The sequence below is a fragment of the Brachypodium distachyon genome, chromosome 1, assembly GCF_000005505.3.
Source record: "Brachypodium distachyon strain Bd21 chromosome 1, Brachypodium_distachyon_v3.0, whole genome shotgun sequence".
Lineage (NCBI taxonomy): Eukaryota > Viridiplantae > Streptophyta > Magnoliopsida > Poales > Poaceae > Brachypodium > Brachypodium distachyon.
In genome coordinates, this window is record NC_016131.3 from 58,740,092 (window position 1) to 58,848,074 (window position 107,983).

At 51.5% G+C, this 107,983-nt stretch overlaps 13 protein-coding genes and 1 pseudogene across 26 annotated transcripts; 7 read left to right on the plus strand and 7 right to left on the minus strand.

Annotated features, from left to right (window-relative positions):
* Positions 1-710: 710 nt before the first annotated feature.
* Positions 711-5,622, plus strand: LOC100824014 (kinesin-like protein KIN-14N). Its single transcript, XM_014897715.2, has 16 exons — positions 711-1,049; positions 1,419-1,563; positions 1,657-1,766; positions 1,854-1,973; positions 2,068-2,271; positions 2,374-2,583; positions 2,702-2,776; positions 2,883-3,029; positions 3,100-3,223; positions 3,330-3,439; positions 3,750-3,911; positions 4,004-4,203; positions 4,515-4,596; positions 4,678-4,782; positions 4,871-4,975; positions 5,075-5,622. The coding sequence occupies exons 1-16, from the start codon at positions 807-809 to the stop codon at positions 5,240-5,242; spliced, it is 2,310 nt and encodes a 769-aa protein (XP_014753201.1). The 5' UTR covers positions 711-806; the 3' UTR covers positions 5,243-5,622.
* A 26-nt stretch (positions 5,623-5,648) lies between these two features.
* LOC100824324 (photosynthetic NDH subunit of lumenal location 3, chloroplastic) lies at positions 5,649-6,756 on the minus strand. Its single transcript, XM_003557651.4, has 2 exons — positions 6,370-6,756; positions 5,649-6,263 (listed from the first exon to the last, which is right to left on the minus strand). Exons 1-2 carry the CDS (start codon positions 6,674-6,676, stop codon positions 5,869-5,871), a joined length of 702 nt encoding a protein of 233 aa, XP_003557699.1. The 5' UTR covers positions 6,677-6,756; the 3' UTR covers positions 5,649-5,868.
* Positions 6,757-6,895: 139 nt separating this feature from the next.
* On the plus strand, positions 6,896-8,284 carry LOC100833540 (vegetative cell wall protein gp1-like). The gene has a single exon (XM_014896507.2). The coding sequence runs from the start codon at positions 7,390-7,392 to the stop codon at positions 7,960-7,962; it is 573 nt and encodes a 190-aa protein (XP_014751993.1). The 5' UTR covers positions 6,896-7,389; the 3' UTR covers positions 7,963-8,284.
* A 3,456-nt stretch (positions 8,285-11,740) lies between these two features.
* Positions 11,741-16,717, plus strand: LOC100833848 (protein STRICTOSIDINE SYNTHASE-LIKE 10). The gene is made up of 2 exons (XM_024457777.1): positions 11,741-11,840; positions 15,780-16,717. Exons 1-2 carry the CDS (start codon positions 11,741-11,743, stop codon positions 16,715-16,717), a joined length of 1,038 nt encoding a protein of 345 aa, XP_024313545.1.
* Positions 16,718-18,685: 1,968 nt separating this feature from the next.
* Positions 18,686-19,723, plus strand: LOC100834159 (protein STRICTOSIDINE SYNTHASE-LIKE 10). The gene has a single exon (XM_003561472.1). It carries the CDS (start codon positions 18,686-18,688, stop codon positions 19,721-19,723), a length of 1,038 nt encoding a protein of 345 aa, XP_003561520.1.
* A 479-nt stretch (positions 19,724-20,202) lies between these two features.
* On the minus strand, positions 20,203-21,517 carry LOC100824628 (uclacyanin 1). Its single transcript, XM_003557652.4, has 2 exons — positions 21,000-21,517; positions 20,203-20,877 (listed from the first exon to the last, which is right to left on the minus strand). Exons 1-2 carry the CDS (start codon positions 21,172-21,174, stop codon positions 20,435-20,437), a joined length of 618 nt encoding a protein of 205 aa, XP_003557700.1. The 5' UTR covers positions 21,175-21,517; the 3' UTR covers positions 20,203-20,434.
* A 2,476-nt stretch (positions 21,518-23,993) lies between these two features.
* On the minus strand, positions 23,994-25,371 carry LOC100834460 (peroxidase 1). Its single transcript, XM_003561473.3, has 2 exons — positions 24,868-25,371; positions 23,994-24,742 (listed from the first exon to the last, which is right to left on the minus strand). Exons 1-2 carry the CDS (start codon positions 25,288-25,290, stop codon positions 24,164-24,166), a joined length of 1,002 nt encoding a protein of 333 aa, XP_003561521.1. The 5' UTR covers positions 25,291-25,371; the 3' UTR covers positions 23,994-24,163.
* Positions 25,372-35,456: 10,085 nt separating this feature from the next.
* Positions 35,457-36,989, minus strand: LOC100835072 (peroxidase 1). The gene is made up of 2 exons (XM_003561474.4): positions 36,380-36,989; positions 35,457-36,273 (listed from the first exon to the last, which is right to left on the minus strand). The coding sequence occupies exons 1-2, from the start codon at positions 36,785-36,787 to the stop codon at positions 35,689-35,691; spliced, it is 993 nt and encodes a 330-aa protein (XP_003561522.1). The 5' UTR covers positions 36,788-36,989; the 3' UTR covers positions 35,457-35,688.
* Positions 36,990-37,375: 386 nt separating this feature from the next.
* Positions 37,376-38,860, minus strand: LOC100835377 (peroxidase 1). Its single transcript, XM_003561475.4, has one exon. It carries the CDS (start codon positions 38,758-38,760, stop codon positions 37,699-37,701), a length of 1,062 nt encoding a protein of 353 aa, XP_003561523.1. The 5' UTR covers positions 38,761-38,860; the 3' UTR covers positions 37,376-37,698.
* Positions 38,861-41,111: 2,251 nt separating this feature from the next.
* LOC100835688 (splicing factor 3B subunit 1) lies at positions 41,112-47,666 on the plus strand. 10 transcript variants are annotated; one of them, XR_002960886.1, is made up of 5 exons: positions 41,112-45,010; positions 45,440-45,506; positions 45,595-46,293; positions 46,445-47,186; positions 47,271-47,666. XR_002960886.1 is itself a non-coding variant. In XM_024455694.1 (2 exons), exon 1 carries the CDS (start codon positions 41,175-41,177, stop codon positions 45,003-45,005), a length of 3,831 nt encoding a protein of 1,276 aa, XP_024311462.1. In that variant the 5' UTR covers positions 41,112-41,174; the 3' UTR covers positions 45,006-45,010; positions 45,256-45,419. The 10 variants fall into 10 exon arrangements, 1 of the variants encoding a protein (XP_024311462.1); XR_002960887.1 differs by having other exon boundaries at positions 45,440-45,503; XR_002960890.1 differs by having other exon boundaries at positions 45,444-45,506.
* A 733-nt stretch (positions 47,667-48,399) lies between these two features.
* On the minus strand, positions 48,400-53,290 carry LOC100835996 (gibberellin 2-beta-dioxygenase 8). 5 transcript variants are annotated; one of them, XM_024455706.1, is made up of 3 exons: positions 52,899-53,290; positions 52,551-52,599; positions 48,400-50,208 (listed from the first exon to the last, which is right to left on the minus strand). In XM_024455706.1, exon 3 carries the CDS (start codon positions 50,203-50,205, stop codon positions 49,054-49,056), a length of 1,152 nt encoding a protein of 383 aa, XP_024311474.1. In that variant the 5' UTR covers positions 50,206-50,208; positions 52,551-52,599; positions 52,899-53,290; the 3' UTR covers positions 48,400-49,053. The 5 variants fall into 5 exon arrangements, with proteins under 5 accessions (XP_024311474.1, XP_003561524.1, XP_024311470.1 ...); XM_003561476.4 differs by lacking the exon at positions 52,551-52,599; XM_024455702.1 differs by having other exon boundaries at positions 48,400-52,599.
* Positions 53,291-88,095: 34,805 nt separating this feature from the next.
* Positions 88,096-91,790, plus strand: LOC100825956 (DDRGK domain-containing protein 1). Its single transcript, XM_010230178.3, has 8 exons — positions 88,096-88,346; positions 88,433-88,529; positions 88,628-88,740; positions 89,198-89,299; positions 89,382-89,543; positions 89,872-89,928; positions 90,843-90,879; positions 91,066-91,790. Exons 1-8 carry the CDS (start codon positions 88,200-88,202, stop codon positions 91,299-91,301), a joined length of 951 nt encoding a protein of 316 aa, XP_010228480.1. The 5' UTR covers positions 88,096-88,199; the 3' UTR covers positions 91,302-91,790.
* A 5,454-nt stretch (positions 91,791-97,244) lies between these two features.
* Positions 97,245-98,641, plus strand: LOC104582349 (mucin-1-like). The gene is made up of 3 exons (XM_010231824.1): positions 97,245-97,892; positions 97,948-98,035; positions 98,115-98,641. Exons 1-3 carry the CDS (start codon positions 97,245-97,247, stop codon positions 98,639-98,641), a joined length of 1,263 nt encoding a protein of 420 aa, XP_010230126.1.
* Positions 98,642-101,289: 2,648 nt separating this feature from the next.
* LOC112270733 lies at positions 101,290-107,629 on the minus strand (annotated as a pseudogene).
* Positions 107,630-107,983: the final 354 nt, after the last annotated feature.

Sequence of the window (107,983 nt, forward strand, 5' to 3'; positions counted from 1 at the left end):
TGTCATGCAATCCATGAGCGTAAGAAGAGAAGAAAACCTTGAAAATGATGCAATGGCTCGCGTCACAAAAAAACTCTCCCTCAATTATGTGCATTGCATTGTGTTTTTCTATATGGGATATATGAGAGAGCCTTGTCTAGATCGGCCATGATGATCTCTTGGCGGGAAGAAAGGTGCTAGACGGAATCAAAGCCATCAACCAGATGCAGATACACCATGATTCATGAATCAGATTGTTTTTTGAGCTCGCATACAGTATTTTGAATTTGATATATTTGCCGTGATGGGGCGCTGTGGTGCGGGTCTGCTGAGGCTTGAGAGGTCATTATGAAATCTGATTGTCAGGCGTTCGCTGAGCTTTGGGAGAAAAAAAAAAGTAACGATTGCAATGCAAATTGAGGAGACTGCTACGGATTTTGCCTCCTTTTGTAATAAGCCGTTTGGCAAAATGCTGCTAGGGATTTATAAGTTGTTTAAAAATTGTACAAACTGAACAAGGCCAGACAACAAGAAAGGCTTGTAAAAAAGGAACAGAAGAAGAAGAAGAGGAACCCATGGCCCAGTGAGTGAGTACTCGGGCTGTATGGGCCTCTCTTTCTGTAGGTCCAGTTGAGCGGACGGCCCAACCCAAAGCTAATAAGATAAAGGGCAGGGTCTCTCTCCACCGAAAATTACGAAAGATTTCAAATCTCCCCCGCTTCCTCCGACGCTCCTCTTCTCGCTTCTTCTTCTTCTTCTTCTAATCTTTCCCCTCTTTTCCATTCCCCTTCCACACACGCTCCTCCCCCCAACCCTAGATCCCATCCATGGCCACGCGCGCCCGCGCCGCCCGCCTGGCCACGCCGCGCCTCAAGGAGAACGATGCCCAGCAGGGCAAGCGCCAGCGCACGGCCACGGGCTCGGCCGCGCGCCCGCCGCTCTCCGCCGCCTCGCCCCAGAACGCGCCGCCGCCGCCGCCCGCGGAGCCGGCCTTCGAGTTCGCCGGGAGGGACGACGTCGACGCCCTGCTCAACGAGAAGATGAAGGGCAAGAACAAGATGGACTACAAGGTACTGTGGATTTATACTTCCTCCTCCCCCCCCCCCCCCCCCCCCCCCCGACCAAGAACACATTCATAATAGATTTCTCGCGCTCCGGCCGGAATTGCCTCGATTAGTATCCCCCCGTACCCATTTCCTCTCGATCTGAGCCTTTCGCTTGGCCGGGAACATGGACTGCCTTGTGGATATTTGTCTCACGAGAAGGATTTAGAGCCCTGTCCTACTGTAGTCTGCGCTCGGGAGATGTGTGTTCCACCCCTAATGGTCCTGAAAGGTGATGCATACATACATATAAGCAGACCTGAACGATTCGGCAAACCAGTGTAGTTCTGACAGGGTTCTAATAAACCGCGCTGACTGGGTGATTCCCTTCCGCAGGGGAAGAGCGAGCAGATGACTGAATACATCAAGAAGCTGCGAGCTTGCATCAAATGGCTGCTTGAGAGGGAGGATGCGAACTTGGCTGAAATCGGGAGGCTCAATGGCCAGCTAGAGGCGACGGAGAAGAATCATGCTGAAATTGGTACGGTTTTTTCTTCTTCTTCGTCATCTGAACATCGTGCAAACTTGTACAACTGTTTGATTCTACTGGCTGAATCGGTATGGTGTTCTCCAGTGGCTAGCCTGGAAAGTCAAATAGAAGAATTGACGGCGATACGAGAGGAGCTTCAGAAACAATATGCCTCTCTTGAAGAGAACCTGAAGAAGGTGGAGGCTGAAAAGATGGTGGGTGGCTTGTGCATTTTTGGCTAAGTCCTCTCTCTTTATTATTGATCAAGGAGCAGCCTGTAATCTCAAATTGTTAAAGTGCAGGATTCCCTTCGGTCTTATAAAGATGAAAAGGAGGCTAGGACTGCTGTAGAATCAGCAAGAAATGAGCTTTCGGATGAACTCAACAAGGTTAAGTTGGAGCAAAAACGTCTTAATGATCAGGTATACTGTTGTTCAATACCTTCTCAGGTACTACTTTTTTTTCCATTTACGAATACCGATGTTCATGTTTGGCTTGTGTTTCTATTTCATTTAGATTAAGATGCTTCAAGATACAAATAAGAGGCTTCAAGAATACAACACTAGCTTGCAGCAGTATAATAGCAATCTTCAAGCAGATGCAACAAAGAATGCTGAAACAACAGCAAAGCTGCAAAAGGAGAAGAATACTATGGTTGAAACAATGAACGGTTTGAAGGATCATGCTAACTCAGTAAAATTGCAGCTAGACTTGGCAAAGGTACTATGCTTGATTCATCCTTCGCTATGTTCTTTTCATCTTATTATCTCTCGATACATGCATGGATCACATCGTGATAGTCAACGCTGTTCCCCCTTTCAGTCTTCGCAGAGTGAAGCTTTAAGACAAAAGAATGATCTGTTAAAGGAAGTCAACAGTCTTAGAGCTGAACTTCAGCTAGTAAGAGAGGACCGTGATCATAAATCAGCTGAAATACAATCTCTGTTGAGTGATTTGGGCATGTACAAGGAATTGACAGGAAAGTCATCGACAGAATTAGAGAACATCATGATAAGATGTGGAGTCCTCGAGGTATTATTACGTACCCTGAAGCCTGAATGAATGATGTTAACTATTTTACTGAAGTTTGCCTTTTGGTTTCTTGCGCAAATGCTTGGAATATATGGCTAATCTGTTTTCAATGAGATAGGAGTCTTGTTCAACCCAAAGTGAGAGGATAAGAACACTTGAAATTCAGCTAGCATCGGCTAATGAAAAATTGAAGGTGTGTAATGATCTATTCATCCTTCCACCTAATGTTTTTGTTCAGTGCAGAAAATTAGTACCCAATGCATGCATGTGTAATGATTACTGTTTTTCTTACTGTATAGAGATCTGACATGACAACTATGGAGACAATGGCCGAGTACGAGAATCAAAAGAGAGCATTGGAGGACCTACACTTCAGACTTGCAGAAGCTGAGCAAAAAATTTTGGATGGAGAGAATATGCGCAAAAAGCTGCATAACACAATACTTGTAACTATCATTCTTCTATACCCTCACCATTCCATATAGTTTGTCTGTTTCTAAGACTACTATGGTGCAGGAGCTTAAAGGAAATATCCGTGTCTTCTGTCGAGTACGTCCTTTACTGTCAAATGACTCTGGGGCCGTCTCTTATCCAAAGAGTGGGGAAGACATAGGTCGTGGTGTTGAATTGATGCATAATGGTATAATAACATTAACTGCTTAGTTCTTTGTGTATGCATACTTCAACATTTGCAACTTCTGAAGATTTATTTTATCCTTACTAATATTTTTCCATTTTCTGTCCAGCGCAAGCATATTCATTTTCATTTGATAGAGTATTCGATCATTCAGCATCCCAAGAAGAAGTATTCACGGAAATTTCTCAATTGGTCCAGAGTGCTCTTGATGGCTATAAGGTATTTTGCCGATGCTGCATTTGCTACTATATTTCTAGAGTTTAAAGAGCATGCACCAAACAATTGCAGAGAAGATGGAAAGAAGTGGATGATACTTAAGTATTGTATTACCGGTTGTGCATTTCCACTGGCCGTCCTGGTCAAATATCTGTTTAAATATGCATTGCTGGTTTGATTGTTTTGCTTGTCTGTTTGGAAACTAAACTTGAAGAGGAATCCTGTTTTGTTTTCTGTGAAAAGTGTATCTTTTTGTTCTCTCAAGTGAGAGTGCTATTTACAATATGCAACTAATTGATCCCAAATTATTTAGGTATGTATATTTGCTTATGGACAAACGGGCTCTGGCAAGACGCACACAATGATGGGTAATCCTGAAATACATGAGCAAAAAGGATTGATACCTAGATCACTCGAACAAATTTTTGAAACCAGCCAGTGCCTTGTGTCACAAGGTTGGAAATATAAGATGCAGGTGCGTTCTTATTCGTTTGCCTAGTTGTTTGAAATAACAGCAGAGTGAACTTTCTACATTTATCATCCTAATGTTAGCTTATGAACTTGTAGGCTTCCATGTTGGAAATTTATAATGAAACAATACGTGACTTGCTAGCCACGAATCGCACATCAATTCACGAGGGCGGTGCTTCAAAGTACAATATCAAGCATGATGCTAATGGTAATACCAGTGTGTCCGACCTGACAGTTGTTGATGTACGGAGTATCAACGAAGTTTCTTCTCTGCTCAAGCGGGCTGCCCAAAGCAGGTTGCCTTTCTTAGTTCTTTGCAGATTCAGCTTGTATCCAAACTTCAGTAGCAAACTCATGCACTTACGCATAAATTATCGCTGAATGATTGTTTATATTGTGGACAACTATGAGTTAAACCAGAAGTATTATTTTATTAAATCACACTAAACCTACTCCTGCTTTAGTTTTAATTTTTGTATGTTTGCTACACATTAGAATTTAGAAAACATTCTACCATAATATGCAATTATGTCGCTAATCTTTTCTTTAAATTTATGGGTGGGCTAAAAATAACCAAATTATTCCTCCCTTTGCTTCTTGTTTGCAGGTCAGTTGGAAAAACACAAATGAATGAGGAATCGTCTAGAAGTCACTGTGTGTTCACTCTTCGAATTTTTGGTGCAAATGAGGTATGTTCATCTTCTGCTGATAAATTTCATAATTTCATTGTTGCGTAACCATTTTCATTGCTTGGATTATTTGCTGTTCAGGGAACTGATCAACAAGTGCAAGGAGTTCTCAATCTAATTGATCTTGCGGGCAGTGAACGGCTTAATAAAAGTGGTGCCACCGGGGATAGGCTCAAGGAGACTCAGGTACTAATTCATCTCTTTGCTTATTAAGGTGTACACTGTATTATGCATAACCACTAATCGCTGTTCTGTAAAAACTGCAATAATTTAGGCGATTAACAAGAGTTTGTCCTGCTTGGCCGATGTTATTTTCTCCATTGCCAAGAAGGAGGAGCACATTCCATTCAGAAACTCAAAATTAACGTACCTACTTCAGGTAATTTTGCATTATTAGAGCAACACATGAGCAGTCTTACTACAATTTAGTACCTTGCTGTACCTTAAAAACTCCACTTCTTCTATTCCCTTTATGCAGCCATGCTTGGGTGGAGATTCAAAGACACTAATGTTTGTGAATCTGTCCCCCGAGTCATCTTCTACGGGAGAGTCCATTTGCTCGCTTCGTTTTGCTGCTAGGGTAAACTCCTGCGAGATCGGTGTCCCTCGTCGTCAGACCCAAATGCGCAGCTTGTCACAAGGATGAGTCGGTGCTTTCAATTCATCGCCAAGTCCTGTCTGTGCCCCTGGGCCATCGCTAATGAATGTCTGTGTTGTTTGTGTGTCGATTGAGGGATGCAATCCATCATTTGCATCCCATCCCATGGTTGGGTGTTTAGAAGGTTGTATATTCTGATTTGATTTTTTTCTTGCTGATTGTATTATTGGTCAGGTGTGGCTTGCTGGCCTTTTCATTTCCGTTATCTAATCTGTATCAGCCAGCTTTGATGTTCCACTATGTAGAGAGCTGTACAAGTCCATGTGCTTTGTTGGCGTGTTGTTTATGGCTTGGCTTGTATTACCTCTGTATGATTGCTGGGAAGAAGCATTCAGTTGACCTGCTTTATTTATAGAAATATTGATCAATCTTTAAATTTCTCTACGGATAAGGGTTACAGCAAGATCTCCAAATGTACATTACATCTGTGCAGTAGATCTTTTAACACGAGTTTATGGAGCATCCAGTTCCTTGTTTGGTATCTCTATCTACGTATTGTTCAAGACTATCAAACCTGGTGTTTCTCTGTAGAGAACATTTTTAATAAGATGACCCAATGTATACAGTAGAATTTACAGAGCATTCAGTCCCTTCTTGTCTACTACTACAATACACTATGCCATTCTTGTCATGAGCTCCTGGAGGATGACCTTGGTGTCTGCATAGCGGGAGCCAATGGCATCGTCCTCCTTGGACGTAACAGCTGACTGCAGCCTCTCGAAGCTGTCGAAGAGGCGGTTGGCGAGGTCTATGAGGGGCGGCTTGCTGTCGGCGTCTGCGGCGGTGATGAGCTTGTCGAAGTCGTAGTACATGAAGGTGGACTTGAGGCGGAGGTACTTGTTGACGTAGTTGGAGGCGTCCTTGCCCAGCAGGTCCTCCAGCGCCAGCAGGTCGAAGGCGTTGCTGCGCAGCCTGTAGGCGTGCGCAGCGAAGCTCGGCCCGATGTCCGCCATGTAGATGCCGTTCTTTACGAAGGACCGCGTCCCCGTCTCGTCGTTGTTGATCTCCTCTGCATGATGCCATTAACAGCAGCTCATGTCAGGTCAGCCATGGGAAGGAAGGAAGGATGGAAAGAAAGCTTTGTGTGGTGGTGTGATAGGAGTTGGTATTATTACTGTTGCGGATCTTGGGCACCGGCAAGGGGAACTCGGTGAGCCACCAGCCGTTGTTGGCCGGCTCCGGGTCTTCGTCGGTGTTGTCGGCGGCATGGGCCGGCGAAGTGTGGAGCACGGCTGCGGTGGCTAGGCCGAGGCCGATGCTAAGGCAGGCTGATCGCCGGCTGGACTGCTCTGAGGCTTGGCATGTGATGAGTCTGCTTGGCCTTGGCCGTGGTGAGAGGACTCCGCCGGCGCTGTTGCTGGTGGTGGCCGTGGCGGCGACGGCATGGATGGCGTGGAAGCTTGAGAGGTAAGTGGTGGCCATGGGGGGATGGGAGCGGATACGGTAGCGTGCGCCTGGCAGATGAAACACGACTGGTCTGTGTTTTACAAGAGGATCAGAGACTGAAATCTGTTTTTGGCTTTGGTTGGTACCTGTCCTGAGGAGTGTTATTGGGCAGGGCTGGGCTGGACTGGGCCGGGCAGTGTCTATTGTGCCAAGGTCCAGCTGCTCCACAAGCAAACAGCAGCAGCAAGCTCAGCTGGCACTGCTGAAGTTCTGAAAAGGAAAAAAAAAACAGAGTAAGCAGCAGCAAGGTGGCAGGAGAAGTTTTCCTAGAAAATGGCAGTAGAAATGGATTAGAAAAGCTGAAAGAGAGGAAAGAGGGTGTAGCGAGAGAATGGCAGTAGAAATGGATCCAGGTTTTTCTCCTCATTTACTGTTCTGCTTCTTCCAAAGGAGATGCCTAGGGTACATGATTTCTTGAGAAGAGCACCCTGTACTGCAGCTGCAGGGGTCAACACACTCCACTCCATCACTAATCAGGTCAGACATTCAGGTGCCAGATGCACACTCTCAAGCTGCCACCCATCTGGCAAAATTGTACTGTTCTTGTGCTCGCTCAAACATAAATCCGTGCCTGAGAAACAGTATAAGCTCGCATACATAAATAAGCTCACCTGCTACCACACACAAGCTGCACACTCCACAACAGTGGCAGCCACCGGAGAGGGAGAAGGGAGGAGCGAGCGGCAGCCATGGCGGGGTGCTACGTGGGGAAGGCGACCAAGATCTTCTTCGCCGTCGTGGCCGCGCTCGCCGTCGTCGGCATCGTCGTCGCCTTCGCCGCCGTCGTCCACCGCGCCAACTCCCACTCGAGCTCCGCCTCCGCCTCCGCCTGCGACGCCGCCGGCGGATGCCGGCCGGTCCCGCCAGAGCCCGTCGGCACGCAGCCATCCTTGCCCTCCATCGCCGCCCCCGAGTCGCCATCCCCGCCGCCGCCGATGCAGCCAAATCCCGACCTTCCTGCCCCCGCCACCGCCTTGCCGCAGCCACCGCCAGCTCCAATTTCGTCTCCCTCGCCTCCGGCCGCCATGGTGGTGCCGCCGCCGCCAGCAATTGCGCCACCCTCGCCGACCACTGCGTCTCCCCCACCTCCGGCCGCGCTGGTACCGCCGCCGCCGGCGATTGCGGCATCCCCTCCCCCCGCCGCGCTGGTGCCCCCTCCGCCGGCGGATATTGCGGCATCCCCTCCTCCCGCCGCTCTGGTGGCCCCTCCGCCGGCGCCGCTCTCTCCCCCGCCGGCGGCCCCGAGCCCAACGGCGTCCTGATGCTGCAAGCTGCTGCCGTCGTCGATTCTTGGCTGCTCCATCTTGAGTATGGCTCGATCTCAGACTCAGAAGCAGATTCGCTCAGGGGAATGCACGCAGAGATAGATTTCAGAATTCTAGTGCACGAGATTCAGTTTCAGGGATCAGGACACATAGAATTAGTTTGCAGTTTCGCCTGGCTATGTAAGATTCTTCATCCCCATAGGGATTTCACCGGATCAAGTCTTGTAATGTTGACTCTTGTTTACTCTCTGCTGACAATTTTGTGTTCCTCCATAGAAACCAGTTCTTGGTTCATGACTGAATCTACCAAAAAAAATCACTTTTTGATGGTGCCAAAAGTCCTTTTTTTTTACTGTTGACCACAGTTGAAGTTGGTCACAGAGACAGGGACTGATATGTGACTGGCGTTGGGTATCATGGATCTTAAAATGGTATATTTCTCTGAGAACAAAAATGGTGCATTCACCACACATTTTGCATCCTTAAAATGGTATTTTTATTTCCTGTAGAAATGTCTGCAATGTGCGCTGAACTTCTTAATCACTGCCAGGTTCTTTTTCTGGACAGAGACATGGATTCCCCGCAACTTACTTCCAGCGCTGATAAAATGGTAGCCACTGGCTACCTTAGCACTAAAAACAAATAAGCAGCTAGTGCACACATGTTAGGTTAGGATGGAATCAGTTCTTCGTGTATAAAATACAAATGCACACAACAAGTTCGCGGGCTCTTTTGATTTTGAAAATTTTAGGATGGTACAATTATATGTCACGCACCGCTGCTGTGATTGTACTTTCTGCTGCAGATGAGTTTACCTAAGATGACTATTTCGGGATCTCCAAATCTTGGACGGACACTCCCTCTCCTATAGTCTAATTCCCCTCATTTTCGAAAAGGGGGGCTCTCTGGCCTCTACATCAAAGCGATGCACACAGCCAAAATTCATCCTCATTGATATAACGATTGTTTCGAATGATTGATAAAGAGGGGTTTTAGCTGTAAAAAAAATGGTTGATAGTACGGACCAAAATCATGAATATTTTTAGGTGTGCTAAAGCGCGTACGGTAGTGCAGTATAGCGGTGACGATGGTCCAGTATTTGCTCATCACCTCTTTTATCGGAAGAAAAACTGATCAACTCTTTCTGATGCAAACAATTAAATCCATTGCGAAAGACTAAAATGGTACTGATGTTTGTTATTAAAGTTGAGATAAATTTACTAGCAAGTGAAAATAGCGGACTTTTAGTGTAATGTATCTGTAATGAGTACCCTAGTTTGTTTTACGGTAGCAACTCACGAGCATTAGTTAGTCTCTATTAGATGCTAAGTTTATTGTCGTTGTAACATATTGAAATAGTGCGTGCTTTACATTTCTACACCCACTCGCTTCCTAAAAAAGGAAGTCGCACGGCAAATGACACCAAGGTGATACCAAATGACAAGAGAAATGTCGTACATTTTTTTTTGTTAAGAAAAACAAGAAGAGAGAGAGATAATACGCGTTTAATCTCCACCTGGTTTGTGCTTTTTCTGGAGAAAATGACGATAGATTTAGATAGCGTCGAAGATACCACATTGGCTTACATCCAACTGCTCTACCTACATACTCCACAAGCAAATGGCATCACGTTGGTACCAAATGACACGAGAAATGTTGTAGATTGACTTGTCAAGAGAAAAGAAGATACCATGATGTACGGGCTTATTCCTCATTTATCTTTGTGCTTCTTAGTTCTTACAGAGGAGATCATGATACGTTTAGATGGCAACCAACTACTATACCCATATGAAAGCATATGACACTTATGCTTGGCACACAATAGTGTATTCCCTATAAAAAACTACTGCACCCATATATAGTTCCCTAAACAGGGAACTACTTCGTGCTCCACAATCAAACGGAAGCGAGCTAGTAACAAATGATAGGACAAATGTCAGTGTTGACCCATCAAGAAAAAAGTAGAAAAAAACCCGGTGAATAGAAGTTTTCTCCCCTCATTTACTGATGAGCATCTTCAAGACGATAGGTTTAGATAGCGTCGACGACACCACATCAGCTTACGTCCAACTGCTCTACCCACAGGCTACCTAAAAGGAACTACTACATACTCCACAAGCAAACGGCACATGACCGGTACCAAAACGACAAGAGAAACGTACGTTGCAGATTGATTTGTGAAGAGAATAGAAGAAGAGAAGGAGATGATACATGTCCACTACTGATCGAGACATGACAGTACTTCGTAATAAAAACGGTTGTGTGCATCGATTGATGTAGAGTACCGGAGATCATCTTTCCACCTCCTTTTCGAAAGGAAAAAAAACATGTTTACTCCTTATCTAGTGTGTGCTTCTTCACGAGGAGACGACGATAACTTTAGATGGCGTCCACGGTACCACCTTGGCTTACGCCAAAACGCTTCACGTTTCGCCCGTGTGCTCTCTGAAAAAGGAACCACACCGTGCTCCGCAAGCGAACGGTAGCGTGGTGGCACCAAGTGACACGATGATTGATTTTTCAAGAAAAAACACAACTAAAATGATGAATACAATGCAAGTTTCCTCCTGGCTTAATCTTGTGTGTGTCCAAAATAGGGGAATGATAAATAGACCTCAGACACTTGGTAGAGCTCACACACAGGAGAGCTGCGCCGAGAGCAGCAGCAGCAAGAGCAGCTAGCACAGTCGAGAGAAGAAGAGAAGAGAAGGCATCAGCCTTGAGCCATGCCTAATTGCGATTCGTTCTACGTGTGGGAGGCGACCAGGTTCGTGGTCACCGCGGTGCTCGGGATCGCCATCATCGGCTGCGCCTTCGGCGCCGGCTACATGTACCACCACGCCGCGCCGTGCCACTGCGCCGCCGCCGCCGCCACCACAGGGTGCCCGCCGGTGCCCAGGCCCATCGTCGGCCAGCCGCCATCCATGGCCCCCGCCGCAGCTCCAGCGCCGACGCCCTTTCCTGCCCGGCCGCGGCGACTAGGAGCTGCCGCCATGGTGCTGCTGCCGCCGCCGCCGCCTCCGCCGGCCCCAAAGACGAAGGCATCCTGAATCCTGATGCGTGTGGATTGGATGTGGCCAGTTATAGTGGAGGGATTTCAGCGAGTCAAGTCGGCGTCTTGATCTTGTAATTCCGGTTTCCTGTTTGCTGCTGTCTGTTGAGTGTTGAGTGCTGACAGTGTTGTGTTCCTCCATGGAAATAAGTTAGTTGTTGGTGCGTGCAGATCAATAAAATAAATGGAATCAGCTTTCGTCTTATTTGTGTGCCGATTGAATTCACCAGTACCTTAATTTGGAGTTGGTCACTCCTGAGACAAAATTAAAGGACTGATGTGTGAGTTTGAGTGACGGCTGGCGACTATCTTGGATCTTGGTATAATCTTTGTCATAGCGAAATACTAGCACATCCCGGCCGGCCGAGAGCGATCTGATTGTATCGTTGGATGAACTAATGTAATAATCACCATTTAATTACTGCCCTCGTTTGAATTCTGTAATTCTTGGCTCGGAAAGAATATCGGGCGGGCTCTGCTCCTCGGAATCGGACATTGACTCGGACTAGAACTCGGCTACAGGGAACACGTACACCGACTCGGACTTACGCCATCGGCTGCCCATCCACTATAATTGCACAGCATACCCAAGCCGTTTCTCTCCACCAAACATCAATCGCTGCAGACATCCAGCAGAAAGGAGATCCCCGGCCAAGAGCGATCACACAGAGTACTCGTCGGCCAGCGATACGCGAGACTCCAACCGAATCCAAGCAACACGCCATGGGGTGCAGCATGAGCCGTCTCGCCAAGGCCACCATCTCGCTCGTCATCCTGGCTCTGCTCTTCATGCCCGGCGCCATGGCGGCCGCCGGGGCCAGCTTCGACTGCAACATCCCCAGTTTAGCCACTAGTTAACAGGAGTTGTATTGTGCATAATGAGCATGGCATCGCATCATGCTGAAACCTGAAAATGAGGAGAATCTAAAACCTCGGTTTACGATGCTTGAAATCAACTCCTCACTTGCAATTCAAGATGAGTGTCCTTCAAAGACTCTGGATTTTTATGGAAGCTTTGTTTTCCTATCACAATGCTCTCTGCAAATTTTCAGAATTTTTGAAGCAAGTTTGAGCGTGTTTGAATTCAAAAGGAAGAGTCAGCCCTTACCTTAGTTGGGCCAACCCAGCCCAACTAGGCCCAGCTCAGCCAGCAGCAGCCCAGCTCTTCTTCCCCTTGTCTCTTCCTCCTCTCACAGACATGTGGACCCCACATGTCAGGGTTGTCTTCTTCAAGCAAGCAGCTGCGTGTCGAGCACCTTGCGTGCGTTGCCACGTCGCGCGCCACGTCGCCTTGGTCGACCGGCCTCGCCGAGATCTTCTCTCCCTGGACCGCCTCACTCCCTTGACTCTATCGAGGAGGCCTTTGCCGTTCTTCGTAGTCTGCAGCGAACGAATCGACGACGCCAAGCTCTCCTGGCCGCCGTCTTCTCTCGTCGTTGGCGACGCCATCGCTTTGCCCTACGACCCATTAAGCACGCCAATGCTACGACCTAGTCTAACCGCACCTATAGCCGCAAGCAGTACTGCCGCACGTGTGCTGTGCATCCCAGAACGCGAGCGGCGTCCGCGCCGTCCAGAGCGCGCCCGCGGGCGCGCCGCTTCGCGCCGCCGCAGCCAACGACCTCCCCGAGCCTCACCACCTTGGCCAAAAGCTCCGCCTGGTCGCTTTGAGCCTCCCAGCCAAATTAATCGTCCCCAAGCGCCAAGAATCGCCGCCATCGTCGTCGTCTTCTTCGACTCCGGTGCCGAGCCGCTGCCGCGTAGATCTCCTCCTTTGGTGATCCCCGGGCTTCATCGAGTCCTTCCCCAGCTCCGTGACTGTTTCAATAACCTGCAGGTGCTCCCCTAGACGCTCCCGTGGACCGAGCCGTTCCCGCGTCGTCCGTCCGTTTCGGCCGCCGCCCGTCGCCGACGAGCTCCCCTCTCCGGTCGTCCTCTGCTGTTTCCGAGCGCGCCCTCGCGTTATTGGTGAGCTCCTCTTTGTTTTTCCCCTAGTCCCAGCCTCTCTCATGCCCCGTAGCCGTCTGCCGCCTAGCACCGCCCGCTGCAGCCGCTAGAGCTCGCCGGCGGCGCACTTCCGGCGACGAGCAGCAGGCCGCGCCGTTCCCATGCGATGCAGATTCGTGCGCTCTAGCTCGCCCTAGCCCTAGCCGCGCCCGAGCTTAACTCCGGCGAGGTCGCCGGCGAGCAATGGACAGGAGCCGCCGGAACTCCTCTGTTCCTTGCCCGGGTACCCCACCAGCAAGCCTCTGACCCAAAGAAAATTGATAAAACCCTGACATGAGGGTCCCACTTAAGTTAAAAGAGAACTAAGTTAAATTAATAACCTGCTTGGGTCCCATTAGTCAGTGGAACAAGTCTAACCTTTTCTGGACCCCACCTGTCGTAGACTGAGTCTTGTTACTCAGTCAGTGGCAAAAGTTGGCTAGGAAAAAGAAATACTAATCTGGAATTTCAATACTAATCTGGAATTTCAAAACATGTTAAAGGGAAGTTTAACTTAGAAAATTCACAAGAAATTCATCCGAAATCAGAAAAATGTGGGCTTGCTATGATAATCTATCTGTTGGTAGCATTTGCATTCATGTTAAATAAACATTTAAACGATAGGTTTAAAAACAAGTGTGATTGCCCTTTTTAATATCAAACGGAGTTTAGTAGAAATGCTCTATATCGGGCATTTGGACTCCGATTAACCTGAAACCAATTGCATTAGTCTTCATTTTGATTGTACAATGCCATGCCATGCATTTCATGTCATGAACATGCTGGTGTTTCTGTAGTAGTAGTAATTGCATGTCTCTGCTTCTTTTCCGGTGTTTTCGCTTCTTCGCGATAGGATCCGGAGATGATGTGAGTGTCGAGCAAGAGCTTAACAGTGCCAAGGCCGTGCCGAAGCACTGGACATCAGGCAAGCAGCCCCCTCCTTTGACCATGTTGAATCCCATTACTTTCAAATTACATTTGTTTTTAACTATTATAGATGCATCCGATTCAACTGCTATTTTCCGTCAAATAGAGAGTTAAGCCTATCCTTTGCATAAGCTTGTTATCTGTAACCTAATACCATGTTACCTTCCACATCCCAGCATGACTAGAATTGCTTGTTGTAGTTTAGCAAGCCTTTATTTTATGTGCTATATGCTTAGCCATGCTTAGACTTATCGAGTCTGGATAACCTTTACTAGGATGGGTAACAGGGCAGTCAGAAGGCAGAAGCCCTTAAAACATGATCAGTTAAAGGCTTAGATGAGGGGCCACGTTAGAGAGTGTGGTGGGTTGTCTCATCTTTGCCGTATAAGGACTGGTTTCTAGTTACACTGATCCAAGACGAGCGTACTACCACACATCGGGTTATGGGGCCCGCATCGACCTAGCGTGACTAGACTTTTGGTCCATGAGCTGCATTTAGTTCGAGCTTTCTTGATGAGAGTAAAAGAGAAAGGGAGTGAGTATGGGTGGCCGTGCAAGGCTTCTCCGGGAGAATGGTTCCTTGCCCCGCACACAACTTTTGGGACCATGTCCGAGGGTCTGTCAGACTCGTGATCATGGAACAGCCCATTAGGGTGGCTCATGGATTAGGTCGAAGCATTGCAACAGTCGTGGAAAACCTCCTTCTGCCGACACACCCTTTGAGTGTGCTGCACTCGAGAGCATTTGGCAGACGGTTGGCGTGTGTGGGTAAAGTTGTACACCCCTGCAGGGTTCAATCTATTCGAATAGCCGCGTCCTCGGTTATGGACGACATGGAGATCTATACTTGAATTAGATAACTTGAACAAAGTCTAAAACTGGATAACAACATGGTGTTGCTATGAATGGCTTCCTCGGGGTTTGAACGAGGGGGTGTTCGTGGCATTGTTTGGGTGGTGTCAGTTAAGATAGAGAGTACTCATAGTTCGCTCTCTTGTCCTCTTTCAAAACTACTCAGTAGTCGCTTTCAACTTAGTAGCCTATTGAAAGGGTCAAAACTAGTTTTGTGCTTCAAATAGTCCTCATAAAGCCCTTGTTGATACCTGCTTCATCTATTACTATGTTGATGTAAGTCTTGCGGAGTACTTTTGTACTCATCTATTATATTGATCTGGGTTCAGCAAAGAGCATCCTTTGGATGTTTCCTCCTGGAGATCAACGACGCCTATATCTTGGAAGTCCCAGCAGTGGTCTGGGAAAGGGTGTGGTCGCCATCCGCTTAACCTCAAGCCTTCTTAAGGCCTTTGTTAAGTTTGTACCTGTCAAAGGTACCTCTATCGTTTCCGCTGTGTGAGTTGCAACTTGGTCGTAAGACCCTCGATGTAATAAGTTGTTAACTTTGCTCGATTAAGAGTTGTTTGGTATATTACAGTTTCTGTCGTAGAGTTACTGTTGTGATACCTGTGGTTTGCGACATACGTCGTGCGTGCTGCTTGTATGATTATAACACGTGCGGTGTATGTAGGGTTCGGGGTCTGGTTCATTAGTTAAGTTGTGACATGATGATGTGCAAGCAAGTCCACCTGTCAAGGGGTTGGGAACTATATCACTCCGCACGGTCGTCCTTCGACTGTGATCGCTTTGATTTGATGCTCTGCTTGACTTGTGGAAGAGGGAGCTATATCACCCCACACAGTTTACAACTGTGATCGCTTTGGGTTGACGCTCCGGGCTCTTCAGGACCATATCACCCCGCACAGTTTCCGCGCTGTGATCACTTTGGGTTGAAGTCCTGGCTTGTCATCAATCACTTCTTAATCTTTGTATGTGTCAAATTCCGGGTCCGACATCGACGCCTTCCGCAGCCAGCACTTACCGCTTCCTCGTGGATATCTGCGCGGTCCGGAGAGCGTCGCGTTCGACAGTGCGTGCCATGGCCCCTATAGCGGCGTCTCCGATGGCAGAGTCCTGAAGTGGAACGACGACAAGATTGGCTGGACCACCTACGCTCACGGCCCTGACTACAGCAGCGAGGCGTGCACCGCGTCCAAGCTCCGCCCGGAGACCATCACCGAGAGCCATTGCAGCCGCCCGCTCGGCCTGCAGTTTCATCACAAGTCTGGAAATCTATACATTGCTGACGCTTACAAGGGGCTAATGTGGGTTGGGCCTGCCGGTGGGGAGGCGACGGTGTTGGTCAACCAAGTGGATGGCGCACCTCTCCGCTTCACCAACGGAGTTGACGTCGACCAGATCACGGGCCAAGTGTATTTCACGGATAGTTCCATGAACTACCAGAGGTCTCAGCATGAGATGGTTACCAGGACAGGGGACTCAACGGGCCGTCTCATGAGGTATGACCCAAAGACGAATGACGTTACCACTCTGCAGCCAGGCATCACGTACCCCAACGGTGTCTCAATCTCTCATGATCTCACACACCTGGTGGTTGCTTCTACCAGCCCCTGCAAGCTACTAAGGTACTGGATCAAAGGACCCGACGCTAGCAAGACCGAGCCATTTGCCGACCTCCCAGGTTACCCCGACAACGTGAGGCAAGACAGGAGGGGTGGTTACTGGGTGGCCTTGCACCGTGAGAAGAATGAGCTTCTGTTTGAATTCGGTAGCCATCTCCTCGCCGTCAGGGTCGGACCCAATGGAAAGGTACTCGAAGAGATGAGAGGACCTAAAAGCGTGAGGCCGATGGAGACAAACGAGAGGAGCAACGGCAAATACTACATGGGCTCCGTCAAGTTGCTGTATGTCGGCGTAGTTACACATAAATAGGGAAAGATTGGGAATATCTTGTTTTAATTATTCTTATCTTGTCCATAACTGTGTTTAGGATCCATGTAATGAATAAATTAGCATTTACCTACCTTTCAAATGTTAACATTCAGATATTCTATTTTAATTTGTGTTATCTGGTCTCCTTCCGCAAATGATTCCAAAAGTTTTGTTTATTTACATTTACATGGTTCAAAAGAAGCAGAGCAAAAATACTGTTTTCGGCAATGGTTTCTGAATTTCCGAGAACGCTGAACAAAACAGAGCACAAAGTAGTCGACGAACAGAACGCTGAACAAAACAGAGGACAAAGTAGTCGGCGAACGGAACGCAGGAGATTTCTTGATTTTCTTGTACTCTGAATGTGAGTATACGATATGCTAAACTCATAGAAATGATGTGTTTATCAAGATTCAGAAGAGCCATTTTGTATTGTGTTCCTGTTACCACCTTTTTCTCCGGCAGATGAACTTTCAGAAGCTTGCTAATGCATGTGGTTTCAGCACCTGAAGTCGAAGCAGAGCACAAATTTCTGCCAACAAACGCTGAAGATTATTAATTACTCCAAAAGAAGCAGAGCCAAAAAATAGTTTTCTGCTGTGTGGTTTCTGTAGCTGAACAGATCTCAAAATACTACTACTTCCGATCCTAAATTGTTGTCGAAATATTACATGTATCTAGACGTTTTTTAAAGACAGATACATCTATATTTGGGCAAATTTGAATTAAGAATTTAGAATCAGAGGGTAGTCAACTAACAAAGCACCCATGATTTATTACAGTAAAAGGCTACTGTGAATATGAAAATAAAAGGAAATAAAAATGATGTGAAATTAGTTATGACGTTCAAAAGAACCATTTTATATTTTTTGTTGTTGTTACCATCGTTTTCTTGGGCAGACGAACATCTTGAAAGCAGAGTAGAAATAACTTGGTGCTGCACGTGGTTTCAATACCTGAACAGAGCACAAGTTTGATGAGATTTGTTTTCTTGTAGTCCCTTTTTAGTCTTTTTCCTATACTATACTCTGTTTGTAATTATCTTTGGTTGCATGCATCATTTAGACGAAGAGACGTCAGCACTACTCGTTGTATTGTTGTGTTCTCCGGCACTGATTTCCATCTCCTTTGGTATTGTCTACAGCCCTTCCTTGTGCAAACCAATGGCAAGCTGTCTTTTATATGTATTAAATCAGCGATACTTATTATTGATCGGGTGAGTATAACTTATAAATCTCCGAGCTAGTAGCTAATTAATTGCAATTTATGTAACACCTGGATCATGGAGCTGATACATGGCATTTTTTTTCAGTATGTTCTGAGGATAAATGAGATGTATAACCTAGTCTTTTTTTTTGAGAGGAATGTATAACCTAGACACCTAGTCCAACCGTCAGATCTGGCTAGTTTAGTCAGCCAATAGATAAGGCCCGAAGTAGAGGCCCATTAAAAACAAGTTGTTTTTGTTCGTCTGCACAAAGAGGTTGGCTCGGTTTAGAGGACGAGTGATGGGCTTTATTGGGCCGCCTTCTTCTCTCGTTTTCCATTTTCCGCGGAATACACCGCTGGGGATTCGATTTCCGAATTTAACCTGAAATAATTGCTGCTCTCTTGTGCTACTCGTATTCGGACCGCTACCACAGATTGATCTGAACCTTGGGATTCATAAAAATGGATGGCTCACAACAAACTGTAAAAGTACTAGCGGAAAGGAATCGGATTCAACTGGACTAGCTGCTAGCCAAGGCCGAGTCCGACTGGATCTCGTACACGCGCACGAGCATAATGCACCGAGTCGGACTTGGGCACAACTACTATAAGGCCTGAGGCACCCGGCCGCTTCTCTCCACCAGAAACCAATAGCTCCAGCAATCCAGCAAACACAAAGAAGAGATCGATCTCGATCGAACGGCCGAGCACACAAGCTGATCTCCAGCAAGAAGCGAGACCAACCAAAGCAAATTTGAGATGGGGTGCAGCATGAGCCGTCTCGCCAAGGCGGCCATCTCGGTGGCCATCCTGGCTCTCCTCTTCATGCCCGGCGCCATGGCGGTTGCCGTCGCCAGCTTCGATGCCTCCCGTAGCCAGCGCTTACCTCTGCCTCGCGGGTATCTGCGTGGACCGGAGAGCGTCGCGTTTGACGGCGAGGGTCATGGTCCTTACAGCGGTGTCTCTGACGGACGCATCCTCAAATGGAACGGAGACAAGATCGGATGGTCGACCTACGCCTACGGCCCCGACTACAGCAGCGAGGCGTGCACCGCGTCCAAGCTCCGCTCGGAGACTGTCACCGAGAGCCATTGCGGGCGTCCGCTCGGCTTGCAGTTTCATCACAAGTCTGGGAACCTATACATTGCTGACGCTTACAAGGGGCTCATGTGGGTTGGCCCAAGCGGTGGGGAGGCGACGGTGTTGGTCAATCAAGTGGATGGCGCACCTCTACGCTTCACCAATGGGGTTGATGTCGACCAGATCACCGGGCAAGTCTATTTCACGGATAGTTCCATGAACTATCAAAGGTCACAGCACGAGATGGTTACCAGGACAGGGGACTCGACGGGCCGTCTCATGAGGTACGACCCACGGACGAATGACGTTACCACGCTGCAGTCAGGCATCACGTACCCCAACGGTGTCTCAATCTCTCATGACCGCACACACCTCGTGTTTGCGTCCACGGGCCCCTGCAAGCTTCTAAGGTACTGGATCAAAGGGCCTGAGGCTGGCAAGACCGAACCTTTTGCCGACCTTCCAGGTTACCCTGACAATGTTAGGCGAGACAGGAGGGGTGGTTACTGGGTGGCCTTGCACCGCGAGAAGAACGAGCTTCCCTTTGAATTTGGTAGCCATCTCCTCGCCGTCAGGGTCGGACCGAACGGGAAGGTACTCGAAGAGATGAGAGGACCTAAGAGCGTGAGACCGACGGAGATTAACGAGAGGGGCAACGGCAAGTACTACATGGGCTCCGTCGAGCTGCCGTATGTCGGCGTAGTTACGCATGAATAGGGATCTTTATATTTAGTTTCATATTTGTTATTCATATCTTGGTCCATAACTGAACGTGGTTTAGGATCCATGTAATCAATAAATTAGCATATGTCTTTCCTTCAAATGTTGACATTCAGATGCAGATCTACTTAAATTGCCGTGTTGTGTTCTGGTCGGTTTTCGGCAGTGTTCTGTTTTAGTTTTCCGCTGTGGTTTCTGAATTTCAGAGTAGCTGAACAAAACAGAGAGAACAGAGTAGTCGACTAACATAACACAGAAGATTTATTCTACTCTGAATGTAAGTATGCTGAACACATAGAAATGTTGTGAAAGAATTTCCAAGATTCAAAAGAACCATTTTGTATTCTGTTCTTGTTACCACTGGCAGATGAAGAAGCCACATGTGGTTTCAGAGTTTCAGTACCTGAAGCAGATGCAGAGCACTACTCTGAATGACAGTATATAAAAAGTGTCACATCCTAAAGCTAAAGATGATATGAAAGAATGAGAATATCTTTATTATTTATCGATCGAGAGATACAACAAATAAATCATCATACACTAGCCGTAACAATAATAATCGGAAGGAACATGCAGGGAAGCCAATGTGCATGCCAGAGAGGAAGGGGATCGATCGATACAAGAATCACAAGAACAGATCCGCAAATTTATCGACACGATTAAGGCCTTAAACGCTCAAAATTAAAGCCTTTGTCACCGACGCTCAAATCACATTGCCAAGGCGGCGGCCATGGCGACGGCGAGCGCGACGGCGGCGGCCTTGGCACCGGCGATGGTGGCGGCGGCGGAAGGCTTGGGCGTCGGCGAGCCCGTGGGCGAGGTGACGGTGGGGAGCTGGTCGTCGGTGGCCGCCGGCGCCATGGCCGGGGCCGGAGCAGGGGCGGCGACGGGGGCGACGCTCCTCTGTCCCCTGGGCTTGGCGGGGGCCTTGGCGGCGGGGGTGGCGGCGGCGGCGACGACGTTGACGGCGAGCTTCATGCCGGCGGCGCAGTGGCCGGGGACGCCGCAGATGAAGTACTGCTTCCCGGCGGTGCTGAGCTTGATGGTGGTCTTGCCGCCGGTGAAGCTCTTGTCGGTGCTGGCGGCGGAGCAGGCGTCGTAGCCGGCCTTGGTCGTCTGCACCACGTCGTGCGAAGACGGGTACGTGAACACTGCCATTCAGGCAAGGAAGAAGCTGTCAGTCTCAGAACAGATAATCCCCGCCGGCGAATTGAAGTAACTGGCCGGAGCCGGAGAAGAAGACAAATTAAGAGATCTAGTTATGTGAGCTTACCGAGGCTGTCTCCCTGGGTGAACTTCTGCTGGGCGGACCAGGTGTCGTAGTCGCCGCTGGTGTCCCAGTTCTTGCCGGCGCCGCCCACCGGGTGGACCGTCGCCGCCTCGAGCCCCGCGAGCGCGGCCATGGCCACAACGGCCACGAAGAAGACGGCACCTTTCGCCATTGCCATGGATCTCAACAAACAAGATTAATTGATTGAGGCTTTATTCTTGAACTTCACACAATGCAAAGCTAGTGGGCGCTGGCTGGTGAGAGTGAGCTGAGATCTGGAAGGATGATTTGGGGATGGCTGGTGAGCTGCAGAGCTTATATAGATGGAGCTGCAGGGCTTCTCGTCATGCCTGACATGGTTGACGGCCGGGGGGGTTGGTGGCCGGACGCGGCAATCCCATTGACCTGCAGGTAGCTAGCTTAGCTTAGCTAGCATCCTCTTCAACCACTCCATTATTAAGCGGCATTGCGTTGTTAGTAGCAGCTTCCCAGCTTGCTTGCTTTGGCTCCATGGCCATGTGCAGCTTCTCAAGTCTGAACGGTCGTGCTCAACAACTAGTATCATTATCTCTGTATTCATTTGTAGTACTCCGTACTTATTTAACATTTCTTAGTTTCCTGCTACCATTTTTTCTTCTTCTTTTGGTTGTTTGTTGGGGATGTTTGTGTACTGGTTTCCACGTTACGATCGACTACCAAAAGTTGAACAGCACCTACCAATACTATACTGTTGACGTATTATACTGTTCATGGCTTCCACGCCCAAAATTTGTGTCCCAAATTTCTTGGACGTATTATTGCGACCTTCCACCATTGGAACCAGGTTCGATTTTGCTAATTCTCGGTAGCATTGCATGAAATTTCTTATCTCTCGGCTGCTTAGATCGCGTAATAACTTATGCAAGTCTATTTGCTTCTGTGACTCGTATGATGTACAAGTTGGAACGTCCCCATTCTCATAATTGTTTGATTTTGTTAAACTTTATTGCAGTTTCTTGTGTAGGTTTTTTTATGTTCTTATTTTGCAGGGTGTTCACCAAACTTGAGTCTATATGTCTCCAATGATCGAGATCTTCCAAAAAAATGATCAAAGTTAGAGATGAAAGTTTGGTATTTTAAGAGATACTCCCACATATATGTACAGCCATGATTCCGTCACGCAGATCGATGATGTGACGCACCTAGAGTACTTCCATATGCACTTGCAGTAGGAATTCCAAAAGGAAAAAAAGAAAAGAAAACATTTTTTCGAGCGAAAAAAAGAACACATGGAGCTACTTAGTTCAAACTAAGGCACCATTGAATTAAAACAAAACAACAGGCGTAAAGTCAAGTTAATCATTATTAATCGCTCTAGGATATAATAATACCACACAAGCAACGAAATCAGTGGCACAAATGATGCATGTGGCACATGGTGGGTGCATGCTGCTTTGTATTGTATTGCCCTGTGTGTGAACTGTGAAGCACCGTCAACTTTGTGAGGTGGTAGGGTTTGGCCCTTGTGGGGGGGAGGGAAGATTCCTATATATATATCTAGATCATCGACCCTTGTGCAATGAGAAAATTGTGCTATGGATGCATGCATAAGTTTATGTCTTTGTTAATTTGATTATGTGCATGCTTATTGATGCATGTGGCTTTCACCTCACATCGACCTAAGCTTTGGCTTGCTCCAACGGTAAGATATGTATGTATGGCAACGGCTTGATTGAGTTTGAGTAAAGTGTAGCTAAGACTCTGTTTTTTTTCCCGAGCAAGTAGCTCTCGGATTAATTAACATATTCTATCTACAATGTAAAAAAAGGATTTCCTAACTAGCTTCTAGTTATATATCACGACTAGGAGAGTTGACCCGCGATTCGTCAATGGCTTACCGAGCAACGGCTATATGAAATCTCTGGCCTAAAAGGTTACCTGAAACATCTCTCAAGTTTTCCTGAGAACCCACAACGAGGGAGGGGAAATGAGATGACCAGTGGTTGTCCCCTGGTGCTTGGTGCTAAGCATAATTGTTTGGTCTAGGATATTGCTCGTTTTTCCTGTTTCTATTTTTGTAGTTATTGTTCTTTCTTGTGTAATTGTGTTTGTGCTATATTTAATACAGTAATTTATTCCAGTTTTAGAATGGTTTAGACAATTCGGCTGGAGAGCACAGGGTGACGGACAAGTGCTGATGTGCACAAGCGGAGCCACGTGTATGTTGAAGGGGGCCCGAGCCCATTGAGATTTTGTGAAGGACCAGGCCCATTTGCCTCCCCTTGGTTAAATTTTGTGAAGGACCAGCCTATTTGTCCTCTCAAGTTCTTGGTCCAAACTCCGCCACTGGATCCGTGAGTCCAGTCGGCCAGTTTTTTGGTGTCAAAGGCCCCAATCACACGGTTTATGTGTTCTAAGTGTGGTACTATGTATGAAGTTTTTTAGAAGTTAACTCTATCTGATACAAAATCCCCAATTATCGAGGTTCCATGGTATTTACTTAGAATATAAAAAATACACATAAATGTTCGTATTTTCTATGTGCTTGTAAATTCCATTGAAAAGGTATTTTTGTATATTGGGAAAAAACAACTTTCTGTGCTCTAAAAAGGTACCTAAATTTAAGCACTAATTACTTGGTTGTCTTTGCACAACACACACAAATCATATTCTGGGAAATTTTACATTCACACAAAGGCCTGGAATATTTATGAATCTATTTGTTTTCCAGAATTCATAGACATTTAAGAGGAAAACAAAATGTTTTTTGTATGTCAAGGGAGACAGAGCAGCTTTTGGGCCGTAAAGGGGCTCTTTCCTGTAACAACGAAAGCCCATTGAGAACCAATTCCGCATGTGAAACGTTGGTCCGACAGCCCGACATACGACCAAAATCCCCCTTAAAACTAGCATCAAGATTACGCTCAGAAAAAAAACTAGCATCAAGAAAACAATTAATCTCTACGATGAGGATGTTCTAAAAATTATACGGATGAAGAACGGAAATTAAGAAAACAATTAATTAGAATCAAGAAATAACGAATTAATGTTCCAAAAAGCCACCAATGATAAAGCATTACAAGCAACAAAAAAAGAAATTGGAAACAAAGCCGGTGCATCATCATATATTAGCATCAATCGACGAGAGGCAGCAGAAAAGAAAGAAATTGGCAAAACTAATTGGGCGATCAGTCGACGAAGATTGTGCAGCTCTCCCTGATCACGCCTTCTTCTCCGGTGAGCACGCCGACCCTGCCCATCTTAACCATGGACACAGCAAAGTCTTGGAAGAATGTGTCAAGCGACGACGCATTGTTCATGAGCTCGACATAGGCGCCCATGAGGCTGTCATGGTTGAGCGCGTCGTCGGAGCCCAGCAGCCCCTTCCGGCCACGCACCGACTGGTAATACCCCAGGTCGAACTTGTCCGTGGTGGCCGCGTCCAGCGGCACGACGCTGGCGACGTTCGCCGGCCCGCAGGTGGCGTTGAGCTTGGCCAGGTAGCCGGCGTCCAGCGCCGGGTCGGCGTCCCCGGCGCCGGTGTGGTTGTGCACGCGGCCAGAGAAGGACGGGCAGTGGGCGACGCCCAGAGTGTGCGCGCCGGAGAGGACCACGAGGTCTTTCATTGTGAGGTTCTTGGCGGCGAAGTACTTTGTGAGGACGGTCACGTTGCCGTCCGCCGGCGGCAGGTCGCGCTTCGCGTCGGCTGCCATGGAGATGTTGCCGTCCCGACGCCCTGTCTCCACCGGGTAGTCCGGACCATCGCTCTGCAAATATTTAATGGATTTCAGCAAAACAGAGGAATTTTATGGCTGCCGGAGCTGGCGAAGAAGAAGAAGAACAGAGGATTTATTAATGGCGGCCGGAGCTGGGGAAGAAGAAGGGGGCTTACGAATTTGACGGCGTCGCGGGCGGCGATGGTCATGAGGTCGGCGCAGGAGACGACGAGGGGGCATTCGGCCTCGACCTTGAGCTTGAGGGCCTCGATGACCTCGTATCCGCGGACGGTGAGGTTGGGGTCGGCGTGCTTCTCGGCGGTGCCGTTGTGGGAGTCGAGCATCAGGGACGCGTCGCAGCCGCGGACGAAGCAGTCGTGGAAGTGCAGCCGGAGGAGCCCCGCCCGGATGGTGGAGTCGTCGGCGAAGATCTTCTTCAGCTCCTTACGCACCAGCTCCTCCACGCCAGGGCACGTCTCGCTGTAGAAGTCCTGCTTCAGCGGCGACTCCTCTGCTTGCGCCAGGCAGAGGAGGCTCGCCGCCGCCGCCGCCATTAGCAGGAGGATCGTGGTTCTGCTGGAGGAAGAAGAAGACGCCATGGCCGTGAGCTTTGATCGAGCTTGCGATCGAGCTCTAGGAGTTGAAGATTCAATGGATGGATGAAGATGATGCTCGATCTTGGATGCATTTATACGGCCATTGAAGATGGAATGGTATGTATGTCGAGTTGACATTGCAGAGCGGAGCCATGGAAGTTCGTGCTCGCCATGAACGTCGATGACGTGCGCGCCATTATCGATCGCTGCAGCTGCTCGGTCTCAAGGTCAAGGGGGGATGGATTGAGTGAGTTTTTTTTAGGACCGCTTGCCTGTTTGGGAAATCTAGTCAAATCTTTCTGCCGGCGAAATCTAGGCCTTCATCTTGGATTATGGGCCCCAGCCCAACTTATACGCGGTCCGGCCCATTCTTCAGTTTATTTTATTTTTTGCATCTCTCATTCTTCAGACTGTTTTTAGTGCAAATGCCTTCCTCAAGTGTCGCTTCTTTGGTTTCCTAATTCTTGCTAGCACCATGAAATGTTCATAAAACTACCTTTTCAAGTTTATAATGTAAATTGTACTCCCTCCGATCCACAACTTTGTACTAAATCCAATACATTTATGATGGATCGGAGGAAGTATATTGCAAAAAATTATACCATTAGAAAAAGATCATTTGAAGTTTGTAATGATAAATTTTTGTGTTATAAAACTCATGTTACATTGATTGAACCGTTGACCTAGGGATACACATAGGCCCTTTACGGGAAGAGAGGTAGTATATGAGTATATCTTTACACCTATAAAAGATTCAATTGGTGGCGTGTTAATTTGGCACAAATTATCTTTATCTTTACTCATATAAAATACTCAATTGGTGGCGACGGTATATCATAACGTGTTACTAGCTTATTATTTTGATCATTTGTTGTTTTGCCACAATTCATTAAGCTGAAAACGAATATGAAGTATATGAAATCAACAATTAATACTCCCTCCGTCACATATTAAGTGACTCAAATTTATCCAAATATGAATGTATCTATGCCTAAAAAGCGTGTAGATACATGTAATAGAAAGTCACTTAATATGGGACGGAGAGAGTAATACAATATTCTTTTTAAACATGTTAATTTTTAATCCGTATCAACACACGTGTATTGTGCTCGTGATTACCTAGAGTGCCATTAAAATACAATCCAATAAATCATTAAAGAACAATTACTATGTGCCAATAAAAGCTGCATGCACACAATATATGCATCAGTTTATGCTTATCAATGATAGCAATAAAAGATAATAAAAAATCATTAAGAGACAATTACCATGTGCCAATAAAAGTTGTACACAATATATTCTTATCAAAGATACAAATACAAGACAATCCAACATTAGAAAACCATTAATATGTGCCAATAAAAGTTATAAATGATATATTTATTCCAATGAATGCATAATATCTGGCAGTAGCTAGGAAAGTAATGTAGTCCTCTCCCAAAATTGTAGGAAACATACCCATGATAAAAAGCCATGGCAAGCCAGTTATCTCTTCACAGTGCAGGCAGCCAATACTCTTTGGTGCAACCAGTGGTTTAACATCCCAGCAGCAGTATTCTAGTTGATCACATCAAGTAGTCCCTTTTTCCCCCAAGATGAGAACATTCTACGTGATGCTACTCGCCTGCGCCATCGGGGTAATCTGCTCAGGTACACATATACACACTGTTAGAATACTCATATGTTTAATTAGCAAGATGCAAACAAACTTTGTAATCTCTCTAGCAGCCATTGGTTAATTTCCCATATATAATTCTAGCTAATTAATTTGTTTCCTTGGTGTGCCCATATGTAGATGTGGCGATGAAGCCAGCAGCGATGGCAGATGAGAACATTGGTGTTGCCTTCAAGGAGAACAAGAACTGCACGTTTTTCCTCATCCCTGGCAAGAATTGTGATCTGGACAAGTGTGACGCACGGGCCATCGGAAAAGCCCGCTACGCAGGGGGCGAGTGTGTTCCAAAGGGATGCAGGTGCTTTTACTGTCTGCCACCTCGAAGCTGATCAATATTTGGTGTTGCTATGGCAGTGGGTTTTGGTCGAGCTATGACTAGCTACATTATGGCCATTGTATGTTACCAATTTGTTTTGAATTAAGAGGTGAACAAATTGCTCCAAAACGTCTCGATTGATGCCTAATCGTCTCGCTATAAATTTGCTTCGCCGGCGAGAGTTCTTTTTTTTTTAGGGGAACTCAGCATGCAGGGCCACACGGAGCCAACGCTTTGCGTGGCCCAGGGGCTTTCACCGGGCCGGGGATTGAGAGAGCCCACGATTAATTTGCTTGCTCCCCCGAGCAAATCTAGACCCATCAGCGGCCCACAGGCTTTCCAAGATCACTTGGTGGCTGACTCCACCGTTTGATTTGGCACAATCATTAAGCTGAAAAAGAATATGAATTATATAAAGTCGACAATTAATAGTACTCCTCCGTCTCGAAATTATTTTGAGACGGAGGGAGTAGTACATATTCTTATTTTTTAATATGTATCAAAGCACGGTATTGTGCCAGTGTTTACCTAGAATACCACTAAATACAATCCAATAAATCAAATAACAATTACAATAGCACACAATATGTTTATCAAAATACATGCTTACCAAGTATAGCACTAAAAGACAATCCGACAGATCATTAAGGGACAATTACTATTTGCCAATAAAAGTTCTGGCAAAAATTTCATCCATCGATGAAATTTCCTCTAAATTTTCAAATCCACCAAATGGAAGAACATGACTTAACTTGTACCAAAACCAATTCAAACGAAACAAGAGCATGGGCTTTTTTGAACTTTCAACTTGACGTGAATTCAAATACCCTCAAGGGATCGGAAACAATGGATTTTACACACTTAATTTGTGTCAAATATTTGGAACCATAATTCTCGACAGCGTATGATAATCAAACATGAAACCTGCGGTAGAAGCCTGATCGCGCATCTACCTGTTCTTTGCTGGTTTAAATAAACACTCTATTGTAAACTCAGCACGAGAAATAAACACATTCTAGAACGAGTGAATCGCGCCTCCCCTTCCCACGACAGATTCCCCACCTCACATCCTGGTGCAACCTCCTACCGAGGCCGAGGACCACTCATGTTGTTGTTTCCCTCAGTCTTAATTCCTTGTTGGGCACAACCATGCATCGCAACCATCCAATGAAGCGACGGAGAGATCGTAACACCCGCTGCCAGGATGGAGTTTGACATAAAAAAATTTATTTGCCCCATCAAATCGCTAACCCGTGTATTTTTCATGCAAAGATTTCTTATTCTATAACATGCATATGGAGACCTATAATTATGCATTGAATATTATCAGATATTTGACACTTTTAGGACGTTTGTGCACGTGTACACTTACTGGTCAATATGAAAGATATTCCAATACAAGACAATACCAACAAATCATAAAGAACCATTACTGTGTGCCAATAAAAGCGGGACACAATATATGCTTATTTTGGATACCATTGAAAGAGAATCAAACAAATCTTTAAAAACAATTACTGTGTGCCAATAAAAGTTCTACACAATATACTATATGCTTATTTTGAATACCGTTGAAAGATAATCCAGCAAATCTTTAAAAACAACGGTTTTGCCATATGTAAGTTGCCTGATTTTTAGTTAGAGATAAGTTGCTTCATCGACCGTTGGATATGATTTGTGCTTTAAGATTCGAACGGATGATGAAAAAAGAAGGGTAAACGAGATCTAGATACTAATCCAACGGCTCTGATTCGTCAATTTAGATTTAAGCTTTTTGCTTAAAAATCAGGCCACACCCTAAAAACAATTACTATGTGCCAATAAAAGTTGCAATCAATATATTTATTTCAATACGTGCAATATCTGACAGCATAGGAATTGAAAGTAAATAAGTCTACCCAAAATTGTAGGAAACATACCCATTATAAAAAGCCATGCAAAGCAGTCTCTTCCTTGTGCAGGCAAAACCAACAAGCTTTGGTGCAACTAACAGTAGGTTTAACATCCCAGCAACAGTATTCTAGTTGACATCCACTCCCTTTTCCCCCCCAAGAGAGAACATTCTACGTGATGCTACTCGCCTTCGCCATCGGGGTAGTACTCTGCTCAGGTAATACACACACACACACTGCACATTAATTAACCCATGTGCGTTTGTTAGCATGCAAACAAACTTTTCTATGGTTAATTTCCTGCACATCCATGCATATAGATGTGGCGACGAAGGCAGTGATGGCAGAGGACACTGATAATGCCTCGGAGAACTGCACGTTTCTGCCCATCATCCCTGGCAAGTGTGATCTGAACAAGTGTGACGCCGACTGCACACGACGCGCCGCCGGAAAAGGCCGTTTCTCGGCGGCTGAGTGTGTTCCGAAGGGATGCAAGTGCACGTATTGTCTGCCACCTCGAAGCTGAGCAATACTCTGTGGTTTTGGTCGAGCTATATATGACTACGTAGTAATACATGGCAACTGTTACCAACTTGTTTTAATTAAATAAGATGAGAGCGTACAATTGCTCTAAAAAGTCTCGATTGATCGATGCATAAACGTCTTGCTGTAAATTTGCTTCGATTCATCGATCTTTAATTTTCTACGGTTGATCTTCCGTAAATTGTCGGCTAAAATCCTTTCTCGATTTTAGAGTTGCTAAACCATCTGAAAAAAAAATCTCAATGTGCAAATGCATACTATAATTCTTTGCCAGCAAATTACAAGAGACATTAAAACACCAAAACACAATTAAAACCCAGCGCCGAATCCCGTCATCGTAGCCGGCGAGCAACACATCACGGCTATTCTGCTTGCACGAGCACACGCTTGCACTGTCCCACCATCCTGCGGAAGTGCGAAAATATGGGCGTTAGATTAAAAAGCACAATGCGAGTAAACACAAAACCCACCACATCAAAGGTACTTGTGCACATAATAACTACCGGTTTTGCTAAGTTTACCGCGGAATCATCGACATTCAGACAAGCTTTTTCATATTGACTAATTGCGTCCTAAACAGCATCTGAGCCCATTTTGTGTCGGATGTAACCACTAGCCAGCAGGTTGACTGGCGATCAACGTTAGTTTCGCCCCGCTTGTGTAGCTCTGCAACGTCCAGGTCTGTCTAGCGCCATCGGGAACAACGAGGTGGGCCACCGCGAGCCAAAGCGCGAGCGAGACAAGGGATGTGGCCTGAGGGAGAGCAGCCATGGTGTAGAACTTGAAGTTCAAACCCGAGCCTCGAGCAGGCTTCGTTCGGTTTCGGTGTTCCCTGTCGGTATTGGGGAGGGACCGAGGTGGATTGGAGGGAAAGTAAAGTACAATTAATCCCAGCAATCCCTCTTGATCCTCGACGGTCTGGGGGTAACCAAACTGAGCCTGATCGACCCGCCGGGCCGGCCGGGAGGTGAAGACGTGGAAGAGACCCGGCCAATCGAGCGACCTCCGCGAAGTATGCCAGCAACAAAGCAGCAACGGGGAGAGGTCCGTCGTGGGCCAGCAAGTAATACTTTCTCCGTCCCGGGATACAAGTTTGTCTAAGAATAGACGTATTTATATATTAAGATAATATTTCGACATTTAATATGGGACGGAAGGAGTAACCGATAAGAATCTAACTAAGTTGGGCCTCCGGTGTACTCTGACAGGACCTATACAACCCGCTGCAACATCCGTTAAGACCGCACTGGCCAGGTTGTTGCCCAAAACCCCGTTTTTTTTCCCAAATCCGTGAAATCCCGGCCTGTCTAAGCGTTTGAACGGCCTACGTTTGAGGCCGGCCTGAATGCTCACCGTCCATTTCATTTTGTGTGGTGTAGATGAACGTCGTGGTGAGTTTCAACAGGCTTCCATCGTACGCAGAGCATTTTCGTCTGCTTTTCCTTGTTTCAATATATGCTTATCTAGGATATCATCAAAAGACAGTCCAATAGATCATTAAAGAACAATTACTACGTGCCAAAAAAAGTTGTACACAACATATGTATATCAGCATATGCTTATCTTAGATACCAATAAAAGACACCCAACAAATCACCAAAGAACAAATGCTATGTACCAAATAAAAGTTGTACGCAATATACGCTTATCTAGGATACCACCAAAAGACAATCCAATAAATCTTTAGAAACAATTAGCAATGTGCCAATAAAAGTTGACGCTTATCTAGGTATTTCAATACATGCAATATCTGGCACTAGGAAAGTAATTAAAGTCTTCCCAAAATTTGCAGGAAGCACAGCCATTATAAAAAGCCATGGCAAGCAGGTTATCTCTTCAAAGTGCAGGAAGCCAACAAGCTTTGGTGCAACCAGTGGTTTAACATCCCAGCAACAGTACCAGTCTAGTTGACATCAACTCCATTTTCTTCCAGGATGAGAACCTTCTACATGACGATGCTACTTGCCTTCGCCATCGGAGTACTTTACTCAGGTACTCGCTTCGATTCTAAATTGTTGTTGAAATATTACATGTACCTAGACGTCTTTTAAGAATAGATATATTCATATTTGGGCAAATTTGAGACAAGAATTTTGGATCGGAAGGAGTACGTATATACACGAAAGTAACTTTCTATCTCCATTGGTTAATTTCCCATATATACACGTAGCTAACTTGTTCCCTTGTGTTTCCCATAGATGTGGCGACGAAGGCAGTGATGGCAGCAGAGAATGTTGACAACGCCTCAGAGAACTGCACGTTTCTCCCGGTCATTCCCGGCGATTGTGAATTGAACAAGTGTGACGCGGAATGCACACGACGTGCCAGCGGAAAGGGCCGTTTCTCGACGGCCGAGTGTGTTCCAGAGGGATGCCAGTGCACATACTGTCTGCCACCTCTTGCTTCTCGAAAGCTGAGAAATTAATACTGGTGTGTTGCTATGGCAATATATGGTTTTGGTCGAGCTATGAGCGCCTAATTAAGATGCATACATGGCCACTGTTACCAGTTTGTTTTGATTAAGATGAGAAGAATTGTCCCGAAAGCTATTGTTGGTGTTGTTGTTGCCTAGTCTCTTTTCATGCGATTACCAGGAAATGTGAAATCAATCGAGCAGCAGCAGGCGAGGGCGAATTGACGGCGGAGCAGAGCCTCCGGATCGCGCCCTTGTGGGCCAGACGGAGCCGTGGCCCGCGCGGGCTGCAAATCTAGACCCATAAGCGGCCCACAGGCTTTCGATTGATGACTCCGAATTGAGTCACAAGCGTCCCAACAGGCTTTCATAAGCCTAGCCGGCCCGATTCACGTCAATATCTAGACCCATCATTTTTGATGCTTCCTCTAAAAAAAAAAACAAATCACTTGTGATGCTTCCACTGTGAAATCTTTATTTTTACACGCCGCAGTTAGATCTTTGGGAACAAGGCGCCTAGTTTCCTTTTTCTTTTCCTTTGTCGTCGAATTGTGCAGAGTGATGCGTTACCCTTTTTTTTTTCCCCGGAAGGCGTGAGATCACGTGGACAAGAAAGTTTGGCAAGCTGTTTGTTACAAAATGGGCAGTGTTCCTTTCGCTTTGGCCACTTAAAGGGCATTGCCTATTTGACTTATGTAATAAGGGCATATGCTAATGCAGCTGTGCAAGAGCAGATAACTTTGTGGATGTAACTAGCTAATGGTTTGTCCGCGAGATGAACTAGCAGGGGTTGTCTGGTTTGAGTTCAGTCTTGTCCTCTAAAACCAAATTATTGATGAGCATATGGAGTTGCGGGCGAATTATTGATGAGTATAGGAGAAAAGCTTGGATTTTCTCCTATTCACAAGTGCACTGCTGCAGTCCGAATGCTTCCATAGGGCGATCTTATTGATGAGCATCTTCACATGGGAGAATCCACATGTCTTGAAGCAATGTACAGGTTTTGCAAAGCGGTGGTGGCAGTGTTTGGCGGAGAGTACTTTGAGAGGACCAAATGCTGAAGACACGGCTAGGCTCATGGCAGTTGGCAGTGCAAGGGGGTTCCCTGGGATGCTTGGGAGTATTGATTGCATGCATTGGGAATGGAAAAACTGTCCGTTTGCTTGGCAGGGGATGTATAAAGGGCATGTTGAAGGTTGTACCATTTGTCGAGGGGATGACCCCGGGTAGGATCATGACGACACGCCTTAGCTGAGATGACAAAGGCAAAGCCGGCATGGCCATGTATGCCGGCACCGTTGAGCCAAACTAATACTGAGCCGGCATATCGGGAGTATGCCGGCACGACTATCTTATCTTATGAACTTGCAGGATAAGGACGAGCACCCTGATCTCGGCCAGCGCCGAGATGTCTTAACGGTCTTATTCTGACCGCACGGCACACAGTAAAGCAGCGCTATCTTCATCATGAGAAAGCAGTCGCCGCTTACGTTGCGGTGCCAGGCGATTGCGCAAAGGAAGCACCGAAAGAGAATTTCTGACGGGAGCCGGCAGGTGGCAGCAGTACTTGTTGCAGGGTGACAGGAAAAGTAAAGTTGTCTTGTCCCCTGCGGTGCCACCCGGAAGGAACCAAGCCGCGTGCCGGCGGGGCTCAAGGAAGGTGACGTTAGGACTCGACCCGCATGTTAGTGTGACACAGGCGGCCTATAAATAGAGAACTACTCCTCCCCGAGGAGAGGACGAACACTTAGGCATCTAGGGTTTTCCCCTTCTTCTTCTTCTTCTTCTTCTTCCTCAAGAATACAGCTCAAGGAGCGCCATTGTAGAGCTTGCCTATCTCGGCCAATACAACAAAGTAGAAGTATGAGTCTTACCTCGGCATGAGGGTTCCGAACCTAGGTAAATCTGTGTGTGCTTGTGCATCTGTGCGTGTTTACCTTCACGTCCTCCCTCCTCCGGTTCCTCCTTCGTTCATCGGCCCCAAGTTAAGCCATCATATGGCATCTGTCGTGACACCGCCACGACACCGTTATACTTGAAGCAGTAGCATCTCACGACTTGTGGATTTGGCACTCTTTTTTCGGCATGGCGGGGCCTCATAATGATATTGACGTGCTTCAACATTCTCCGGTGTTGTCAAGGCTTGTCGAAGGTCAAACTCCTGAGTGCAACTTCGAGATCAATGGCCACCACTACACAAAAGGGTACTACTTACCAGATGGTATTTATCCCAGGTGGTCCACATTTGTGAAGACGATATCTGTCCCCAATACCAACAAAAAAAGAGCTTTCGCAAAAGAGCAAGAGGGTTGTTGGAAGGATGTGGAGCGGGCATTTGGTGTGCTCCAGGCTCGGTGGGCTATTGTTCGTCACCCTGCAATAACATGGAGTGTTGACACAATGTGGGAGGTGATGACCGCGTGTGTGATCATGCGCAATATGATTGTGGAGGATGAGAGAGAAGGAGCCAATGAACTAGGAGGATGGGACTTTCAGGGGCCTTTGATTGAGCCGGAGCATGCACCACAAGAGTTCGAAGCTTTTCTCCAGATGCATCATGAGATTCGTGACCAAGATACTCACAGCCAACTCCAGGAGGATTTGGTTGAGCACATATGGAGGCACAAAGGAAACCAATAGACCTCAATTGATGTTCTTGTAAGCTGTAATTTTTTAGTGGTCTATGCTGCCCGTCAAGCATTTCTGGGAAAAAAAAGAAGGTTCTTGTAAGCTGTAAGTTTTCATTTTTGTTGGAGCAAGGAAGCTGGCTGGATTTGCATTGTTCAGTTCGGTGCATATTTAGCAAGGAAGCTAGCTGGAGCTTCTTGTGTCTAGTGACGAACATATTTCGCATGTCAGATTTTGATTTATATATGGTCTGATTTTGAAACTATAATAGAATCCCAGTTCAATTCAGATTCTGCATATCCTTGTTGTTCAGCTAAACTTTTTTTTGAGCTTTTGTTCAGCTATACTAGAAGCTATATATGTGGTGTGATTTTGCTATGCTATGGTCAACGTTCACGGTTTCAGTTCAGACAGTTTGTATCCATGTTTATTTATCATTAGCTGTTTTTATGTCATTAATTTGTATGTTTTTAAATTCAAATAAAGTATGCATGTGTGCTAGCAAGAAATGCAAAAAAAAACGCATTTTCGGACATGTAGATGTCCGTTTGGAGGACGCCGTTGGGTGATGGTGAGGGCGGACATTGGCCGGACACACGTCCGTTTGGGATACATCATTGGATGATGGGGCGGACACTGGACGGACATATGTCCATTTGCTTCTCCAAACGGACAAAAAAAAAAGGACATTTGGGAAAGAAATTTGGGGAATCCGAGATGTTCTAACACGATGGTTGAAGATGGACATCCAATGTGTACACAAACAAATCCAAACCATTACACACTGAATGAATTTATTCAAATAATCCTAGAGAAGAACCAATTGACCACAAGAAGAAGAAGAAAAAAACAAATAATCCAGTACAGAATCATCACATTGCAGTTTAATCATGCTTGAACAAATAGCACCGGTAGCTCAGCCGGATCACTGTCGTCAGTTGACACGGTTGCACTTGATCCTGATCTCTCCCTGGTCGCCGGTGAGCACGCCGACGGCGCCCATCTTGGCCATGGATTCCGCAAAGTCGCTGAAGAAATGCCCGTCATACCTGCCGGTCGCGGCGCGGCGGACGTAGGCGGCGGTGACCGGGTGCTCCATGAGCGCGGCGTCCGACTGCAGCAGCCCGCGCTTGCTCGCCACGTGCCGGTAGTAGCTCGTGTCGAACGTCCCGCAGCTCCCGGCGTCCATCTCCGCCGCCGCGCCGCCATTGCCGCCATTGTTGCCGGGGCACCGCAAGCGCAGCCTGGCCGCGTACCTGCCGTCGAGCGCCGGGTCCGTGACGCACGTGGCGTTTGCGCCGGAGTAGAGCCGGTCGGCGAAGGAGGAGCAGTGCGCCTTGCCGAGCGTGTGCGCGCCGGAGAGCACGGCGATGTCCTTGGCGTCCATCCCTTTCCCGGCGAAGACCTCCACCATTACCGTCATGTTCCCGTACAGCGGCGGAAGCTCGCCGCAGTTGCCGGCGCTCGAGCTCCGGCCGTCTCTCCGCCCCAGCGCCACCGCCCACCTCGGCCCCTTGCTCTATTTTGCCCCACAAAAACAGAGGACTGAAATTCATCCCGATTTTTGCTCCAATCGGCGGACGCCATTGATGAAATTAGAAGGTGAATCGGGAGAGATTGGGTACCAGGAGGACGGCGTCGCGGGCCATGAGGGCGAGGAGGTCGGCGCAGGATACGGTGGCGGGGCATGCCGTCTCGAGCTTGTCCTTGACGCGCGCCACGGCGTCGAAGCCGCGGAGGCTCTCGTTGGGCTTGCCGTCCTTCTCCGTGGGGTTCGCGGCGTCGGTGGTGTCGAGGAGCACGGAGGCGTCGCAGCCCTGGACGAAGCAGTCGTGGTAGTGGAGCCGGAGCAGGGACGCGGCCAGGTCCGGCGACGCCCGGAGGATCCGCGCCGTCTCCCTGAACACGATCGTCTCCGCCTCCGGGCACGTCGCGTTGTAGTACCCGAACGCGATGCCGGTCCCGTTCCCCTCAGAGGCGCACAGGAGCGGCGCCAAAGCGAAGGCCAAGGCGGCGAGCCATGCCGCGGCCATCTTGCTAGAGCTTGACGGGCGAGCTAGCTAGCGATGGGGCACTGTAGAGTGTGGAGTGTGCTCTGTGCTGCAAGGAAGCTGGGTGCTGTGTATTTAGGGCTCTGATCTTGTGTGGTTCTGCTGTTGATGGGACATTTTTTTAGTGGCGAGGTGGCTGGCTGGCAGCAGCTTCGATTCTGGCTGCGAGTTGACTTGGGAGGGACGCCATTACGAGCTTGCAGCGGATCCATGACGCGCCGCGACGGCCGGTGATTCGGGGGGATAGTTGTTTATGCGTGCGAGGCAGCCGACCTTGCACGCTACGTGCACCTGCCTTGGGGTTTGCAGATATATATACTTAACTCGAACGGAAGGAGGAAGAAGAAGAGCCATTGGGCCCAATCTTAGATTGTTTGACTGGGCCTGTCGGAACCATATGGGCCTACGAGAGCACCAAAGGATCGAAGCCACCTTTCCTGGGCTAGCATAAGGCCCAAGCTCGCATTTGCATGAGCACATAGGCCTAGGCCTTATTATTCATTCACGAAAGTTGTGATGAACGGCACTAGTTGTTACATACAAGGAGTACATCATTATGACACCAGGAAGGCAAAAAACATGGGAAAATGTCTTATTACGTTACTCCACATGTCATTGTTACATGATGAACTGAGCCAAACCCCCAGGAAAAAGGGAAAAAAAATCAAAACAAGAAATTCACCAAGCAATCAGTGTTACAAGCAAGCACGACCAGCAAATATACATACACACTTACATACAAAGGAATAAATGTAACCATATGTTGAAATTAATCAAGCGCGCACACACACATATATATATATATGTGTGCGAAGAGATGCAATCTCAAATTAAAAGTTGCGTGTAGTTAATTAAGCATGCATGGTTATTCCGATGCATAAGAGATGGATGGATTAGTGGTGGCTGTTGACGACGTAGCACTTGTTCCTGATCTCGCCCTGATCCCCAGTGAGCACGCCAATGCTCCCCATCTTCACCATCGACTCTGCAAAATCCCTGAAGAACTCTGCCACAAACATCCCCGTAGCCTGCCTCTCCACATAAGCCCTCGTCTCCTCATCCTCCAGCAACGCAGCATCAGAATGCAGCACGCCACGCCGCTTAGCGACAAGCCGGTAATAACCGGCATCGAAGGTCTCGAAGCTCCCGGCGTCCATCTCGGCGAGCGTCGTGTTGTCGGCGAGGCTCTGGCAGCGTGACCTCAGAGCGGTGACGTACTCCCCGTCGAGCTCCGGGTCGACGTCGGCGAGGTTATTTGCGCCGGTGTAGTTGTAGAGGCGGTCGGAGAAGGACACGCACCGGGCGGTGCCGAGCGTGTGGGCGCCGGAGAGCACGACGATGTCTTTTGGGGAGAGCCCCTTGGCGGCGAACATGGCGGCGAGGCGGGTGAAGTTGGAGGTGGGCGGCGGGAGCTGCTTGGTGTCGTTGGCGACGGAGCGGAGCCCGTCGCGGCGGCCGAGAGGGACGGCGTAGGACGGGCCTGAGCTGAGGAAGACGGCGTCGCGGGCCATGAGGGCGAGGACGTCGGCGCAGGAGACGGTGGATGGGCAGAGCGCGTCGAGCTTGTCCTTGACCCGCTGCACGGCGCCGAAGCCCCGCAGGCTCTTGTTGGGCGGCGCGTCCTTCTCGGCGGTGGCGGCGGGGATCGGGGTGTTGGGGCCGGAGTCGAGGAGGACGGACGCGTCGCAGCCGCGCACGAAGCAGTCGTGGAAGTGGAGACGGAGGAACGGGCCGGCGAGCGTCGGGGATTCTTTGAGGATGGCGAGCATCTCTTGGCGGACCGTCTTCTCGAGCTCCGGGCAGGACTTGCTGTAGAAGTTTATGTCTAGCTGGGCTGTGGTCAAGGTCGGCGGCGCGAGGAGAAGGAGCAGGAACAGGGCGGCGGCCGTGGATTGTTGTAGCAGTGCCGGCGTGGACATGCCGCCGGAGAGAGACGACGACCTCGAGGTGGCCATAGATGTTACTTGGTTGCTGTGCTAGAGATCGAGAGGAAGAGATCAGATCGATTGTTACTATGGCTTACTGCTTGTTTGGGTTTGGGGATTTCCGTATGGAGAGGAGGCGACTTATATAGTTGTCAAGGTACAGGGTTAGCATTTTGCATTAGTGATGATGACAGTTGTTGGTGGTGCTAATTAGCAGTAGATCGATCGTTGATTAGTGTTGACGTGCAGTGTAATGGTAGTAAGCATGCAGGTTTAGGAGCTTTAGGCCTTAGTAGCACGTGTTCGGTCGGTCTTCACTGGCCTGTCACGGCAGGAAATCAGGAAACGAACAACAAGAAGAAGAAATTAAGCAGCAGCTTACAAGTTAGAGCTAAGTAGTATAGCCTTAGCCCCCAATGAGTCATGAGTGATCAGGGGAACGAAATGATCATCCACGGACCATTATTCTAAATGGAATGATTTGTTTGTAGAATCACATGTAATAAGTTTTAATTTCCAGACTTGTAGTTAAGCTAGTACTACAAGATGCACGCAGAGTAAAGCAAAGCGTGATTTAATTACATCCCTGCATGCATGCATGCTTCCATGTAACTCCAAGCTAGCTTCAGACTACAGTAGTTAAATTGAGCCTCAGAACAGTAGGACACAACTACAAGCTATAGAACATACTACTCTTAATTCTTGAGGTGATTTAAAATCGATGGCACAGAGGAAAAATGTCAAAAACCTTTCCAGGATTAAGCTATAGGTAGCTACCAACCATACGTATACATGCATGCATGAAACATGGGATTAAGTAAGAGCTCGGCAGTAGCACACGCGTTGCAGTTTCTGGGGGCGTGCGTGCAGTGCACAGCCAGGAAATTAAACTACACGCATGCAATTGCAATGCAATGCATGCCAAGATCAGCTCAGCTCACGGTGGTTAGCCGTCCGTCCCGTCCCCGTCCGATGGATAGCTCTCTCTCTGTCTGTGGCCGTAGCTTCAAAGGAAACAATTTGCTAGCCAGACTGACAAATATACACACACTGCTGAAAAAAGAAGAAACAAACCCCCAAGGCCGGCCTATTCATGCATATTGCTTCCAAGGCAACATATGTGTATGCACACACACACGCTGTACATATGTCGCTGACACATATATATGCTGGTGTCTGGTCGCTGTTTGGGGTTGGTTCTAAGTTTGTTACCTACACTATTTACTCATGCATCCTGTCACAACCAACAAAGTACATACACACGATCCATATTACTGTATTCATCAGCTATATACACTACACAGGGACAGGTCGGCTGCAATTCGACAGTGCATGCATGTCAGAGATGGATCATGGGTCGAGTGGATTTTACTGCAAGTTCGATCATAACAACTACTGTACTACTGTTTACTGAAGGGGAGAAAAGAAGCATCGGTTGGTCAGCTGCGTTAATTTGCCGGCCCAGCAAATTTTTTTTTTTGCCTGCTTTAATTTCTTCAACGACACAAGACTGAGATCGATTCTTTACCGGTAACTTAACTCTAGAGTGTGAGACTGAGTGGTGAAACTCCTTTCAAGTCTCGCTAAATTCCTCTGTTCCCTTCAAACAACAGCAAGGTAGGATCCTGACGACAGTTATGAGAGCATTCATCCTGGGTGGGCAGCGCGGAGACCAATTTTAGGTGGGCCTCGGCCGGCCCGGTCCAGACTGTAGTTAAGGCCATTCCGACTGGCCCACTACTTTCGCCACAGACTCAAGGCCGGTTCAGTCGGTTGGTGTTTGTCGTTGGTCTTGTCTCTTGAGGTTTATTCAATCTAACTTCCACCATATTACTCGTCCGAGGTTTAGTACCGACGGCGGAGCAGGGTGAGGAACTCGTCGGATAAGCCCTCGACGACGCGGTAGGGGTCTGGCCGAAGATGGCCATCTGCCAGTGCTGCGACTCCGACATGCAGTGGCACTTGAACCCGTTCTCGTCGCATAGCTTCCGGCACATCTGGCTATACCATCCCCATGTAGCTTCTGCAGCCCCTTGGCCTTGATCCGGTTCGCGGTCGTCTTGGGCGTCAGGAAGTCGCTTTTCCCCATCCCGCCGCCGGAGAAGAGCCGCAGGTTCGGGCCAGTGACCGAAGAGATTAGGGAAGGCTTGCTAGAAAATGACTTGTTTCTCACGAGACTTGCGCAAGAATTATCGAAAAATAGTAAAATAAAATTTAAAGTAATTTAATGATTTATGAATTTGAAGATGATTTTTTATTTTTAAGAAGCTTGAAGTCGGTTCATTCCTGGTTTTCACAGATCAACGGTTCAGATCATCCCGCGACTGGACGAACGGCCCAGATTAGGCCTTGTAGGAGGCAACAATGGCGCCCGATCCGAAATCCAGAACCCACCCCGCTTTCTTCCCCAAATCTCGCTCGCCTCTCGCGGAACCCTAGCCGCCATGGACGGGATCGACGCCGAGCTCTCGCGCGCGCAGGACGAGCGCCGGAAGCTGGAGGAGGCCCTGGAGGCCGGCGCGCCCATGGCCGTCTCCTCCGTCACCTTCGACACGGACCTCTACGGCGGGGGCGGCTCCGACCCCAACCGCTTCGCCGGCTACGACACATCCATCCCGGCCTCCGAGGACGACGCGCCCGAGGACGAGCCCGCCGCCAACCCCGCCGCCCGCCGCCTCGCGTCCTACACGGGCCACGCCGTCGCTGCCGCCGACATCCCCCGCTCGGACGACGACGGGATGCCCGGGAAGAAGTCCCAGCGCATCATCGACCGCGAGGACGACTACCGCCGGCGCCGCCTCGACCGCATCATCTCGCCCGAGCGCCACGACGCCTTCGCCGCCGGGGAGGCCACCCCGGACCCCTCCGTGCGGACCTACGTCGATGCCATGCGCGAAAACAAGGTGCAGCAAGAGAAGGAGTATGTGCTGCGGGAGATTGCTAAGAAGAAGAAGGAAGAGGAGGAGAAAGCCAAGGAGAAGAAGGCTGCCCCTGAGCCACTGCCAGCCGCGACCAAGCGTCGCAACAGGTGGGATCAGTCGCAGGATGGTGATGCTGCTGCTGCCGGGGCCAAGAAGGCCAAGACTGCCTCAGACTGGGATGCCCCTGATGCAACCCCTGGGATTGGGCGCTGGGACGCCACCCCTGGACGTGTTGGTGATGCCACACCCTCTGTGAGGAGGAATAGGTGGGATGAGACGCCAACCCCGGGGAGGATGGCGGATGCAGATGCAACTCCCGCCGCTGGTGGCATTACTCCAGGAGCCACCCCTTCTGGGGCATGGGATGCTACTCCTAAGCTGCCTGGTGGGCTTGTCACACCCACACCCAAGAAGCAGAGGTCGAGGTGGGATGAGACACCCGCGAGTATGGGGAGTGCAACACCTGGCGGTACGGCTGCAACACCTGCGAATTACACTCCTGGAGTGACTCCGTTTGGAGCAGAGAATCTTGCCACGCCAACACCTGGCCATCTTGCTCGTGGCCCGATAACTCCGGAGCAGTACCAGCTCATGCGTTGGGAACGGGACATTGAGGAGAGGAACAAGCCTCTCACTGACGAGGAGCTTGACAGCATGTTTCCGCAGGAGGGTTACAAGATTCTTGAACCTCCAGCTTCATACCAGCCCATACGCACCCCAGCGAGGAAGCTGCTTGCTACGCCAACACCACTGGGCACACCGCTTTATGCTATTCCGGAGGAGAATCGCGGACAACAGTATGATGTGCCCAAGGAGATGGTTGGGTTGCCACTCATGAAGCCAGAGGATTACCAGTACTTTGGAACTTTGCTGAATGAGGATGAGGAGGAGGAGCTTACTCCAGAGGAGCAGAAGGAGAGGAAAATCATGAAACTCCTGCTAAAGGTAAAGAATGGCACGCCCCCGCAGCGAAAGACAGCACTTCGGCAGCTCACGGACAAAGCACGGGAATTTGGTGCTGGCCCACTGTTCAACAAAATCCTGCCATTGCTCATGCAGCCAACACTCGAGGATCAGGAGCGCCATCTCCTGGTGAAGGTCATTGATAGGGTGCTGTATAAGCTGGATGAGCTGGTCCGTCCATTTGTGCATAAGATTCTTGTGGTTATCGAGCCGCTTTTGATTGATGAGGATTATTATGCTCGTGTCGAGGGCAGGGAGATTATCTCAAATCTAAGCAAAGCTGCTGGTCTTGCTACTATGATTGCCGCCATGAGACCGGATATTGATAACATCGATGAGTATGTGAGGAATACAACTGCTAGGGCATTCAGTGTGGTGGCTTCTGCTTTGGGTATCCCTGCCCTCCTCCCGTTTTTGAAGGCTGTCTGTCAGAGTAAGAAGTCCTGGCAAGCTCGGCACACTGGTATCAAGATTGTTCAGCAGATTGCCATTCTCATGGGCTGTGCTGTTCTGCCTCACCTTAAGAACCTAGTTGAGATCATTGAGCATGGTTTAAGTGATGAGAACCAGAAAGTGCGGACAATCACTGCCCTCTCCCTTGCTGCACTTGCTGAAGCTGCTGCACCCTATGGTATAGAAAGCTTTGACAGTGTGTTGAAGCCTCTGTGGAAGGGTATCAGATCTCACCGTGGAAAAGTCCTTGCTGCCTTCTTGAAGGCTATTGGTTTCATCATCCCTCTTATGGATGCTCTGTATGCCAGTTACTACACGAAGGAGGTGATGCAAGTCCTGATTAGGGAATTCCAGTCACCAGATGAAGAGATGAAGAAGATTGTGCTGAAGGTTGTTAAGCAGTGTGTCAGTACAGAGGGTGTGGAAGCTGATTATATCCGGACTGACATCCTTCCAGATTTCTTCAAACACTTCTGGGTTCGGAGAATGGCTCTAGATCGTAGGAACTATAAGCAACTTGTGGAAACAACAGTGGAGATGGCAAACAAGGTGGGAGTTACTGGTATTGTTGGGAAGATTGTTGAGGATCTGAAAGATGAAAGTGAGCCTTACAGGAGAATGGTGATGGAAACAATTGAGAAGGTGGTGGCTAACTTGGGTGCTTCGGATATTGAACCTCGTCTGGAGGAGCTGCTTATTGATGGCATCTTGTATGCTTTCCAAGAGCAGACAAGTGATGATGCAAATGTCATGCTTAATGGGTTTGGAGCTGTTGTGAATGCGCTCGGCCAGAGGGTCAAACCTTACCTTCCTCAGATATGTGGTACCATCAAGTGGCGATTGAACAACAAGAGTGCAAAAGTCAGGCAGCAAGCTGCTGATCTGATCTCAAGGATAGCCATTGTGATGAAGCAGTGCCAGGAGGAGCAGCTTATGGGTCACCTGGGTGTTGTACTGTATGAGTACTTGGGAGAGGAGTACCCTGAGGTGCTGGGTTCAATTCTCGGAGCTTTGAAGGCTATTGTGAATGTCATTGGTATGACAAAGATGACACCACCAATCAAGGATCTTCTTCCTCGTCTGACCCCCATTTTGAAGAATAGGCATGAGAAGGTCCAAGAGAACTGCATTGATCTAGTTGGTAGGATTGCTGATCGTGGAGCAGAATTTGTACCAGCTAGGGAGTGGATGCGGATTTGTTTTGAGCTGCTGGAAATGTTGAAGGCTCACAAGAAGGGTATCAGAAGAGCCACTGTGAACACATTTGGTTATATTGCAAAGGCGATTGGGCCACAGGATGTTTTGGCCACTCTGTTGAATAACTTGAAGGTGCAGGAGCGACAGAACCGTGTTTGCACTACTGTAGCAATTGCTATTGTTGCTGAAACTTGTTCGCCTTTCACAGTTTTGCCTGCTCTCATGAATGAGTACAGGGTTCCAGAGCTCAATGTCCAGAATGGTGTTTTGAAATCTCTCTCTTTCCTGTTTGAGTATATCGGTGAGATGGGCAAAGATTACATATATGCTGTCACTCCGTTGCTTGAAGATGCTCTAATGGACAGGGATCTCGTTCACAGGCAGACTGCTGCATCTGCTGTTAAGCATATGGCTCTAGGAGTTGCTGGCTTGGGTTGTGAGGATGCTCTTGTTCATCTGCTTAACTATGTCTGGCCCAACATATTTGAGACATCTCCCCATGTCATAAATGCTGTCATGGAGGCTATCGAGGGGATGAGAGTTGCTCTAGGTGCAGCTGTGGTTCTGAATTATTGCCTCCAAGGCCTTTTCCACCCAGCAAGGAAAGTACGTGAAGTATATTGGAAGATCTACAACTCGCTGTACATTGGTGCGCAAGATGCACTTGTTGCTTCTTATCCTGCACTAGGCGACGACGGGGACAATATTTTCAGTCGTCCAGAGCTAGCCATGTTTGTGTGATCAATGTGAGTCTTCCTTATCTCTTAGTTCTTAATTGTAAATATGTGCAGATATGCATTTCCTCCTGTGTGCAATTTTTTTTTTTAGTTTGTTACGGTGCTTTTGAGTTTTCTTGAACTTGTATTGTTCCTCAACAAATTTACAGACGACCAGTTCATGACTTCTAGGTCTTAAAACATCAATTGATTTTCTGTTAACACTTTCTGATATCATTTGCCTCCATATACCTTTAAAACTATCTTGGGTTTAGTGTTTAGGTATGGATTGCAAGAAGTTGCCCCTTGTCAGCAAATCTGGCCATAGGTCATATGAGCATTCGAGCAGTAGCAAGTGGTGTTTAATCTTGTGTTGTTATGTTTATTTCTGCATTTTGTTGTATGTTCTGTTTTTTGCTCTCTACAAAACAAGGATCTGATATGCAAACGCATTGGCAGGCAGGATGTACATGTCCATGCATCGTCATCCATATGCATTGATGCATGTGAAGCTTGAATTGGGGTGGTATTTGAATTAGAGCTCACATTCAATTACTCGGTGTTACTTCTTCTGATGTCTGTCTTTATTGAAGCTGCATTTTTTGTATTTGCAGGCTTGTGCCTTCTGAAGGGCGTGCAATCTTTAAGAAATATGATTTTTCCTGGTTTACTGTACTGCTAAATCGCTGCCGTAATCCAATGTTCTAACCATCTCAGGATTGATTGTTTTTCAGGGTAATGTTGGTACATGTATGCCAAAGAGTCTTATCTGGAAGCGAGGCCCATCCGTTGTAAGGGCAGAGTAGCATGTTTACTTGGTCGCAACTTCTAATATGTATAATCTGTCATAATGGGATGTTTTGAAGAGTGAAGACAATCCTAGAGTTGATATTGCACTTACATATCACATGTAATGTTTGTCACGGTGGCCATTACTGTTGAAACTCTGTCTTAGCTCATGTTTCATATGCAGTAAACCTAACACTTTTATGGTGCCTGTTGCATGAGTATGGTTGGCTCGCACCTCTTGTATGCTGGGATCATGTTTCTCCAGTAGTGTTTCAAGTTGGAATTATATTGGTTTGCTTGAACCATCGCCAGTCAGAATGTGCAATTGGTTTTCTTGTTGTCTGTATGCTCTTTTGCGTATTTCTGTAAACGCACACAAGATAATAATAAAATGATGATATATTTATGCTCCAGGCCAGGTGCTTCGTCAGGCATTCTTCTTGGTGCCACTACTCTGCCTAGTGTCATGCTTTCACGGTTGATCCAACTTTCAAGAGTCTTATCGACAGATCCAAATAGACAAGGTGTGTTTTTGTTTTATCATCTTGATCATGCTGGCTATTAAATGCGGATTTGTCTAGTGTGAAGTCTATTGATTGTCTGTTGCTGTGCTATTGAACTTTTTTATGGTGCATACAATTTACTAAGTACACATCTTTCTGTTTCCTTGTCCAGAATTTGCATTCCTTGAAATGCAGTACAGGACGGTGTCTATCAGCTGCCTAAGCATGCTAGCTTTCTTCCTTTGGCATCTACGTCAGCCTGCCAGCAATGGAATTTCTAAAACTTTGAAATATGGCAAATTGATAATAGTTTTATATCTCATAATTTTCTTGTTGCTCTTCCTACTGAAGGGTGGAGGCTGATGGAGGTCACAATGTAGTATGCAAGATTTTATCTTCATTCAACAAGAATATTTTCAGTCTAATTCAATTCTACTGATAACATGAAATCAACAAAGTAATCGATGTTGCATTTTATTGTAGGTTTGTTCATGATGACCAAAATTGTGTATTTGCTCTGCCATGGCATGGCTGCTGTGATCTTAGTCCAGCATATTCTAGAGAAGTTCCCTTCATGTTCATCTTTTGTTTTGTAATCTATTATTCCCTCCGTCCAACGAAGGATGTCTCAATTTTGATTAAATTTGAATGCATCTATACACTAAGTCACATCTAGATACGTCCAAATTTTGACAAACTTGAGACATCTTTTGTTGGACGGAGGGAGTAGCATATTTCCTTTTCATTTTAACTTGGAAATGCCACCTTTTTCCTTATTTATGTATACTCCTGTAAATTTCAGGAGAGGCAATTTTGGTATCAAGTGGTCTCGTTCTTTACTTTGCTAATATGCTTTTTTTTGTTTTTCGACCGAAACTTTGGTGATATGCTTGCTGGCTCATACTCTTGCAAAGGTGTGATTTATTCCTATATATTTGCCATAAATTAGGTGCAAATCTGATGCTTTTCTTTTCTTTTCATTGCAATTGCGCTGGCAGATGGAATTTTCTTCATCATCAGAAGCATTCATTCACACACCTGGAACTCGAAGTGAGATAGCCACAGTTATTCAGGTATACTCCCTCCGTCCCATATTAAGTGACGAAATATTACATGTATCTACATACTTTTGGATATAGATACATCCATATATGAGCAAATTTGAGTCACTTAATATGAGAAGGAGGGAGAGTAGTTTATTTTGATTGCTGGCTTGAGCTTTATAGTGTGTTTGTATCTATTCCTTCTTTTGTCAGGGGATTTTGCTTGGACTTTTTCTACTCCCCTTTTTGTACAAAAGTTCTCTTCAAGTTTGCATTTACTGCCGAACAGTGGGGAAGCAAAGAACGCACAAAGTTCATAAACGGAAAGAAAAAAGAATAGGTTATGTTGTATTTTATGTCTCATTATTGGTGGTACTGCTGCTGTCAGTGCCATCATGGACACGACTTGTTCAAGGTCTCGAAGTGCATCCATTTGTTTGGTAAGCATCAAAGTTTGCCTTTCAGAAAAAAGCATAGAAGTATGACCGAATATAATATTTTAGCTCTCCACAAAGTTAATCTTCCGTATTTTGGGTACAGTAGTACATACTATTTGTTGTTTGCTGAATGGTTCGTTATTTCACAGGATTGTTAACTATATGTTCACCAATTCACGTGAACGCTTGCTTTATGTGCATACTGGATATGTGTGATATGTGTAAGCATGATAACTTCTTCCAAAGTAGTAAGATGGTAACTTGTGCATTGCCGGCTGGTAACTAAAGTTTGATTTTTTTTATCAAAACATATCAAAATGGGAGCTAAATTTGAAGCACTCGATACGAAGCCAACGATAAAAACGGGTTGTGAATCGGACAAATGATTTGAGCTACAAAATAAATCCTTAAAAATGAACTAGTATAAGTACAACGAATGGCTCAGACACTTAACCAGTTTAAAAAAAAAACTTTCTTACAAATGAACTAGTATACGTACAACAAATGTCTCAGACACTTAACCAGTTTTTTTTAAAACTTACTACTATATACATGCAAAAAAAGACCAGCCTACACGAGTATCCACCGTTGAGCAAACTACACAAAATACTGTTTCATTCGTTTTTTCACTAAAACCACGACAAGTATTTAGGAACACAGGAAGTAGTTAGTAGGACTAGGAGCAGATTACACAGTATTTAGGAACACGGGGAGTAGTTAGTAGGACTAGTAGCAGATTACACAAACAAATTTTGCTCCTACTTGACGGCGTCTTTCTCCTCGCCGCCGCTGTTTCCTCGTCGTAGGATGATGAGTTCTGGCTCCACCACCGACGCCTTCCCCTTAGCTATCGCCCTTGACTCAGCTAGAGGGGCGAGGTACTCGGGGTCGGCATCCTCCTCCTCTTGTCGGTGGTTGTCGCCGTCGACCGTGAGGAGCGATTTCGCGACGGCCTTCGCGTACGCGGGGTCCTCCTCGCCGTCGACCTCCACCTTGTCCTGCTCGCCCCCGAACTCCTCCTCCTCCTCGCTCCCCGAACCTAGGGTTTTAGGGCCCAAGAAGCTGAGCCTTGCCGCGCGGCGCCAGGCAGGAGGACTTGGCCTCCTCCCGCGACGGCGTGGGCACGGCGCGGCCATGCTCGAGCTGCCCACCGCCGCCGCCGCGTCCTCCCGGCACAACTCCTCCCACCGTTGATTAGCTTCCTGGCTCGTGAGCTCCCCGGCGGCGAGCGCCGAGTGCGCGGAATTAATGGAGCGCATCGATTTTAGTAATTAATTAGCGTTTTATAATCATATTAGGTGCTAGCTTAGCTGGTGTGTGAGACTGGCAGGCGACGGGGACACGTGTCGTCGGAACCGTGGAAGTCCAACCTTCCGTCCAGTCAACCTGACATCCTCCCTGACCTGGCTCCGGTACTCACCGAAGGTGAAGTTCCGGTACACCTGGCTCGTCGTCGTCTTTCCCGGCAGCGGCGGGCGGATGAGGGTGTCGTAGGAGGGGCAGAGGAAGAAGGCGACGGAGAAGCGCTCCCTGTCGGGGCGCGCCACCACGCGGTGCTCCACGCTGGCGTAGACGTCGTTGGTCCACGCCTGCAGGAGGTCGCCGACGTTCACGGTCAGCGCGCCGGGGTTCGGCCTCACCGTCCGCCACCGCCGCCCGCCGTCCTTGTCGTCGAGCAGCAGCTGCAGCCCGCCGACGTGGTCGTCTTGCCGGAGGATCGTCAGGAAGTCGCTGTCCGTGTGCCCGCACAGCCCCAGCACGCCATGGCCATGGCCGCCGCCGCTCCCCGGCGCCTGAGGGTACCGGTTGAGGCGTAGGAAGCAGGTCGTCGTCTCCGTCTCCGGCGGCGGCCCGTGCTCCGCGGCCAGGACCGACAGGATCCGCCGCGCGAGCTTCGACATGGCCGCGGACACCTCGTGGATCACGCGCCTGGTGGCCGTCGTCGTCTTCGTCTCCGGCGACGGGGTGGTGATGGGGACGTGGTAGGCCTCGGACCAGGAGAGCTGGTGGAGGCAGGTGGCGGTGGGGTTGCCCCAGCGGTAGGCCTCCGGCGAGAGGAGGAGCTGGTCCTCGTCGTCTCCGTCGCCGGGAGCGAGCTTGCGGTGGAAGGGGCGGCGGAAGGCGCGCAGCTGCTGGCCGTGGAGCTCGTCGAGCAGCGGCTGCGGCACGCCGTGGTTGGTCACCTGGAAGAAGCCCCACTCCGACGCCGCGCGCACCATTGCCGCCCGGCACGCCGCCGACGAGCTGCCGCCATTATTTCTAGTTTGCTGGTCTGATTCCAGGTCTAGCAGCAGCGGGGCGAGGTCGATCACCGGGAGGTCGCACTGATCGTCTTCTTCGTCTCCGGCGACGACGCCCAGAGGAAGACGACGGTGCTCGCCGTCCAAGAGGTGCTTGTACGTGGCGAGCAGCGGCGGGTTCGACTCGTCCTGCTCGTACTCATGATCCTCCATTGACTAATTGAAACAGGCAAATTAGTTAAACAACACTGAGAAATCAAATTATGGACGAATTTATGCGGCGAACTGATCATCCATGGATCCAACTCCAATATATATAGTGATCCATCGATGCATTCGACAAGTTAATAAATTGGAAATTAGCGAGTCATCATGCATGCAGTCATTTGTACTCCTCTGGTCCATAATAACTGCCGTTGATTTAGCAAAAAGTACTAAATCGGCGGCGTATCCGGTGAAAATTCTCATTTGGTGCAAACCGTGTAAACTTCATAAAAATCATGTTTAAAAGTTTCAAAAGAAATCTACAAAAATACTATATGTTGGGAGTGTGATGTTCTACCAACTTGCAAAATTTCAAGTTCAAAGTCAAAATCATTTGGAAGGATTTAAAAAGAGAAATTTACGATGAATAGTGTTAAACACTGAAAAATCACTATTCATGCAGAATTTGTTTTTTTCGCTGCTACCAAACGCCATTGAGTTTGGACTTCACATTTTACACATATATGAAACATCACTTTTCGAACATATGTAATTTTTTCGAGAATTTTTTGAACGTTTTTTGATGGAGTTTTTACAGTTTGCACCGTAGAGGTGGTTTTCACCGGATATTTTGGCTACTAAATAAGCGACACTTATTAATTAAGGTTTTGCTATTGGTAAGTCGTTTGTTTTTTTATTAGAGATCAATCGACATGTTAGCCATCGGATTTTGATCCAATGATAACAAGTGAGAGATGAGAGAATAGGAATGACTCTCGGATTTTAATCCAACGACTCTAAAACGTCGATTGATATTTAAGACTGATTTTTAAAAAAACAGACGACTTAAAAATAGCCGCATCCTATTAATTATGGATAGGAGGGACTATATGTTTTAGTTTTGTTCGTGGTATTATCGATTGGGTGATATCGTAAACAACAATGCAAGGGAATGAATGCGTCCAACAGATATTGGCATATACGTACCATCCAGACATAGGAAGTAGCTATATATGTTGTGCACAAGAAGAGAGAGAACAAACAAGGGCCCCTACACACGTAAGCTCCGTTTCTTTAAATTTTGTCGCCGCCGTTGTTGCCAATAATGAAGCAATCACTGCAGCATGTTCTATTTGATCGAGGAATTAATACGGTTATTACAATCTTATGCGGCGTTCGGTCGGATACATGCATGTATGTATATATGTGATTGCATCGATCAGGCAGGGTGTTGAAATGTACTACTACGTGCAATTTTAGGTGTTTGAGAGTTTATATAATCTCAAGCAACTGAAAAGGAGAGTAACCAATATTTGTAATGGTGATATGACAATGTGCACAAATGCATCTCTTCAAACATGGTGGAAAAAAAAGATGAAAAAAAGGTTTTCTACATATATGATATACTCTCTCCGTTCCGAATTAACTGACGTGGATTTGAACAAGAATTTATACAAATTCATGTCAGTTAATTTGGAACGAGGGAGTATATATGTGCCATGCTGTTAATTACAATGGAATTCGTCCGTGTGAATCTCTGGTATGTAGAATGCAGTGCACAGAATCCATTTTCAATTTTTCTTTTCTTATAATTTATATACTTAGAAATTTACAGAACCATACTTTTATCCTTCATTAATGGACGACTGATCGATCAAGATCAAATATCCCTAGGTGGAGCGTGTTAAAATAGCTCTTTTTTCTAGACAACTGATTATAAGTCGCCATAAGCAATATTTTTTGAAGGGCAACCATCGGCCAGAGAAGGTGTTCCTACATTTCTATGGGTTTTTCTTATGTACGGTATTCGTTCCTCGGGAATTATGATGCCCGCATCCTGGTATTGTGGAACTCCTATCAATTAATACAAGTTGACAAAAGAGATGGGAAAATATTTTAAAATATACTTCTCTGTTCCATAATTCGATCTTGTCGAACTATTACATGTATCTAGATATTTTTTAGGAATAGATACATTCATATTGGTCAAATTTGAGATAAAAATTGTGGAACGGACAAAGTACTTTGTATTACATATATTAGAGTCGATCGATTGCAACATGTGTGGAGGAACGGGCAAAAACAAAGTAATTAAGCATGCATGCGCAGTAATGTACAGTCAGTGATTTCTTTACAACTTGAAAGAACAAGTTATCAGCTAGCTAGCTACGAGTAGCTACCATGCATCTTTGGTTAGTTGCCATGCCAGTTTAATTACTTGATGTAACAATATGTATACACAAAATATTTACTAACGATCGATATATATGGAGTAATTCAACAGCCTGCACGGCCGTCCACGTGATGCATGTGCATGGACACTTATTAGTGGTACGTTGTCGCCATGCATGTACCTTATATATGGTCCCTAGCTTGTCTGCTTTCCATCCAAGTACTACGATGCTACACGACAATAAAACAAAACAACCTTTATATACAGTGCACGTGTGTATATACCGAAGCTTATAGATATAAATGATAAACATCGTAAAAACTTGCATGCACAACCTGAGTACAAGAAGAAGAAAGAATACCGAACAATATACGGTACTTTGCAAATTTTATATACACAATATACAATAAAAACATATATGTGGATCAAAGAACTCTTACACAGTCAGAAACATGCATGGACAGCTCTTGAAAATGAAAAAGGAAAACAAATGTAAGGAAATGCATGATGAAATTTGATAGAATCGAACCTATATATAATCCTGAGACCAATGACTCCTCGAAACGTGGCACGTGCTTGGCCGGTCTTTGTAACTTTCCCCAATGAATGAGAGGTGTCTCACAACAAAGGGGGCACAATCATGCATCCATATATGGTATTGATACCCCTGGCCTGTACTATATATCTAGTTAAAAACGGCCACTACTCTAGGAAATGTGAGTTAATTAGCAGGTACATATAGAGTGAGGGTTGTGCTAGGGGACACACACACACACACATATATATACACGAAGCTAACGTGACTGGAGAATCGTAGCTAGGAGGACTTGGTAGGTAGGCTGGCCTCCAAAAGGGAATTAGGAGACGAGAGGAGCTGAAACGTGTGGAGCATCGGCAGTGAACGTTGAGAGCTGCACCTCCTCTCCCCTCCTCTCTCCCTGGCTTCTTCTCTACCTCTCTATCTAGCTAAGGTGGAGTACCTTAAGCTTCTTTCCATTAATCTCCTCTCTCTCTTTCTAATTAATTAGTTGGTCGCTTTAGGATCACATGCATCGCCATCCTTAATTGGGTGTGTGTTTAATTAAGTGTGAATGAGGGATAAGTGGCTACTGTCATGCATGCCCATCGATCGATTTGACCCATCTCCTTCGCCATTGGCCTGGGGAAGATTTTCATCCATTCCCTACACACCACACACAAATTTAATTATATGACGGCCCGGCCCCTTAATTAGTCATGCCCCAAGGAACTTCCAATACGTACACCATGTCTTAAATCGGACTCCTTCCATTCCAAAAGCATATAACATGCACCAATACAACATTTTATGTCAAAGTTTGACCAACTTCTAGACTACACTAGTATGAGGTAGTTATAGGCATGCTAGAAGCAAAAAATAAAAATTGCTTGCCCCAACTTCCATTTATACAATGAGCAGAAACATTATTGACCAGCAACAAGTACAGAAGGCTTACACACATGTAAAGTCTGAAGAAGTTTGCACAAACATGTCGAAAAATAAGTGCCAGCCCTTGGCTAGATAAAAATACTGTATATACATATTAATCTTAATTTGACGATCGAGTGGCATCGTTCGTACGTAAGCCATCATACCAAAAAAATCAGCAAGATCGATCATCCACAGTGTAGTGATACGATTGCATAGTACGTCGTCATCGATCGTTTAGGTTCCTTGAACACAAATTGCAGATATATATGCACCTATGGATCCCTTGGATACCAAAGTTCCAGCAATGCATGTTTTACTGATCATGTGAGAGCCGGATGTGATTGGATGCCTTGTAATTAATGGGCTCTACATAATATCAAAGGACATCACTAGGTACTCCTATTTCAAAATTCGATCAGGAACGCTTTCACATGCCTATTCACTGACAGAATGCCCAGATTTCTCAAATCTGTATGTGGAAGTGAATCAGCGCACACGCCCAAGCACACACCTGTTCCCTCCAAACCATGCAGTCCGCATCTTAATTATCACCATTTCCTTTCACAAGCTAGCACGCAACAATTAAATGTTTGCCCTAGAGAAGATGCAAAATTGAATTAATTATTTTTCAAAGCTATTGATAGTATTAATAAAAAAAATCGAAGAAAACAAGAAAAACCCACCTTTTGTGTATGGGTTTTCAAAGAACCACATTTATCACTAATTGTCTCAGAAATCATCACTCTTCAGACAGATGTTCTCATGGCCAAATATGGTAGATCGAGCCATTTTGACATGGTTTCTGACGGTTGTGGCCTGCATGTCAGGTGATACACACATATATAACATGTGTGTGTCTAGAATTTCGGGTGCCACAGCTGTGAGAAACTCTGTAAACGGTTTATCAGATTTGAATTGTGTGAGAACATCCGCCTGAAAAGTGATGGTTCTCTGAGATAATTAGCAATGATTCCATGAAAACCTAGACATAAAAGGTGTGATTTTCTAAAATTTGCTCTAGAGAATAGGCAAAACTGAATGAATGAATTCTTAAAGCTGTCTATATATTAATTAGTTGTTTTATTTTCTGAAAATCAGCATTCACATTTTTAATGCTTTTATAAACATCCGATCATTCTCATCTTTACTTAAGTCGCTCTCTCTCTATATATATACATGTATGTCTCCTTGCATGAAAATTTACAAGCAACGTCAACAAAGATTCAAGGAAGTACATGGTCAATTAATTTTGCACGAAGTTATTTGAATTTCCAGTCATTTTTAAACTTCACTATTTATGCCGAGTGAGTCAAACTGTCACACTCTCTGTGGGTCCACGTATATCTATGTTAGTGGCCTATAGGTGTCGGCAAATCACTAACCCTAGAATGCAGATGTGCATATATAGATAGCCGTGCATTTTTGCCATCCCATAGTACGTACATTGCCTTTTCACTTTTAAACGGCTCACACACTTCTGCCATCCCATCATACATTGCCTTTTCACTTTTATTGCTGGTCCTAATTAATTAGCTGATCACAACTGATCGTGTCTAGAAAAAGGTGACAGCGACGATCCATTGCCGCCAAATAAAACGGGATGAGATAAGCAATATTCATGGATCGATGATTTTGTTTCGAGATGATGACATGGAGTACTATTAAACTACCATGATGCCTATTATATGTCGCACCAGTGGCACCCGGGGTACCACCGTTGCGCAACGCGTGGGCCTCGTCTCCGAGTAACCGGGAGGGTCTCATCCCGGGCTGCAGCCACGAGCAGCCCGACAAGCTACCAGTCTGAAAGGGCTAGCGGGGCTTCGGGGAATATTCCCGCCGGGACACCTCCCGGGAAGCCACTTGCCACGAGGGGGTTCCCGGATGTGGTCAGGCCTAGGCGCCTCCCGAGAAGCCACTTGCCGGGAGGAGGGGTTCCCGGGCGCGGGCTCCCGCCACAGGGGTGGGGCCCAGCAGGCAGAGCAGCAACGCCACGCGGGCGCGTGCCAGGCGTCGAGTGCGCAGTCTCACCAGGGCGAGGAGTGAGGCGCACGGCGCATTAAATGAGCCGACAGGAGGGGCGTTACCCGTCTAAGTCAGGGGAACAGTGGCTGTCCAATCCTACTTTTAGGGTTTTAGACCCCTAGCAGCAGAGTTGGCGCTCATGCACGCCCACCAGCGCACCGAGGGGGAGTTGCCATGTCTCCCTGCTCGACACTTGTAATGCATGCACCGTGGCACCTGTGGCATCTCCTTGGTTATAAGAGGAGGACCCCCGCCGACGGTCAAAAGGGTTGGTTGGACCAGTTCACAGTTCACTACTCGCAATAGCCCAAAGTAGCAAGGGGTACTTAGCCGAAAAGAGAGAGCACCCGGGGACTCCCCCCGGCAACCTGTAAAACCCCCAGTTCTTTGGCTAATAACAAACTCAGAAGCAGGATGTAGGGTTTTACACCTCAGGATGGCCCGAACCTGGGTAAAAACGTGCATGCATGTGCCCTTAGCTTGCATGTATTCTGGGTACATTAGTTTGCAGTTCGTGTACGCCATCGGCCACGCCTGCGATCGCCGGAGCGATCCCCGACGCACCTAAAAGGGGGTGTGCCCGCATGCCCCTGATGTCGGAGCCCCGTGCGACGACATCTGGCGCGCCAGGTAGGGGCGCGAGAGGAGAGCTCGCTGGTGACCGCCGGCGGCAGTGTCTGCATCGACGTCGGCTTCGCGTTTTATGCCGACGGAGCCGGCCACCTTGCCCCCCAAGCGGGCTGGTGACCCTCGGATAGACACGCGCGAAGCGCCAGCGGCACACATGCGGTTGCATGACGTGCGACCCGCATCGGGGACTCAGGAGAACCCGGAGCCCTCGAGAGTGCAGTAATCACAACTGCCTCCCCCGCCCCCTTGGCCATCGGTAGACAACCGGCTAAGGGGACCGGCGGCCCCCAGCGCCCGGGCCAGCCGCACGAGCGGGCATGGTGCTGCCCGCGCTGGCCAGCGAGTCGAGTCGCGGGCCGAGGACACGCGACAGCGACACCATGAGCATACTGCATTGCGAGCGACGCCCGGGGGCTTACACCCCACGCACCCGGAGGCGTCCGGGGCTTGAGTGGACAGCAGCCGCTCGGGAAATCGGCTGCCCCCTGCACGAACCCCAGCGGAAGCCATCATCACCGCACGGGTCATGGTGCGGTATGAACCGCAGCAAGGCACGCCAGCGCATGAGACATGGGGCGAGGAGTTGGACGCGCTCCTCGCTCTGGCCGCCTAGCAGCCGCAAGGCGAGGGCGTCCCGGTAGGCTCTGGCCACAGGCAGAACTCGGAGCGCGGAGACGCTCCCCGCGCCTCGCGACAGGGGGAGAACCCTCCTCCCTAGGGAGGCCAAGGAAACGGGGACCCGGAGGGGTCCTCGGACTCGTCACCCACCGTCACGAGGGGTGACGCGCGTGGCATTTTGAATGCTCGCCAGCAAAAAGATCTACGCCGGTGCTTAGAGCGCCGGCGCAGGCGCAAGGTAGAGCGCCAGCGCCCGCAGGAGCAGGAAGATGCTCCCATGGGCCTCGAGGACGGCTGCATCGCGTTCACGCGCGAGTTGCGCCGGGTGACATGGGCCCGCAAGTTCCGAGCGCCAGCGTCGGCACGTACGACGGGACCGTGAATCCCAAGGATTTCCTCCTGACCTACACGTTGGGGATGCATGCCATCGGCGCCGACGGCAAGGTCAGGGCTAACTGGTTCCCAATGGTCCTGAAAGGATCAGCGAGAACCTGACTGCTCAACCTGCTCGCCGGGTCCATCGCCACTTGGGCGAACCTGCCCGAGCAGTTTGTGAGCGCGTTCTAGGGCGGCTACAAGCGCCCGGGAACCATGGCGGAACTGCACACCATTGTGCAGAAACCGGGGGAGACGTTACGGAGCTTCGTCAACCGCTTCTCCAACCTCTCCTACTCTATCCCGGAGGCGGAGGCAGCTGCCATCGTCAACACCTTCGCCATCAACGTCTGCGACCCCAAGATGCGCGAGAAGCTGAGCACGCATCGAATCCGGACGACGCAGGATCTATACGCCCTGGCGCACAAGTGCGCCATGGCCGAGGAAGGGCGCTTAGCGCTCGAGCTAGCAGCCAAGGCTGCCGCAAGCCCCGGCGAGGGTTCGCAGAAGAAGGGTTCCTGCAAGCACAGCGGGAAGCAAGTTTTCACTGTGGACTCGGGGGCTCCTGTCGTGAGGCCTGCAAAGAAGGCCTCGCCGGGTGGCAGGCCTGGTGGCAAGCAGGGCGACGCGCCCCGCTGCCCCATCCACAGCAACTCCACCCACGACGTGCAGGATTGCCGCATCCTAGAGGGAATCAAGCAGCAGCGTGAGCAACGCCATGAGGAGCGCCGTGCTGCTGGTGCCAGCTTCAACTGCGGCAACATCGGGCATCTCTCCCGAGATTGCCTGAACGACCCAAAGCGGGGCCGAGGCCTGCCGGCGGTGGTGCCGGCAGGGACGAACCCTAGGGGGACGCGGCCAGGCCCGCGCGGGCAGGGAGCGCCCTCCCCGGGGACGCGACAGGGCTCGCGCTGAGGAGCAGCGCGAGTCTGATCACCCTGGCGGCGATGAGCCGGGCTTCCAGGAGCCTCGCGGCGTTGCCTGCATCCATGGGGGAGCCTATGCTCTCCCATCCCATGCCACGGTGAAGCGCCTCACCCGCGACGTGTGCGCTCTGTTGTCGGACGTGCAGCCGCAATAGCCGCTGAGGTGGTCGCATGTGCCGATCACCTTCAGCGCTGACGATTACCTAGCGCGGCAGCTGGGTTCAGGGGTAATACCCTTCGTCGTCTCACCGATCATCAGCAGTGTGACGGTGACCAAGGTACTGGTGGACAACGGAGCGGGGCTTAACCTCCTGTCCGCCAGGCTGGTGGAGAAACTCCAGTTGTCGGTGGAGCAGCTGAAGCCCACCGACCCGTTCCGGGGGTTGAACCCCGGGATCGTGCGCCCTCTGGGGCGCATCACGCTGCCGGTAACCTTCGGGTCCTAGGAAGCGTTCAGGACCGAACAGCTCGCCGGGCGATGCCTCGACAACTAAGAAGGCCCGTGCTACCCCAAAAGAGCTTGCCGGGGGAAGTGCAGGCTCGAGCTCGTGCCCCGGCAAGGACCAGAAGCTCCGGAAGGTGGCCGCCAAGGTGAAGAAGCTGCCCCTCCAAGCCGACAACAAGGAACGCACCGTCACCGTCAGTGCGAACCTTACTGCCGAATAGGAAAGCGCCCTCATCACTTTCCTTCGGGAGAACGCCGACGTGTTCGCTTGGGAGCCGTCAGACCTTCCCGGAGTCCCTAGGGAGGTGATTGAGCATCGGCTCGCGGTGCGCCCGGACGCCCGCCCCGTCAAGCAGAAGATTCGTCAGCAAGCACAAGAGCGTAAAGATTTCATCAAGTAGGAGGTGGACAAGCTCAAGGCTGCCGGGGCTATCAGGGAAGTTCTGTACCCCACTTTGTCGTCGCTCGGTGCTCCGACACTGGGGGCGTGCGGCCACGACCCCCTTTTAGGTTCGGTAGGGGCGTCTGGGCCGGAGACCCGGTGATCGCCGTCACGGCCGATGAGGCCCTACGGGGCCGGCGAGACGAAGTGCTAGGGGTACGCGCTAGTCCAAGAACAGATGCACACACATTTTTACCCAGGTTCGGGCCACCCGGAGGTGTAAAACCCTACGTCCTGCCTGTCTGAGCTGATATTGATTACGGATCAAATGGTTACAAGTTGCCGGGCAAGCTCCCGGGCTTGCTCTCAGTGGCTAGATGCTCCTCACTGCTCTCTGCTGCTGTCTACTGGGGCCAAATTAGCTCCTACCGAGCAAACTGAGCGAACTTGCTGAACCGAGCCAGAAAACAATGCGGAACCGAACAACTGTCCAACCCCCTGACCGTTGGCATGGGTCCTCCTTTTATACTCAAGGGGATGCCATGGGTGCCACGGTGCATGGGCTTCAAGTGTCCAACGGGAAGGCATACAACTCCCCCCGGTGAGCTGGTGGCGTGCATGGGTGCCACCTCCGCTGCTAGGGGCCTAAGACCCTAGGGTAGGATTAGACAACCACTGTTCCTTTGATCGGACGGGTAACTACCCGTCGGTCGGCTCGTTTACTGAGCCGTGCGCCTTACTCCTCGCCTTGGTGGGACCGCATGTCCCGTGCCCGCCACGCGCCCGTGTGGCGCTGTCCACTAGGCCCCACGCCCGAGGCGGGGGCACGCGCCCGGGAACCCCCAGTCCCAGCAAGTCGACCCCGGGAAGCACCCGGGCCCAACGCACCCGGGAACCCCCTCCCGGGAAGCAGCTTCCCGGGAGGTGCCTAGGCGTGAATATTCCCCGAAGCCCCGCTAGCCCCTTTCGGGCTGGTAGCTTGCCGGGGAGCTCATAGACGCTCCCCGGGATGAGACCTTCCCGGGAACCCAGGAACGGGGCCCACGCGTCACGCAGCGGTGGTACCCCGGGTGCCACTGGTGCGACAGTAGCCCCCGGGCGTGGGCCGGCATCACCTGTTCCCAGAAGGGTCTCCCCCTGGTCGGTTGCCGGGCTACGCCCTTAACCAACGCGTGGGCCCCGATCAGTCACGGGCCCGCGTCCTTTCGCTGCCCCGTGTACGGCGCCGTTACAAGCGGAGCAGTGGACGCGCGATCTCCGCCCTAACTCCCCCCCCCTAAATAGGGTACTTAAGGCCACTCCGTGCATTACTCGCAGTGATTAGGAGTTATCCCCGTGCACCCGTAGGGTACGGAACCGGCCGTTACCAAACGGCCGGGTGTCATAAAGCCTCCACTGTTGCCAAAAGGGGAACAACACTCTGCCCCTTCGCCTCCATCCTCTTCCGCATCTCGCATCCCTACGCTCCTGCCAGCTTCCGCCCTCGCTTTCCATGGCGCCCCCCACCACCAGGAAGGGGAAGGAGGTCCAAACCTCGAAGAAGGCCGCGACAAGCAAGACCGAGGTGGCAATCAAAGCGGCCGCCGCCAAGGACCAGAAGAGGCGGGAGATGCGCGCCACAGTCGCCTTCTTCCGCCCCGGCTATAACGGCGAGGCGCGGGGGAAGCTCCGGCACGTCGCCGCCTCCAGCTTCAACTAGCACGGGGAGACGCAGATCTTCCCGGCGGGCGCCAAGCACCAGGACAACAATTTCCGGGTGTTCGCGCGCTTCCTCCTCTGCGGCATGGTGCCGCCCTTCTCTTTGTTCCTCCACGCACTGATGGAGTCTTATCAGTTGTGGGTGGCGCAGCTCCACCCCACCTCGCTCTTCCTCCTCGCCACCTTCTAGTTCCTCTGCGAGGCGTTCGTGGGAGTGATGCCGTCGGTGGGGCTCTTCCGCCACTACTTCTACCCGCGCATCGACAACACGAAGGCGATGTCGTCAGGGGTGGTCTTCCGTGCCCGCGACCAGATGAAGTCCGAGTTCATCGTCGGGTCGGGGAAGAAGATTGAAAAAGAGTGGCGGGGTGACTGGTGCTGGGTCCAAGTGGAGGACCCCCAGGAGTTCATCCAGTCACCGACGGAGTTGCCGGTACCCCAGAACGGCTGGCAGGACAGGTACCACCGTGACGCCGACCTTTCCCCCATCGTGGAGAAGATCAAGGCGCTGCAGCTGGCGGGGCTCACCGATGTGGACGTGGCACGCACCTTCGTCCATCAGCGCATTGCCCCGCTGTAGCTAAGTTCTCGGTCCGCGTGGATGTACACAGGCTCCGGGGACAAGACACGCCTCCAGGCGGACGGCATGGACTTGGAGACCCTCAGGACATGGGTGCGGGGGATCTCCGGCGAGATTTTCCAATCGACGGAGTTCCTGCCGGGGGTTTCCTCTCTTCGTGCCGGTGTCAAGGCGCTCAGTGACATCGTCGGCGCCTTCCCGCCCTGCAACGAGTGGGGGTTGATGGACGACACCCCCACCCGGGTCCTGCACGCTCCCCCGCAAGCACCCTGCGAGAAGCAGGTGCTCGAGGAGAGCGGGGGCGGATCCGATCCCAGCTGGCCCTCCCTCCAGTCACTGGACGATGAGGTGGGCCAGGTGGCTGCGTTCCCGGAGGTCGTTGCCGTGGAGGACGACGACGAGGAAAGCAGCGGTAGCGCGCCCTTGATCGTGAGAAGATCGAGGAAGTTTGCAGCGGCCGCGGCTACCTCCTCGACCGCAACGTCCGCCCCGGCAGCGGCCACCAATCTCGCGGCGGCGGCCGCTTCAGGGGCGCCCATCGGCACCTCGACGGCATCCGCGGGTACCAGCAAGAGGGCGAGGAGCGATTCCCCGCCCGGTACACTCAGCAAGAGGACACGCGCCGACACCAGCGGTGCCGCCGACCCCACCGCCGCAGGGGCCGGCAGCTTGGCGACCCAGCCCCAACGGAGGCGGGGCCAGTAGCCGGTATGTCCCCGTTATTCCTCTACAATCGCATTTTTCGTTAGCCAAACTCATGAACATACCTTCTTTTTGTAGTGAGCGGCAGCTCGCCCGCGGCAATCCTCGTGGATGCTCCCGCCGGCACAGGCGAAGCAGAGGAGGCTGGCCCGGCAAGCCCGACGGCCGCACAAGGTAACCGCGCTGACCTCTCTCGGCCGCCTTTGAAGGCGCCATCCTTTGCCGATCCTCACGCTTCTCATTGTTGCAGGCACAAGTGCGCCCACGCCAGAACGGGCGCGGCCGGGGTCGATCTTGACCCGGTCGTCGAGGCCGTGGGGGCGGAGGTGGAGCTAGAACCGGCTCGCACATCCAATCCCGCTGCGGCGGACTCAGCGGCAGCAGGGGGCACCGCCGCCGCCGTGACGGCTGCGCCCAGCGACGCGCCCGTAGGCACGGGCGCGGCCGGCGTAGGCTCACCTGCCGCCTAGCAGGGGGCAACCCCCGCCAGGAGCAGGGAACCTTCTCCAGCCCCGGGGTCCCCGGGCGCAGGCGCAGGGGAGGTTGCTGGGGGAGGACGGCAAGGCCCCCGGGAGCAGGCTGGCGACCCGGCGCACAGCCCCACATCTGCAGCAGGGGCTTCATCGTCCTCGGCGGCGCTTCCCGGCATCGACCTCGGCACCCTCGCCGGGGTCGCTTGGAACCGCCTTGCCTGGGATCCGAGCGTCTTCGAGCGGGAGCACCGGTTCCTGGACGCCGTCAGGGACCAGCAATTGGCCTTCGTCACCTCCTTCAACGAGGTGAGGGAGCACCACACCACCGCCAAGAATCAACTCGGCGAGGTGCGGGAGGCTGTGGAGAGAGAACGGCGCGAACTGTCCCGGCTGCGCGAGGAGACCCGCCTCGCGGAAGAGGAGGCGCGGCTGGCCCGGCAAGTCCTGGAGGACGCCTGGGAGCCGATGGTCCCGGAGGCCGAGCTCCACCGACAACTGGAGGCCCAGCCCGTGGAGCTCCAAGGGAAGCTCGACTCGATGTTGGCCACCCTCGAGGCGACCAGGAAGGAACACGCCGAGGTGGTCGCGGCGGCCCAGGCCCGGCTGGACGAGAAGAGCGTCCTGATCGCCAATTACCGCGGCGAAATACAAGGCCTCCGCTTCATGCTGGAGGTGTAGGTCAAGGCCGCCGAGGATGCGGCGAGAGCGGCGGCTCGGCATGAGGCCGAGCTCAACTCCGCCAAAGACAGAGCGGCCAGGCTCAAGGCCGAGTTGGCCGCCGTCCGGGAGGAGCTCGCCAAGGCCGGCGAGGACAACGTGGCCAAGGCTGCAGAGCTTGCAAAGCTGGAGGGCCGCGTCAGCAAGGCCAAGAAGGCCGCGCAAGATGCCCGACTCCATCACGGCACGCTGATCGGGCAGCGGCAGCGCGAGACGGAGAAGCTGACGAAGATCGCCCAGTCGCTGCGTGACCTGCTGCCCAAGTTTGAGCTGCAGGCGGCGGAGGTGGACGGCATGGACGTCAGGATGCTGATCCCCTTCTTCTCCGACTTGGTGGGGAAGCTCGGGGCGCTCGATGTCTGAATCGCCAAGTACGGCGCCAACGAAGTCGCCAACTGCGCTCGGGAGGTTGCCGGGACAATCCTCCCGCGGATTCACCTCCGGGACCCAGAGTTTCCCTTCGAGTCCTTGCTGGACGCTTGGTCCGACAGTGAGGACGAGCCCACGCACACCCATGCAGTGCGCGAGTTCGTTGATGAGGTCGTCGAGCGAATGCAGATGAAGCCGGAGCCTGATCTCCCCGCCGACCCCCCGGCCGAAGACGGCGACAACTAGTTGCCGCAGCCCCTAGCCGTGCTCGTTGCTCCCTCTGTATCTTGCTTTGTTTGCTTTTCCTGCAAGTATGGCGCTTAGCGCCGTTTCAACAATCACCTTTTGATTAGTCCATGTAATCATTCGGCACTTAATGAATCAAGCTTGTTAATTTGCTCAATTTTTGTTCCTTGTTCCCGAGGCTGCCTCGCAGGGTGGTTCCCTTAGCCTTTGCGTGTTGTGCCTTGTGTTGCCGGGGACTCGCACGTCCCACTCTTGACCAGACCAGGGACCCGGGACGGACCCGCAGTGCCGACCTGGGGTCAAGCGGTAGCCGGCGAGCCACTCCACTTGCGGGGTAACTACTCTAAGCCATGCCCACCCGGGACGGACCCGGAAGCCACACGGGGAGCGTACTCCCCCCGCAAGCGTCCTCCTCACACCACGGTCACGCGCGGGTTCCGGGGCCACACTTGGCGAAGCAGCGTCCAATTCTTAGTCAATTAAGTTTTTCGACATGCTCGTTGTTACCGGTGCTGTCTAGCGGGGTGGCCCTTTTAGCCTTTGCATATTTTGCCTTGTGTTACGGGGGACTCGCGCACGCCTCACCCTTGACCAGACCAGGGACCCGGGATGGACCCGCGGTGCCGACCTGGGGCCAAGCGGTAGCGGGGAGCCACTCCACTTGCGGGGTAACTACTCCAAGCCGTGCCCCTCCGGGACGGACCCGAGAAGCCACACGGGGAGCGCACTCCCCCCGCAAATGTCCCTTTTAATACTTCGGCTACGCGCGGGATCTAGGGTCACGCCCAACGAGACAGTGCTCGATTTCATTCTGTTCTTAGCGAATTCAGCGTTCATGTTCAGACACTTAGCTTTTCCGCTCGGTCCGATGCCTCGTGATGCTCGGCGGTAAAGTGCAACCGGGGCACTGCCTTGGTAGGAGCCCCCCACTTGGGTACCTGTTCAAGGGAAACGGTTTTTCAGGGGTGCGGCAGGAGCGCGGGGGCAGGATCGCCGCCCGCGGCAACCGCCGCCGCCGATGCTACCACCACGCTCACGCGATAACCCTCGCCTTCAGGGACGAACCCTGGCTGATGAGGACTCCGCCCCGGGAGCAGCCGCAAGACGGCTATAACGTCCTCGCCGCCAGCTGCGCCCCACCCCGAGCGGCGGGCACGGGTGGCGAGGAAGTTATAGCCTCCTGGCAACAGCCCCCGTAACCGGGGAGACCTGGTTTTTTCTAGGGAGCTCGTCCCAAGGGATGTGACAGCCCTTGTTGCCCGGGAGCAAAACTGCTCGAGGGCCGCGGAAGGGACGCGGTGATGGGCCGGAACGGGCGACGAGTGCCGGCACCGGCGCCATCACAGCGTCCTCGCAATGACCCGCGCCTGAAAAAGGCTCTCTCAAAGGGAATGCGGCCGGGTCTCTATGATAGTGCACCCGTCGGCACAAGGCACGGAGGGCATGCACTCCCATAGAGTCTCCGCGGCAGCCCCTGCTCCTTGCGGAGGTGTCCTATGGAGGGGGGCGGCAAGGGCACTGCGGCAATGCACCCCGTCAGCGCTGGACGCTGATGGGATGCACCACCATAGTGCCTCTGCACGACCCTCGCCCAGGAGCCGCCCACCTGAGGAAGCGCGGCAGGGGCACCACGGCAGTGCACCCGTCGGCGCAGGACGCCGATGGCATGCACTACCATCGTGCCTCTATGGCGTCCCTCGGGGCGGGCTCGATGGGGTGATGCAGTAGGGGCGCGATGGCAGCGCACCCGCCGGCGCTAGGCGCGGGCGGGAAGCACCATCTCCGCGCCTTTGTGGCACCACCCGCCTTAACGGCCCCGAACCCGGCTTCACTCTGAGCCGTTTCATGGTTGGGGCGCGCCTTTTATAGGCGCGGGAGGGGGGTTTGCCACCACGCGCGACGGACCCGCGCAGCACCGTGGTGCCCTTCCTTTGAACGCGGCGTAGTTTCCACCGCCATGTTTACCAGGCAACCGTGGCACACGTGGCGGCAACCTGTCAACTCAGAAGCCTCGGAGTGCGGTGAGCCCCTTGTGTTGTGGTCCTCCCGCACCACAAGGCACCGGTATATGGTGCGATGCGTGGGCAGCTCACGGGCACCACAGTGTACAAGATTCCACCCTTTCCTGCAGGTTAGACTCTTACCAGGCCCGAGGTGCTGCAATTTTTTTCGAAACTTACAAAAATAAGCAACACAGACAAATCCCTCCTGCCTCCCAGCCCCCGGGCACAAAGGGGTCGATGCCAAACTTGGATGTGAGCATTTCCTTTCCCGGGCGCAGCGACTGCACGGTGCAAGCTGCGGGGGGCCGGGCAACTGCACGCCCAGTGATGCACGTGGCGGGAAGCCCGCCAACGGCATGCCTAGTGATGCACGTCGTGGGAAGCCCGCCAACGGCATGCCCAGTGATGCACCTCAGGGGTGAAACACTTATCTTTATTCACGATTAACTAGCGGTTTACACGCGGGGCCTGCCCGATTACACTAGTTCGAGAGGTATGCATCGGAGGCATCACCTGAGGGTTGGGCTCCGCCGCTTCACGGGTAGAACTTGCGCAAGTGCTCAATATTCCAGCTATTGGGCATCGGAAAGCCGTCTTCGGTTTCCAGGCGGACAGCCCCCGGCCTGGTCACCTTCACTACCCGGAAGGGCCCCTCCCATTTCGGAGTCAACTTGTTCCCGGCCTTCGTTCCTTGTATCCGGCGCAGGACAAGGTCTCCGTTCTCGAGCCCCCGGGGACGGACTCGCCTATCGTGATAACGACGAAGTCCCTGCTGGTAGCGCGCGGCTCGCACAGCAGCCCGGCATCGAAGCTCTTCGATGAAGTTTAGATCGTCGACCCTTTGCTCGTGTTGGCTGGTGTCGCCGTACGCACGTACTCGGGGAGATCCATACTTGAGCTCGAGGGGCAGCACCGCTTCTGCCCCATAGACATGGGCGAAAGGAGTTTCGCCCGTTGCCCGACTAGGTGTGGTCCGGATGGACCACAATACGGGCTGGAGTTCTTCGATCCAGTGCTTCCCGTGGCCTTTGAGCTTGTCAAAGGTTCTCATCTTGACCCTCCGCAGCACCTCTGCGTTGGCTCGGTCCGCCTGTCCGTTGCTCCTCAGGTGAGCAACGGACGCGAAGCGCAGCTTAGTGCCCATGTCTTCGCAGTAGGCTTGAAACGCCGCGCTTGTGAATTGCGTGCCGTTATCAGTGATGATGCTGTTAGGAACACCAAACCGGCACACAATGCCCCTGAAGAACTTGATGGCCGCCTGGGCGGTCAGCTTCCGCACTGGTTCCACCTCCACCCACTTGGAGAACTTGTCGATGGCCACGAACAAATACTCGTAACCGCCAACCGCCCTTGGTAGCTTGCCGACGATGTCGAGCCCCCAGACCGCGAACGGCCATGAGGACGGAATGACATGCAGGGCCTGCGCCGGTTGGTTTCTCTTCTTTGAGTGGGACTGGCACGCCTCGCACGTCTTCACAAGTCGCCCCGCATCGGCCAGGGCCGTGGGCCAGTAGAAGCCATGCTGAAACGCCTTGCCGGCTAGAGCCCGGGAGGCCACATGGTGTGAACATGTGCCTCGATGTATGTCTTCCAACAGTGCGCACCCTTTTTCCTGCGGCATGCAGATGAGTTTGACACCGTTCGCACGCCTGCGGTAGAGGTTACCATCTACCACAGTGTACATCTTGGCTTGCCGCGCTACACGCTCTGCGGCGACATCATCTTCCTGGAGAGCCTCCCCGTTCAAGTAGCGGGCGATTTCTTCCGCCCAGGGGGGGATCTCCCTGCCAACGCATGCCACCATATCAGCGGCATGGACCCCCGCTGCTGTAGGGGTTCCTTCGGTTGCCGGAGGGGCGTCCCTGGCAGCCGGCTGGGGGGCGACTGAAGGTGCCACTTGCTTCTGACAGAACACCCCCGCCGGAGGCTTTCGACGCTCTGCTGCCATCTTGGCCAGCTCGTCAGCAGCGAAGTTATCTTTCCGCTTGACGTGCTCGAAGCGCAAGCCTTTGAACTTTCGTTCTAGCTTGCGGACGTCCCCCACGTACGATGCCATTTGAGGGCAGTCGTAGTCCTTGTTCACCTGGTTGATCACGAGCTGGGAATCGCCGCGAACAACCAGGCGCTTAATGTCGAGGGCGACCGCTGCCCGCAACCCGGCAAGCAGGCCCTCGTACTCCGCCGTGTTGTTGGTGGAGTTAGCGAAGTCGAGTTGAACAGTGAACCTCAACTGGTCCCCTGTTGGTGACTCGATGACGACCCCGGCGCCCGCTCCCTGAAGACTGAACGCACCGTCGAAGTAGAGGACCCGGTGGTCCTCGTCCAGCTTGCCGGGCAGGCTGGTCTCCGGCTCACTTTCTTCTACGGCCGTGGACGTCCATTCCGCGACGAAGTCCGCCAGGGCCGTGCTCTTAATGCTTTTGGAGTTGGCGAAGTGGAGGTCGAACTCCGACAACTCCATCCTCCATCCGGCCACCCTCCCGGTGGCTTCACGGTTGGCGAGGGCTCGCTCAAGGCAGAACCCGGACACCACCGTGACACGGTGCGCCTGAAAGTAGTGGCGCAGCTTGCGGGACACAAGGAGAATCCCTAGAAGGAGCTTCTGTACTTGCGGGTACCTTGTCCGCGCGTCGCGCAGCACCGTACTAACAAAGTACACCGGGTGTTGCACCAATCGCTTCCGCAGTGCCGAGGTTGCCGACTCGGGGGCGGTCCCCGGGTCTGAGGCGGTTGCCGGAGGCCGCTCCGCCCCCTGCCCCGCAGCCCCAGTCCCCGGGACGTCTTCCTCCTTCTCGGCAACCAGCACCGAGCTGACCACCTGGTCAGTCGCCGCTAGGTAGAGTAGCAGCGGCTCGCCCAGCTTGGGGGCGACGAGGATGGGCTGCGACCTCAGGTACTGCTTGAGTTCCTGGAACACCACCAGTCGACTGGACCCTTCTTCTTCATCACCCTGAAGAAAGGCAAGGCACGCTCGCCCAGCCTGGAGATGAAACGTCCCAGCGCGGCAACACAGTCGTTGAGGCGCTGGACATCTTTCACCTTGCGGTGGGCCTCCATCTTCTCGATGGCTTCTATTTTGGTCGGGTTGGCCTGTATCCCCCTGTGTGAAACCAAGAAACCCAGAAGCTGCCCGGAGTTGACACCGAAGGTGCACTTATCAGGGTTCAGCTTGAGCTTGATCCTGCGGAGGTTGCCGAACGTCTCCCGCAGGTCATCAATCAGTGAGTCCCCATGCTTTGTTTTGATGACGATGTCGTCCATGTAGGCCTCCGCATTGCGTCCTAGCTGGGGCCCCAAACATTCGCGCAGAGCGTGCTGGAATTTGGAGCCCGCGTTTTTCAACCCAAAAGGCATGCATGTATAGCAATAGCAGCCAACCGGGGTGATAAACGCTGTCTTTTCCTCATCCTTGACCGCCATCTTGATTTGATGGTAGTCGGAGAAAGCATCCAGAAAACTCAGCAAGTCACAACCAGCGGTAGAGTCAACTATCTGGTTGATACGGAGTACAAGGAAGGGATCCTTGGGGCATGCACGATTAAGATCGGTAAAATCTACGCACATGCGAAGCTTATTCCCTGCTTTAGGCACTACTACAGGGTTAGCCAGCCAAGTGCGGTACACATCTTCTGCTTGACGGGGTGCGCATCCAGGAGCATCGCGAGCCGATGCTCAATCACCTCCCTGGGGACTCCGGGAAGGTCTGACGGTTGCCAGGCGAACACGTCGGCGTTATCCCGGAGGAAGGTGACGAGGGCGCTTTCCTATTCGGCGGCCAGGTTCGCACCGACGGTAACGGTGCGCTCCTTGTCGCCGGTTTGGAGGGGCAACTTCTTCACTTTGGCAGCCTCCTCCCGGAGCCCCTGCCCCTTGCCGGGGCGTGAGCTCGAGCCTGCGCCTCCCCTAGCAAGCCCTTGCGGCATAGCGCAGGCCTTCTTCGTTGCTAGGGCATCGCCCGGCAAGCCGTTGTCCTCGATAGCATCCTCGTCGCCGGCATCAGCTGCAACAGCGGCCCGGATGACCTCGCCAACGCACCAAGCCGCGTCTTTGAGGTCGCACCTGATGGAGAGGACTCCATAGACGGACGGCATCTTCATCACGTCATAGGCGCAATGCGTAGCCGCCTTAAACTTGATCAGCACTGGCCGACCAAGGATCTCGTTGTAGGGCAACGGGGTATGCGCCACGTCGAACACTATGTGCTCGGTCCTGAACGCTTCCCGGAACCCGAAGGTGACCGGCAGCGTGATGCGTCCCAGCGGGCGCACAATCCCGGGGTTCACCCCCCGGAACGGTTCGGTGGGCTTCAGCTGCTCCATCGGCACCTGGAGCTTTTCCACCAACCTGGCGGACAGGAGGTTAAGCCCCGCTCCGTTGTCCACCAGCACCTTGGTCACCGTCATATTGCTAATGATCGGCGAGACGACGATGGGTATTACCCCTGAACCCAACTGTCGTGCTGGGTGATCGTCGGCGCCGAAGGTGATCGGCACATGCGACCACCTCAGCGGCTGTTGCGGCTCCGCATCCGGCAACAACGCGCACACGTCGCGGGTGAGGCGCTTCACCGCGACGTGGGACGGGAGAGCGTAAGCTCCCCCATGGATGCAGGCGACACCATGAGGCTCCTGGAAGCCCGGTTCGTCGCCACCGGTATAGTCGGACTCGCGCTGCTCCTCAGCGCGCGCCCTGTCGCGTCCCCGAGGAGGGCATTCCCGCCCAGCGCGGGGCTGACCGCGCCCCCCTTGGGGTTCACCCCTACTAGCACCACCGCCGACCAGCCTTGGCCCCGCTCTGGGGTCGTTCGGGCAATCTCGGGAGAGATGCCCGATGTCGCCACAATTGAAGCAGGCACCGGCGGTGCGGCGCTCCTCGTGGCGCTGCTCCCGCCGCTGCTTGATCCCCTATAGAACGCGGCAATTCGGCGCGTCGTGGGTCGAGTTGCTGTGGATGGGGCAGAGGGGCGTGTCGCCCTGCTTCCCGCCAGACTCTCCACCCGGTGAGGCCTGCTTCGCGGGCCTCGCGGCAGGAGCCCCGAAGTCCACAACGAGGACTTGTTTCCCGCTGCACTTACGGGAACCCTTCTTCTGTGAGCCCTCGCCAGGTCTTGCGGCAGCCTGGGCTGCCGACTCAGGCGCTAGGCGGCCTTCCTCGGCCATGGCGCATTTGTGCGCCAGGGCGTACAAGTCCCACGTCGTCCGGATCCGATGCATGCTCAGCTTCTCGCGCATCTTGGGATCGCGGACGTTGATGGCGAAGGTGTTGATAATGGCAGCCGCCTCCGCCTCCGGGATGGAATAGGAGAGGTTGGAGAAGCGGTTGACAAAGGCCCGCAACATCTCTCCCGGTTTTTGCACGATAGTGTGCAGCTCTGCCATGGTTCCCGGGCGCTTATAGCCGCCCTGAACGCGCTCACGAACTGCTCACGCAGGTCCGCCCAAGTGGCGATGGACTCGGCGGGCAGGTTGAGCAACAAGGTTCGCGCTGCTCCTTTCAGGCCATCAGGAACCAGTTCGCCCTGATCTTGTCGTCGGCGCCGATGGCATGCATGCCCAACGTGTAGGTCAGGAGAAAATCCTAGGTGCTCGGAACTTACGGGGCCACGTCACCCGCCGCAGCTCGCGCGTGAACGCGGTGTAGCCGTCCTCGGGGGCCATGGGAGCGTCTTCCTGCTCCTGTGGGCGTTGGTGCTCCACTTCACGCCTGCGCGGCCACTCCAAGCGCGGGCGCAGATCCTCCTGCTGGCGGGCATTCAAGATGCCACGCGCATCGCCCTCTGGAACGGTGGGCGATGAGTTCAAGGACCCCTCCGGGCCCCTGTCTCCTTGACCTCGCTGAGGAGGGGGAGGGTTCTCCCCCTGTCGTGAGGCGGGTGGCGTGTCTCCACGCTCCGGGTTCTGCCCGTGGCAGGAGCCTACCGGGGCGCCGTCGCCTTGCGGCTGCTGGGCGGCCAGGGCGATAAGCGCTTCCAACTCCTCGCCCCACGTCTCGTGCGCCGGCGTGCCCTGCTGCGGCTCGTACCGCACCATGACGCGCGCGGCGATGATGGCTTCAGCCGGGGTTCACACGGGGGGCAGCTGGTTTCCTGAATGGCTGCTTCCCGCCCTGGCCCCAGACGCCTCCGGGTGTGCAGGGTGTGAACCCCCAGGGGTTGCCCGTGACGCGGCGTTCTCCTGGTGCCGCTGCCGCGGGGCGTCCTCGGGCCGCGACTCAACCCGTTGGCTAGCCCGGGCTATGCCGTGCGTGCTCGCCCAACTGCCCCCGGCACTGGGGGCAGCCGGTCCCCTCGGCCGATTGTCGGTCGACGGCCGAGGAGGCGGCGGAGGCAGTTGCGTTTGTTGCACCCTCGAGGGCTCGGGGTTTTCCTGAGCCCCCCGACTCAGGTCGCATGTCGTGCGATCGTGTGTGCGCCGCTGGGGCCTCACGCAGGTCTATGTGTGAGTCACCAGCCCGCTTGGGGGGCATGGTGACTAGACTCGTCGGCGAAGAAGAGCGAAGCCGACGTCGATGGAATTTCTGCTGCCGGCGATCTCCGGCGTTGTCCACTCCCGCGCCCCCTACCTGGCGCGCCAGATGTCGTCGCTCGGTGCTCCGACACCGGGGGCGTGCGTCCACGACCCCCTTTTAGGTTCGGTAGGGGCGTCTGGGCCGGAGACTCGGTGATCGCCGGCACGGCCGATGAGGCTGTACGGGGCCGGCGAAACGAATTGCTAGGGGTACGCGCTAGTCCAAGAACAGATGCACACACGTTTTTACCCAGGTTCGGGCCACCCGGAGGTGTAAAACCCTACGTCCTGCCTGTCTGAGCTGATATTGATTACGGATCAAATGTTTACAAGTTGCCGGGCAAGCTCCCGGGCTTGCTCTGAGTGGCTAGGTGCTCCTCACTGCTCTCTGCTGCTGTCTACTAGGGCCAAATTAGCTCCTACCGAGCGAACTGAGCGAACTTGCTGAACCGAGCAAAAAAACAATGCGGAACCGAACAACTGTCCAACCCCCTGACTGTTGGCATGGGTGCTTCTTTTATACTCAAGGGGATGCCACGGGTGCCACGGTGCATGGGCTACAAGTGTCCAACGGGAAGGCATACAACTCCCCCCGGTGAGCTGGTGGCATGCATGGGTGCCACCTCCGCTGCTAGGGGCCTAAGACCCTAGGTTAGGATTAGACAACCACTGTTCCTTTGATCGGACAGGTAACTACCCGTCGGTCGGCTCGTTTACTGAGCCGTGCGCCTTACTCCTCACCTTGGTGGGACCGCGCGTCCCGCGCCCGTCACGCGCCCGTGTGGCGCTGTCCACTTGGCCCCACGCTCGAGGCGGGGGCACGCGCCCGGGAACCCCTAGTCCCAGCAAGTCGACCCCGGGAAGCACCCGGGCCCAACACACCCGGGAACCCCCTTCCGGGAAGCTGCTTCCCCGAAGCCCCACTAGCCCCTTTCGGGCTGGTAGCTTGCTGGGGAGCTCATAGACGCTCCCCGGGATGAGACCTTCCCGGGAACCCAGGAACAGGGCCCACGCGTCGCGCAGCGGTGGTACCCCGGGTGCCACTGGTGCGACACACTTGGTTAGCTAACCCTGTAGTAGTACCTAAAGCAGGAAACAAGCTTCGCATGTGCGTGGATTTTACTGATCTTAATCGTGCATGTCCCAAGAATCCCTTCCCTGTACCCCGCATCGATCAAATAGTTGATTCTACCGCTGGCTGTGACTTGCTGAGTTTTCTAGATGCTTTTTCCGGCTACCCTCAAATTAAAATGGCGGTCGAAGACAAGAAAAAAACAGCGTTCATCACCCCGGTTGGCTACTATTATTATACATGCATGCCTTTCGGGTTGAGGAACGCGGGCTCAATGTTTCAGCGCATGCTGCGCGAATGCTTGGGACCCCAGCTAGGCCGCAACGCGGAAGCCTATATGGACGACATCGTCATCAAATCGAAGCGTCAGGACTCGCTGATTGATGACCTGCGGGAAACGTTTGATAACCTCCGCAGGATCAAGCTCAAGCTGAACCCCGAGAAGTGCACCTTCGGTGTGGACTCGGGTCAGCTTCTGGGTTTCTTGGTTTCACACAAGGGGATACAAGCCAACCCGACCAAGATAGAAGCCATCGAGAAGATGGAGGCTCCCCGCAAGGTGAAGGATGTCCAGCGCCTCAACGGCTGCGTTGCCACGTTGGGCCGCTTCATCTCAAGGTTGGGCGAACGCGCCCTGCCTTTCTTCAAGGTGATGAAGAAGAAGGGTCCGGTTGACTGGACTCCCAAGGCCGAAGCGGCGTTCCGGGAACTCAAACAGTACCTGAGGTCGCCGCCCGTCCTCGTCGTCCCCAAGCCGGGCGAGCCGCTGCTACTCTACCTAGTGGCGACTGACCAGGTGGTCAGCTCGGTGCTGGTTGCCGAGAGGGAGGAAGATGTTCGAGGGACTGAGGCTGCGGGGCAGGGGGCTGAGCGGCCCCCAGCAACTGCCTCGGACCTAGGAACCACCCCCGAGCCGGCAGCTCCTGCACCGCGTAAGCGATTAGTGCAGCACCCGGTGTACTTCGTCAGCATGGTGCTGCGCGACGCGCGAACGAGGTACCCGCAAGTGCAGAAGCTCCTCTTGGGGATTCTCCTTGCGTCCCGCAAGCTGCGCCATTACTTCTAGGCGCATCGCGTCACGGTGGTGTCGGGGTTTTGCCTTGAGCGAGCCCTCACCAACCGTGAAGCCACTGGGAGGGTGGCCGAATGGAGAATGGAGCTGTCGGAGTTTGACCTCCACTTCACCAACTCCAAGAGCATCAAGAGTGCGGCTCTGGTGGACTTCGTCGCCGAATGGACGTCGACGAACGCCGAAGAGGAGAAGCCGGGGACCAGCCTGCCCGGCAAGCTGGACGAAGGCCACTGGGTCCTCTACTTCGACGGCGCGTTCAGTCTCCAAGGAGCTGGCGCCGGGGTCGTCATCGAGTCACTGACAGGAGACCAATTGAGGTTTGCTGTTCAACTCGATTTCCCGAACTCCACCAACAAGACGGCGGAGTACGAGGGTTTGCTCGCCGGGTTACGGGCGGCAATCGCCGTCGACATCAAGCGCCTGATTGTTCGCGAAGACTCCCAGCTCGCGATCAACCAGGTGAACAAGGACTACGACTGCCCGCAGATGGTGCCGTACGTGGAGGAAGTCTGCAAGCTAGAACGCAAGTTCAAGGGTTTGCGGTTCGAGCACGTCAAGCGGAAGGACAACTTCGCTGCCATAGCAGCAGAGCTAGCCAAGATGGCAGCAGAGCGCCGGAAGCCCCCGGCGGGGGTCTTCTGCCAGAAGCAAGCGGCTCCTTCAGTCGCCCCCGAGCCGGTCGCAGGGGATGCCCCTTCGGCGACCGAAGGAACCCTCGCAACAGCAGGGGTCCATGCCACTGACATAGCGGCATGCGTAGGCAGGGAGACCCCTCCCTGGGCGATGGAAATCGCCCGCTACCTGAAGGTGGGGGCCCTCCCGGAGGATGATGCCTCCGCAAAACGAGTGGCCTGGCAAGCCAAGATGTACGCCGTGGTGGACGGGAACCTCTATCGCAGGCGTGCAAATGAAGTCAAGCTCATCTGCGTGCCGCAACACGAAGGGCGCGCGCTGCTGGAAGAGATACACCGAGGCACATGCTCCCACCATGTGGCCTTCCGTACGCTGGCCGGCAAGGCGTTTCGGCACGGTTTTTACTGGCCCACGGCCCTGGCTGATGTGGAGCAGCTGGTGAAGACATGCGAAGCATGCCAGTTCCACTCAAAGAAGAGCAACCAGCCGGTGCAGGCCCTACACGTCATCCCTTCCTCGTGGCCGTTTGCGGTCTGGGGGATCGATATCGTCGGTAAGCTACCGAGAGTAGTTGGTGGGTACGAATATTTGTTCGTGGCCATCGATAAGTTCTCCAAGTGGGTGGAAGTGGAACCAGTGTGGAAGGTGACTGCCCAGGCGGCCATCAAGTTCTTCAAAAGCATTGTGTGCCGGTTTGGTGTGCCTAACGGCATCATCACCGACAACGGCACGCAGTTCACGAGCACAGTGTTCCAGGCCTATTGCGAGGACATGGGCACCAAGTTACACTTCGCGTTCGTTGCTCATCTGAGGAGTAACGGGCAGGCGGAGCGAGCCAACGCAGAAGTGCTGCGGGGGCTCAAGACGAGAACCTTTGACAAGCTCAAAGGCCACGGGAAACACAGGGTTGAAGAACTCTAGCCCGTGTTGTGGTCAATCAGGACCACACCTAGTCGGGCAACGGGCGAAACTCCTTTCACCCTTGTCTACGGGGCTAAAGCGGTGCTGCCCCTCGAGCTCAAGCACGGATCTCCCCGAGTACGTGCGTACGGCAACACCAGCCATCACGAGCAAAGGATGGACGATCTAAACTTCATCGAAGAGCTTCGATGCCGGGCTCCTGTGCGAGCCGCGCGCTACCAGCAGGGACTCCGTCGTTATCATGATAGGCGAGTCCGTCCCCGGGGGCTCGAGAACGGAGACCTTGCAGTTGCCGGGTTTCCCGCAACGTGCATCACGGGACATGTAGTTGCTGGGTCCCCCGCGACGTGCATCACGGGACGTGTAGTTGCCAGGCTCCCTGCAACGTGCACCCCGCAGCCGTTGTAGCTGGGAAATAGAATGCTCACATCAAGTTTGGCATCAACCCTTCCGTGCTCGGGGGCTGGGAGGCAGGAGATTACCCGTGTTCCTTTCTGTATTTTCGTGAATTTTGAATTTTTTTTGCAGCAGCTCGGGCCTGGTAAGAATCTAATCTGCAGGAAAAGGTGGTATCTTGCGCATTGTAATACCCGTGGGCTGCCCACGGGTCGCGGCATGTAGCAGTGCCTTGTGGTGTGGAACGACCGCGCCACGAGGGACTCACCGCACTCCGAGGGTCTTGACTCAGGAGGGGGCCGCCACGCGTGCCACAGCAACTTGGCATGCAAAGTGGCGAAGACTGCACCAAACTTCAAGGGGAGGGATGCCACGAGTGCTGCGCTGATTCGTCGCGCGCGGTGGCAAGCCCTTCCCCCGCGCTTATAAAAAGCGCGCCCCAGCCATGAAATGGCTCAGAGCGAAGCCAAGAAAGGGGCTGCTAAGGTGGGCGGTGCCGTGGAGGCGCGATGGTGGTGCATACCATCAGCGCCTAGCGTCGACGGGTGCACTGCCATCGCGCCCCTGTCACATTACCCCATCGAGCCTACTCCAAGGGGCGCCGCAGAGGCACGGTGGGAGTGCATGCCATCAGCGCTCCGCGCCGACGGGTGCACTGCCACCGTGCCCTTGCCGCACCTCCTCTAGGGAGCGGCTCCTGGGCGAGGGCTGCCGCGGAGGCACTGTGGTGGTGCATTCCATCGGCGCCCGGCGCTGACGGGTGCACTACCGCAGTGCCCCTGCCGCATCCCTCCAGAGGACATCTCCGCAAGGAGCAGGGGTCGCCGCGGAGACACTATGGTGGTGCATGCCATCGGCGCCCAGCGCCGAGGGTGCACTGCCATAGTGTCTTTGCCGCCTCGTCTAGAGAGCGCCTCTATAGGCGGGGGTCGTCGCCAGGACGCTGTGATGGCGCCGGTGCCAGCGGTCGCCGCTCGCTCCGGCCCATCATCGCGTCCCTGCCGCGGCCCTCGAGCAGTATCGCTCCCAAGCAGCGAGGGCTGCTATGGGGACATCGTGGCGTCCTTGCCGCCCGCGCTCGGCGGTGGTGGCGAGGAAGCCACGATGTCCCTGTCGCGGCCCTCAGGCAGATCCTCTCCCAGCAGCAAAGGCTGTTGTGGGGACGCTGTGGCGTCCTCGTCGCCCGTGTTCAGCGGTGGTGCCGAGGAAGTCACGGCGTCCCTGCCGCATTCCTCAGAACGAGCTCTTCCGGAGGCAAGGGTTGCCGCGGCGGTGCAGCGGTAGCATCGTTGTCGGCGCTTGACGCCGGCGGCGATCCTGTCGCAGCTTCCCCGCCGCATCCCTCTATCGGGCATCTGCAAAGGTGGCGAACCAGGAGTGCACCTCCGACGAACGCTTCGAGCGTAAGATTGAACAAAAAGCTAAGTGCTGACACCTAAATGGCAAACCCAGTAAGAACTGAACATAATTGAACGCTGTTTCGCCAAGTGTGGCCCCGGAACCTGCGCGTGGCCGGAGTGTTAGAAGGACGCTTGCGGGGGGAGTGCGCTCCTCGTTTGGCTCCCAGGTTTGGAGTAGTTACCCCGCAGGTGGAGTGGCTCGCCGCTACCGCTTGGCCCCAGGTCGGCACCGCGGGTCCGTCCCGGGTCCCTGGTCTGGTCAAGGGTGAGGCGTGCGTGAGTCCCCGGCAACACAAGGCGCAGCACGGAAAGGCTAGGGGAGCCACCCCGCGAGGCAGCCCCTGTAGCAAAGAACAAAAATTGAGCTAATTAAAGAGCTTGATTAACTAAGTACTAGACGATTACACGAGCTAATGGGAGTGTAATTGTTTAAATGGCGCCAAGCGCCACACTTGCAGGGACAAAAACTGAAAGGAGATACATCGGAAAGCAGCAAGGACGGTCGGGGGCTACGGTAACTAGTTGCCGGCGCCTTCCGCCGGGGGCTCCGAGGACGGCTCGTGGTCCGGCTTCCGCTGCATCCGCTCGACCACCTCGTCGACGAACCCGCGCACCGCTTGGGTGGGTGTGGGCTCGTCCTCGCTGTCCGACCAGGCGTCCAGCAGGGACTCAAAGGGAAACCCCGGGTCCCGGAGGCGTATCCTCGGGAGGATTGTCCCGGCAACCTCCCGGGCGCAGTTGGCGACTTCGTTGGCGCCGTACTGGGCGATCCAGACGTCGAGAGCCCCAAGCTTCCCTACCAGGTCGGAGCAGAAGGGAGTCAACGTGGAGACGTCTGTGCCGTCCACCACCACAGCCTGCAGCTCAAACGGGGCAGCAAGTCGCGCAACGCTTGGGCGGTCTTCAGCAGCTTCTCGGTTTCTAAATGCCGCTGCCCGATCAGTGTGCTATGATGGAGCCGAGCGTCGTGCGTGGCCTTCTTGGCCTTGCGGAGGCTGCCCTCCAGCGCTGCAAACTCCGCGGTCCTGACCGCGATGTCGTTGCCAGCCTTAGTGAGCTCCTCCCGAATGGTGGCCAGTTCGGTCTCAAGCCTGGCCGCTCTGTCCTTGGCGGTGCCGAGCTGGATCTCATGCTGGGCCGCCGCATCCACCGTGCTCTCGGTGGCCTTGATCTGCACCTCTAGCTTGACGCGAAGGCCCTGAATCTCGCCGCGGTAATTGGCGATCAGGTTGCTCTTCTCATCCAGCCGGGCCTGTGCTGCTGCGAGCACCCCGGCGTGCTCCTTCTTGGTCACCTCGAGGGTTGCCGCCAGCGAGTCTAGCGCCCCCTGAAGCTCCGTGCGCTGGGCCTCCAGCTACCGGTGGAGTTCAGCCTCCGGGACGACCGGTTCCTCGGCGTCCTCCAGGGCTTGCCGGGTAAGGCGCGCCTCCTCCCTGGCGAGGCGCGTCTCCTCGCGTAGCCGGGAGAGCTCTTGCCGCTCCCTCTCCACGGCTTCCTGCACCTCACCCAGCTGGCTCTTGGTGATGGCGTGGTGCTCCCTCACCTCGTTGAAGGAGTCGACGAAGGCTTGCTGTTGGTCCCTGACGACGTCCAGGAACCGGTGTCCTCGCTCGAAGATGCTCGGATCCCAGGTGATGGGATTCCAAGCCACCCCGGCAAGGGTGCCGAGGTCGGTGTTGGGGAGGGCAGCCGAGGACGACGAAGCCCCCGCTGCCATTGTAGGGCTATGCGGGGGGTCGTTCGCTTGCTTCGGGGGACCCTGTCACCCGTCCCCGGAAGCCTCCCCTTCACCGCGCCCGGGGACCCCGGGGCTGGAGAAGCCCCCGTGCCCCCGGCAGGAGCCACTCCCTGCTGGGCAGCAGGCGAATCCGCGCCAGCCGCGTCTGCGGCTGCTGGAGCGTCGCCAAGCGCCGTCCTGGTGGTGACGGTGGCCACCGCTGTCGTTGTGGCCGGCGCCGCAGGGCTTGGTGCGGGAGCCGGTGCCGGCTCCTCTACCGCCCCCGTAATCTCGACATCGGGGTCGAGATCAACCATGGTTGCGTCCGCCTCCGACGCGGGCGCGTTTGGGCCTGCAGCAACAAGGAGCGTGAGGATCGACAAGTAAAAGAGTTATCGGAAGCGGACAAGGGTAGCCGGGGCGTTTACCTTGCAAGGAAGATGGACTTGCGAGGGGGGCTTCTCCCGCCTCACCCGTGCCGGCGGGAGCCTCCGAGAGGCTTGCCGCGGGCGAGTTGCCGCTTGCTGAAAAAGAAGGTACGTTTGTATGGTTAACTGACAACTGAAAAATGCAGCAAACGAGGAGCGAAGGAGCCGTACCAGTCGCCGGCCCCGCCCCCGTTGGGACTGGGTCGTCGGCGGGCGCGATGACGGCGCCACTAGCCCCTGTGTCAGTCGGGTCAGCGGCGCCGCCGGCGTCCGTGCGCGCCCTCTTGCTCGGCGTGGCGGGTGGGGAGTCGCTTCTCCCCCTCTTGCTGGCGCCTGCCGGCGAGTCGGTCCTCGAGGGGTTGCGTCGGAGCGCGAAGCCCCTGAAGACCCCTCGAGCGGGCGGTACCGTGGGTGCCCGCGGGGTCGCTGCAACCCGGAGCATCGCGGGGGTCGGGAACGAAGCCGCCGCGGCGTCAGGGGCCGATCCCGGGAGGGCTGCCGCTGCGGTCCCGGCAGCTACTGCTGCTGAAGCCGTTGCCGGGTCGCGGATGGTCCCCGCCGAGGCATCGGCAGATGCCCCTGGGGTAGCTGCCGCCGCGGTGCGGGTAGCCGCTGCTAGGGCGGATGTCGTCGCCGTGGCCCGGTGACCCCTGTGGACATGCGCGCTGCCGAGGTACCGGCGGGCACCCCTGAGGTGGCCGTTGCTGGGGTGGATGTCGCTGCCGAGCCTCTGCGACCCCTGCGGACGTGGTCGCCACCGAAGTACCGACGGGTGCCCCTGAAGCGGCGGCCGCCGCGGGGCTGGCGGCCGCTGCCGGGGCGGATGTCGCCGCTGGGGAAGATGCCGCCACGGCCGCCGAGGAGATAGCCGCAGCCGCTGCGTGCGCCCTTGATCTCCGAACGATCAGGGGTGCATCATCGCTGTCCTCATCGTCGTCGTCCACGGGGACGACTCCGGGGACGCTGCAGCCTGGCCCGCCTCGTCATCCAGGGACTGGAGGGAGGGCCAGCTGATTTCCAACTCGCCCCCGCTCCCCTCGAGCACCTGCTTCCCGCGAGGTGCTGGCAGGGGAGCGCGGGGGGTCCGAGTGGGGGTGCCGTCCATCAACCCGCACTCGTTGCAGGGTGGGAAGCCGGAGACTATGTCGTTGAGCTCCGCAACACCGGCATGAAGGGAAAAGACCCCCGGCGGGAATCTCGTTGATTGGAAGGTTTCGCCGGAGATTCCCCTCACCCACACCTTGAGGGATTCCAAATCCACGCCGTCCTGGTGGAGGCGTGTTCTGTCCCCGGGACCCGGGTACATCCACGCGGGACGGGAGCGCAGTTGGAGCGGCGCGATGCGCCGGTTGATGAAGGTCCGATCCACGTCTATGTCGGTAAGCCCCACTAGCCGCAGCGCCTTGATCTTCTCCACGATGGTGAGGAGATCGGCGTCGCGGTGGTACCTGTTCTGCCAGCCGCTGTGGGGTTGCGGCAGCTCTGTGGGCGAGAGGATGAACTCTTGGGGGTCTTCCACTCGGACCCAGCACCAGTCGCCCCGCCACTCCTTCTCAATCTTTTTCCCCGATCGGATGATGAACTCGGTTTTCATCTGGTCGCGGGCGCGGAACACCACCCCCGACGACATCGCTTTCGCGTTGTCAACCGAGGGTAGAAATAGTGATGGAAGAGCACCACCGACGGCATCACCCCCACGAACGCCTCGCAGAGGAATTGAAAGGTGGCGAGTAGGAACAGCGATGTGGGGTGAAGCTGCGCCACCCGCAGCTGATATGACTCCAACAACGCGTGGAGGAACAGCGAGAATGGTTGCACCAGCCCGGTGAGGAGGAAGCGCCCGAACACCCGGAAGTCATTGTCCTGGTGCTCGGCGCCCGCCGGGAAGATCAGGGTCTCCCCGTGCTCGTTGAACTTGGAGGCGACGGCATGCCAGATCTTATCCAGTGCCTTGCCGTTGTAGCCAGGCCGGTAGAAGGCGAGCATGGCCCGCATCTCCCGCTTCCTCCGGTCTTTGTCGGCGGCTGCCTTGGTTGCCGCCTCGCTCCTGCTGGTCGCCGCTCCCTTCGAGACCTACACTTCTTTTCCCTTCTTGGTGGTGGGGGGCGCCATGGGGAATGGGGGTGGAAGCTAGCAAGAACACTTGGATGCGAGATGCGAAAGAGCTTGAAGACGAAGGCCGTGGGGAGCAGAGTGTTTTTCCCTTTTGTCAACAGTAAAAACTTTATAGAGCCCGGCCGTTTGGTAACGGCCGGTTCCGTACCCTACGTGTGCGCGGGGATAACTCCTAATCAAAAGGAGTAATGCGGGAAGTGGCCTTAACTTCCCTGTTTAAGGGGGGGGGTTAGGGCGGAAATCACGCGCCCACTTCTCCGTCTGTAACGGCGAAGTACTAGGGGCAGCGAAGGGACGCGGGCCTGAGGCGGATCGGGGCCCACGCGTCGGTTGAGGGCGTAGCCCGGCAACCGACCTGAGGAAAGCTCATCCGGGAACGGGTGTTGCCGGCCCACGCCCGGGGGCTACTGTCGCACCAGTGGCACCCGGGGTACCACCATTGCGCGACGCGTGGGCCTCGTCGGGCTGCAGCCACGAGCAGCCCGGAAAGCTACCACCCTGGAAGGGCTAGCGGGGCTTCGGGGAATATTCCCGCCGGGACACGTCCCGGGAAGCCACTTGCCGGGAGGGGGTTCCTGGATGTGGTCAGGCCTGGGCCTCCCGGGAAGCCACTTGCCGGGAGGAGGGGTTCCCGGGCGCGGGCTCCCGCCATAGGGGTGGGGCCCAGCAGGGAGAGCTGCAGCGCCACGCGGGCGCGTGCCAGGCGTCGAGTGCGCAGTCTCGCCAGGGCGAGGAGTGAGGCGCACGACGCATTAAATGAGCCGACAGGAGGGGCGTTACCCGTCTAAGTTAGGGGAACAATGGCTGTCCAATCCTACTTTTAGGATTTTAGACCCCTAGCAGTAGAGTTGGCGCTCCTGCATGCCCACCAGCGCATCGAGGGGGAGTTGCCATGTCTCCCTGCTGGACACTTGTAATGCATGCACCGTGGCACCTGTGGCATCCCCTTGGTTATAAGAGGAGGACCCCCGCCAACGGTCAAAAGGGTTGGTTAGACCAGTTCACAGTTCACTACTAGCAATAGCCCAAAGTAGCAAGGAGTACTTAGCTGAAAAGAGAGAGCACCCGGGGACTGCCCCCGGCAACCTGTAAAACCCCAGTTCTTTGGCTAATAACAAACTCAGAAGCAGGACGTAGGGTTTTACACCTCAGGGTGGCCCGAACCTGGGTAAAAACGTGCATGCATGTGTCCTTAGCTTGCATGTATTCTGGGTACATTAGTTTGCAGTTCGTGTACGCCATCGGCCATGCCGGCGATCGTCGGAGCCCCCGACGCCCCTGCCGAACCTAAAAGGGGGTGTGCCCGCACGCCCCCGATGTCAGAGCCCCGTGCGACGACATTATATGTACATGCTAATAAATTTTCCTTGGTTAAATCTTACTGCATGCCTTCTAGATCTTATACTCTAGTGCTGTTGCATATCCAAGCATGATATATGTTGCCCTCCGTTCCATAATATAAGCATTGCTACACAACAGCCTACCAGTGGCGGTGGAAAAACTAGATCAGTGGCTGGCATGCAGCCCGCCACTAAGCTTGCACCACGGGTGATGTACACCACCGGTGGTGGTGACACCAACGGCCACCGATGTCAACCCAACAACAGTGGCTGTCGCATGCCACCGCCACTGGTGTTGTTTTGCCGCAACAAAAAAAGAAACATCGGTGGCTGTGGCATGCCACCGCCACCAGTTTGGTTTTGCCAAAATAAAAAAAACATCGGGCCGGCCCGCAGGCCTGCACCGAACCCAAGAAGCGGCGGCGCTCTCGTCGTCTCCACGGCGGCGGCGAGCTCCTCCCATGGCGGCGGCCCTCAGTCTGCAGGAAAATGATTGATCTGAGAGTGAGAGGGGGAGAGAGAGGGAGATAGAAGGAGTGAGAGGGAGAGAGAGGGAGTGAGCTCACCAGATCCGGCAAGCGGCATGGTCGAGGGACAGCATAAAGCAGACCCGCAGCGTGGTCGAGGGGGAAACTGGATCTCGTCGTGGCGGAGGAAACCGGGGATCCGACAGCCGCACCATGGACGCGATGAGGAGGGAGGAGGTCGGCGGCCGCTAGCGAGGAGGAGGGAGGAGGCCTAGCTCCTCAAGCGCCCGTCCTCGAAGGCGGCAACTCACGCAGGAGGCGCCGTATCCCATGGCGGCCTCCTCCATGGTGGCGAGGCTGGGGGAGCCCGTGTCCGGCGGAGGAGATAAGGAGGAGGGCGCGAGGAGGAGCCCATGTTCGGCGTGGATCCGCAGAGGGGGAGGAGGAGAACAGGAGAGATGGGGAGAGGATCAGGAGGGGAGGAGATCGGGAGGGAGGAGTCACGAGATGAGGAAGGGAGAGAGGAGATGGGTTCAGGTCCTTCTGGAGGGTGGAGATGTGGAGAGAGAGAAAGGAGCGAGAGAATCGGAGGGATATAAGAGGCGCCACGTCATGGATCCGGGCCGGTTTTCCTCCACCAATCACACGAGAGCACTCGGATCCGTGTTTTTTCAGATTCCAGACAACCATTGGGCTCAAATACAGCACCAGTGGCGGGTGTCATCCCCAAAACAACCACTAGTGACTTATGCAATTTTATTTTTTTATTTTTCATATAATTTATAAATACTTTATGTGACTAAATTGGTTTAGAAGTGTGTAATAATGGTCTACTTTGTGTTAAATTGGATATGCAACATTTTGAGTATTATTACATGTACTTGCTTCACAAAACACCCTATTTCTGCATTTATAAAATGGAACGAACATTCATTTTACTTATAAAGTTGTAAATTTCTTTGGAAACGTTGTTTGTCATGACAAGATACACCTCTGTGCAAAATATGTATACAATATGATGAACGGTTACATAGAAATGGTCGTGACTTTGGTCATCTGACTTGAAACTCATTAACATTCATGCTTAATAGTCCATTTTGAGAAGATGTTTTTTGAAATGTAGTCAAAATTCAAGTTTATTATTTTTCATTGCAACTAGTACACATAAAAGGATTCCATGCCAAAGAATGGAATTTTTTGACATTTTCTTCATATTATTAGATTTTTCGCAAGATGGGATGAAAATTATCGACACATCTTTCCATAGAAGGCTGCTAAATATTTGAACATCCTATACGAATCTTACATCATTCTTACTTGGGTACCTTAAAATGGTTTTTTGAATTTTTTTAGGAACAAACTATCACACACTTGTAGTTCAAATTTGAATTACTTTCGGGAAATCGCGAGAAATTCATTTAGATGGAGAAAAATAGCAATATAGATAGAAAATTCAAAACCTTTGGACAGTAGCAATTAAATATGTCATAGTTGTGTGAACATTAGATAGTTGCCATTTCAAACCATAAAAAATTGACTTGTTTCACATAATACTTTATTTTTTGCATTGAAAAAAATGGAAAATCATATTTTATTGAAAAGACCATGTGATATTATTGTTCCAACGTGTAAATAAGTAGAAATGAGGACTTTAGCAAAAAGAATCCCATTGTTTGGATGTTTTTTGAATTAGTTATGATTTTTGCAAGTTTCAGCGGTCTTCGAGGGGATCACCACTGGCGGGTCTGTAAGCCAAGACCAGCCACTGGTGACCCCACAGTAGTGGTGGGCTAAGAAACCAGCCACTGGTGAGCCACCAGCAGTGGCGGGTGTTTAGACACGACCCGCCACTGGTGACCCCCTACAGACAGCTGAAACTTGAAAATTCGTATATAATTCATAAAAAATCAAACAAAGGTGATTCTTTTTGCCGAGGTCTTAATTTTTATTGATTAACATGTTGGAATAAAAATATCATATGGTGTTTCTCAGAAAAATGATTTACAACCAAGATAATGATCATATATGAAATAAATAAATAAATTACTTTTTCTAACCAAAATAAATTATATTATTGCTCCATAATATAAAGCATGAAAAGGGAAGAATTTAAAAAAAAGAATCATATTTTTCTCTTTTGTTGTGAATTAGTTATGAATTTTGCAATTTTAAGGGGTCTTTAAAAACGGCCACTGGAGGTGTCGGATCACGAGTGGCTGTTTTAATCTTAGAACAGCCACCGGTAACAAGTGGGGGAATCCCCACTGAACACCAGTGGCTTTGGACTTGCACCGCCACTAGTGGTGGAGCACTAGTGGCTGTGATTCAGTTTTCACCATCTCCACCGCCACTGGTGCTGGACCACCAGTGGCTGTTGCTGTCCACCGCCATTGGTGGAGCACCAGTGGCCGTGATTTTTTTGCCCCGCTCGAACAGCCACTGGAGGTCGTCCGCCAAAGCTACATTCTGACGTAGTGAAGGCGTCTATGCATTTCGAGGTTCAACTTTCTTGTACATTAATTTGAACCTGTCAAAATTTGTGCAAGCTAGCAAACAGAACAAATTAACTTTCTCCGCACAAAAAAAAAACAAAGATAAGAGAGAACAAAATTTGAACTGATTTGATTTGGTTCAGAAACATCGAAAATGGAATCCTGAGGCATCATAAGACATCCATATCAGGTGAGAAAATATCAGCTACAGGTAGATCGAGCTATGCTTGGGCTTTTTTCTCTTTAAGCATAACGGAGGAACTTTAATTTCTGTTTATTGTAGATTGATCATAGATCATATCCTCCTTTTAGTCAGGTCTTTTTTTTTTGACAGCTTTTAGTCAGGTCTTTCTTACATCAAGTAAAGCGCCTAGCTAATCTCATATATACAGATCGAGCGTGATTGATATTGATCGCTGGAGTTTGGCCATATATATCGCATCTTCTACATTGTCGGCAAAAAGCAGCCCAAACACACATGCAATAGAGCATCGTTCAACAGTTGTATAACTACATGTCCTTGCTCTTCTCGTTTAATTTACCTTTATCTGAAAAGTTAGTACAAAATATGGTTCTTCACAACTACATTCACACAACATCCATCTATTTTTTTCCTCAACTTTGTTTCACACATCAATAAACAAAATTTCATCTATGAGTAGTCACAGTTCTGAAATATAACAATGTTATTTCCATCTCTGGCAATCATCTGTTTTGTTGTCTTGTTCTTATGCTTGTGCACACATGTCAAAGTTTCAACTTAATTGAAATTTGAAGATATATATACTCCCTCCGTCCAAGAAATGATGTCTCGACTTTGACTAAATTTAAATGCATCTATACACTAAGTCATATCTAGATACATCTAAATTTTGACAAACTTGAGACATCTTTTGTTGGACGGAGGGAGTACTCCATATGATATGGTAGATACATGATACATGTCGAGTGAGTGTTGATGTACAATTCTCATTCATAATACTAACAGCTCGTTTGGCAACCAAGAATTCATTTCATTTGATCAAAATGAAATGAAATGCAATTTTTGATAGGATTTCATTTAGTTGAATTTGAATTCCGTGTTGAAAAATCATGTTTGTCTGTCACATGGAATTGAAGAGTGAGAGACAATTGTAGAGAAATGATGGCTTTTAGAGAGGAATTGAGGCTAGTTATAGTGTGATTCCATGGAATTTGAGATTGAATTCCTGTCGCTAATTCCGTGCCAACCAAATAAGTTGTTTTTTGAAATTCAAAATGAATTCTACAATTCTATTCCCAAACGATGGGTGCCAAACGAGCTGTAAGTGTCTTAGATCTAGTATTCCGTACAAAGTTACTACAAAGTTGTAACACTTGTTACGAATGGGAAGGAGTAAGAGTTGGGTTAGAAAAGAAAAGGAGTACTAGGAGTTGCTTCTGCATCGCATGCGGACGGCTTGGATGAAGCCACGAAGGTCAAACCGGTGGATGCTCTCAATCTGGGCCGTCCATCCCAGCATCTGAAATATTACTGTGGAGAGAAGGATTTGGGGGCATAGTCGTCGTCTCTTCCGTCCCCAATTCGATCCATCGACCCGTAGAACGAGAGAGAAATCGAGGGTTTGGAGAGGGAGATCGGAGGCTGCGGAGATGGACGGCGCCGGCGGGATCGTCGCCGCCGTCGTGTGCGCGCTCTTGGTATTCGCCATCTTCCCCCTCCTCCTCTGGCGCCGCCGCTCCGATGCTGCCGCCGCCGGCGGCGGCGGCAACCACCGCCTCCCGCCCCAGCCACTCCAGGTATCATCCTGCTCTGCTAGGCTCTTAATCTCTCTCCACTGCTTATAGCTAGCTAAACTTCGACTTGATAATCTCGTGCGCTCCAGGATGAAGGGGTGGTGCGTGGCGGCGCTGCGGCGCGGCGAATGCGGAGGAGGCCGGCTGCGGCGAGTTCTTCGTCGGCAGCATCCACTAGCCGTGATGGTAGTGGAACAGCGGAAAGCCCTTGCCTTTTCCTTCGATGGTGTCCTGTTTGGGTTAACCCTAGCTATTGTTGGCGCTGATGGTTCTCGGTTGTGCAGTTGCAGAGGACGAGGCCGAGAGTGACGAGGAGGATGGCCAGGAGGGTAACAATGCCCCCAAGGGCTCAAGGAAGAAGGAGAAGAAAAGGCAAGAGCGAGAAGCACAGCGTCAGGTTGGTTTAAGAATTAGGCTACGATACCGTGTTTGTCGTTGTTGATTATGCTAGCACTTGTAATTTAAAACTGCGGACTTTGCATTGTTGCAGGAGGTTGGTGTTCAGTTAAATCCTAAAACTGCAGTTCTAGCTGCATGCGCATATATGAATTGTGCATCTACAATCTCAGCATATCACGCTATGCTTTCAGCCCCCAGCATAGCTAATTAGCATTATCTCTATCATCTTAGATTAAGTTCTTGGTATAAGATGACTGACTGCTTAAATCAGCAGTATTAAGGGTATGTGGTCTTGTTTTCTTAAAACATTGGTTACTGCTAGTTTGGCTGTTCATCTCAGGACAGACTATGGTATGGAAGTATGTTTTTTTTTTGCCTCTTGTTTGCTTGCATGGTTACACCAGTATCTCTTAATGGACAACATTTTCACAAGAAATAAATTGTCTGCTCGCAAGGCTGATGAAGCTGCACGGGATTCAAGGAGAACTAAACAAGATCGTTATGCGGAAATGAGAAGGAAGAAGGATGAGGAACGGGAGGCACAAGAGAGATTATTGGTTAGAAATTATTAAAATGCTGATTATTCTCTTTGGGTTATATATTGAAACCCCATGCTAAGTTGCTTATTAATTGCTTCAGGAAGAAGAAGCTTTGGCAAGGAAAGCCAAGGAAGAGGAGGCTGCTGCTAGGGAATTTGAGAAATGGAAAGGGGACTTTTCAGTTGATGCTGAAGGGACAACTGAGAGCGAAACACAAGATGGTGGCCAAGGTTTGCTCCACAATTTTGTGGAATATATCAAGGTACATTGTTCTTTTCTTGGATGCAATTACTTTCTAGCATACATAAATGATTCATTTCACAAAATCAACAGTCTTTGTGTTTGATATGAATGTAATATGAACTGAACTTAATGTGTGTGCCTGTTTTCTTTGTTAAAACTGACACTGAAACAACTTATATCTCCCTTATTCACGATACGATAGTATCTAAATAATTGTCAACCTTAATTCCCTTTGAAGGATGTGGTATAACATTATCAATGTCTTAAGTATATTGCATTGGTGGCTGGTGAGATATGCTTGTCGTGGTAAATTGATAATCTCTCTGTAACTTTTCATAACCTTCCAGAAGCAGAAGTGTGTTCCGCTAGAGGACCTTGCTGGAGAATTTGGCATGCGAACCCAGGTAATTGAAGAGCCATTTACATTAGAGTGCTAGATGTATTGACGGGTTTATTAACATTGGACGTGCTGCTAGAACACTAAGATCTTATCTTGTTCACTTTAAACTAAAATAATGATAAAACTCATTAGATGATTGCTGATAGTTCATGATCGACACCCTTGTTTGCTACTACCTCGCTTTGGAACCTCATCACTCGAAAAGCTAGAAACATGTTTGTGAGTTGTATCGTGTTTGTGTTATTTATAAAATTCGCCTTCCTTGGATTTCTATACTTTGTTAAATGCATATTTATAGTAATACTTGTGACTAGAACATGCCATCCAATGTCCGAACAGTAATTATGATGTGTGTAAGGTTTAGAAATTCGATGCCTCATATGAGGCAAACTGAAGTCTAAAACAGTGGCTTGGCTATTTTTCTCTTTCATGAGGCACAGTTGGGACGTAGAGTAGCAAATTTTGTGAGGTTTCGTCTTGAAAGACACACTATGGAGGCATTTAGTTTTGTTTCCACTTACGAAAATCTTTTCTATATATCCACAAACATATGGTTATCACAGATTTCAAACTGTGGATTGGTAATTCCTTGAAAACATCAAATCCCAAATATCTTATCCTTATCCGAATACATTAGATTGACATACTTTATGTACCAAATTCTCCACTATGCTGTTCCTAGAGTTGTGAGCATTCATTATCATGAATTTCTCATGATAAATGACTGGTATTCAGAGCATACGAGTAAAAATAATTATGTGACCGTTTGCTTCTTTTGATGTGGGAAATGTTTATCCTCCATCTAGTGTTATTTTTCTGATATTGTACTATAGCACCAGGAAAATCTTCTTTTCAGTTTTTACGGGTGTTCGTTCCTGTTTGCTTAGATTCTGATTATTATTATTTTGTGTTCTGCAGGACTGCATTAACCGAATTATTACACTTGAAGGCATGGGTATGTGACTCTTCTACGACTTACTTTGTCTTATTCCAACCTCTAATAATGGTCCAGCCTTGTAGTCCTATTTTATCTGGATATCTGCTGGATATGTATATGTTACACTGGTTAAACTTCAACATGGAATATATAGCACCCCAGCAACACTCAGTTGTACTGATCGGTCTGTGTTTGTTTCGGCAGATCGACTATCCGGCGTGATGGATGATCGTGGGAAGTTCATATACATATCAATCGAGGAGATGCAGGCCGTTGCAGACTACATCAGGAAACACGGGAGGGTCAGCATATCTCACTTGGCAAACAACTCGAACCAATTCATCGATCTGGAGCCAAAGCCCCTGTACGATGACGACGTCGAGAAGGAGGGGGGCCACCAGGACGAAACCACTGCAGCAGGCACGGTCACAGAGCCCTGATGAGAAACTTAACCTTCTACTTTCTGTGCGACATTCTTAGCTGTATCACAGTTTTATGCTAACCTTGGGAGGGCCTGTACTTGACAAAGTAGTGCTGATTTGGAGATTCAGTGCTGATGCTCACATGGTAAATACCACGAAAGGTTCGAACTTTGAAGAATGTACTATGTGTGAGTGTGTGTATGGCCCAGTTTTTGCAGCCTTGGACGAACTTGTAGCAATGTTGAAAGCCTGATTGAGATGTACTACTATCGATCAGAGGCGCTCGGCCTTGCTGTTGTCCTGCAATTTAAATGGACCGAGTGAGTTAGTGGGCTTTAGAGAATTAGCAGGCCTGCAGAGACAGCGAATTAGGTAAGCCATGGAGTTAGGCCTGCCTGAAAGGCTGAAAATGTAGGAGATTGATAGCTGAGCTATGTATGGACCTCGTGAAAAAAAGGGGGAAAATGTACTCCCTTCTCATATTAATAAGTGACTTTTTATTACATACATCTAGGTGTTTTTTAGCTATAGATAGGTGTTTTTTACTATAGATACATCCATATTTGGACAGATTTGAGTCACTTAATATGAGACGGAGGGAGTGGCTCATAGATTCAGACGAGTACGAAACTAAATGTACCTTTGTTGTTTAACAGAACAGTTGGGCCTCTGATTTGTAAGATTAATTCTAAGACCTCTCTGATTCAAATAAGTTTCCAAAAGGTTCGAGTGCATGGAAGATTGAGTATATTTGCATGTGACTACTCATGCCCGAATCGGACAAACATGTGGATTTTAATATGCTCGATGATTATTAGCAGACAAAGCAAGTTGTCGAAGTCAAAAAGGCCTTGTACGTACCCTGGCCTGTAGAATAGCACTGCAGGCTTGGAGGACGATTGCATGCCTGCATATGCATTGTCGGCTCAAAATTAAGAGCCACTCCAATACTTATGTGAAATCAGCTAAATCCATCAGCACTACAAATTGACAGTCGGTAGTATTTGCTGCAGGTGAAAATACAAGGCACGGCATCACATTATTTTTGAGAATAATACAATCTGTGTCGATCTGCTAGCTGCATAACAGCCAGGCCAGCAATTTGCCATATACTCCTGCATTGCCCATGGAAGCATATATACTGATGATGAAACATTGTTATACTAGATTGATTTGCAGGGGAGGGGAGGAGGAAGCAGTGTCTTGGAGAGGGTCTTCTTCGTCTTCGTCTTCTTCTTCTTCTTGTTCGTTGTTGGTGTTGACGACCTTGGTCGTCCTGCTGGCGATGGACACCGTGGAGCTAGAGCCAGCGCCGTGCAGCTCAATCTTCTCCCTCGTCGCCTGCTCCGGCACCGGCGCCGCTGCTTGGTCGTCGTCGTCGTCCAAGCAGGCCGTCCAGCCGCTGTCTTCCTGATCGGAACCGCAGCCCTTGACGACGTCTCCGTACAAGAGGAAGTAATCCTAGATGAGCTGCTGATAGATTCCTCCATGAACCAATGCTGAAGCACTTGAGCTATATATATAGGTTGTGTTTATGCAATTAAGCAGCATTCTTGTGTTGGAATGGAATGGAGCTAGCTAGAGCGGTTGGTGTTAACGCTGTGTTGTGTTATATAATGGTACTGGAGAGATAGAGATAGATAATAGATTCATGGCCGGAGATGTGTGCGTGCAGGCAAGATTACTGTAGCCGGGGTGTCGTTGACTTTAAGAGAGAGATCAGCATTTACAAGTACAGTAGAAGAGGCTATAGCTAGCTAGGGTTAGGCGCCGCTGCATACATTCATACTTCAATGATCGATGCACATGTACACGCGCGTCATGCATCAAAGAGATAATTGCTTATGGAAACCGTTGAAACGCATGGAAACATGAAAAATGGCGCTGAAGACTGTAATGGACGAAGCGAATCACTCGATGGCACGCTGGCGCATGAAGTGCTCTATCTGGTTGAAAATGCATACAAGCCAAATGGGGGTGTTTAAAGATGTTGTCTGGGGATTGTTGGTTTGCTAGCGGGCCCCACAAGTAAGCACTTAACCTTTGATGTGGGTCCCACCTGTCAGTACTGGACCGTTTGACATGGGTCCCACCTGTCGGTACTGGACCGTTTGACATGGGTCCCACCTGTCGGTACCGGACCGTTTGACGTGGGTCCCACCTGTCAGTAATTGACCTTTTTTTTGTAGGGGCTGACCTGTAAGGTTGTTGACCGTTATTTGTGGTCCCACTGTAGGTAAATAAGAGGCCGACCGACCAGTCATGCCCTCCGTTCCCCAACTCCACGCCCTCTGCTTCCTCTGTCGAGACTAGCGCCACTGCGCGCCGCCACGTCTCCATTCCCGCCGCTGCACGCTCCCCGCCTGGACCTTGCCCGTGCCACCTTGTCTCCATTGGCTAGGTCATCTTCCCCAGCCTGCAGCCTGCCCGCGCGCGCGCCAAATTAGGTAGTTGCCATGACCGGCACTACCCCGTCGTGGCCGCCGTCATCACTAGGTCGATTGAGCACCAAATCCGTGGGAAGAAGATGTCTAGGTCGAGCTCTTCCGCTCCTAGCAGCCCGTGGCCGAGGTATGGGCCCGTCCCCCTCACCCGTTGCCCCGACTGTCCACAGGTGGAGCCGGTGGTGCGCCTGATGTGCAAGAAACGGGAAAACGGCAATTTTGGGCGCGAATTCGTGAAATGCGAGAGCCGCCCACAAGTAGGGGAGGGGAAGGTTGTTATGGTGATTTGGGAATCAATTTTGCAGATTTCTGATTCAATTTTGCTTTAATTTGCGTTTTGAGAAATCTAGGGTTTGCTATGTTTTGGGGCCGAAATTGATGTATATTTTGGTTCTTGTTTCAGGTACTGAAGCAGTGTTCATTTTTCATGTGGATGGATGCTTATGTGGAGAAGCTAGAACTGGAGGGATTGTTGCACGGGCGTGGGATGAATGAGGAGGTGAAGAAGACAGAAGAGGATGCCAATGATTGCACAACATCTATGATGTTGCCGTTTCTGGAACAGAGGAAGAGGATGAATGATAAGCTTGGCAAGATTGTGGAGTTGAAGAAAGAAGAGATTCATGTGTCCAAACTGTTTTATACTTGTATTGTGATGCTGGGTCTGATTTTAGTTGTGAGAAACCCTTTCATGTAGAGGGGGAGTTGATGTTGTTAGGGGCAGTTTAATGAAGCATTTGAGAATAAGTGTTTGATTGCTGTAATGTAATGGTAATGCTGGAAACTGATATTGATAGCTAAAGTTCTCATTGCTAATACTGCCGCAGTTCAGATCGATTACATTTCTAATATTAGAGGGATTTTGATTTGCAGCCTCATTTCACATAGTGAAATTAACAAGAGGCTCGAACCAAAATATAGTAAGCTAAGCTAACCTATTGTCTAGTTAGCCGAAACCAAAAGAAACGGGAGACTCCTCCTTGTGCTGCTATGCCTCCTTATAAACCGAGACCACTTCTAAACGACCTTCTAAACCTGCTTGCACAAGGGAGGTGGTGCGGCCCCTATGGCACTTTATGTGCCTGATGATCATAAGAAGAGGTTGGGGAGGAGGCCGTGGCCCCAAAGGATGCCCACTGCAATCACCAAGCTGCCCATGAACCAAGCCACAGTGCTGTACACATCCATCTCTCCTCCAACCATTGCCAGATGTCGTAGCCTGGGGTTTAGACGCCGGGGATGCGAGGCACCCCCTTTTTGGTTCGGCAGTGGGCGTTGGGGATCGCTCCGGCGATCGCCGGCGAGGCCAATAACGAGCGTACAATGCACAAGCTCATTTACCCAGATTCGGGCCACCCGGAGGTGTAAAACCCTACGTCCTGCTACTGGGTGTTTATTAGCCAATGAACAAGCGTTTACAAGGTTGCCGAGGGAGCCCCCGAGCGCTCTCTTCCCTTTCTGCTAAGTGACTACTTACTACTTCTGGACTAAATCTCTCGGGATTGCAATCTACGCTCGAGTCTAACCTTTAGAAAACGGAACCCCTTGGCTGGTGGCACGGGTCCTCCTTTTATACTCAAGGGGATATCACAGGTGCCTCGCTGCATGGGGAACAAGTGTCGAGCAAAAACCCTAGGCAGCTTGCCCTCGCTGCGCTGGCATGCATGCATGGTGCAAAGCGCTGTAACTGGGCGGTACGTGCCTTAGATTTGCTGCGAGCCACTCACTGTGGGCTGACTAGACAGGGGGCCACCCTTCTGTCGGAGCATTTAATGCTTGCTTGTGCCATACTCCACACCCTGACCCGCCCTGCACAAGAGGAGCCTGCCGGGCGGCCACGTGGCGCCAATACTCTGCTTGCATTGGGCGCCGGCCCTGTTGTAAGCGCCTGCGCCAGGGAACACCCTTCCTAGCAAGTGACCTTCCCGGGGGGCACCCTGGCGGGAACCTCCACGCTGCCACCCGGCCCAACCCCCGCAGCCCGGCTACCTGCCGGGCTGGTGGCTCCCGGGCAGCTTGCACCGCGCTGTCCGAGGTGCCGTCCTTGCGGGGAGCAAGTGAGGCGACCCACCCGTTAGGCAACGGTGGTCCCCGGGTGCCACTGGTGTGACAGTAGCCCCCGGGCGTGGGCCGGCAATGCTTATTCCCGGGCAAAATCTTCCTTGGTCGGTTGCCGGGCTACGCCCTAACCGACACGTGGGTCCCGGGTCGTTTCGGGCTTCCGACCATGCGCCGCTCCAGGGACTCCGCCGTTACGGGCGGAGCGGTGGGGGCGAGATTTCCGCCCTAACCTTCCCCTTAATCGTGGGTGGTTAAGGCCACGTCTCGCATTCCACTCTTAAAACGTAGTTATCCCCAGCGCACCCGTAGGGTGCGGATGTAACCGTTGCTCAGCATAGGTGGTGCTATAAAACTCCACCGCTGCATTGAGGGGCAATCACTTAGCCCCGAGTTCATCCTCCTCATCCCCATCCCTCCTTGGCTCCTAATCTTGTTCATCGCCACCCACACTCTCCATGGCACCCAAGGCCCCCAAGAGAGGGAAGGGTTCCACGAGCTCTGTGGTCGATAAGGGCGAGAAAGCCCCCAAGAAGCCCTTGTCGGAGAAAGACTAGAAGAACCGGGAGATGAGGGCCACGCGGGCTTTCTTCAAGCTCGGCTACAACGGCGAGGGGGTCGACAAGCTCCGGCATGCCGTCGCCTCCTCGTTCAATGAGTACGGCGAGACGCTCATCTTCCCCGCCGGCGGCGACCACCAGGACAACAACTTCCGGGTGTTCGGCCGCTTCATCCTTGCTGGGTTCGTACCTCCGTGCTCCCTCTTTGTCCAGGCTCTCATGGCGGCGTACCAGCTGAAGGTTGCGCAGCTCCACCCCACTTCCCTCTTCCTTCTCGATGTCTTCCAATTCCTCTGTGAGGGGTTCGTCGGGGTGATGCCCTCGGTGGCGTTGTTCCGCCATTACTTCTACCTGCGCGTCGAGCAGTCGGGAGCGATGTCGTCGGGGGTCTCGTTCCGCGCCCGCAAAAAGATGAAGTCGGAGTTCATCATGTGGAGCGAGAAGAAGATCGAGAAGGAGTGGCGCGGGAGCTGGTGTTGGGTTTGCGTGGATGAGCCTGACGAGTTCATCCATGCGCCCACCGAGCTGCCGGCAAGTAACGGCAGCTGGCGGGACCGCTACAGGCGTGATGTGGAACCTCTTCCCATCATCCAGAAGATCAAGGCCCTACGGCTAGCGGGGCTCACCGATCTAGATGTGGCGCGCACCTACATCAGCCAGCGCATCGCGCCGCTGCAGCTGCGGTCCCACCCCGCGTGGATGTACACGGGGACCGGCGACACCACGTGCCTGCAAAGCGTGGGTGCGACGCCGGAGGTGATCCAGGAGTGGGTGAAGGGAATCACCGGCGAGGACGTCCCATTCACGGAGCTGCCCCCGGGGGCTCCATCCCTTCACGAAGCGTCGCGGGCCTTCACGACATCGTCGGCAGCTACCCACCCTTCAACGAGTGGGGGCTGATGTCTGATCCCCCAGTCCCAGCCCCGAAGCCTCCGCCACCCGCAGCCCGTGGGAAGCAAGTGGCCGAGGAAAGCGAGGGGGGATCGGGTTCCAGCTGGCCCGGCGACGAGTCCTCCGGCGACGAGGCTGGCAGCGTTGCCGGAGCCCGGACAGTCCTCCCCGAGGCGGAGGGTGAGGACGAAGACGACGTGCCGCTGGTGTGGCGACCAAGAGCACCAGCGGCAGCGGCCACCTCTGCAATGGCCGCGGGCGCCTCGGTGGCTTCTGCAGCAACCGGGGTTGTAGCACCTCCGCGGGGGTCCGCGGTCCTGCCCAAGCGGGGAATCTTCAATGGCTACTCTCTGAAGCTCAACCCCCAAGGTAAGCTGACGTCTTTCCTCCCCCTTTACTTTCAAATTCGTGCTTGCCTTGATTCCATCGCCTCTTCATTGACGCCTTGCAGGGACAGCGCTCTGGACGGAGCCGGCAAGAGGGGGAGAACCGACGCTGCACCCGCCGCGCCTAGCAAGAAGCCGCGGACCCGGGCCAGCGTCAGTGCCCGCCAGGCCAACACGCAGGCCAGCGGCGCCGCCACTACGCCAGCCGCCGACCCGGTCCCAAAGGAGGAGGAGCCCGCAGCAGTTACAGACCCCTCTCCTGATTCCATTGTACACGCTCCTCCTGCACGTTGACCCGTGACCGTGTGATTACCTTGGCTTGCAGGCAAAATCAGGTGCAACGGACAGCCCGACAGCAGAAGCCGGGACAGCGGGGGACAAATCTACCCCCGCAAGCGCGGCGGCCCTGCAAGGTACTTGCCCGGAACTCCCTTGCGCTCGTCACCGGGTACCACAATTTGGTTTGGAGTACTTATCTTGCATTTGCCACAGGTCCCAATGGGCCCGCCACGGGGGCGGACGACACGGTGATCGACCTCACCTCCGACGTTGAGGACGCGGAGCTTAGGGATGAGCCGGAGGCGGCTCCCGCGCCAAGCCCCGCCGCCCCAGATACGATGGTGGTGGCACCCACCACCGCTACCGGAGTGGGGCTCGACGGCGCGTCCCCGGCCCAACAGGCCGGAGGCGCGGACCCCGCGGCCGCTCAGCAGGAGGCGACTCCTGCCGGGGGCATGGGCCCCTCACCAGACCCGCAACCCGCCGGCGCGGGTGTGGAGGAAGACGCGGCTGGGGGGCAGCAGGCGGCTCCCTTGCAAGGGGACGATGCTCCCCCCAGCCAGACCAGGGCAACGGGGGTCTCACCCTCGTCCGTCGCTACTTCCAGCCCAGACCTCAGCGTCCTTGCCGAGGCAACTTGGGACCCAATCACCTGGGACCCAAGTATCTCGATCAGGGGCACCAGTTCGTCGACGCCATCAGAGCAGCAACTGGCGTTCGTCACCTCGTTCAAAAGGTGAGGGAGCACCATGAGCTCGCGAAGGGTCAACGGGGCGAAGTGCGGCAGGATGTCAAGAGGGAGCGGCAGGAGCTCTCCCGGTTGAGGGAGGAGACCCGCCTGGCTCGACAGGCCAGGGACGAGGCCACAACGCCGGTCGTCCCCGAGGCAAAGCTCCACCGGCAGCTGGAGGCGCAACGCGCCGAGCACCAGCAAGTACTGGACTCGCTGGCCGCGGCGCGGAAGAAGGCCAACAAGGAGCACGAGGAGGTGCTTGCAATAGCCCAAGATCGCCTCAACGAGAAGAGCGAGTGAAGCGACCGCCCCCTTACTAGGGTTCGATCTCTGTGCTTATTTGTGCTAGTCCCTGGATCGACTCACTAGCACACCCAGTTCAAGATGTAATACCAAGATACAAAGGTCATAAGTACTTTATTACATCGTATCATCCAGAACTTAAATTGTACTTACAAACTTGCATGACCTCTTAGGCCAGCATAAACAAATATTGTTCAAAACCATGATAGCATTGTATCATAAAGCTGCAGCGGAAAGGTAGAGCAAATGGGCCTCATCTACTCCCAGAGAAGAGAGCATGTTGGAATGTAAGCACATGACCCAAAGAACATCGACGAACCTCACTCTTCGTCTGATTCACCTGCATTATTAATTGCAGCCACTACGTGGTCAATACATTGAATGTATTGGCAAGCTCACCTGGAGTTATAACAGATCCTACCAAGTATATGCAATTGAGGTATAGTGGGGCTCAGGCTTTATGGCGTGGTAGCAAAACATAGTTTATCTTACTACAATTGAATGTTACAATATTGTTAACTAATGGACACGGGGTAGAAACACCCATGCTCCTATTAACCTAGAGCACATTGAATAGAAACATCAAGTGCCCCTACCCTGTTCAAAACATTCATTTTATTTAAGAAGTTCGAATGAGTGAGACCTTCCTTACAGCCCCAATATCTAGTTGCTCATAATTGTCCGTAACCGGGGACACGGCTAAGTACTTAATTTGACACTCTCGAGAGGTTGCACACATTCCCCACAAGAATTCGACGTGTTAATTCCTTGCTGTCCTCCGGGTGGAGTAGCAACGGCATCGACTTCAAGAATTTTCAGAACATGTTCACCCAGACCACCTGAGGGACCCGCGCTCCCACCTACACAACTACCTCAGTACAATCCCTCGGATCTGGGTAAACATTTCTTACTCCATCCAGGCAGAGCCCATATTACCATGTGGTTGTACTGGAACCTACTAAACAGGAAACTAGTCCAGTCTCTGATACCCCAGGTGGCATTCCACATTTGCGACGCAAGTGCTCCCCGAATCCACGGAAGAGACGTCCATGGACGATCCATCTCCGAATCCATGGAGACTCGACTCAGAGGGACCCATAGAAATGGACCTGACGTCGCATAACATCTCGAATACTCAAAGCAGTCCACCCAGGATAGTTCATTAGGGTTGTTTTTGCCAAGTTTCCAAAATTACTCCACATCATCATTTCACAGTGATTGAGATTCCATCCCACGTTTACGAACATAGCAGGGCTAAGCAATACTAATCACGATGGCTATTGGTGGAGGATTCATGGCAAAGGCAACCCTATAGCTAATAGGTCAATCATAGCTAGCATAAGTACGAGTAATAGTCCTATCAATGCATTTCTACAAACAACTCTAATGCATAGGTATTTTAAAAACAAATAGTAATGGGATATGATCAAAGTGAACTTGCCTTGGTAGCAGTTGGAGTTCAAACACTCGTCACAATCACAAGGTTCGCTCTCCGAGAAAACTATTCAAATACAAACAATATACACACACATAAACACACAATTCAAATGTGACAAAAGAATGTATGCTATGATGCGATGCAAACATATGACATGATTGGGTTTATTTTATTCGGGTGATCTACTGGTTCAAAGCATTGATAATTAAGCACATGTAATCAGGGTTTTAAACAAATAGCAAAGGTTGGGGTTTAAACCCTAAAATATGGTTTTATTGGCATCAGCCAACTAAATTAATTCAAAATAATTGTTTCTTTGTCCCAATGGACAGAGGTTAATAAAACAAATTTTTGGGCACTCGTTTCAATTAAAAAGGACTTCTAAATAAATAGTTATTATTTAAATGGTATTAAACCCTATTTTGAAATTTGAATGTGATTCAAAAATTCAAATTTGAAATTGAACAGTGCCAAAAGATTCTAAATTTCCTAAGGATTCCAAAAAGGTGTGGATCATCAAATTTGGCCAAACAGATTAAAAGATATGATCATTTGAAGTTACAAGGGCTTTTCTGCAAAAGTGCCATTTAATTATTCCGGGGGACTAAAATTAGATTTTTATTTTTATCACTCGGGTGCCACGTGGCGTGTTCTTATTGGATGGTACCGGTTCGTTTTATAAGGAATAAAATGTTCTAATCTCGGCCGTTGGATCATGATCGGACGGTCGGGGCGGGCTAGGGTTTCACCTGCGGCGGCAGCGTTCACCGGAGATGAGGGAGATGGCGGCGCGGGCACGGGCGGGCGGCTCCTCCGGTGAAGCTGACGACGCGGGGAGGGGCTGGGTCGGCGCGGCGCGGCACGGCGAACTCGGTGACGGGGTCGGCGGCGCTCGGGGACGGCGGGGTGCTCGCCTAGTACGGCGCGGAGACAGCGGCGAGCGGCAGACGGCTCTGGAGCTTCGGCTTCTCGACGGCGAGGCGCTGCGGCGCGCAAAAAGGAGAAATAGCCGCGTCAAAAGATGCGCAAGGACGAAGGAAAGCGATGGCTAGAAATGGGCAGAGTTTTAACCTTAGGGTTCAACGGCGGCGACCAAAACTTGCGGCGGCGGACGACGAGCTTTGGCGAGCGATTCTGGCGGCGTGGGCGCGTGCGAGCGGGGGCGGGAAGGGGGAAAAGAAAGAGGAGAGGCGGAGCTTTATAGGGACGTGGGCTCGCAGCTTCGGGAAGGTCGAAATCTTCGGATTCCGAAGATTGCGGCGGCGCGGGGAGTCCGGCGCGGACTCAGCGGCGGCGGCGCGGGGCTTTCCTAACGGGGACGAAGGCCCTGACAAGTGGGCCCCACCTGTCAGTGGCAGCGGGCGCACGCGCGCGGCGCTGGGCCGGTCCGGTTCGGGCGGGCTCGGGCGTTGCTGGGCCGGTTCGGCCCAAAACGGTCGAGCTGGTCCGGTTTTCCCTTTTTTTTTCTTTTAGCCATTTTCTTTTTCTGTCTTTCTTATTTGTTTGATATCTTTTGATTTTGAACTCCAAATTGGTCCAAATAAATTCCAGAAAATTTGTAAAATCATGTTTTACCATGATTCAACTTTTGGGAGTAATTTCCCCTCAAAATAAAATACACAAAAATACATTTGCCCTATAAATGCCTTTAGGGCTATATAACTATTTAAATAAAATAGTTTTTCAACTCCAAATAATTTTCCAAAAATTATGGGATAGCTTATATATGCAATAAACCCCCTTTTATAAAATAAACCTTAATGGTTTGAAGATCCAAAGCTTAAATGGGTGTAAACCCTAGGGTGAAATAAAAGCCTTTAAAAGCCTTTTGAGATTCAAATTTGAATTCAAATATGCAATTGTGGCATGATGCTTATGGATGCAATGCACATGTAAAAGTTTGAAAATTTGGGATGTTACAGACCTAACCCCCTTAAGATGAATCTCGTCCCTGAGATTAGGTGTGGCTAGAAAAGAGGTGTGGGTGGTCTTCTCGAAGATCATCTTCGCGTTCCCATGTGGCTTCTTCTTCTGTATGATGGTCCCACTGAACTTTGCAGAACTTGATATTCTTGGATCGGGTCTGTTTCTCAGCTGTATCCAAGATCCTGACCGGTTTCTCCTCATAGGTGAGGTCACTCTGTATCTGGACTTCCTCAAGTGGAATTTTATCCCTCAGGGGTGTGTCGGCCATCTCGGGGTGACACTTCTTCAGTTGTGATACATGGAAGACATTATGGACATTGGACAGTGCTTCCGGTAAGTCCAATTTGTAGGCTACCTCTCCTTGTCGCGACAAGATCTTGAAAGGTCCAATAAATCGGGGTGCTAACTTTCCTTTTATACCAAATTTCTTCACCCCGCGTATCGGCAAAACTCTGAGATACGCTCTATCTTCAATTTCATAGGTAACCTCCCTACGTTTGGTATCTGCATAGCTCTTCTGTCTTGACTGAGCTACCTTCAGTCGGTCTCGGATGAGTCTAACCTTTTCTTCCGCATCCTTTATCATGTCCGGGCCGAATAGGCTACGATCTCCTACACCATTCCATAACAATGGTGTTCTGCACTTCCTTCCATACAGAGCTTCAAACGGTGACATTCCTATGCTGGCTTGGAAGCTGTTGTTGTATGAGAATTCTGCATACGGCAGGTTGTCATCCCAACTGGATCCATAATCTAGAGCGCATGCTCTCAACATGTCTTCAAGGATTTGATTAACCCTCTCGATTTGTCCATCCGTCTGTGGATGAAAAGCTGTGCTGAACTCTAGTCTTGTCCCTAGAGACTCGTGTAGTTGTCCCCAAAATCTTGAGGTAAATTGGGTACCTCTGTCTGAAACTATTTCCTTGGGTACTCTGTGTAGACACACTATTCTGGATATGTAGCATTTCGCTAACTGTGCGCTAGTGTAAGTAGTCTTCACCGGTATAAAGTGGGCAACCTTGGTTAAACGATCAACCACTACCCAAATGGAATCATATCCTGATCTGGTCCTCGGCAAACCGGTGATAAAGTCCATGCCAACTTTATCCCATTTCCAGTCCGGTATTGGCAATGGTCTTAGTAATCCTGCTGGCTTCTGGTGCTCTACCTTAACTCTGTTGCACACATCGCACAAGGCAATGAACCCTGCAATGTCTCGCTTCAATCCGGACCACCAAAATGTTTCCTTTAAGTCCATGTACATCTTCGTGTTTCCAGGGTGGATTGAGTACGGTGAGTCATGGGCTTCTTGTAAAATCAGCTTCCTGATTTCCGGATTCTGCGGTACACATATGCGTTTACCGAACCATATGGTTCCTTGGTCATCCTCATGAAAATCTTCTGCTTTGCCGATAAGTTTATTCTCTTTTATTGCATTGATTTCCGAATCGCCCTTCTGTGCTTTTCTGATCCTGTCTAGCAACGTGGGCTGTACTTCCAATGTGGCCAGATGTCCTTTGGGCACAATCTCTAGTCTCAAGTCCTTGAACTGTTTGCACAACTCTGGCGGTAACTCTCCAGCTGTCAGTCCATTTATATAGCCCTTGCGGCTCAATGCATCGGCTACAACATTAGCCTTGCCGGGATGATATTGCAGACTCAAGTCATAATCCTTTATCAGTTCTAACCATCTCCGCTGTCTCAGGTTCAACTCCTTCTGGGTGAATATATACTTCAGGCTCTTATGATCTGTGAACAACTCACAGTGTTTTCCCATCAGGTAGTGTCTCCAAGTCTTCAAGGCGTGCACTACTGATGCTAATTCCAGATCATGAGTGGGGTAATTGCCCTCGTGGATCTTCAGTTGCCGCGAAGCGTACGCTACAACTCTCTCATTTTGCATCAATACTCCTCCCAAACCTTGACGTGAAGCTCCGCAATAAACTTAAAAGTCCTCTTGCAGGTTTGGTAGCGCAAGAATAGGTACGGACACCAATCTCTTCTTTAACTCCTGGAAACTCTCTTCACATTTCTCCTTCCAGGCGAACTTCTTCTCTTTCTTTAATAGTTCCGTCATAGGTTTAGCAATCTTGGAGAAGTTTTCAATGAATCTCCTATAATATCCCGCAAGCCCTAGGAAACTGCGGACATCTCCAACGTTCTTGGGTGACTCCCATTCTGTAACAGCGGTCAACTTAGCTGGGTCGACAGCTACTCCTGCTCCTGACACGATGTGTCCGAGGAAACTAACTTCTGACAACCAAAAGTCACACTTGCTAAACTTGGCGTACAACTTGTGCGCTCTCAGCTTCTCTAAAAGCATGCGCAGATGCTGCTCATGCTCTTCCTTGCTCTTGGAATAGATCAAAATGTCATCGATGAACACCACGACAAACTTGTCCAAGAATTCCATGAACACCTTGTTCATCATGTTCATGAAGTATGCTGGCGCATTGGTCAATCCAAAGGGCATCACGGTATACTCATACAGTCCATACCTAGTGGTGAATGCCATCTTGGGTATATCCATCTCTCGGATCTTCAGCTGAAAATACCCTGATCGCAGATCGATCTTTGAGAACACCCAGGCTCCTTCCAACTGGTCAAAAAGATCGTTGATGATAGGCAAGGGGTATTTATTCTTTATCGTCACCTCATTTAGTGATCGATAATTGATACGCATCCGTTGGCTCTTGTCCTTCTTCTCCACAAAAAGGACAGGTGCTCCCCATGGTGATGAACTGGGGCGGATGAAACCTTTCGCTAACTGTTCAGCTAGCTGCTTCTTCAATTCTTTCAACTCATCCACAGCCATCTTATACGGTCTCTTGGCTATGGGTCCACTTTCAGGCATCAATTCGATGAGAAACTCTACGTCACGGTCTGGTGGCATACCTGGCAACCCTTCTAAGAAAACATCCGGATACTCATTCACTACTGGAACCTCGTCCAGGCTAACCCCCTTAAGAGAATTGACCTTAGGTCTCTTGAATTCAAAAGCAGACTTGAAACGGATTCTCTTATTCTCTGGGGTGGTGAGGGTGATGGTTCTTCTGACACAATCTATAAGTCCCTCATACTTGACCAGCCAATCCATTCCTAGGATGACATCCAAACCCTTGGACCCTATTATTATTAGGTCCGTGGGGAAGGTGTGTTTCCCTATTTCCAAACTTAGCCCACGACAGTCATAGGCGGCTATCAATTCTCCCCCTGATGAGTTTACTTTCATGGGGTTGGCTAGTGTGCTAACAGGTAATCCATTTTGATGCACAAATCCTCTTGAGATGAATGAATGGGATGCACCGGTATCAAACGGTACTAAAGCTTTAAATGAATTAATGCTAAAAGTACCGATGACTATACCTTGCTCCTCGATGATCTCTTCCACGTCGATGTGGTTCACGTTGCCCTTCTGGAATGGGTTTGGTTTAACCACATTCCCTGTCATCCTCTCCGGGCAGTCGTTGGAGTAGTGCCCCATCTTGTGGCACTTGAAGCACTCCACCTGGCTCATGTCCCTGCCAGGGTTGCGGTTCTGTCTGGCTCCATTTCCGTTGGTGAGGCCCTTTCCATTTCCATTTTGGTTTCCACCTCCATTGTGGTTACCATTTCCGTTGTGGTGCCTCGGGCGATGCTGATGCTGATTCTGCTGCTGGTGCTGGTGCTTGCTGCTGCTGTTGTTGTTTCCGGCATGGCGGTTCTGATGGCCATACCCTCCACTGCGTCTGTCATTGTGGCCCCCGGACCTGTGCACAGACGAACTGCCACTGCCGTCCTGGGTGATGCATGGCTTCTGATGTGGCCCCGCGTGAGAGCCTCCTTGATGGAGTCTCCTCTTGCGGTTCTCCATCTGGTGGAGCTTGTTCTCCAACACAATCGCCTTGTCAATGAGCGATTGGTAGGTAGTGTAAGCAACAGCCAATTGCATAGAGTTCATCGTTCAGCGCATCCAAGAACCTCTCTCGACGCTTGGCATCCGTGTTCACCTCGTCCGGCGCATTGCGGGCGAGACTGTTGAACTGGTTGATGAACTCGACCACTGTGCGGCTTCCCTGTCTGAGTCGCAGAAATTCCTTCTTCTTCAGATTGAGCACCCCCGCTGAGATGTGGGCGGTGCGGAAGGCTTCTTGGAACATATCCCAGGTGACATGTTCAATGGGGGTGGTGATCTGGTAGTTCTCCCACCAGGATGGAGCTGGTCCTTCCAATAGGTGGGCTGCAAACCGAACCTTTTCCTCCTCGGTGCAGTTGATTGTCACCAAGTTCTTGTTAACAGAGCGGAGCCAGTCGTCTGCCACAATTGGCTCGGGTGAACTGGAGAAGGTGGGTGGGCGCAAACGCAAGAACCGGGTTAGCATATCCACCTGTGGAGGGTGGTGTTGCTGGTTGTTGTTGGGGTTCTGCTGGTGGTTGGCGTTGTTGTTGGGCATTTGCTGAGTGATCAGCTGGAAGAACTGGGTCTAGGCGGCCAATAACTGCTGCATGGTTGCAGTGTTCCCTTCTGCGTCCGCATTGTTAGCCTCGGCGTTGTTGGCAGGGTTCTGGCGTCTCGGAGGCATCTGTTTAGGGTAGCATAGATGAGGAATAATAGACAGAATAGATCTAAGAATGTCTAAACCCCCAAAACAAGATATAACTCAAGCATATACCAAACATACACTCAATCAATCAAAAAGGGTTTTGGAAATTATGGCAAAACACACTTGTTCATGATGGAGTACTGCCCATAAAAGTACGAAGAAAATGCAATCGATCTACATTGCCATACACATAGGTTGTATGGTCAATGACTAACTCGCAAAGCTGATAACGAAAAGAAATGATAAAGTCTGGCAGGCATCGAGACTAGGGAGGTGGGGCTGATGTCGCGACTCCATTCACCCTCTTCCTCTTGGAGCAGGTGTTGGTGGCAGGGGTGTCCATATCGTGGACCTCCTGGGGCTCCTCCTCCTCAGTCGGCACCTCCTCATGAGGTACCACCTCCTGATCCTGTGGTGGCGGTGGGGCCTGGTTTGGTGCCGGTGCGGCAGCTGGGGCTGGCTCTGCGGCAGCTGCGGTTTCGGCTACCATGAAAGCCTTAAACCGCTCGCTGTAGTAGCGGGCCTGCTCTCTCGGATCTGTGGGTTCGGCCGGGGTGGTGGCCTCGAGAAATGTCTTGAACTTCTCGCGGTAGAAACGAGCTTGGTCCCTCTCATACAACAACTGATTTATGACTCCTTCCATATTGATGGCAGTGTTCTGCAACAATGCCTTGTCCTCTTGCCACTGAGTCTTCTCTCCCAACAGATTACCAATCTGTTCCTCGGCTAGGTCGGCCCTGGTCATCTCGTGCTCGAGGCAAGACTCCAAGTCCACGGTGTTAATCTCCATGTTCTCGAAGTGGGTCGTCACTGGGGTGGCATCCTCGTCGTTGGTTGTAGCCACAGCTGAGCATGCATGGTTCTGCCTTCCAAAGAGGAGGAAGGGGGAGTCCTCGAGAAACTCGTGCCGATAGTCCCGACACACCTGCGCGAAGGCGCACTGCATGATGAACTGAAGGCCTTGCTCAAAGGTGGGGTAGCGGGCGATGAAGGTGATATCCTATGTAGCAGGCGCGATCTCACGCCCTCGGATCTTCGCCTCGATCTCCCATCGTGGCTGCCATCCCTCGGGTGCGGTGGTCTCAACTCGGCCTCTGAA

Coding starts and splice junctions, on each gene's coding strand:
- LOC100824014 (XM_014897715.2), top strand. CDS start 807: ATGGCCACGCGCGCCCGCGCCGCCCGCCTGGCCACGCCGCGCCTCAAG. Junction 4,597..4,677: donor GAATTTTTGGTGCAAATGAG/GTATGTTCATCT, acceptor TTTGCTGTTCAG/GGAACTGATCAACAAGTGCA. Junction 4,783..4,870: donor ATAGGCTCAAGGAGACTCAG/GTACTAATTCAT, acceptor GCAATAATTTAG/GCGATTAACAAGAGTTTGTC.
- LOC100824324 (XM_003557651.4), bottom strand. CDS start 6,676: ATGGCCACCACTTACCTCTCAAGCTTCCACGCCATCCATGCCGTCGCC. Junction 6,264..6,369: donor GGTGCCCAAGATCCGCAACA/GTAATAATACCA, acceptor GGCATCATGCAG/AGGAGATCAACAACGACGAG.
- LOC100833540 (XM_014896507.2), top strand. CDS start 7,390: ATGGCGGGGTGCTACGTGGGGAAGGCGACCAAGATCTTCTTCGCCGTC.
- LOC100833848 (XM_024457777.1), top strand. CDS start 11,741: ATGGGGTGCAGCATGAGCCGTCTCGCCAAGGCCACCATCTCGCTCGTC. Junction 11,841..15,779: donor GGCGGCCGCCGGGGCCAGCT/TCGACTGCAACA, acceptor CCGGGTCCGACA/TCGACGCCTTCCGCAGCCAG.
- LOC100834159 (XM_003561472.1), top strand. CDS start 18,686: ATGGGGTGCAGCATGAGCCGTCTCGCCAAGGCGGCCATCTCGGTGGCC.
- LOC100824628 (XM_003557652.4), bottom strand. CDS start 21,174: ATGGCAATGGCGAAAGGTGCCGTCTTCTTCGTGGCCGTTGTGGCCATG. Junction 20,878..20,999: donor CACCCAGGGAGACAGCCTCG/GTAAGCTCACAT, acceptor CCTGAATGGCAG/TGTTCACGTACCCGTCTTCG.
- LOC100834460 (XM_003561473.3), bottom strand. CDS start 25,290: ATGGCGTCTTCTTCTTCCTCCAGCAGAACCACGATCCTCCTGCTAATG. Junction 24,743..24,867: donor CCCGCGACGCCGTCAAATTC/GTAAGCCCCCTT, acceptor AAATATTTGCAG/AGCGATGGTCCGGACTACCC.
- LOC100835072 (XM_003561474.4), bottom strand. CDS start 36,787: ATGGCCGCGGCATGGCTCGCCGCCTTGGCCTTCGCTTTGGCGCCGCTC. Junction 36,274..36,379: donor CCCGCGACGCCGTCCTCCTG/GTACCCAATCTC, acceptor GGGGCAAAATAG/AGCAAGGGGCCGAGGTGGGC.
- LOC100835377 (XM_003561475.4), bottom strand. CDS start 38,760: ATGGCCACCTCGAGGTCGTCGTCTCTCTCCGGCGGCATGTCCACGCCG.
- LOC100835688 (XM_024455694.1), top strand. CDS start 41,175: ATGGACGGGATCGACGCCGAGCTCTCGCGCGCGCAGGACGAGCGCCGG.
- LOC100835996 (XM_024455695.1), bottom strand. CDS start 52,697: ATGCAAGTTTTTACGATGTTTATCATTTATATCTATAAGCTTCGGTAT. Junction 50,209..52,550: donor AGCTAGGGACCATATATAAG/GTACATGCATGG, acceptor TGTTTCAATTAG/TCAATGGAGGATCATGAGTA.
- LOC100825956 (XM_010230178.3), top strand. CDS start 88,200: ATGGACGGCGCCGGCGGGATCGTCGCCGCCGTCGTGTGCGCGCTCTTG. Junction 89,300..89,381: donor AGGCACAAGAGAGATTATTG/GTTAGAAATTAT, acceptor TAATTGCTTCAG/GAAGAAGAAGCTTTGGCAAG. Junction 90,880..91,065: donor TATTACACTTGAAGGCATGG/GTATGTGACTCT, acceptor TTGTTTCGGCAG/ATCGACTATCCGGCGTGATG.
- LOC104582349 (XM_010231824.1), top strand. CDS start 97,245: ATGTCTGATCCCCCAGTCCCAGCCCCGAAGCCTCCGCCACCCGCAGCC. Junction 97,893..97,947: donor ACCCCTCTCCTGATTCCATT/GTACACGCTCCT, acceptor CTTGGCTTGCAG/GCAAAATCAGGTGCAACGGA. Junction 98,036..98,114: donor AAGCGCGGCGGCCCTGCAAG/GTACTTGCCCGG, acceptor CATTTGCCACAG/GTCCCAATGGGCCCGCCACG.